Source organism: Chaetodon auriga, chromosome 3 (assembly GCF_051107435.1).
Source record: "Chaetodon auriga isolate fChaAug3 chromosome 3, fChaAug3.hap1, whole genome shotgun sequence".
Lineage (NCBI taxonomy): Eukaryota > Metazoa > Chordata > Actinopteri > Chaetodontiformes > Chaetodontidae > Chaetodon > Chaetodon auriga.
This window is the reverse complement of record NC_135076.1, coordinates 12,276,618-12,398,165: the sequence shown is the minus strand read 5'-3', so window position 1 is coordinate 12,398,165 and position 121,548 is coordinate 12,276,618. Positions and strand designations below refer to the sequence as shown.

At 42.0% G+C, this 121,548-nt stretch overlaps 9 protein-coding genes across 11 annotated transcripts in view; 5 read left to right on the top strand and 4 right to left on the bottom strand.

The window, feature by feature from the left end:
• Positions 1-1,469: 1,469 nt before the first annotated feature.
• On the bottom strand, positions 1,470-8,381 carry mob3a (MOB kinase activator 3A). The gene is made up of 4 exons (XM_076727213.1): positions 8,144-8,381; positions 6,162-6,733; positions 4,713-4,915; positions 1,470-1,894 (listed from the first exon to the last, which is right to left on the bottom strand). The coding sequence occupies exons 2-4, from the start codon at positions 6,577-6,579 to the stop codon at positions 1,865-1,867; spliced, it is 651 nt and encodes a 216-aa protein (XP_076583328.1). The 5' UTR covers positions 6,580-6,733; positions 8,144-8,381; the 3' UTR covers positions 1,470-1,864.
• Positions 8,382-9,813: 1,432 nt separating this feature from the next.
• zap70 (zeta chain of T cell receptor associated protein kinase 70) lies at positions 9,814-22,473 on the bottom strand. Its single transcript, XM_076726275.1, has 13 exons — positions 22,410-22,473; positions 17,230-17,700; positions 14,929-15,089; positions 14,662-14,800; positions 14,490-14,571; positions 14,300-14,322; positions 14,179-14,218; positions 13,740-13,944; positions 13,386-13,592; positions 11,746-11,938; positions 10,957-11,097; positions 10,742-10,854; positions 9,814-10,325 (listed from the first exon to the last, which is right to left on the bottom strand). The coding sequence occupies exons 2-13, from the start codon at positions 17,632-17,634 to the stop codon at positions 10,208-10,210; spliced, it is 1,827 nt and encodes a 608-aa protein (XP_076582390.1). The 5' UTR covers positions 17,635-17,700; positions 22,410-22,473; the 3' UTR covers positions 9,814-10,207.
• Positions 22,474-24,943: 2,470 nt separating this feature from the next.
• adamts10 (ADAM metallopeptidase with thrombospondin type 1 motif, 10) lies at positions 24,944-67,400 on the top strand. 2 transcript variants are annotated; one of them, XM_076727033.1, is made up of 26 exons: positions 24,944-25,055; positions 29,913-30,315; positions 36,061-36,200; positions 36,353-36,562; positions 39,294-39,462; positions 39,878-40,080; positions 41,145-41,228; positions 43,724-43,869; positions 44,906-44,949; positions 45,134-45,239; positions 47,104-47,250; positions 47,513-47,654; positions 48,521-48,628; positions 49,084-49,229; positions 49,971-50,034; positions 50,198-50,300; positions 53,241-53,374; positions 56,248-56,371; positions 59,554-59,634; positions 60,075-60,238; positions 60,350-60,476; positions 61,784-61,913; positions 62,087-62,291; positions 63,100-63,276; positions 63,399-63,564; positions 64,034-67,400. In XM_076727033.1, exons 2-26 carry the CDS (start codon positions 30,213-30,215, stop codon positions 64,141-64,143), a joined length of 3,333 nt encoding a protein of 1,110 aa, XP_076583148.1. In that variant the 5' UTR covers positions 24,944-25,055; positions 29,913-30,212; the 3' UTR covers positions 64,144-67,400. The 2 variants fall into 2 exon arrangements, with proteins under 2 accessions (XP_076583148.1, XP_076583149.1); XM_076727034.1 differs by lacking the exons at positions 24,944-25,055; positions 29,913-30,315; positions 36,061-36,200 and having other exon boundaries at positions 36,513-36,562; positions 39,352-39,462.
• Positions 67,401-69,888: 2,488 nt separating this feature from the next.
• On the top strand, positions 69,889-86,894 carry myo1f (myosin IF). The gene is made up of 28 exons (XM_076727098.1): positions 69,889-70,093; positions 74,243-74,371; positions 75,888-75,977; positions 76,083-76,177; positions 76,339-76,426; positions 76,532-76,621; positions 77,260-77,391; positions 77,634-77,768; positions 78,204-78,336; positions 78,809-79,005; positions 79,159-79,239; positions 79,383-79,469; positions 79,585-79,671; positions 79,849-80,016; positions 80,312-80,397; positions 80,525-80,606; positions 80,759-80,865; positions 80,951-81,049; positions 81,181-81,325; positions 81,990-82,104; positions 82,192-82,361; positions 82,544-82,689; positions 83,624-83,770; positions 83,856-84,004; positions 84,175-84,237; positions 84,950-85,157; positions 85,786-85,946; positions 86,063-86,894. Exons 1-28 carry the CDS (start codon positions 70,091-70,093, stop codon positions 86,137-86,139), a joined length of 3,270 nt encoding a protein of 1,089 aa, XP_076583213.1. The 5' UTR covers positions 69,889-70,090; the 3' UTR covers positions 86,140-86,894.
• A 1,354-nt stretch (positions 86,895-88,248) lies between these two features.
• acer1 (alkaline ceramidase 1) lies at positions 88,249-93,046 on the top strand. The gene is made up of 7 exons (XM_076727271.1): positions 88,249-88,281; positions 89,996-90,108; positions 90,310-90,424; positions 91,115-91,253; positions 92,328-92,465; positions 92,546-92,683; positions 92,869-93,046. The coding sequence occupies exons 1-7, from the start codon at positions 88,275-88,277 to the stop codon at positions 93,044-93,046; spliced, it is 828 nt and encodes a 275-aa protein (XP_076583386.1). The 5' UTR covers positions 88,249-88,274.
• A 5,224-nt stretch (positions 93,047-98,270) lies between these two features.
• On the top strand, positions 98,271-106,377 carry ttc22 (tetratricopeptide repeat domain 22). Of its 2 annotated transcripts, none has more exons than XM_076726666.1 (9): positions 98,271-98,480; positions 99,875-100,351; positions 100,987-101,287; positions 101,796-101,851; positions 101,935-102,050; positions 102,231-102,349; positions 103,860-104,021; positions 104,287-104,439; positions 104,522-106,377. In XM_076726666.1, the coding sequence occupies exons 2-9, from the start codon at positions 100,089-100,091 to the stop codon at positions 105,056-105,058; spliced, it is 1,707 nt and encodes a 568-aa protein (XP_076582781.1). In that variant the 5' UTR covers positions 98,271-98,480; positions 99,875-100,088; the 3' UTR covers positions 105,059-106,377. The 2 variants fall into 2 exon arrangements, with proteins under 2 accessions (XP_076582781.1, XP_076582780.1); XM_076726665.1 differs by having other exon boundaries at positions 98,395-98,486; positions 100,065-100,351; positions 104,522-105,187.
• A 5,271-nt stretch (positions 106,378-111,648) lies between these two features.
• On the top strand, positions 111,649-113,129 carry LOC143317987 (cornifelin-like). The gene is made up of 4 exons (XM_076725824.1): positions 111,649-111,684; positions 112,361-112,462; positions 112,611-112,798; positions 112,908-113,129. The coding sequence occupies exons 2-4, from the start codon at positions 112,396-112,398 to the stop codon at positions 113,127-113,129; spliced, it is 477 nt and encodes a 158-aa protein (XP_076581939.1). The 5' UTR covers positions 111,649-111,684; positions 112,361-112,395.
• A 1,103-nt stretch (positions 113,130-114,232) lies between these two features.
• ttc4 (tetratricopeptide repeat domain 4) lies at positions 114,233-118,524 on the bottom strand. Its single transcript, XM_076727227.1, has 10 exons — positions 118,257-118,524; positions 117,972-118,089; positions 117,695-117,856; positions 117,480-117,557; positions 117,216-117,340; positions 117,040-117,126; positions 116,441-116,682; positions 116,270-116,354; positions 115,867-115,949; positions 114,233-114,520 (listed from the first exon to the last, which is right to left on the bottom strand). The coding sequence occupies exons 1-10, from the start codon at positions 118,365-118,367 to the stop codon at positions 114,421-114,423; spliced, it is 1,191 nt and encodes a 396-aa protein (XP_076583342.1). The 5' UTR covers positions 118,368-118,524; the 3' UTR covers positions 114,233-114,420.
• An 810-nt stretch (positions 118,525-119,334) lies between these two features.
• The window catches only part of pars2 (prolyl-tRNA synthetase 2, mitochondrial), a 4,108-nt gene continuing 1,894 nt past the window's right edge, over positions 119,335-121,548 (bottom strand). The window contains exons 3-4 of the mRNA XM_076722206.1: positions 120,967-121,212; positions 119,335-120,858 (exon numbers count right to left, since the gene is read on the bottom strand). Of these exons, the coding sequence (XP_076578321.1) occupies positions 119,977-120,858; positions 120,967-121,212 (1,128 nt within the window). The 3' untranslated portion in view covers positions 119,335-119,976. The remainder of the gene's footprint in view (positions 120,859-120,966; positions 121,213-121,548) is intronic.

The window sequence follows — 121,548 nt, the reverse complement described above, 5'->3', positions numbered from 1 at the left end:
GATACTCACAGTGTGCTGGTTCACTAGGATTTATATTAACATGTCAAAATAGTATCTTGTTCCACCTTGAAAGAAAGAGGGAAACTGGAAACAATATATTTCAGTTGTTCAACATGCAGTGGCATAAACATGCAGTTGACATGGCTGACAGATGATCAGTGGTGGCAAATGAATAAGTACAATTACAGCAGTGCTTGTACTTTGAGTATTTCTCTGTTATGCTCTTATACTTCTACTTCACTACATTTACCTGGTAGCTGCAGTTACTGGTTACCGTTCAGATTTAGATTTTAGTTAGATCACATACCAGCTTCTAAAATATATGTTAGATAAAACCACACAGTAATATATAAACAGTGAGCTTCACCTCAATAGTTACACCATTAAAATTCTGCCAACATGCTAATTTCTAAGCTGGGCTGGATGATATTTGAAATCATCACAATGATATTTGTGAGTTTTAAATGCAGAATTCTTTCTGAGATTATTTTTATTATTAGGATCTGAAAACATCTCACTCCACTGCAGATAATGACGGCCTGCCAGTCCTCCTGCAGGGGTAATAAGGCAAAGTGTTCCTTGACAAAATGTACAGCTTATCATTTTATGAGTGTCACGAGTTGTCTTGTGTTTACATAGGAGTGCTTCTAGTGGGCAAGACTGCTGCTCAGTATTTACATAATCCAAACCACTGTGACTGATGACAGTCTCTAAACCTGACCAACAATGCCGTTCTCAAGCCTATTCATGACTGTTGTTGACCCAATCATGCAAAGCCGCGTTCATTCAAAACAAAAACTCTCTCTGTACCCATCACAGTACAGTCTGGCCTGTTTCTTACATAACGGGATTAGTCAAACCACTTGCCCGAATCAGGTCTAGAAGGGCTCTGTGTCCCCTGTTTATGACTAGAACTGGGACATTGAGCAGATTGTGAAAGATCTACAAGGATAACAGCAGCATTTCAGTATGTTACCACAAATGATTTTGGTATCTGATGCCACCCAGTGGACACTTTTACACATGGTCTATTGAACATGTGCTGCCACCAGAGTTTCGTCATGTGAGGTTCGAGTCTCGTGTGACCTTCAGCGGCCAAGAGTATCTGCAACAAACACCTGACATCTGAGAACCTGCCTGATGGCCCAAGGCCCAAAATGTGCAATGACACGGACTTGATAATGTCTGAGTCACCTGCAGGCAATTACTGTATTTAGTTCATTTCTAAATATGTACATAGCTTTTGAATGAATGGTACCATGCCCCACATTTATTTAAGTGCCTGAAATGGCCTTCAAATGATCAAAATTACTCTAAAAAAACAGAAAAAAAAAAATTGTATTTGCCTTATTGTGATTTGTACATCATACTTTCTGCATGACTGTTCAGGTGTGATTTAGCCCAGTATTAGCTTCAGAGAGAGAAAGCAGTCCGTGCTCATTTAAAGATTGATTACCAAATTCAAATTATAACAGAGTAGAGAGTAATTTTAATGTAACAACATAATGATTTTATAGATGTACAGTAAGAATCGTACTAATTTTAGATCATTTTAGTCAGAAAGAGAGAAGCGTCCTGGAATGATTGAGATTCAAATAAAACAGAGAAAAACATCAACACAAACATACACCTCTTAATACTGTGCTCTGATAAAATATTTGAAAACTTCTTAAAAGGAGCAGAATGCCTCATAAGACAAGGTTCTTGGTTAAAACCTACAGTATGTGGCTAAAATAGATTACAGTACTTAAATATAAAAATAGACTCTTTTTTGAATTTGTTTGTTCTTTTAGTTCTCCGCTGCAGTCTTGTCGATGGACGGATGTGTTCATCTGGCGTGTGTCAACAGGAAAGTTGTGCTCCCTCAGTGACACATCCGAGAGGTCATCTCTTTCTGCAGACATAATGCACACAGTGCAGCCAGTTAGAGCGATGAAAACTACCACAAGACAAGGAAGGGCCTTTGATACAGCACAAGACATGCCAAAACACACAGAACATACAGTGTCTCAATGAGTGTGGAGGAGTCATTAACACAACAATTTGGGGCTATGCAGTAATTCAGCATGACTGATTATAGTCTTTTAAGAGAATTGTATCACTTTAAAATAATAATTTTTAGAGATCTGGAAAACAAAAATGGTCCCCAGACAGGGTCCTGCATCAGAGAAGTGATTTTTGTGAGTGATGCTTACATCCAACAGGCAGCAGCCTGCAACAAAACATTGTTGCTCGCAAATTGCTGATAAATTTGAGACCAACAGGCCTTTTCTGTGCATACGTGGGTCACGAGTTTGATGTTTGTTTTGATTAGTTAAACATTAAATTAATATGGGAGGAAACGATCTCATGTTGCAAATTGCAGCTTACATAGTTTGTCCACCAGGGGGTGCTGACAAGTTTATTTGCCACCTGTATATTCTAGTGTTACGTAGGTGTGGGAGGTATACTGATTTCGTCTCCGTCACCAGTGTCACGTTCTGTCACAACATGGATTTTGCAATACTGACAATACTGTGATGAAAGTTTTAGCATAATAATAAAAAATAGCTCTACTGTGGCTGCAATAACATGCAGGTAGAGGGCTAATCACACACTCATAGAACTGGGAGTTATATCCGATAACTATTATTTTCCTCACTAAAATGCAGACTCTGGTAACACAAAGATGCGGCAGCTACCATTATGAGCAACGAACGTGTGGTTCTCTGTTGTTGGCTGCAAGCCCCAACACAAAAGTGTTCATCTAGTCCCCCATCTGAGGATGTAAAGACCCAGTGGATTGAAGGAAATGTCCCCACAACAACAACTGGAAAACTCTTCGGCTATATGTGCGGCTATATATTGGACTGCTTTGAGGGCCAATACAAAGCAGGATTCGTGTTACATGTTTTTATGTTGCTGTGCTGTATATTTTGAATTTGGTATTAGCACATTCCAAGGCTAATGTGGCTAGCAGCATCTACTGTAGATCTACATGCTAGAGCAATGTTGGCATATTTAATATTGAGAGACTGTGAAGAGAAACTGTGAACGCTGAGCCTCATTTGAAGCCACTCAAATAACCAGATTGGTCGGTTGTGTGTGGGAAACTGTTCATGTTGCTTTTTGTGTCATCCCTCATAGCCAGAACTAATGTTATCTCCACACATCAGACTGCAACACCAGCTCAGCTGGTTTTGTTGCTACAGGAGAGCTGTTGTGTGCCGTGTCAGTATGTGCGTCTGCTGCTGCCACATGTACTTGTAAGTAATGTACTGTCTGCTGTGCTTATATAATATACTTTGGGTTTGAGAGTCTGTCAGTGTCAGGCAGTAACAGCACTTAAAGCAGCGTTACTAGTTTTACTACAATTCTCAGCAGCATGGTTTTAGTCACTGTTCTCTCAATCAAATAGCTTTTCATCAGCTTAGCTCTTTTATTGATCAAGTAGTGTGGCAGCATCCACACAAGCTAGATCTTCCAAAGCGTTTGAGGTTGCTGCTGCAGTCTGAAATGAAAGTGCTATGGATTAGAAAGTGACAGCACCAATTGATCCTGAGGGAGTCTGGATTTTGATTCTTTTTCTCCAGTGGTTTGAGTTGAGATATTAAACTTTGAGTTAACTGTTTGTCCTGCAAATAGTGCCCAAGTCTAAATTGACTGAGCACACCCATGCAAGCACAGGTGCACACATACATGCATACACACACTCTTCACACCTGTTTTTGTTATTATGGACAGCACATGTTTTTTTGTTTGTTTTTGTTGCCATATTGGTTTTGGAGCAGTGTGAGCAGAGAGACTGACAGTTTTATTGATTACTGAGACAACACTTGCTGTGTTGCTGCAGCTTAGCTTGCCACATGTCTTTAGGGTAGCTTTCCCCAACACTGGTGTCTGTGGCTGTTGTATGTAAATGTACTTGATAGATGTGCCCTGTGGTACAGTGACTACTGTACCTATATACCTATATACATTGTTTTTTCTGCCAAATAAATGCCGCAGAGACACCTAATCCTACCCCTTTTTCTAACTGAGAATGAATGACATTACTAATTAACCTAAATTACACTGCAGGTTACTCCTTCCCAAACACAGGTTGGCCTATACTTTCATTTTCATCAGAGCCAAAAAACACATCAATTTTTAAAATCATTATTTCTTTCCTTGGATGTGTCGTCTTATGTTGTCAAGAGTGAAACGAGGTAGAATCATGTTTTGAATGGAATATCCAGGAATGGAATATACAGTCATCATAGAAAACAAACAAACAAACAAACAAACAAACAAACAAACAAACAAACAGAAGGTTATGGTGTTCAGTAATAGCCAGAAAAATGTTTGTGCTGAACATTATGATGTCACAGTGAAGTTGACCTTTGACCTCTTGGGTACAACATGTCATCACTTCATCATTTTATCCAATGGGAAATAGTGTACGAACTCTTCAGATATGCTCAAAAATGCATGTTGTGAGGTCACAGTGACCTTTGACCACCAAAATCTAATCAGCTCATCCTTTGCATACACCGGTAGCTGTATGATTTATGCTTATCATGCTACAACTTTCTTCAGAAAGAGCTCAAAATAGAGCTTTAACTAGTTCAGGACTGAGTGTTTGAAATCCCATTATTTCAAAAACATATGAAAAGCTTTTTCTCATTTAAACATAATGTCATTTCCTTTTGTATTCAGCTCAATATTAAAACCCTCTATGTTCTTTGACTCACCAGAGGCTCCAGCTCTTTGTGGTCTGTGAGGTTGAACTCAGTGACAAAGTAATAGAAATGCTTGTAGCAGGTATTGACATGAGCCTCGGCCCCCATCTGGCTCACACGGTCAAAGTGGTGGATGTAGACGTGGACAAACACCCGGAACAGACGAGACAAAATCTTCTTAGCCACCTGCATGAAGGTCTTAGGGAAGGGAGTACCTGGGAGTCAAACAGATGGAGACAGAAGAACGCGACAGTCAACCCACGGTGACCTTTTGCATTTTGTTTCACAGAGAGGAACGCATTTGAAATACCAGCATATTTAACTCAATGGTAACAGAATATTTTAACTACATTTTCAATGTAATCCTTACCCTTTTTTGCCCTCTGGAGCCCCTCATGCTGGATACCAGCATGCTTAAGGAACCAGCCCGTGTCACTTCATACGTGAATGGAAAATCAACACGGCTTGGTCTGGGGGATAAGCCTCTGCTCCAACCAAGTGATTAATTTAGTGTGTCGTTTTGCTTTGACTAATTCAATAACATTTCAGGAATCTGTTCCAGAGGACGGGCGCGTCAGAGGTCGTTTCTATTCATAGCCCGCTGTACATTGTATGACCCATTTTTAAAGCCATTGCTTGGATGTTTCTGTAGTTAGTCAGATGCCACAGCACATTGCATGCACACACGCAGAGAGATAATAGAAAACCGAGAATGCTACAGCAGATTAGCAGATAGTGTTTGCTATGTGCAGCACTGTAGGTAATCTAATAAATGTGGCCTTGCAGATTGAATCTCAAACATGTTTTGGTTATCTGTTCTTTTAAAAGAGTGGTTTCAGACTTTAAACGCAGTCACTCAACGCATTTTATCTTGTTTTACTGTTTCCTTTATATTCATTACATGTTCATCATTAAAGCAGTCTTTCATGTGCCCAGTGCTGAAATGATTAGTCCACTGAAAGACAAAATACCACATATTTGCAGCTCATGGCAGTAGTTCCAAATGTTATTGAAACATTGTTTTGTGTTGAAACTGTTTTTTGAGTCCCCTAAAATCAAAAGGATTCAGTATTTTACAGAACTCTGAAAAAAATAAGCACATTTTTAGAAGCATAAATATCTTTTCTGTCCTATTCTCCACTGCGGTACAGCATCACAGCTTCTTAACTGAGAGAATCTGCTGCTTCTGTCTGTTTTATATCATTATTAGCTGAACACCACTGAGGTTTGAATGCTGTCCAGACAAAATAATAAGACGTTGCTTTGAGCTCTTCTGAGTTGGGATGGGCACTGATCTTTATTTGCAATGGTTTGAGGAGCAGATAATGAATTGAAATAGTGTAATTGACAATAACTTGTAACATAAGAAGTCTGTGATCATTGTTTCTGAACGGCTGATGGCTTGGTTCACTACCTGATTTAAGGTAGATTATTATAGATATTAAAGGTAAGTTCACTTACCGACGTTGGTGGGGAAGATGTTCTCATTGTTGATCTGTACCTCAATCCAATCCATGAGCAGGCTCATGTATTTGGGGGCCGACAGCGCTGTCGGCCTCTTGTACTTGTGCTCGTCCTGCCAGCGGTATTCGTACTTGGGCCCACCGGACATGACGGGGCAGGTCTGATCAGTGCAGGAGTCGCTGATGGTGCCGTAGATGAGGTTGATTCGGTTGAAGAAGTCGACCACGTGGACGGCCACCCAGTCGTTGAGGTCCTCGCCGTGGGGCAGCTGCACGGCCTGCTTCAGGTCCAGCCCTGCATTCAGAGACGCCTGGGCCTTCTTGTGTAGCTCGAAGCGCTGCGTCCCGGGCTCAAACTTGCGCTTGGGCCGGAATGTCCTGTCTTTGTTGAAGACTTGTTTCAGGGCCATGGACATGGTTGCATGTGGCAGCGGCGGGTGATTTGTTTGAATGCTTCTAGTAAATTATTTACTGTTGAAATGGAAGCAGCCAAAAGGTTGTGTCAATAACCAGCGGTGAGTCTTCGTTATGGATTGTGTTTTGGTTTTTGTCTCAACTCAGTCTGTGGTCCTGCAGAGGCAGAAAGGGACAGAGTTTAATTCACTGACCTACAGTTTCATTGAAAAGCACACTGTCTGTCAAGCCTCATTTTTGAGTGTGTTTTTCTTTATATTCTATAAAATATTACAGTCCATGACTACAACTAGGGCTGAACAATTAACTAAAATATTATCAATAACACAATATGGCAACGTGCAATATCCAAATCACAGGAGCTGCAATTTCCTGATAATGTAAACTGAATCACAACAAACCATAAACATAAATGAAGCTTGTCTGATACGGACCTCAGCAAAAATCATCGTTAATCACGTTTATTGATTTATTTTTTCCAGTGAAAATGAAATGCAAAAATTAACCTCCCACTAAAATCATACCACCAAAACTGTCAAAATAATCACAATATATGTCTATATTTTTTATATTTTTTTTTTCATATATCATCCAGCCGTAACTGCAACGAACAATGACTTTCACAATCGATTAATCTTCTGACTTTATAAATCAGTCAATCATTTTCACTCACTTAATAAAGATATTATGTTATACATGACAGTCGATTACACAACAATTGCATCTGTGTCCCAGTTCTTGCACAGTTTTGGGCCTACAGCTGCACGCACATATGTAGTAAACCCCTCGCCCACCTGCTGAGGCAAATGGAAATCTTAAATTCAGTGTTAATCTTGGCATTAAAAATGATGGCGGTCATATGAAGATGAAGCACAGCTGTATGGTACGAGAATATAAATAAAGACACGTTTGAATCACGTGGTTTATGCCTTGTGATCATCACAAAATACGGGACTTTTTGCTTTATTTCTTACTTTTATGAATTTCTCTACCACTGCACGGTGAGAGGAGTGAGGATGAAGTGACCTTTCCCCCCTGAACGTGTCAGATGCGCGGACAGTCTGAGCAGTGACAGCAGAGACGCTTTAAAGATGAAACATGTATCAAAGAGAACATGACTCATTTCCTCTTTCAGGCACTAATTCCGCCGTGAAACCCAAGAATCCGCGGAATGACAATAAAACCAAGTCAAAGCGTCTGTTACCAATTTAACAAGGCACTGCGAGCTTCATTTAAAGCCCAGTGGAAATATCTGCAGCTCCATCTCCGTAATAATGCGGACTTTCTGTCGCTTTTAGCACACTTTGAAGGATAAAAGCCAGAGATTAAACAGCAGGGCACATGACGACTGTACCAAGTTTATTCGTGACGTGACTCGCGCTAGCTAACTCGGTCAGACTTGTTGCTTTCGGCTAAAAACCCCGAACTAGACAGGACAAAGCCACGCTTTTCACATTTAAGTGACATTAGGCGTTGGATAAAACCGTGTAAAAACAGGCAATATGTCACACGGATGGTCAAACGGTGATGAAATCGCACAGTTGAGAGCCACTTTCCCGAACTTACTTGTTCCGCCTTCCTGTTCCGTCAGTTTCCTTCGATCTTTTATTGAAAATTGTCTGGTCACTGATCAATAGCTTTACGTGAACAACATGCACACACTACATTATGGATACATGGTGCGACACATGTTGTAGGATCGCTGTTAATTCAATAAACATGTCAATTTAATACAGAAACTAACGTCTGACTCCTCCCTACCAAACGAAAAGTACACCATAGTCAAGTTACAGACATTGACAGCAAATTCCGGTTAGAACCTTCAGAATAATATACCTCCTTGACCAATGTGATGTAGCCAAATTGATAACAAGAATAATGATCGAGCACGGGTTTAAAAATAACAACTTCACTGCTTTTTATGTCCACAAAATCATTTCACAACATATATTCATACCCATTCACTGAAAAAATACTCAAGTATTGTAGATAAATTCGATGTTGAGGTTCTGGTTCAGGAGACATTTTACTTTTCCTCAACATTTTAGGGGCGATTATTGTTATGCAACAATTATCTGATGTTTGTAGTTCTGATCTCCTATACAGACCAATTTTGCACGTAATCTTTTTTCATGACATAGAGCGTTGTATCAGCCTGATGATGCAATTCACAATTTCCTCAAAATGTAGTGGTACAATTTTTCAACTGATGCAAAAAGTAAGAAAATAGCAAGCTTTTTTTTTTTTTTTTTTAAAGAGAATTTGGACTTTTAGTCTTTATATTATTTAATTTTGTTCAATTTTAGGGATTTTCATTATGATTTGACACTTGCTGTAGGCTATCTGTATTTTTCACTTACTTTCACAATTATTACTTGAATACAATCAAGCATTTATAAATTTACTAATAAAAAAAATTTCAGACCTTATTCCACCACTGCCCATAACTGCAACATGCCATGTGTTGACTTCAGCGATTAATGCAGTGAAAACTTTATGCCATTATTTTGAAGACTAATTCATCAACTTCCGGTGTCGTGTTCCCTTCAGTGTTGCCTGGCAGCTTTGAAGTACTTCCTTTGATACAGTATGTCACTGAATGGCAGGGGGCAACCTGACTAACCTCATTTATTTTATAACAGTCATAATAAGCCACAATACATCATGTTTGAATTACTGAGAGGAAAACCAAAGGAAATATCTGCTGTAAAGTCGTGTAACTGATTCAAGACTGTAGATCTTAAACCTGTTCACAGCCCCTTCACATAATAGATATTTCAACACATAATCCCCCTTTAAACTAGTGGTTATTTATATTAATTCTTTATTTATCAACTCTGCTAATTATTTCACTTCAGCTTTTTTAATTTTGGGAAGAATATTTAACAGCTCATGAAGATGTCACGTTTGGGGCTTCCTCTTTTCACAAGCTTTTCAGGTGATGCCAAATGTGATGCCAAGGAATGTTTCTCAGATGTTTCCCTACATTGGGCCCGCAGGTCATGACGGGGCAGGGCAGATATTTTTCTGCTACAGATTTTGTTGTTGCTGTGGTTTTATCTGTTTGTTTTATCTGTAAGTAAGCATTTATAACCTGCATGTTATTTTCATAAAGATTCATACCACCAAATATGTGATCATCATCAATGTTTGAGTGCAAGTAAACTGAAGTCTTCCCTTTAATAACTGACTTCAACGTAATGTTAAAGACTTAAAGTGTACAGTTCGGTTGATCAGTTTCATTCTACTTCTAGTTTATTTGGCATAAAAAAACAATAAAATCATACGTGTTGGCAGATACAGTGAAAAAACAACTTGTATACGTACCATAATACTCCCATTACACTCCAAAATACCATAATATAAAATTAGTTTGGTCATCAATATAAAAACGTCAACACTTAACATTCAAACCATGACAGACAGAGGCCCTCCTTACATGTCTGACACACTGCAGTCCAATTTACAAATGCACATTTATCGTCACTGAGGCCTGTTTAGCTGTATTGGTACTGTAGTCGAAGCTGGTCAGCGTGCATCGTTCATAAAAAGCTCTTTGTTTTGGTTGTTTAATGGCCAGTTGAAAGGAAGCTTTGTGCAACACTGGGACAGAATGTGCCTTGTTTCCGTCTACTTGACAGGCTCAGCGGCGGCTTCAGCTCCCTCAGGCTTGGCCTTGTTCGATACGGAGTAATGGTAAGACCTCATGGACTCTTCAACCTTCTTGAAGTCAGGACGCTCCTCATGCCTGGTGAGTGAGGAGAGAGGGCCCGAAACAGCCGTTTGAAAGGTTGTTATTATTGGAAGGCAATGTCACAAGGGATCCCACAAGGACAAATATTTACTGCTATTAACTCGAGACATAAATAATATTTATTTTCCAACTGAAAATTATAATTCTCCTGTTTACAGTCTGCTTTTGACAACCTCTAGACCTCTTCATTAATTTAATACTTGTTCTGAACTTCAGAAGGACATAATGCATACAGCACAGAGCACCTACTCCGATCCTTACCGTACTGGAAAACTATTAGATACACTACAGCACTTACAAGTACTTAGGACTTTGTTTATCTTGATCCCAATGAGACTCCATGATTGAATCAAGCTTAATTCACTCGGTAACAGGCAATCAGGGAGAGACAGAGACAATCAGTTTCTTACTTGTACGTCCAGCATTCTTTCATTAATGTGTACATTCGCTCTGGACATGCTGCTGGACTCTCCATGCGGTTCCCACCTTCAATGAAGCGCATCACCTCCGGTCCTTTCATTTTCTAGACACAATCGGGACAGAAAAAGATCTGTAGTTCAATCTAATGCTCAGGATCAATCCCCATAATGGTTGGACCTTTGTGATCTGCAGAAACACTTGGTACCTTGTAAGGTTTCCCTCCGTAGGAAAAGGCCTCCCACATGGTGACACCAAAACTCCACACGTCACTTTTACTGGAGAATTTGTGGAAGTTTATACATTCTGGAGCATACCACTTCAGAGGCCATTTACCTGCAGTACGAGCCTGTACGACACACAATCACAACAAGCAGCGTGTCAGTGATTCACCAAAGGCAGCCGACATCAGACTGGGCCAACATAGTGTGATCAAAGGGGATGTTAATTGTGAAAGTAGATGGTGCAATTTTTGTATAATTTTATTTCGTTCCCCGCATTAAAAAAGTAAGCCCTTATTAATTCACTTAGTATTAATGTAAGTCACATGTGCAAGTGTATGAATGATGGAAGTGGACAAAGAAAGCCCTTTGAGCGGGTGCTGTGGCTTCAAAACCATTGATTTAGATGCCGTGGTGTAGGGTAAATATTTTTCAAACAATACAAGTCTTGTTGAATTACACAGTACGCTCCAATCCTACATGTCCAGTTGTATATTATTTCCTTGGAGTCAGTGAATCCTGTGACTTTCTGATATCTACATTCCCTCCAGATGTAGGTCAGTACACCCGTAAAAGGGAAATCAATTGTGTGTTTACTTAAGTTCCCATGGAGCAGGTGACACCTTTGGGTTAGTATTCGAGTAGGCAGAGGTCAGTAATCCTCAGAAAAGCAATCAATTTAAGATACACTATCTATTTGTGTTTCCTGCAGCACTGATAATTCCTACGTGGCCATCTATTTGTGTCACTCTTGCAGTGCAGTAACTTGTGTGTACCTTGTAATAGTTGTCATCTGCTCCCAGGGCCTTGGACAGCCCAAAGTCACTGATTTTGGCAAACTGTTGGTTGACCAGCAGGACGTTACGGGCTGCTAAGTCTCTGTGCACAAAGTTCTTCTCCTCCAGATACTTCATTCCCATTGACACCTGGTGCATCAGGTTGACAATGTTCTCCACAGTCACATTATCCCTGTGGGGACAAAAACATCACATTTTTTTCTTTGGAAATGTAGTTTTTCCTCATTCAAACCAAGGTTCTGAGGATAAAGGGTGTTGTATGTCACTGCCTCCAAACCTTGGAGGTCTGAGGAGTCACAAGATCATTAAAGAGTTAGGAGAGAAACCTATTTTTTGCCACACAGAAATGCTTTGGGTTTTTCGCCCTGGATACTGCACAACATGAGAAATCTAAAAATCCTTCACATGAAACAATCTGAGGAGGAAAGATCGCAGCAGCTCATAACATATAGTCATCTAGAGCCTATGGCTATAACATGTGGTGAGGGGTCATAAGCAGACACCAGTTATACACACACACATACACACACGTGTATATATATATATATATATATATATATATATATATATATGTCTATTTTGCCTCTATTTGACAGTGACAGATGAAGAGGCAGACAGGGGACGGGGAGACATGCAGCAAAGGAATCTGGAATCAAACCGGCCACACTTGTGACCGTGTGGCTGCATGTGGTGATGCTCTGTAACCATTCAGCTACCGGGGTGCTCCATCAGTCTGCATTTTAAAGGGTCACATGCAGCAGATTGTGTTGCACGTGACCCTTGTATGGATTGTAAATGCCCTCTGAGACATTGCTGTGATTTGGGGCTAAAGAAACCAAAACTGCCTTGAATTACAGTGTGTCAAACATCTGTCCCCTGGTCTGTCCAGTGAGGAATACTGTGATTAGTAATTATTAATTAATTAATTAGTAATCAGACATATCTGCAGAACCTCCTACTTGTACTGAATGCAGATATGACAGAAAGAACCCATAATTTCGTCTCACATTATCCTGTCCTGCATACACATAATGGAAGTGAAATTGAATTTGTTCAGGTTTAGAAATATTTGGGAATTTGGTTAGATAGCACTCTAAACGTCATGCGGCAACAACCAGCACTGAATCTGAGGATAAAAATCTGTTATAATGGAGAAAAGTTTCTCTCTTGAGGACAGGAAAAGCATTGTGCAATCAGCCATCATGACTGTGCTTGACGACAGAGATATCCTGTACTCTCATGCTGCTCATTCCACCAGCCTGCCCTGTGCCTCATTACAGGAATATCATACACATATGAGAAAGAAGGCCAGTCCTCGCTAGCAAGAAGAAGAAGACCGTTTTTGTTTTGAGATGTGAATCTGCTTCAGTTTATCACATCTCTTTCCAAAAAAAGAACAAACTCCAGGAGTAAATATTGAACTTTGGAAGATTATCTTTCAGTACTTTCCACCAAATAAAAGGAATAAATTACAAAGGACTTTAAGACTGAAAGTCTCATCCCACTGGACGCACTGGAACATTTCATTTTAGACCTTTGTAAAGATATGTGTAATTGTTTTTGATGCTGTTTCTATGTTCTTGTGTGTGACTGGTGGTTTTACTATCAACTGAACTCACTTATTGGCAGAGAGGAATTTGTTGAGGGGTCCCGCGGAGGCCATCTCCATAACCAGCATCAGGTTCTCAGCATTGCACAGACCCAGCATGCGAACGATGAAGGGGTTACTCAACTGGTGCATGATCTCTGCCTCCCTCATCATCTCTTCCTTCACCAGCTTCTCATTGTCGTTCTTCAGCACTTTGATGGCCACATCGATCTGACCCCTGTGAGAAAACATGAACACGAGCATGACCATCTGAGCTTTAAAGGGAGACACCTGGAGGCCACTGGGTTCAGCAAAAATACAAAATACTGCACAAACAGTAAAAACACAGCTTTGGTACAACTTTTGGTTTGTAATGTTTCCTCACGAATCAGTCTTGAGGACTCCTTTCTTGACGCAGCCAAAGTTCCCAGAGCCGAGCTCCACCTCATCAATCAGCAGCTGACTCCTTTGGATGTTAAACTTCCTCACTTCATTTGGGTTGTGGTACGGGTTGAATGCACTGGAGTCCATTGGCAGAACCTCACGGTCTGCAGGCACAGTGGTGGCTGGCTTTGAGACCGCCCCAACAGCTGGAAAGTGAAGGCACAAACCACATGGGCTAAAAATGCAGTCCTCTGTGTACTGATATTGATCTGATGATTGATTGATTTGCTGTACATGCTGTTAAAAAGCTGGGCGGATTTTCAGTATTATCTTTCAAGACAATCTCTTATGCTTTTAAACAGAGCAGCAAATTATGCGTGTTCAGTTACAGTGCTGCAGTATCAGTGTGGTTTCAGCTGGTTGTACTTCATGTGACTGACCTCGAGGTGGCGGTGTGTATCCATTTGCGCCCGGCCGCCTCTGAAAGCGTTACAATAAAATGAATCTCAGACAAAGAAAAATGTGCTGACTTAAAGTGTGCAGGATGTAGTCGATACTCACCGTTGCAGGAAGACTGGGTGTCTCTGAAAGATCATAAGACAGATAAGAGTTGTATCAACGTTTTCAGCAGCAGGTGTAATGATTAACAAGGCTGAATGTTACACACAAACATCAAGTGGAAGCTCTGTGATTTTTGTAGCAACGGTGTAATGTGGATATGACTGAGAAAAGGCAAGAAGTTGTTCAGTACTTTCAGCAGCTTTGCCGTTAACACACGCCTCCCCGAGAACAGTCACCAGGCCATCAGGTTTCATCTTCAGGTACTCAACCAGCTACAGAGATTAAGATAAGATTCAGTTTTAACTTAGAAAACCCCCTAAGCTAGATCATAAAAGAGGAGAACAGTATGGCTGACGACTTACCTGCCAGATTGTGTCAAACTTTGTTCCCTCTGGCATGAAGTATTTCCCTGATTTGTCTTGGAGGATCCGATAGTGGTACACTGTTTTCCCATACATCATGGAGAGAGCGAAAGTACCCGACTCCTCTCTGTCCCTCACTCTGAGAAAGAAAAAACAGAGCTGCTTAAAAACCGCACCACGACCTTTCACATTAAATCCGCAGAGGTCAGTCGACAAACAGGCACAGAAAAAGACAGAGATGCGAAAACATCACCTTGAGCAACTTACAGAAACTTTCCGTCTGGTTGTACTCCAGAATAAAGCCGCCTCTCACCTTCCTGGCGTGCGATTTTACCATGATACCAAGGCATCTTCTCATGGGCTGTGGTGGCGATCAGTTTCTCCAGCTGAGGAGCTTGACTGATGATGGCCTGCTCCATGGCTTCTCCCTGAGCAGGAAATGACCGAGAGGCAAACATGTAGAAGGCAAACATTTAGACGGATGGAGATCATTCAGTTTACAAGACAAAAAAGTCCGAAACCAAACCAAACTTGAGCAGCACATTCTATTTATTCTGTTTTTTATATTTTCACAAGTTAAATATTCACCTGCAAGAAAAGTGTGCCTGTCAAATGAATGTAGTGGAGTAAAATGTACAGTATTTCCTTCTGAAATGGGTAACGCTTTCCATTAAGGTACACATGTTCAATACTAACTAGTTTCTTATTAGCGTGCATACTTGTAGCCTTATTCTGCATGACAGTATTCTACAACTACTAGACCATTAAGAGTTTTCTCTTATTATCCTCCTAATTACTGCTTATTGATAGTAAGGAAGTTGTAGTACATGAATTATGATCTGCACCATGAGGCATTAATAAGTGCTTTATAATGACTATTAAAACACCAATATGTTACTAATATGCAAGCTAATAAGGAACTAGTTAATGGTGAATATGTGCACCTTAACAGAAAGTATGACCTTGAAATGCAGTACTTGATTAGATGCTGCTGAGAGGCGTCATGATTTTTCTGGCTCCTTCTGGTCCCTGCTGGGGTCGGTAAACATGTTGAGCTAGTTTGGCTGTTTAGATGAAGCCCACCAGTGATAAAAGGCTACTGGTCTCAGTGTGTGACTGCCTGCAGCAGGAGACACATCATTAAACTGCAGGATTTTGGACTGAAGCGGTATTTCAGAGGGCCAAGCCTCAAACTGAATGAAACAAAGTTTGTGAGTTTTTGAGGGACCACAAAGACACTAAATAAAGAAAAAAGTACAATTTGCTGAACCACCTAGAGATTCTGATTTTCTGTGCATCTTCAGGATATTTCAGTGAGTTAAGGCTCTGAGGTGGGACGGTTTTCCCTGCAACGGTCCTCAGCGATGGCACGTTACGTTCACATTCCAGTTCAACTTTGGGAAAATTGAGGCTTTTATCTTTATGTGAGACTGGTATTCCAGCTGCTGAATTGGATCTAATTTCTCTTAAAGAAATCGGCCCTATGAAAACTACTGACAGTGTGTTCTTTGGATGGAGTATCAGGGCCATTTTTTTCTGGAAAGCAAAGTTGCTGATGGATTTTTCAAATATAATAATAATATCATTTTTACCCCCCTTGAATTAGGATGGAGGCAGAAATCTCAAAGGCTGATCTAAAACTATTTGCATGCCCCAACCACTTGAGGTAAGTGATAAAATGTGTTTTTATGTAATTTGGACGAGGTGACCAGTGGTGGAAGAAGTACTCAGATCCTTAACTTGAAGCCCCCCTCCAGTCAAAAATGTGTTTTTCTTGAACTTCACTGTACAGAACAATGAATGTGCAGAGATTGACGCACACGTTTCTACTGATTGAAAATCCAATTTTAAGAGGGGGGCCAACAAGCATGATTTCTGACATCACAAATAGTTTGGAAGCAAATCCTGGTCCAAAATTTAACATAACACAAGTGTAATGTGGAAACCTGAAGCCTCCAGTGCACATCCACCGAGAACAGACTTTACAGTGAAGCAGGAGACATTGTTCGGTACTGCAGTGATGTAACTACTTTATATACGGTTAAATAGTTTTGTCCAGTGGTTCCAAACCTGGGGGACACTCCAAAGGTTCACAAGATAAATCTGATAGTTTATCAGATTGTTAACAAGAGAAAAAAAGAAGAGAAAAACACAGAAGTTTAGAGGTGAAATGGCTTTTTGGTTGAACTACAACTCATGGACACCTGATAACAGGCTTGTTTTATCCTTTTATCTCTATCTCTTTATCATTATGCTGTATTTTGCAAGTTTACTGGAAGTGTTTTTGTGTAAAATCCTAATCTGCATAAAAACGAGAAACTATATCTGTCAAGTGAAAGAATTTCCCAAATGAAGTGGAGTAGATGTATAACGGATGCACTCAAGTAAAATACAGGCACCTGAAAGTTTGACACACTTCTTGAGTAAACGTAATTACTTCCATTCCGCCACTGGGACCAACCCTTTCATGACTGACTGCATCTTTTGCATTTACATATTTGATGATACAACATGTTTTTAAAGCCGCAGCTCATTAACTTTCACCCCGCAGTCTCAGCAGAGCCTCACCTCCAGGTTCCAGGTCTGCTTCACATACTCCCTCAGCATGTTTTCTCTCAGGCTGTCAAACACGCCGGGCCGTATCGGTGTGTCTGGGGAGCGCAGACAGGGTTTCTTCAACATGCACACCAGCCCATCGGGGTCTTTGCTGTAAAACTCACAGAGCTCTGCTGGCCCACAGTGAGGCTTCCCTCCTGCGATGCAGTAAGTCCCATTCAGCTGCTTCTCTATGGAGTAATGGTGAAACTCCAGGTTCCACACGACAGACAGGACGTAGCCACCCAGACTGCGGATACACTGTCGCAACAAGAAGAGCCCGTCGGACATCCCGGCTAGCTTCAGCTGCTGCTCGGCGTCTGAGCGACTGATGCTGCCGTAGTAAAAAGGCAGCTCAGCCGCTGGGTCGCTGGACATGGTGAGACCTGGGAGGGATGAGCTGAACTTTGGCTTGGAGACCTGGATGTGGATGGTGGAAAGGAACTAGAGAGACAGAAAGGGAAAGCATTTAAGTAAAAGCTGCATTTGAAAAAAAGCTGAAATCTTTTAGAAATATGCTGATTCAGGAGCCCAATGTGTGACCAACACACTCACAGGTCACCATTCTGTGACCCCTGACCTGTCAGCCTTTTAGCCCCCACCTTCCCTCCACTGAATGCTCAGTCAATCAGAATTTCTCACCTGGAGTCACTTCGAGCTTTTCTCTCAGTTTTTATCGCCTTCTCTTCTCTTCTACTCTACAACTAAAAAAAATCTGTTGTTTACAATGTTTTCTCAGGGCTGTCAGCTCTACAAAGACAAGCTGTGAGGGGCCATATGTCTGGATGAGATATTTCACAAGCACCCACACTTTGAGACTGCATGAAGCTTGCAGATTAGTGACAGAAGCCACAACAGGAAGTCGCAATCCGCCCTCACAGCCTCCTGTCTCCAGCATCTTGTTCTTCCGTTGAACAGGTGCTTTTTGGTTCTAGATCATTCCCTCTGCTTTAGAAACTCAAGTCTGCAAGTTTTCCCTCATTATTTTGTCCCTACATTGTTAAAACACTGAATGTACAGTGTGATGTTTCTGTTAAGAGCCTGATGCAAGGCTTCAGTCGAGGTGTCTGAGCTGGAGTGACGACACAAAGACAAGATAAAAATCAAGCAGGTTTTGACTGCAGTGTGGAACGGTTACGAGACAGCAGGTGGAAAATGCCTGCTGGAGTTCAAACCAGAAATTGACAGAGATCATAATACACTGGCACAGCAATAACACGCAGAGGGGAGGTGATCCGAATATGCAGACACACTTACAGAAAGGATGGAGACTTTTTAAAATAATCACACCAAACTACCGAGAAATAAGAGCAAAAGCCAGGATATTCTGTTGTTTCTGGATCTTAAATATCAACAATAAAGTTTAAAAAAATACATCTATTTCTATTTCTAGTATAATAATCTACATCTATTTCTATCACAGTGTGTTGGAAACGTATTAAATTATACCCATCTTGACACTGTTATACTGTTAGATTTTGTAATCTCCATCAGTTTCCGGTCTTAGTGTGAATGGAAAAGCTCACACTTCCAGCCAGAAATATGCACTCACATTTATTTTATGGAGCCTTTTATGGACATTCATATATAAGCCAAATAACTTTCGCATTGTAACACAATGTGAACTCATAGAGAAAAGAACTGTGTAAACCTCAGCTTCCTGGCTACATTCACAGTGGACAAGTGAGCAGAAACAGAGTTGCCACAAGACATGAAACTCTACTGTGACCTGACCCCCTCCTCACCACAACAAAGGCCGCCAGGCCTTACAGTGGGGACACATGGATAGCCCACACGTCTAGAGAAAAACTGAGACAATATCACAACAATGCATGAGAGCTGCATGAACTGCACTTCAGCCTGTCTGTGTGGTGTTTCGTTTGGATATTTTAAGTTCATCATTCCAAAATAAACTATTCGCACGACCACGATTGACCTTTTAAACTATTGTCTGACATTTTATAAACAAAAAATATAATTGATCATTTGAAATTTTTTTGACCAATTTACCAATAACGAGAATTTCTAATTCCTTTCAATTTTTTCAGCTGAGACTGCAAACGTATGCGATCATCTGCCTCAGTTACAATAACATGAAGATATATAAATCACTTTCTGTTTCCTTCGTTTATCTTTGAGCAACATAGATAACACAGTAAGAACATTTTCTGTCCATTCTAAATTCATCACTGCCTTCTGCAATATTACTTGAACAGACTTAAATTGAGAGAGAAAGTGAATTTAATGATAAAACAACAAACCATCCCTAACACACCATGACAAGAATATTAGCAACACTGCTGTAATTTACGACATGACCAAACCAACCAAAATACTGAAATATGTTTTCCAACGAGACATAAAAACTTCCACCAGTGACAGCGGCCAAGTTTTTGCTCCGGTCGTGTTCTTTTCTAAATATGATTTTTATGGCTTTTCTGCTAAGAGTGGCAAAAGATGATGTGACACATGACAGAGTTCCTGTGCCGGGTTTGAACCCACAGTGCTGCGCAGCATCTTTGATAACGAGCCTGGGCCTGTTTTCATCAAAAGATACCTTAAAAGACAGACACTCGCTGAATGCAGTGCATAAACCCTCAATGCGCATAATAAGATTCTTTTGAAAAGGAGGTGCTGCAGAGTAAGCAGATAGTGACCCAGTGAGCAGTGGAAAAAGTCCTGTGAGTCACTGTGTTTTCAACATGCGGAGGAGTACATAAGTGACACACGCCAAAACCTACAGGCCCGAGTGCTTGTTTTCCACAGAGAAGAGAGGGTGAATTTTTTCTGGCATGATTTAGGTCCTCTGAGACCCATTGAGCGCAAAGTAAACATAATTAAATACAAAGCAAAAACCTAGTCCTGTGTGTCATCTGGTCAGACTTTCCAATTTTTGGAAAGAGGTGACTGCTCCAGGGCAATCAATCTTGATGTCAGTGATAGGAAGCATGAAGAACTGAGTGAAATCAAACAGGAGAGGTAATGTAATCATCCTGATTGTTCCTAATAATTAAGAGCTTTCTGCAAGTGACACTAAAAGCTCAGGCTTGCAACTTTCTCACCCAGCAAAACAGCTACTGTGATAGAGCCCAGCTAAAACGAGGTGTATGGAGAAAAACTAGTCATGGAAGACGTTTCCATATCATTTACTCAAGCAAGCAACACCACACTATGGAAATTACTCCATTACAAGTAAAAGTCTACCATTCAAAAATAGACTCAGCGGAACGCTTAGCAAACGTGAGCATAACCAAGACGACGAATCTGCAGCATGCTAGAGTATTTATGGGTACAGTGGTGTTTTGAGCTAAATGCTAATGTGCATGGTAATATGCACAGCAGAAACACATTTCACAGCTCCAATAATGTATATAACAAAGAGTGAACTTGAACTTGTGGGTACCAAATTTGAGCCAATCTATTGTGTAGATGTACAGATATTTTACTGACCTGCTGGTCGTCAAGAGAAAAAAAACAAGTATCTCCAAAGTTAGCAGGAGACCACGAATGTCGGTTCAAAATCAGCATTCACCTAATCATCGGAAAGAGATATTTCAGTCTGACTGACAGACTGGTACTGTTGAGGTGATATTTGTATTATACAAGCTAATTAAATGTTAAAAGAAAATGGCATCGCTGTCTATTCCTATTCAATATCACATCCAAACATCTCAGAAGGTTCAACCCCAGACTTCAGCAGCATGCTAACGTCAGGCTAACAGTATCAAGCAGGGGTCATGCAAACAGTGACCTGTCTATCTCTGGTCGAAAGCCACAAAAAGCAAAGACCCCCAACAGCACTGACACTCAGAAACTCATTTGTGCAAAGACTTTTGAGCTCTTTTTCTCAATCATACATGTAAATACCACCATGAGGTCAGTGATTTCATTTGCTTCTTTAACTAAAAGCTGTGCAGATTACGTGACTCGTATTAAATCAAGAACATTCCAGTGATAACTATTCAGCTATTAAAGTTATTTTAGGTCATGATTATTTTGGTTGCGCTATCAGGAAGTCAGCTCGGGGTTATGTAACTCAAAGCATTCCTCACATCAACATTTGAGACTGTGTCGGCATCCACCAACAGATAGTGTGTCCTTTAACTCTCATACATGAAATGATTTTTCCCCAAACTGATCTTTGTTTGAGCGACGATTTAAAAACAACTAAAGACGTAGGTGCACTTGGATGAGAGGCTGATCTGCATATCAGATCTGGGGCCCAAATGGCTCAAACTGAAGCATAATTTCCCTTCATCAGTGGAAACAATTGACACTGTAATGAGCAGCTGGCATGTGTTCTTGTGTCATGATTCATATTGTATTATTCCAAACCAAAATGAGCCTGTTGAGATTGAAATCTACACCGAAACAGAAAAGAAGTTTAGTGCCTTTTTCATTAGCGTTTTAATGTACAAATACTATAGAGCAAAAATAACACCAGCATCACTGCCTCAACAGCTGTTTCAGTCCTATACATTAAAAAAAAAATAGTTAAAATTAGGCATTTTTGTGTCAATTGTGGTTAAAAATTAAACTAAATGTAATGTTCAAATTCTCTGTAAACACTATGACCATTACACCGTGAATCACCGGCACATTTTGTACATTTTGTGAATAGAACATTTTGCAGATGTCCTTCAGTCCAAGACCAAAAATACATGCAGTAATTTCAAGAAAAGTTACAAGCGATAAAAGACGCACACACAGAGAGACCTCTGTGTGATAAAACCTGCCCATTTTTGGTTTTCCATTCCAAGGCACAATAAAAGCTGCTATTTATATTTTGCACATGTAAGTTCTACTTTTGTAAGCCAGAGAAACAATGCCCCAGCCCGACTGCGGTGCACACACTCTTATTCTTTTTTACAGCTGGACACAGCTATGGAAATGAAAAAAAGGGGGGGGGGGGAAAGCCCATTTCAATGGGAGATTTTGCTTAAATTTCAAAGATTGATAAAATTATAAATATCTAGTGGAGTTTTGCTCTTGAGGCTGAAACACACTTTGAACACACTCAAGCATGTGACATTTAAGAGAGAAACATACATGACTGACAAGTGAGATTTCAAACCATACTGTGGCTCTGTTGCTTTTGACATCATGAAACATTTCCTGCTGTTGAGTCAGATGTAACAACAAAATGTACTTACGTTTCACTGCTTCACCACTAAGTAGAGCGATGTTGTTGCCTCCGAGACAAAGATACATCTGTTCATCTGACAGCAGTGTAAGATGCTGTGATAAGTGGGGGTTAGAGACAATGACGTGCGCACACACACACACACACACACACACACACACACACACACACACACACACACATTCATGAGGTAGATGTAGTCAACACTTTGGCAAATATGCTTTTTCGCTCTCCTGCTGAGAGTTACATAAAATCGATACCGCTCTCATGTCTTTGTGTTAAAAATGAAGTAGATGAGGAGGTGGTTAGCTTAGCTTAGCTTAGCTTAGCACAAAGACTGGAAAACAACTATCCTGGTTCTGTCTCAAGGTAACAAAATCCATCTACCAGCACCTCAAAAGTTCACTAATTAACACATCTAGTCAAAAAGTGTTAAACAAGACTAGTTGTGTTTTCAGAGGGATGTGCTGGTTGGTGGAATTTATTTTACATACAGGCTAGCTGTTTCCCTCTGTCTCCATTCTTTGTGCTAAGCTAAGCTAAAGGTTGCTGACTATAGCTTTCTATTTAAAGGAATGGTTTGGGGTTATAGGCATATTTGCTTTCTTGCCAAGAGTTAGATGAGAAGATCAAAACTACTCTTGTATGTTAAATATTAGGCTAGTGTCAGCATTTGGTTAACTTAGCTTAGCATAAAGACTGGAAGCAGGGTGTAAACATGTTTATTTCTGCTAAAGCTGTGTCTAAATGGAACTAAATACTATCTGCATTAAAATAGTTTGGCACATAATACTTAAAAATCCTCAACATGTCATTTTAACACTTTAATTTTTGTACAGATTCAACAAACAAGATTAAACCTGTTAATTAGTCAGCTTCTGAGGTGGCGGTCAGCACATTTAGCTGTTTCGCCCTTTGCAATCTTTATGCTAAGCTAAGCTAACTAACTCCTGTTATATTACAATTACAATCAGTCATTTGGCAGATGCTTTTATCCGAAGCGACATACATATGAATCCACACACCGATGGCACAGCATTGGAAATATGTAATATTTCTTATTAATTTAACTTGTTGTGGCCTTGTCATGTGGCCTAGTGACATTAAAACGCTGTGGTTCTCTAGTTATTTATATAACTGGGTTACACTTTTTATTACAGAGTACCCATTATGACACCTACACAACACCTGTGCATTACCCACAGAACCAATGACGGTGATGCTACGAGCAACCCCCCCTATATCCCACAACCCACTTAAACACACACAAAACCTTCACCTCACTGGCTACAGCTGCTTCCTTGGACTCGCAGACCAGGCAACCAATCAACAGGAGCCCGCTGAATCAAGACAGACAAAGCAGAGACAACAAAAACGGAAAGAAAAATATTTATTCTCAAAATAAAAGCATTGTTAATTTAAATTTCAGAGGTGGGTTTCCTTTCAAAGGCTCAGACGTGAGTGAACTTGAATGGGTCATGTACAGATTGTTAGAAGTCAGACTGGAGTTATAGAACGGTGAAGACCTTTGACATAAAAGAGGAGATTGCACTTGGACTGGACCAGGCCTACCGTATCACAGCAGAGCATTTAGAAATGATGGTTTCCAGAAAAAAAAAAAAAAAAAAGGTTTAGCAACCATAATGAGCTCCCATCTGTTTCACCTTAATTTCACCACTAATAGAAGACACCCTTCCAGGTTGTCTAATACATGTGGTTTGACTTGATGCCTTAATTTGGATGCGTTTTGAGTCTATATGAAATGTAAGAGGAGTTGTTGCTCCTCTGCTTTCACAAAGGTTGAAACGATACATGATGGCAAACTGTTATGGTGACTAATTTGTTTTGTTGTTCTGTTTGGCTTCTGATGGTTATTTTCCACCCCCTAGTTATTTTTACTTCACACTGTAAGTGGACAGGGAAGAAGTCACACTTGAAAGAACAAATCATGCAAATCCTTTGTAAAGTGGTAAAGATTCACTTCTTCATTAATACATTTTGGTAACATCTCAGTGTTGCAATCCTTCAATACACTGCAGATACAGGAGAAGCTCCTCATTGACTGTGGTTAGATTCACATTCTGAGGGTTCCAACTCTGGGGCCCAGCATGGGAGTGAGCCCTTGGATGTGCAAAGAGAAAATAAAAATGATCCAAACAGGACTGGGTGGTGTATGGTGCAGCTGTAAAAATAAGTATTTAAAAAATAATTTGATGTTTATTGGTGATATGATTGCTATGATTGAAGATATGGGGCTGTTTTACACATATCCAAGGTCAGTGTTTTTATGTTCTCTGCATCACTGATACACAATGATGTTTTTTTTTTAATCATATAAATGTAGTAGCCTGATATGAAAAGTGCACAGAACTGGGCATCGACACACATGGAGGGTTGTTAGAGGTTGAGGTGTACTCAGCTCTAAATTTCAACCAAAACCCTTGCAGGGACGACTCTTATTTTGTAGGTTATAACCGGAAGTTGACTATGATAAATGAGGGTGACTTGACCTCAAGTTGTGGCTTTCTGGTTGTGAAAGTGGAAGAAGCTGTGTCTCCTCAGTCACCCGCCGGCGCCGCCTCCTCTCCGCTCCGCTCCGCTGCGGAGGACAGAGGACAGACTCACAGCGGAAACCTCTGCAAGGGGACACGGGAAGGTAGGACAGCGAGCCCGGCCACACATTCTGCCTTTTCATGCACGACACTGGACGAAAACGGTCCTGACATGATGCCTGCAGGACGCTCTTCTGAACTCTTAATGCCCGCATTTATCCAGAAATGTTTCTGCACACTGAATATCGCCCTGATTCAGTCCTTTAGTTTTTCACTGTGGTGTCTCAGGGTCATGGCATGCACATCTGTGGACTTAATGTTGTGTTAGCATTTGTGTAGCATTCCTCCAAAAATCTCTTTGGATTGGCTCTTCTCCTCAAGAGCTCTTAGTTGTGGCTGAGATCACCTCATTGGCTGATGCCAAGGCAGTGTGTGTGTGTGTGTGTGTGTGTGTGTGTGTGTGTGTGTGTGTGTGAGAATAGATGATGTGGCCGACAGCACACCAGGTACATAAGTGAAGGATGACTTGGTGTCGTTCACCGGCGGGGGGAGCAACCTGCAGCGTCTCACTGCTGGAAAAGAACTATGAAGCATGTCTTAGGGATTGATCAATGATACCTCCAAGCAGTTAAAGCAGCTCACTTTTAGACTGACACATGTAACTCAGATGATGTAATTAGCTGCAGGACTTGTAGATGCATGCACATGTGTCTGTGGACGCTCAGGGAACAGCAGAAGTGAGAGATGAGTCATTTGATCAGCTGACTTTGCAGAAATCTACAGGTTTATTTTTTACTGTGCATCCTTGTTTGTCATGGCAGCTGCATTCTTGACCTTTGACCCTAACACATCCTTTCTCATACCAAATACCGTCAGTTGTGTGGTGTATTTGCAGTTTGCATATTCTGACAGCAGACGCATTATGAGTTTTCTTAGGTTTTTATTTTTGCATGATTGAACTTTTTGTCTCATGATACTTCATATCAGAGTATCTGCCTAACGATAATGAGCCTGTAGACCCCCTATAGACTTCTGTGTGGGATAATTTTCACGTCAGACAAGGTGAGGCCAGGCATTACTGAGTTGATAGCCCACCATGAGTTAATGAATGTTGATAATGATAGCAACAAACAATGAATTTCATTAAAACTTTAACAAAGAAACTGTATTTAATGTTGATCAGCATCCAAGGTGGGTTACAAACTGGTCACTAAAATCTTAACGGGATCGATAAAGAAGATAAGAGCTGAAACACCTGTGTGATTAATCAATGAGTCCATTGAAGGACAGTTAATTGCCAGCTATTCTGAAATTCATAGAAGACACTTTCAAGCAAAAATAAATAAATAAAAAAGCCAAACATTTGCCAAACATGAGGATTTGCTGCTTTTCTTTGTTTTATGTGACAGTAGGCCAAGTGTATTTTTGGTCTTTTGGACAGTTGGCAGTCCTATAGAAGATCAAAACTGCCCAGAAATGATTATGATAAAAGACAGAGAAGACCTTCCTCTACCATCTGTGCTCTGTTCCCAGTGCTGCTGGCTGACGCACTTCATGTCGAGTCAGCTCTCTCTCTCACTAAATATTGTTTCAGACCCGAGAGGCACATTTTCAGAGTGAGGGGAGCACATCCGAGGTTCTCCGGCCTGTTTATGTTCCCACTTTTCATCTGCACGCTGTTTATTTGGGGAAATTGAGAAAGGAATGCCTGCCTCCCTCTCCCTCTCTCTCTCTCTCTCTCTCTCTCACTGTCTTTGTAGCAGACAAGTCGAGTCTAAGAAATATCCCCCAGTCCTTTGTACTGTATCACCTGTTCAGGGTTTCATGTGGAGATCTGTGTGAATGTAGACTTTTTTCCACTGAGCCAGCCTGAAGTGCTGCATCAGACTTGTGACATTCGTCTTATTGGCTCTTTAATCCCGCAGCCTCATGCTGTTATTAGAAAAGAGAAGCCACACTGCCGGTTTAATGAAATAATAAACTGAACCTAAAGCTGATTCATGAGCTACTCCCTGATCAAAGTGGAAACAGTGTGTTTGAGTGTGTGTGTGTGTGTGTGTGTGAGAGAGAGAGAGAGAGAGAGAGAGAGAGTGGGGGAGAGCTAGACTTGAAGCTAAGCTGAGGGACACTTAGCATCTGTTCGCTCCACACAGACTTTACTTTGAGCCGGTCATATGGCTTTGATTAATCTGCTGGTTTTCGGATAGCTCGGCTCTGCCTGGCAACAGTTAAAGACAAGGACAGCATAGTTAGCTGTAGTCTTAAAAAGAGAGAAAACTCACTGTGCATCCCTCACACCACATGAAAAAGCACCGGTCACTGCTCGCTAGGAGATGACAAGATGAAAAAATGACGTGTCAAAATGCTTCTGGGTCCACTGGCTTCATTACATTGCAAATTTGGCCCACCCTTAAATTCCCACCTAATTACCCTGAGCGGTCCAACTTTTCTCTCTCTTATTAACAACGACCCCTTTCTTCTCCCCTGCTTCTTCCCTCTTTTGCAGATTGTGATTGCTTTGGAAATTGTGTGGCCTGTCTGCAGCTCCGGCCGCTTTCTCTCTTGGCTGTGATTGCGGCTATATGCTGATATTTGTAGCTAATCCAAGCAAAACACGGAGCAGAGAGTCAGCGCATGTGCTCGGCTCGCTTGGCCTGCTGACAAACATACGTTTTTTATTTCTCCAAAAGTGATACAGCCCAGAGGGAAAGTTTTGCACAACAGGCCGCGGAAGATGTACGACACCGTCACCTCTGCGAGACAGCTCGCTCTTAATTTAGCTGCATTTCTGTGGGGTTTATAATGGAGTGATAATTTACCAAGAAGGCAGTGCGTGCATGTTGCTGTGGGGATCTGTTTGAAGGCGGTCCACAAATCTTTTTGAGCAGCTTCGCTTAAAATGCGCCGAGGGACAGCGCTGAGGGGGTCCAGTCGCTCCCTCTTTCCTCTTGTTTGAATAAACAAGAGGAGAATTAGCAGTAATGAAAAGCACTTGATATCAGGCTGCAAGTTTAATAACCCCACAATAAATGGAGAGCGGGAGCAGAAGAAGTAATGAAAAGGGAGGGGAGTCGTGCAGGAAATGACTGGGAGAAAGCCTGAGGGAGGGGAAGAGAGAAAGACTTTCAGTTGTTCCACGTATGAGGGAAGCTGCAACGGTACAAAGACCCCTCAGTGCTTCTTAATGAAGCTCTCCTTTTACTCTACCTTCCCTTTGCTGTTTGAAATGAAACAAGAGGCACGTTAGGGCTCTTTTCAACTCATTCCTCCACACTCCGTCCAGGGTATTAACACTCAAGAATGGCTCTCGCAGCTGGCTCGAACAGCTTACGCTCTGCTGTGTCTCTCTTTCATTCCCCTCGGGCTTTGCGCTCGTTTTTTTTCCCCCTCCTCTTTTCAGGAGGCAACTTGTCCCCCCTGCTCTCGTCACCAAAAGGTTTCCCATCTGCTTCCGATTACCTTTGGCTGCAGTTGGTTAGCCGCCAGCCATCTGGGCCAGTGCGGCGTCTCTGCTTGCTCTTCTCTCCCCAGACGGCACTGAGGGAGGGATGGAGGGGAGGGAGGCTGGGACGAGAGTGAACTGGGTGGGCAGACTTTACTGGAGAATAGCAAGGGTTGGGTTTTAGCTGACACTGCAATCCATAGCCAGGAAACTCAAGTCAAAGAGAAGGGCACCCATGAAAATGTGACTCCTGATCCTGGCTCTGCTCTGTTTTTTAATGGGTACTGTGGGTCTGAGGAGTCCTTTTTCCACTGTTATTGTAAAGTACACTCGGTCTGCGTTGATCTATAAGTAAGAAACAAACTCAAACAGGGTAGCGCTCAGTTAAAAGCGCTCACTTTATCCTGATCTCAAAACATCCAAGGTTACATGTCAATTTTCAAATTGGTTGTAAGACTTTACAGCTCGTTTTTGAGGCCTTGTGTGGTCAGACTCTGTTGATATCATTGAGTCTGTGTCAGTTTGTCAGTTATACGCACATGACAGGTTGAATTGCATCCTAATAACAAACCCTGGATCATAAAATCTATGAAAGAAATGATTAGAAAGAAACACGCTGCTTTTAAACATGGCAGGAATGTAAAGATGTGGAACGGCTGGTTAAAGCTGAAATTAAGAAAGCCAGACGAGTTGAAGTCGTCCGTCCGCCAGAGAGCACTGATTGTCAGTTGTCAGTTGATGAACAGCTGTAAAATGTCCTGCTTTTTAAAGATTTTCAAAACCGAAACAAACACATATTGCCTGTGTCAGTTCAAAAAGCCAGTATTGGTCTGGCTGTAAGTTTTACAGTATTCTCCGCTTTGTCCCAGATGTAAACAAGCTTCATATAGGCATTCATACCATCCGTCTGCTAGCCAGGACGCCAGCCAATTAGTAAGCTGTACAGTCAGGCAGCCAGCCAGCAAGTCACTCAGCCATACAACCAACCACCACAATCAGCCAGCGTAGCAGTGATGGCAACCTGCTGCTCCTCTCAAATTGGCTCATTTTACCCCCAGAGCCTCTGACATAATACCCACTTCAAGCCCTGTTTGGGCATTAAGCACAGCTTTTTACAAGATCAATGGCTTCCTTTGTGTTTGAACTCTTTCCGGTGGGCAGGCAGCTTAAGGAGCGGGGCCTCAGGGGCCCCAGGTTGAGACCTGCTGTTGTCTCTGGTCATCAGAGTGAAAGACAGGGTGTTTGCCCTTCGCCAAAGCCAAGATTGATTAGCTGAAGGAACAATGCAGGACTGGGCGGTCCTTCACTGGACGCTGAATATGAACTGGGTAGATTTGTCCTGTTAGACTGGGAACTGCATAGGTCAATGGGATCTCATGCTCTCTCTCTCTCTCTTAGCCTGTGTTTCTCTATGTCTCTCTAGTTCCTCCCACCTTTTTGAGCCTAAATCTGTCTCCCCTCCCTTTTCACTCCCTCTCCTGTCCTTCCGCTTCCTCGCTGAACAGTTTCTCTTCCACAGGCCTACAGAGAGGAGTCGAAACCCGCCACTGCTGCTGAGCCCCTCTGGCAGATCCATCCAAGCTCTTTCTGCTTCTGCGAGGACTTGTCCAGGATCCATCGCCACTCACTGATCCGCACGCTGCAGAAGCTGCTATGTCTGTCTGAACTCCCAGATCTCCCTGCAGCCATGGCCCAACAGAGCGCTGAGCTGTCCCACTGCTAGGCGACAGGGCATCCGAGAGGGCAGAAGACATGTTGGGACAGAGGCCCGGGGACCACTGCACTGAATTCTGTTACTATAGCAACTACTGTAGTAACCATGGAAATGCTATGGAGGACTGGTCTGGTCTGCACCGTGATCGTCATCATGGTTGCCACCGAGGTCGAAGGAGGTCGCAGAGATGAGTTCGCTCAGTCACAAGGTGAGAGGAGCCCATTCTGATGAAGGTGCTGCCTGTAAAGCAGATCACTAACACCAGCTGCATCAGGCTGACCTAGACCATGGTGATACAGGAACATTTCAGAAAAATCTGTTGAGAAACTTTTTGTAGGCGTAAAGAAATCATTGATTTGAACATTGCCCACAATGGTCGAACGTGCTCAGAGATAACAAAGGGGTTAGATACCACAGTGGAAATGAATGGCAGAAGCATTAGTATCATCAGACAGTGTTATGCCATCATAGCACCCACCCAAGACCCATTCCAGACCAGTCTCATTCCCGTTCCCGGGGCCTCAGATACTGCCACTTTGTCACGCCTGTTGACATGGCGTACAGACACACAGGCTACCCTTTAGCATCTGTATGAGACGCACCAGGCTTTCACCTGATGGATGGGTTTACAGTAGAGTTAGTTGAAAGCCCGGTTGGAGTCAGATGAACTCCAGACGATCACTGATAGCCTACATATTCGTCCAATTCCCCAACTCTGTCGGTCGGTAACAAAGGAACGTACTGAGGTGTGATAACAACTTCAGAAGTATACCCAACCAGACATAAATCTGATTGTTAAATAGAGCTTTAACACTTGTTTTATGAGAAGTTGCCCCTGTAGCGTTCAGCCTGAAAAGTCACCACGTTTTATAAGATCTCTTTTTGGTTACTTCATGAAAAGTTCATGCATCAACTCAGTCATGTTCAGGTGTCTCTGAGGCTGAGGGAAATTGAACTCACGGCAAGTGGGTTTGACGTCTACACCGTCTTTACTGTCGAATTACAATAATCCTATTACAATTCTATTATTACCCCACAGTAATCCCATAGTCATTATAGAAATGTGTATTCACTGTTTCCCACCAAAAAACAGAGCCGTGTCAGACTGGTGTCCCACCCTAGTCTGGAGCAGGTCTAAAGCCAGGTTACATAACGTGGGTTGACCTTTTCAAACCCATCAAAAATTCAGTGTGAAAAGAGTTTCAGAGAGCTGTGTTTGAATTAAACACACTGTTAACATCACAGACCTTATTCTTTGAGGTCTTCATAAATAGTGGGACAACATCATCGGTTTATTGTCTGTGCTCCTGGCTTTATACTGCGGGCTGCTTTAATTATTTTCAGTCTTTGAGAACAAGAGTACTTTAATGTATTTTATGGTCGAGGCGACCGGAGTGAAGTCTGTTTTTCATTTCAGTTAAAAAAAAAATCCAGCTACTCAGTGCTACCCATGTTTAAAAAGTCAGAATAAATAACCGTCTTTAATATGTGTTTAATTTCAGTGTCTGATTGGAGTTTAATTGGAATTTAATGACCAACATGTCTCCCGTAGTCACTGTAATTGTTTTTATTTATAATTCACATGCTCAGATGAGAATAAGTTGGATGAAATGAGCCGTGGAAAACATTTCAGGTCTGACCTGGCTGTCTGACTGGCTGAGGCACACTCCAGGCCTGCAGGTCTGGGCTGCTGAACTTGAACTCTGCCTCCACAAATCATGTTGCTGTGGCACGGCCACGTGCCCGCCCCCCTCACCTCTCACCGCACCGTCTCGCTGTCTCTCTCACATACACACTGAAGCCAGAGCGACTGAAAATCCCCCGAAGGCAAAGACATAAAATCCCAGAGTGTCAGTGCCTCGTCACCCAGAACAAGGCCGTGATTGTGTATTTCCTAAACTTAACCTCTGACCCCTCGCGGCCATCTGTCTGCAATAGTCTGCCACGCTGCATCCTTTAAATAACCCAGCCCTCAAACCCTGACGTGGCTCATTCCTGCTCAGGCTCTGTTCTCCACAGGTACGCACACTTCTGTCTTTAAAGCCGCATTAATTCACACTTCTATATTAACAATCGAATCGAATCGAATGACTAAATCTGATGCAAAAGGAGTTGTTCGTAGCGATGAACCCACCCAGAATTCTCACTTAACTCTCACGTTTCTCTCAGCTATGTAGCATTTTAGCATTATGCTAGCTAGTGCCAGCAAAGTTAGCGACTAGCTCATTTGACATTTTCCTCAGCAGTTGGTAGAGACCAAAAACAGAGCTTAAAGGAAAGTCAGTATTAAAGATGCATTTATGGGGTTAACAGAAAGACAATGCCAATGAAAGCACATGTTGCTTTGTGTCTGCCAGATGTGCAAATACGCAACTATTTGCTAAGACGTTCACCATAACGTCTGTATAAGGTGATGATATGTAAATTTCCCTGAAGATGCAGCATTAAAGGTGGTAACAAAGAAGACTAAAATGTGTCAATCTTTGGGACAAAGGGTTTTATTCTTATGATCCTCTCTCACTCCCTCTCTTCTGTGTGTTTGCTTCTCTTTCTCTTCCCTTTGAACATGGCTGACGTCTTAACACAGATGATAACCCCACTGAGTCATTTTTGACTGAAATTCTTACGACAGCAAAGGACATCATGGAGAAATTGTTAGAAATACAACGATGTCTCTTGTGTTTTCTGGTTCACTTGGTGTCCATCTGTGTGCAGAACATCTTGTTAGTGTCTGTGTGTTTGTTTGAAAAGAGAGAGAGAGGGGGCAAATATGCAGCAGTTGTTTTTCTCTCTTTGTTGTTGTGTTCTAAAAGAGCTCAGAAATGATGAAAGCAAGTTACACAGAAACTTTTTACTCAGAACCTTATGGACACTGTATCTTCATCAGTCTTCATCAGTCATTTATCATGAACTCTAAAGGTTGGCTGGGTAGAAGGACTTGGTGCTGCTGCTGTGCCTTCAGTGGTCCTATGTCCTTATACGCTGTGTAGTCAAAAGAATGTGCAAAGCTGAACTTTACACCCATTTGTGGTTGTTGAGCATCTCGCTGGAAACCATGAATCTGCGGCTGTAGAGTCTTCACTTTGCTGGGAAGAGCGAAGACTCCAGACTTGCACAACGTTTTGTAGCATGGCTGCAGGGATTTCATTCAGCCACAGACGTATTAGTGAGGTTGGGCACTGATGCTGGCTGATAAGGACTGGCTCACAGTCGGCATTCCACTTCATTCCAAAGGTGTTGGGTGGGGTTGAGGTCAGTGCTCTGTGCCGGCCAATTAAGTTCCTCCACACCTAACTCTTTATGGACCTGGGTTTGGGGACATTGAGGAACATTGTTTTGTTGGGAGAGAAAGTTTTTTTTGTCTTAAATACTGTATCCGTTTATGCCGCAGCACTGAGATTTCCATTGTTTGGATTTTATGTAGCACAGTCGTCATCTTGGTAGTAGGAGCTGGTAGTTTTCCTTTTGTTGCCATACATATTGAAGTCTGCAAAGTACTTCTAAGTTCTCTACCCCTGCACCACAGTCTTTAGAGGTGCAAGAATAGCAGATTTAAAGAAAATGCCTGCCCACATTGATGTGGCATTCTTCCAAAAGGCGTATCTACCTCCACCTGATTGTCACCTGGAAGTACGTATTTGGCATGAAGGGGCATTTTCCAAACCATGAAAAACAGATCAAAAGGACACAAAAGCCTTTGGCCAGGGGTGTCTGTATACCCCTGTCCAAATGTTTTATCACTTCCCTCTGTGTGCCACCCACACTGCATACAGGTGAAAGACCCACAGATGAATTGTGAGCGAGACAGCAGTTGTCTTCCTTGAGAGCCGCAATACTGTCAGTTTGATGGCTTTAACAAGAGTATTATCCAGAGGTGATCGACTTCTCTTCCTCTTGTGGTAGTCGTTTGAGGCGAGGCAGAGCAGCGTTTGATGTGAGGTTCCATGAAGGTGTGTCTGGTCTGGAGGGAGGGACAGTTTTCCATCCAGAGTGTTTCCTTCCACTATTTTCATTTGGTGATAACAGAGAGCAGGGTGATGCCCCGCTCATGGGTGGATGGGTGTATTTACCAGCACAGATGCCTCTGTACGACACCCTTTTGGCAGGGGAGTGTCTCCTGTTCTCCTGTGTGCTGAGAGAGAATAAGAAGAGGTGAGGCAGTGTTGGCTATTAACTGTACTTAACAATGCATGTAATGGTTGTGTCTTCCAGTCAACTTCTAAATGTGAATGACACTTCACTTAACTTACTGATGTTTGGATAGTTTCATTCTGTAAACAACAATAACAGAGCTGCCCTGAGCATCTGGTATGTATCTGTTACCCCAGGAAACAACATAAACTATCAGAGAAACAGGGAGGTGATAATGATTTTACCCCTTTCTTGTTGCTGAGTCACTGTTTTTGCTTTGTTTTTTGAATGAAGAACATCTATATTAAGGATTACATGTCTTTTCTCCCCTGGGGGGGGTGGAGCAGACGGTGCGCAGGATTGGTTGGAAGTCCTGTGGAGAGGAAGCTTGATGTGTTTTTAAAAAACATTTCCGCTCAAACCTTTATTTCAAACCTCATACTAATGTGTTTTGCTGTTCTTCGTTAGTGCACAGTTTGTTCTGTGTGAGGTCTCCTTAATTTCTTCCTCAGAGGTCGGTTACATCTACTTTGTTAACACCCTCCCTTCATTTTCTCCCCAGGAGCTTTTCCTGTGCCTCAGAGTTAATGGTAATACCACCTGTCTGATTGCTTGCTGTGGTTTGTGAGAGCAGGATGGATGTGTTGTGGGAAACACCTCACAGCTCTTAGGAAGGTAATGCTTTTGAGCAGGTCTGTGGGATAGTGCTGAGATTTTGCTGCCTTCAGGTGCTCATTTAAGGCTGTTTGAACTCGTCACCGTTGGAGTTTCTGAAAGCTCCAACTTCAAGATACAGTTTCATTTTTTTCCAATAGGTTTAATTACTATTAAGTACTAGTCAGTGTAACAGTAGCAATGCTTTCTGGGCCCTAATCTCAGAATTGTATTGCATCTTTTTTTTTTAATTTGTAACCACTATCATTGAATTATCTGTGTCTGTTTCTTCCCATACTGTGTTCACAGTTTCACAGTTACTTCTTGTTTGCAGGCCGTCCCACTTTCTTGAGCCCTTACGGGAAATGTGTGTTGCTTCATAGTTGTGCATCTATACATAGTGAGAGAAGAAAATTAAACATGAAATTATAATGAAAAAAATGCTGAGTCATTCACCGTTTTTGAAAAGGGATCAAGGCACCGTCCATTTTTGTCCTCATGACTAAAACCACTTGAACGCCGAGCATATTTGGCGCTAAACGTTGCATGTCGAAAATACAGTACGACCTCACGAGTTCCATGTGAAGGCAGCGTTTGTAATTGTGCTCGTTGTTTATTCAAGCCAGACCTATCCACTGTTTACGGAGTGTTTTTCCCGGTACAGAGCTCTCCAAGTCTGTACCAGGGCACTCTGATCTCTGGGTATTTACTCTGTGTGGGAAGGGGCTGCTTCTCCACCAACCGAGGCCAAAGGTTTGATGAAAACTGGGCTCATTTGCCGGTGACCTCTCCCCGTTCGTTAGCTGATGTTGGCTGTTTGGAGCCGTGTGTGTTTGGACAATAAATCTCCACCAGGCCCCGGCACAGACTGGGACAGACAGGAAGTATACAGTTTCAGTGTCACCATGGCAACATTCCTTTGGCCTCATGCGAGATGGGGTTCTTGGAGTGGAGGGACCTTGTCAGCAATGGGCCAAAAAGCCTGCAAGTTCTTCTTTGCCAACTGGGTTACTGTCTCAATAAAAAGCTCCACAGCGTTATTCAAATCAAGCAACTCCCAGATCCTCAACTGTTTTTAATTAGACTCAATTAAATTAAGCTGAATTTTGACTTTATTAAGTTAAACTCTGGTTTTGGTTTTATGCCTTCTTTATTTCCCTCCCTCTAGCTGCTTTCCTGTCCAGTCTAGGCCAGTATGAGATTGCCATCCCAGTACGTGTAGGACCTAATGGTGAGACGCTGGATGCAGAAACACCTCAACACCACCGAAGAAGAAGACGCAGCGCTGAAGACAGGCTGCCTGACTCTGTATTATGCTTTTTGAAATTGCCTCCCTTTATTTTTCATTCTTCTTTCAAGTCTGTGCTTCTTACATTTATACACATCTTTAAGTTACTCTCTAGAATACTTTTGATCCAAGAGCAATTTTCAGCTGAGCTCTCTCTTTTTCTGCCTCTTAGCTCTTCTACCAGCTGTCCACGTCACGTAACAACTTCCTGCTGAACCTAACGCTGCAGGGTGGCCTGCTCTCTAGGCAGTTCAGGGTGGAGTACTGGAAGAGAGGACGATTGGCCTGGAGTCATCCTTACTCCCCCCACTGCCACTATGTAGGACACCTCCAAGATCAGCCGCACTCCAGCAAAGTGGCCCTGAGCAACTGTAATGGCCTGGTAAGACTGAATCCTTCAAGCCTAATCCAGACCTAATACACCCAGTGGGGTCAGCAGCAGCAGCAGCAGCGCTGTCTTAGCAAATAAGGGATCAGCAAGGCTTGATTTCGGACATCAAAGCATGAAATTTTAACAAACCTCGGGGACTCAAGCCAGCTTTAATCTTTGCCCAAACAACAGGTGTGCTCCTCAGAAACTGAAATGACTGAAATTGAATTTCAGATATGGAGGTTCATCCTTACATTGCTTACATTCATTGTAAAAGAAACACTGCAGCTTAAGGAAATCCTGCAGTTACTGTCCCATCACCACCGCTCTCTTTTATACCACGCTCACGGCTTGTCGCGTGGGATGGATGTTAGAGGGAGAGAATTGATCAACTCCAGGCTATTGTATTACTGCAGAGTTGGTCGTGTGAGGCTTAAAATGACTTCACACTGACTATGTTAATATTCTGAAGATTAAAATTAGGGTTTACGATCTGGAATGACAGACTTTGGCTGTTATGAGGCATCCGCGTTTTCAGGAAGTTTCGTGCCAAGTCGGATGTTTCTTATTATTCATTCATAATCATGATTTGGAGTTTCATATGAACACTGAAACTGATGATAACCATCAATTCAATACGACATAAGCGCAGTATCAGTATGCATGAGGCGAACCAGCTTGTGTGATGTGTTGTCTGACCACGACTAAAAGCAAGAGCAAGAGAGATGAGAGACTTTTATGAATAATGATATTTAACACGCTTTCAGATTGAAAGATACTAAACTGTCGGGGGCAGCCCCCCACATTCTTTCAGCCAAAATACATCAAGTTCTGACCTGCTCTCTTGAAGCTGTTTAAAGGCAGATTGGGAAATGAGAGAGATTATTGTCTGAAGCTGTGGTCAACAAGGCAGGTTATGGTGAAAATAACAGAGCAGAGGACCTTTAATCATCTGAAAATCTTAACAGTTTTCCATCGCGGTCTTGTTTACTGCTTAGTAAAGTAATTCCTTTTTCATTTATTTCCCATTCTCATCATCTGCTTGTTAATGCTCCACATTAAGAGATGAAAGCTAGCCCCCCGCTGAATCACTCGACTGGATCACTTAATTGTGATGCATCATTTTGTTGGCTGAAATCATTTTCCTGCATTCACAGCACTGTGTATCTGTGTATCCTCTCACTACAAACAGCAGGCTCCACACAGTGTACACAGCCGAGGATTAGATGTGTTCACAAAGCGTTAATAAGCCGCACACGTAATTACTGTTGGTCAGACCAGCATGAGCACATTCACCAGCGAGCGGGCTGTGTGTCCAGGGGAGCATCACTAACTTTATTATGAGATTAAAGGCTGCCGCAGTGAGTCGAGGGGAGACACTCGCTCCGGCCAGAGCCAACACATCTGAGCAGAATCAAAGGAAGTGTTAGTGTATCGCTCTCTGTCTCACTCTCTCATTTTCCTCGCTCTCATTCACTCTTTCATGCTCTCACGTGTGTTTCTGTGTGTGTGTGTGTGTTTGTTCTGTGGGGTCCTGATCCTCTTCTCAGATGGGTCCACAGTTTGCCAACAGAGGACCCTGTGAGGGGGACAGTGTTTGTAGTGGGACAGTCAGAACACAGAGCGATATGATGATAATGTTGGGCTTGTATCTGCAATATTAAAATATCTCTAGTTATGAAATGAGTGTCATTCCTTCACTGAACAGTTATTGGATAGTATTGGATTCATACAGTTTCAATTTAAAAATTCTAAATATCCGTTTTGCCTCGGCCTCCTGTGACAGATTATTACTATCTAACAGATACACTGTATGTATTTTTAGTATTACTGTGTAACAGTAATACTTGCCAGGCTACTACAATCTGTTATCAGTTATTTGTTGTTAGTTATTACATGTTGTTCCAATATTTTTAGTAAATAATCATCATTATTACATGATGTGGAAGTTACAACATTAAGTGATTCATGCAAAAAGAGGAGGGGGGTTAGAACAAGAATATCATCTTGTTTGTATCTGCCTGAAATTCTAAGTTTACTACTCATGTCTCATCTAAATGAAGCCTGTTTACTCTGTGGTATACTGTGTTTTTACCCAACGGTACTGTTTCCCAATCATCCGTCTGTTATTTGTTGGGGTGTCTTTCTAGACTGTGCCTTTGCTTGGAGTGGGTGGAGGGTATTGCAGATTGTACTGTTTACATTAGTCACCGCAGTCATTGTGTCATTGTGTATTTCTGTCTGAGTGCTTGTGTTATTTCCTTATTATCTTCATTTGTTTGGTATTGTGACCAGAAAACAAAAGTCAGTGACTCTTGAGGAACAAAAGCTTTTGTCAAGAGTCTCACTGTGGCGTCGACACCTTGCATGCGTGCTGTAAACTACTGCACGTCTCTCCAAATACAATGCTCTCTGCTCAATACTGACAAGTGCTGCCTGTAAAGTTAACGAGGCGTCACTTCTCTGACCCATTGGCACCATCAGAGGGCCTTTGATTTGCCTCCACCTCACCGTAACTTAACCTGCCTGCTTTGTTGCTCTTTCAACACGAAGAGCAGTGATTTTCATCTTATCTTTGATGGAGCCTTTGGGATGATCTGTGTTAGTGGTTGTGTTATTTCTTTCTCAACATGTTTTGCTAAAGATTCATACCATCCGTGTAATGTGACATTTGTGATATATGTATCATGAAAGCAATGATTCCTGTTATTCTGTTCTATTCTACACATCTGTCTCTCTGCAGCAGGGGGTGATTGTTGCAGGGGGAGAGGAGTACCTGATTGAACCCCTTGTCTCACCAGATAACCAGACCAGGATGGAGAGGGGGGAGAGAGCAGAGGGGCGCCCCCATGTGGTTTACAAGCGGTCATCGCTCCGCCATCAGTACAAGGGCCAATCCTGTGGAGTCATTGGTGAGAGGAGAGATATTCTGGTCTTTTTAGTAGCAGCCGTTACTGTCGGTCCAAACTGCCCCAGGCTGATTTGGATGGCAGCCAGCAGCAGGAGATGGTGGTTGTGTGTGAGTTCCCAGTTGTGTTTGGGTGGGACTGAGTCTGACAGGGCGTTGCTGAAAATGCAAAAGTATGTTCAGGAAACCATATTTTGACTAATGAAAGTTAAAAACATCCCTGTTTGTGACGCTCATCCTGCTTATGTTCATGGAGATGGTGTTCAGGCGTCATTCTGTTTGGTTAAGTGTTGTAATCGGGGTCTTGGCCGAACACGAAGCGTACAGTGATCTGTTTTCAATGTACAATTGGCTGCTGCTGTGTTTTTGCGAGTGTCTTCATTCTCCTTCAAAACATGAACGTGTGCGATCTTCCTCAGACGAGAAGCCGATGAAAGGCGCGTCATGGTGGCAGCGAACCCTGAAGACGCCTCCCCATCATGTCGGTCGCGGCCAGCTGCCTCTGAAGCGCTCAGTTAGCCGAGAGCGCTACGTGGAGACGCTGGTGGTGGCTGACAAGATGATGGTGGGTTACCACGGTCGCAGAGACATCGAGCAATACATCCTGGCTGTCATGAATATTGTAAGTTTCACAACACAAAAGATGCACATGCACAATGCGTTAAAAGGCCGCGTCCCCTCTGTCACTGGAGTTGATTAATAACTGAGAGATTTCCATAAATAGCAGAATTGTTAAAATCGTCAAGTTTCACACGAAAACAGAGATAAACTGACTTGCTTTTGTGAAATTTAGCTTTCTGAAGCTTTCAGCAGAAATCCAACAATCAGTTCTGACTTTGAAGTTGAAATAAATCAGGTTGAGACTTATTTAATAGCATTAGTAATGCTTGGAGACAGAAAGAAAGACAAATGCGTGGATCTATTTTGATTTGTCCCCGGGGAGGCCACATGTTTCAGTCAGACGGCCTTACGTTGTATGTCATCATCTGCACTATTTCTGTCACGGGGGATCTCTTCACACACAATCAGTCCTTCAAACCTATACACACACGTGTTAGGAATGCATTTAATGAAAGGTTGGTCAGCTGCTGTTGTTCCAAAGCAGGTTGCATCCGGAGTGTTACAGAATCACAGAAACCAACAGCATCTGTTTAGTGGCGTGGAGCAAAGTGGGCCAAATTACACCAGACACCCGTAATGACACGTGTCTGAGTGCAGCTTTAGTGCTTGACTAGTAGTGGTTTTAACTCTGGTCTTTTTATTACTGTTGGTGCTTTAACTCTTTAATAATCACCTGCGCTTTGGGTGCACTGACTTTGCAGCTCTTTAAAGACTGTCAGATTAGTCTGTCTCATAGATGAAGTGTTACAGCTTAAAACCAGTCTCAGCACAACACAGGAATGCCTTTTTAGCCCACTTCTGTTTGCTCTTGGCATTGTTACATTAATCCAGACTTTCTGGGGGTCACGAAAGGCAGATTGACACAAACGTTGTTATTATACACAGACAATGCATCAGGGCTGGTCTCATCCTAAATCCATCCTACATCATCCTAAATCAATTTTTCTGTTTTCATTTTCATGACTGGACATTACTCTTGTGTCTATTTCAGCTCTACTTTAATGTGCCTAACTGGTGCATCAGCTGTTTTTAAGACTGGTCTTTTCTTGTTTCCCTGGAGGTCAGGTTGCCAAACTGTTCCAGGATTCTAGCCTGGGGAATGCAGTCAACATCGTGGTGACACGGCTCATCCTGCTCATGGAAGACCAGGTAAATAAACTACTGTAATAAGTTGTACAACCCTCTTCTCTCCTCTCTGTATGTCTTTCTGTGCTTGTCCTCATAACCTGCACAACGCACATCTATGAGCTCCTTGTTTGTGTCAAATTATTGGCTTAAGTGTCTTTTCCTCCACCGCTCCCTGTGGACTGTATGTGTGTATGCAGGTCCTGGCTGTAATGAGAGGTACAAGCGGCTGTAAGGAGGTTAGGAAGAGGGAGATGGGTGAGGAAAGGCAGGAAAGTCAGGATATGAGGAGGGTGGTGGTACCTGTCAGACAGAGCTGCTTTATGACTGCTTTCTGTGGTGAACAGTGACCTCTCTGATCATTGCTATGATGCACTTCCAGGGTGTAGAGAAGCTTAAAGTTCGATTTAGACATTGAACCAAAAAACAGCATCTAAATCTGCTTCACCAGAGAAGTGTGTTGCTTTTAAATCAACATCAGGATCCAAAATCACCGCATTCATCAAGGTCTTTTCTGTCAATTTACCAATATTTTGTAGCAACGCTAACGGTGTAGATTAATGTCAAGCTCCGTTGGTCACTTGGTACACCACTTTTGTCCAGACTGAAATTTCTCAATGGATTGGATTGATGGGTTACCAGATGTCAGATTCAGACTATGAATCTGACTTTGGTGATCCTCTGACTTCTCCTCTAGTGCCACCATGAGGTTGACAATTTAGCTTCTTAGTAAAGTGTGTCTGGTTATCCCCTAATCTCTATAAACAGATATCTGCATACGAATGCACAATCTGTAGACAGTATTTTGATATTGGAAGTGTTCTGCTTTCCGTTTGCTGAGTAGTGTTGACCAATCTTGTTTGAGCTGTTTTTGGTTGCATGCAGGTAAACAGTCCACGTGGAGAGTAAAAGAGGCAGAATGTATTGGATTAAATACACTCATATGCAGATATTCTCAGCATATGAGTGGGGTGTCTGTCTCTGTTTAAATATATTAGCCGAAATGTTGTTGTCCAGTTTGAAAGTCAAGTTGATATTTGGACTGTAAACAATGACCAGCTCATGGAAGTCTTGACCATGATATCCATAATCCGTAATCTGGATATTCCATTGAGCCTCAGTTGTATTTGAAACAATGCTAATTAGCAAATGTTAGCATACTATTGTGCTAAACGAAATGGAAAACATAATACCTACTAAACATCAGCATGTTAGCATTGTCATTATATGTTGTTAGCATGCTGACACTAGTGTTCAGCTCAAAGCATTGCTTTGCACAGCCTCAGAGAGCTGTTAGCGTGGCTTTAGACTCTTGTTGTATGATATGAGTGAGTGAATGTATGTTATAAAGGGCACAGAGTTTGAATCCACACCTGACCACAAGGCAAAGGTTCAACTCATAAAAAGTGCACGACCTTACCAGCATAGCACGGCAGATGACTGGGCCATCTGACTTCCTAGTAACTGACTTTATTAGCCTGCCATTAACAGCATGTGGTGAGATGGTGCGGCCAGCGTAATGTTGACCCTCTAGAAATCTGACAGATGAATCATAATGAATTAAAGGGGCACGCAGTGTGGCTTTGAGGTTTCCTCCTTAGCGCTCTTAATAGGGAACATTTATGATTCATACTGTTCATGCTGCCTCAAAATAAGCTCTGTAATTTATCGCTCGGATGTGTTTGTCATCTGACATTGTAAAGAAGTAAATGTTAGGATCATTAGCGGTGGGCAGTATTAGTGTTGTTATTCTTTCTCCATGGACCGTTGAGGTTGAGGTCGTGACAGGATTGAGAGTCGTCTCAGTGAGTGGTTCAGCTGCTGGTTTCCAGGTCTGAAAACGGCAAGCTGCCCCTGGAAAATAAAGTGAGGCCAGCAGTGGTCCCAGAAATGAGGGACTGTGGGATGAGACAATTACTAGTTATGTCACCACATGCATTCCTGGGTTACGAGTTCTCGCCAGCTGTGGCCAGCAGAGCCCTCCCTCCTCTCCTCTCTGCACTCTCATAGTACCAGAAAGCACCTTCACTATAACCCTGCCTCCACATTAGCTACAGTGTAATGAAGCCGCCGTCCAGAAAAAACATGTATCCCCAAATTTGGTGATTTTAAATTTTAAATTTTTTTTACTAAGTAAAAACCCTTTGGATTATCTGAAACATGAGTCACCAAGCTGAAAAAACTGTTTTTCCCTTATCTAATGTAAAGTTGACATTTTGGAGATACGTTGTTTTCACAGGACAGAAAGACTAACACACGAAGGCGGAAAACAAGTCAGAAACACTGCAATACAGGAAGACCCGGGCGGGCTTATCATAGCATTGTTGGGCCTATCACCTGATTGTTGAAACCCCCTTTGCTGACACTGGAATAACCTAATGTCATTAAATGAAGTATCTTTACAAAAATATGAAATTGCCCAAGTTTTTCTGTTTTTGTTGTGTTTAAGATTTAAATACAAAACTTTACTTTCCCAATTTGCATTTGACTCTGTTTTTCCTTCCTGCTCTTTCTTCCAGCCAACTCTAGAGATCAACCACCATGCAGGGAAGTCTTTAGACAGCTTCTGTAAATGGCAGAAAACCATCCAGCACCGGAGCAGCTACGGCAACGCCATACCAGACAACGGGATCGCTCACCATGACACTGCCGTGCTTATCACCAGGTGAGAAATGCAAACGGACAAACCTTTCTCACAGGAGGTCATTTTGAATGACAGAGTTTTGGTCTGACTAGCGCTCCTACGGCCTGTAAATGCGTTTAGTCTGTTCCCTGTTCATTTAAGGGTTAAAGCAGTGTTTCCTCTGAGCTGAATTCTTACATTCCCAGCCCCTATCCTCATAGGTTTTTCATAAAGCCAAGTCCAAGAGTGTTGGGCTGTATCTTGTCCTGTCTGTGGTGACGATAGCTGGGGCCGCTCTGCCCAGCTCAGCATCTGGAGACAAAATGTAAAAGAGAGATATGAGGAGGGAGTGAGAGACAAAGACAGATTTATTTATTTGAAGGAAGCGGCCCAGAGAAAATGGAGAGACACCCTGAAAGGATGAGAAAGAGAGCAGAAATCAAATCTGACAGCGTTGTGTTCTTGTCATTTCTCGATCTGTTACTGATACTTCTGGAGGAGAAGAGGGTCAGCAGTGGAAGGTGCACACGAAGCAGATAAAACACTGATGCTGTTGACTGAGGAATGTGCAAACAACAACCACGGTTTGGTCAGAGTCATCTGATCGCGATGGGGCTGGGCAGAGCTGCCACAAATACTTTCCTATTCTTTCTAACAGAATGCAATTATGTAAGAGGAGGCGTAAGAAAAGTACAGATAGATAAATGTCTGTTTTTGAGATGTGGTTGCGGTGGTGGCTTTGTGAGAACCCTTCGGTTTTACGACAGCGTTTATCAAGCAGAGGATGGAAGCCGTCCAGACAGATGACACCACAGTGACCGTCCACGGCTTCCTGCTATTGTTCATTCAAAACTATATCTGTCTGCTATCGCTGCTGTCCACTGTCTGTCCATAATGTCTGTGCAAGTGTGTCTGCCACTGTCTGTGACTGCACAGTATGTCTGCATCAAGTGTGTGTGTTTGTATTCTGTTTTTATATGTAAGTGTGATCACATGACATGCTGGATTTTGGCTGTTTAATGTTGTAAAAAGTATGATATTTTAAACTGGCTGGCTTGATTTTCCTTCCCGTCTGCAGGTACGACATCTGCATCCAAAAAAACAAGCCCTGTGAAACCCTAGGTGAGACACACACACACACACACACACACACACACACACACACACACACACACACACACATACACGCATGAACACACCATTTCTCCTCTGACTGTAGAGCCATTAATTCTATAAGAAACACACAGACAGGTACAAAATCTTGCTAATCTCAATTTCTGTGTGTGTGTGTGTGTGTGTGAGACAGGTCTGGCTCCTGTAGGAGGGATGTGTGAGCCAGAGAGGAGCTGCAGCATCAATGAGGACATCGGCCTGGGAACAGCTTTCACTATTGCCCATGAGCTAGGACACACGTGAGTGAAAGACACACACACACACACACACACACACACACACACACACACACACACACACACACAATGAACTCATAATTTTCTGATATGCATGTGTGTGTGTGCGTGTGTGTGTGTGTGTGTGTAATAGGTCCAACACAGTTTGAACATGGTTTCAGTAGACGCACATGTGTGATGTCTGAACATGCTATTAGCCGTGTTACTCAGCATAGAACAGGGCTGACATGTTATACATCTTTAAAAGCTTGCATGCAGAGATCATGCACGTTAAGCTGTAACCCGCTCAGACGGTCGAGGAGAAGTTCATAACCCCGTGTTCCGTACGAAAAAACATCGAATCCCCTCTGTACCAGACCCCTGGTAGCTGTTCTTTAGCTGAGGCTGAAACACAAAATGTCCCTGAAGAAATCCCTGAGGTGTCTCATGTGTCTTTTCTTGTGTTCTGGTCCAAGATGATTCCTCCCTCCTCAGATTACATCTGCAGATCTCCAGAGATAGTTTATGTAATCTCTAGCACCATGAGTCATTTCCATCAGTTGAGAATGTGTTAATAGTTGTATATTTTCTTTCCGTCACACTATTTATATGTGGAATTAGTTCCATGTGTGGCTGGTGCAGCACCTGGAGATGCCTCTGGTTTTTGTATCGGGATCCCCTGGATGAGCTGCAAACTGTGTTTTACTCATTTGCCTGGGATTGCTGATCTGTATCACTTAGTGACGAGCTATTTTATCCGCCTGTGTGCTTCGCTTCTGTCACGAATGCAGTAAATCAACAGAGGTCACTGATTTTATCCGTCTCTTTTCCTGAGAAAACCATCGAGTTGGTTTATTTTTGGAGAATATCCTACTTGCTCAGAGTAATTGAGTCTCTCGCTGCATTTTGTCCACACACATACACAGCCCTTACAAGTATTAAGACAGATGGTGGATCCTTCGGGGTCTTGCCTCTCTAACGATAAACACAGGTAGCTTTCATGTACTCAGACCACAACGCTTAGGAGCCGACATGACTGGAACTCGCGGGCTGATTAGAGTCTGTCTATACTATATACAATCTGTTTCCTCTGCTTCAACACAATCAACATTTGTTTTAAATTGTCATATAAATTGTTTTGACATCACAGTGCAGCATTAGATTAAACGCAGGCCTGTTTGTGGTGGAGGGCACCCACATGAAAAGACCAGTGATGACTCAGCTGAGGGAGGAAAAGCTTTCAGAGCATTTATATTTCAAACACAGCTACTGTGAGCGTTATCGCTGTCTGTCAATTAATGCTCCGCTATTCTTCTGTCCTGCAGGCTTAGACGGTAAAATGCATTTTGGAATAACAAGTGTAAATCTGGAATGAGTAGGCCATCATCAGAGAAGTCATCTGTGATGAGTTAATTAGGAGCCCAAATGTTCTCTGGTTTCTGCTTCTTAAATGTGAGAACTTGATGCTTTTCTTTGTCGCGTATGTTGGTGAATTGAATATTTCGGGGGTATTTACATGTAAAAGGTGTACATGTCCACTTTCCTATGATGATAGCAGTTGAACATGTGGTCACAGTGGACTGTGCTCTTTCAGATTGTGGAGATCTGCCTCTTCAGTGTCAGTGTTTATATATCCTGCAGGTTTATGATTCAGGGTGAAGATTATATATCCTTTGTGTGGTTTGATGCAAATTTAATTTATTTTGTCAGACCAGTTGCAGACTGGCACCCCCCCTCTGACGGTCCAACCACTACAACATGTCTGGTGTTTAGATCCCCCTCGGTCATCCGCAGTGATCTGTTTTCCGCTGTCCCCATGCCTGCTGCAGGGACTATTACCGGTCCACGCGGCCTCAAACTGTTGTCACTGTATCATCATGGGCTTTAGGTTTGGGATGAACCATGACGGTATGGGGAATGCCTGTGGGCCCCGCAGCCAGGAGACTGCCAAGCTGATGGCTGACCACATCACCATGAAGACAAACCCATTCATCTGGTCAGCCTGTAGCCGGGATTACATCACCAGCTTCCTGGAGTGAGTCCGCCTATCAGATATCTGCAAACCACAAATAATTTGGTAATTAGAGGTTTGAGAAAGAGAAGTTCTCTTGGATGTCAGAGTAACATTTTTGATGGTCAGACAAACACTCAAGTAGCAGATTGGACTTGATGGTAGGCGAATCCTCTTCAGTTTAATTATTGATAAATTAGTAATTTTGATATTCTTAGAACAAATGACACTGAAAAACAGTTATTGTGTATTTTAATCTCACGCTCTTCTGTTTGGTGTGCTTCAGCTCAGGTATGGGCTCCTGTCTGAACAACATCCCCCCCAAGCAGGAGTTTGTGTACCCCACCACAGCTCCGGGTCAGGCCTACGACGCAGACGAACAGTGTCGCTTCCAGTACGGCGTCAGATCTCGACAATGTAAATATGCGGTGAGTGCTCCATCTACACTTTACCACTTTTCCCTTTTTTTGAGACATTTCACTCAAAACTATAAATGTCAACTTCATGGTGGCGATAGAGATAGAGATAAAGGAAAGTCAGCGGATCAAAGTCAGTAACATTCATCCTCCTGGAACCATGCATGTCTGTACAAAACTGTATGCAAATCCATCCAACTGTTCTTTAGTTATTAGTCTAGAGCAAAGTGGTGGACTGGCCAACTGAGCGACAGAGCAATATTACCCACAATGACCCAATACAGCCAGGGATAGTTTACACCCATATACAGCGAGGCCATGTCTCATCTCATGCACAGGGGGGACCCCAGCTTTAAGTCTCAAATGGTCTTAACCCCCACCAATCACAGTCTTCTCAAGTACACCTTTGCTTTTCTTATTACAAATCATGCAGGTATATCCAAATGGATCACATACTGAAGAAATGATTAAAAAACCCTCTGGAGATCAGACTGACGATACTGATCTTAAAAACTGTGACCACCAACAACGGGAAGCATCTTGCAATACTTTCACAGAATAGCATCCACTTAACTGCACGGTAAACTTTTATGGGGCCACGTTCAGATTGAACGGACATCTGGAACAGAATACTTCTTTATATACTCATTGTTGTTGATACTTATGTGTTCAGAACATATGTACACAGTAAAGCATAATCCGTGTTATGTGTGTGTTATAGACATCGCTGCAGTGGGAGCCGAGAGGGTGAACAACAGTGTGTCTGCTGTTGTGTCTTTATGTTGCACTTATATAGAAATGCGAATGTAAATTTTCTCACTCTGCTTCGTCCCTCTCTCTCTCTCTCCCGTGTTTTCATTATCCTGTCACTCACACAGGAAGTCTGCAGTGAACTTTGGTGCATGAGCAAGAGCAACCGTTGCATCACCAGCAGCATCCCAGCTGCAGAGGGAACCATCTGTCAGACAAACACCATAGAGAAAGGGGTAAATACAGAAACTCATCTCTCTCTTACATTATTCTTCTGGAAGTTGGGGCGTAAAGGTGGAATTGTTCCCACAAAAGAGGCTAAATGTGGCCGGTGGGGGTGGAGTGATGATGTTCATCTGGGACTGGTTCTCCTGCCTATTACAAGAATTAAAAAAAAGCGCATGTGCTCACACTGACTCATCCTGGCTGTTGTCTTGTTGGATAACATGTTTACTCATAAAAATATTTGTAGGATTGACCATTTTAAAACCCTGAAAAACACAAAGTTAAAAAAAAAATAATCTGTTTGCAGGGTTGTGGGATATGACTTGTCCTGTATTCTAATAATTTGCTTTCTTATAGCCTAATGATCAATTTTGCTAATATTTACCTTTTTTTAAGGAATGCTGCCATTGTTCATTCAATTCTGCGTATCTGAACATGTATATGTGTACATGTGTTCGTGCTGCAGTGGTGCTACAAGCGGGTGTGTGTGGCGTATGGGACCCGTCCGGAGGGCGTGGATGGGGGCTGGGGTCTGTGGTCACCGTGGGAGGAGTGCAGCAGGACCTGTGGAGGAGGAGTTTCCTCTTCCATAAGACACTGTGACAGCCCCAGGTTTGTGTCTAACTATGAGGGATAGCTTTCTAGTTAGCTACCTAGAATAGATTACAGGTGGAGTATTGTGCCATACGCATCAATATTGGCCAGTATGTCAGGTTTGGGAGTTTGTATCAGCAAAGTTAAAGTCAGATGTTTGGAGAAAATTGCTGAGTAGTTTTACCTGTGGGAGGAAACTGGAGCACTCAAACACTGACAGAACGCAGGAAGGACATGCGGCCTCAATGCAGAAAACAGGGCTGAGATTTATGTGCAGGACCTTCATGCGGGCAGCAGTGCCACCGTTTTTATCGTGTTTGAAATAATTCAGAGAGTCTGATTCATCACCATATGACTCGCAGACCTTTTTTGAATCACAGTCACCAGATCCCTCATCTTGAACTGTTTAAACTGAGGATGAATTGACCCAAATGTGAGGCCAACGGCGTTCTTTCGTATCATTTCTTAGCATCATTTGCATATTTGCTTTGGCTCCGTTCTGTTTAAATTTCTTGAAAGTTTAGCAGAGGCAGCCATTTGATGAGGGCTGACTCTGGCTTCCCTCTCAGCTTGTTCTTTTTTTTTATGTGGAGGTGGTGTCGTGATGGTCTGCGATGGACAATAAAGCAATAAAAGACAGTGACAAGACAGTCAGATTGAAAACACACTGATGAAGGCAGGCAAAGCAGAGAGGTTAGATCTTGTTAAATTGCACTCAGATGTGACTGACTGGCCCATTCTCTTTGTGTTTGGTTATAGGCCAACCATTGGTGGAAAGTATTGTCTGGGGGAGAGAAAGCGCTTCAGGTCCTGCAATATTGATGTGAGTATTGCTGCTCTTCATCTTCATCGCCATTACCATTGATTGGTGGACATAGTGTAACCAAAATTCTGAATATTATTTGATTCACTGTGTTTTGTTTGTGGTCATTGAATGGCACTCTGCTTGCACGTTTGTGTGTGTTGTGTGCGTGTGTGTCTTACAGGAGTGCCCTGCAGGGTCTCGGGATTTCCGGGAGATTCAGTGCTCTGATTTTGACAGTGTTCCTTTCCGGGGAAAGTTTTACACCTGGAAGCCATACAGAGGGGGTGAGTGAGTAACCCATCTCTGTGGGGGGTCTGTGGGCGTGTGTGTGTGTGTGTATTTGTGTATTTATTTGCACCATGGTGATCTCTACTGCAGATTGCCTCTTTGCCCTTACCGTCACTGTCATTGTTCATTGGTTGAAAGTAAGTACAGACAGTATACTGAAGCACTGAACTTAAAGCTGCACTTAACAACAGTTTTGTATTAACGATGGATCAAATATTGATGTGAATTCTGATGTGAGAGGGGTCACAGACAATTATGCTCCAATATTCTTTCAGCTCCACGGAGTGATTTAATGTCTTTCAGCTCATTGTTTTGGTTTTACATTCACCACTCCATCAACGTTAACTCCTTTTAGCATATAGAGGGCTTGAAATTGAGGAAGATGCGAGCTAAGAGTTGATGACAGGAGATCAACACAAGTCAGGAGACAGAGTAGTGCGTGCGTGTGTGTGCATGCGTGTGTGTGTCGAGAGAGAGGGAGAGACAGGAGAAAGTGAATCGAAGCTGCAGACTCCCTCCTGTCTGGCCCACAGATGCTGGCTGCAGCGAACCATGCATCCCATGATGCCTTGCAAGAATTCCTCGCTCCTGATGAGCACTACACTGGACGTGAAAGATAAATAGTTTCAACGACATAACTGCTTTTAATCTAGCCCTCCAAAAACATAATGGCTTACAGAGATAGCTGGCCAGCCAATTCCAACTTCAGGCAACAAGTGCTCCTTTCATCAAGTCAGCTGATTTTACAATGGAAATCCCTTGCAGCTGTTAAAATAGGAGCAGTGCCATAGACTCTGCCCTATGCGAAGGCCAGATCACACCGCCCAGCCCCTTCCCTGTCCTCTGCAGCCCTCTCACTCTTCTCACATTCTCAGTTCGGCTTTGCTCCTTTCACGTTCACCCTCCAAGCACACAACTTCTTCTTCACGCTCTTTTTCTTGGTCTTCTCTGCTCCTCCGGTCTCTATAAATGTCTCTCCTTGTCTCACTTTATTTAGTTCACCATTATGCAATCTGACACTGAGAACAGAGGCAGCCTTTCTCTCTCAGCTCAGGCAGCCAAGGACAGTTCATTAAAAAAGGTCTGTCGTATAAGCTGAAACAAGCTGCCCCACACTGCTGCTCTCAGTCCAACAGCCTTCACACTCGACCTTCACACTCCATACAACACACCCTGCGAGTTATGATATGCACACACACACCCTGCTCGAAGCCATGGTTGCCCCGCCAATGCTAGGCACCATGGGAATTGTAGTTTTCCGTGGTCTGACCGCTTTATCGTCTGCAGGCCATGCCAGTGCATACTCTCTCTGTCTCTCTCTCCCTCCCAGTACATACTGTACCTGCTTCAGCGCTGCCAGCACAAACAAACACAGCCCAGACTGATGTCAGCAGCCACTCAAGCAGTGGAGCTGTTGGCGAGGTGCACAGATGAGTGAAGGATATATACCATTTGGTTGGAGAAATCCTCTAGCAACTCTGTGTGTGTGTGTGTGTGTGTGTGTGTGTATGTGTGTGTGTATGTTTCTTTTTATATCCCAGTGGAGACTTTAAACTGACTGCACACCAACCCATGGGGACCTCCTGTCACTGTGGGGACCTGGGACCTGTTCAGGGTTAAGACTTGGTTTGAGGTTTAGGATTAGAATTAGATTAAGTTTAGGATTGGGGTTCAGGGAGCGTAATGTCAATAAAGTGTCTCCACAGGGCCGTAGTGACGTACGTGAACACGTGCACATGCCTGTGTGTCAGGGCAGTGAAAGGAATACAGAGAAAATAGTGACTATCATACTTTACTGTGTGTGTAGTGATTAGTGTCTACATGTACTGGAGGTGTGTGTGTGTTTATGAATTTTCTTTGTCACAGCACATTTACAGATCACTACTTACATCACAGCAGTGGAGACACTAAATACTGAACACACATGCATTAACATACGTAGAGCTCAAATGATTGGTCGATTAATTGTCAGGAAAGTAATTGACTCCTGCTGTGATTATCAGTTAAAAGTTTGAGTCATTTCTTTAAGTATAAATGGCCAAAAGTTTCGGGTTCCAGGTTCTCAAATATCAGGATTTGTTGCTTTTGTTTGTCTTGTGTGATAGTAAGTTAAGCAAATATCTTTGAACCTTTTGATGAACAAAGCAAGTTATTTCAATATCTCATGGGTTTAGGGACTGCATTCACAGAGTATTCAGTAGTTTTGACAGTGTGTGTGTTCAGATGCAGGGACCTAATCACATTCAGCTGCTTGTTCGCTGGTTGTCAGCACTGAAAAACACACATGTCAATATGACCATAGCCCTATTTATCATGTGACTCATTGAATAGTATTATAGGCTGTGTTGCAATGTTGAAATCTATGCTGGAAAAAAAAATTCTAAATAGATTTGACGTCATTGTTGTCTTTATTGTGACAGTAATGTTTAAAGCAGGCTTCATGGCTTCGTGTCATTGGCCTTCATCATTCAGTCAGGTGTTCAAAAAGGCGTACAAACCAAATTACACACCCAGCGTGACATTCAGAGCTGCTAGTGAACCCATGGCTCTGTGCAGGAATTCAGTTTTTGGGCGATTGCCCTGCAGGAGGTTTGGCTTCTGTCTCAGTGACTATTTCATTAGCCCACATTCAAATTCTGCACAATTTGGGATATTTCCATTAGCTCAGACTGCAGAATACTGGCCAGAAACTAGTAGGCTAATAAAATTTCAGTTCTTGAGGAGATGTCTCAAAAGGATCTGAAACACTCAGTGAGCAAAGATCAGATTTGAGCTTTAGTAAACTGGGAACATGAGGCACCGGAGAAGCAAAGCCCATAGACTGAAAACAATCTCACCTTATCCGTGTTTGTGTGCCATAACAGGTAGATAGATGTGCTTTATTGATGCTGTGTGTCCTGCCCCCTGTGTGTATCTGTGTATGCATATGTGCTTAGGTGGGGTGAAGCCCTGTTCTCTCAACTGCCTGGCAGAAGGATACAACTTCTACACAGAGCGAGCTCCAGCTGTGGTGGACGGCACACCATGCCGAGACGACTCTCTGGACGTGTGTGTAAACGGAGAGTGTAAGGTGAGACAAAACCTTCCGGTGTGTTGAAACACAAGGATGAAGCAGCAGAACAGAGGATCAACACAAGACTGTCTTCGACTGAGATAATATTGTTTATTCTAGCTCTGTAGACGTTGGACAGCTGCCACTGTCTAGTTTACACACTGACTGCTGATCGTCATCACGATCAGCTGCTCCGCTGAAAAACTGTCTTAACTTTGGCAGCGATCTTTAAGTCCCATTACCGACACTCTCTCTTAATCCTGGCTATTAATGAAAACAAAACATCTAACTGCTGCTCGTTTTGTTGAAGCGGAGACCACCTGGAGCTCCAACAGGTCCCTGGAACCCATTTTGACACCCACACAGCACATTTGTGAAAAGATGTAGACCAAAAAAAAAATCCCTAATGGTAACAACGAGCAGCTTATGTGGTTGCTGTTGATTCCCAGTCTGTTGTTAGTTCAACTTCTTGTTTATTTTGGATGCAGCTTTTCTCCAAAAAGTAAGCAGACGCTTTGGACGGGGGAAAAGAAGCTGTGAGGACAAAGGAAAAAAAAACTCAAACTTCAGGATATCCAGCTCATTGTTTTGTGGTTGCCTGCAGTTTTGTAGTGCGCCAAAAGATTTTATTTTCTAGCTCCCCCTCGCGTGCCTCTTACCCCCCACGATCCCGCTTTATTTCAAGCGTCTCAGAGGTTAGGTTGACTGAGGAGGTGAGTGAGGATGGAGTTCCTGCACTCATCCAAAAAGAGGATTTTGTTTATCAACATCCCCTCTCTGTTCTCTTCTTCTTCACCTCTCCTCTCTTTTCCCTGCACACTGCTCAGTTCTCCTGTGGAGGAACTCAGTGACCCTCCAGCTCAGCTGTGAGTCTGTCTGCAGTGCAGGCAGCCTTTCATCCACTGCAGTCTTATTATCTCTCGCTCTTTTTCTCTCTCCCTTTCTGACTCTACATCCATTCCTCTCATTTGTCTCTCACTATCCCTCCTTTTTTTCCGCTTTCCCTTCCTTTCTCCCAGCTACTCTGTCTGCAATCCACTCTGAGCTTCCTCCCTCCCCATCCTTCTGCTCTATCATCTTACCTCTCATATATTTTTTGTACACATAAGACAAACAAACTGTGGAGGAACCTCTTGTTTGCAGCCATTATTTGCCGGTTTCAGTTCCAAAGGTGGAGTCTGACAATGAGGAGACGGGAGAAACAGGAGGAGAGAACAAGTGTGGGAGGTAGAGAAAGAATCTGGGAACAGATGGTCCAGTTGAACACAACATGCCGCTGCAGACGAAAAGCACATCTGCCAGAGCCCCTCTTTCCCGGATCTGTTGGACACAATATAGAGGGCCAGGTTTACTAAGAAAATGGCATTGTGCTAATGTGGTTTCTGCTGAGTTTGCGGCCACAGTCTGTGTGTGTTCAGCGTCTGATTTACTGTACTGGAGCTCATTACGCAGTCAACTCGTGGACTGCGCCTGGTACTGCCCTCCAGACACACACTGCCAGTAAAGAGGAGCTCTTAAGTTCAGAGGTGGGATTTCTATGAGCTCTTTAGCATATATGTAATTATTAATACATTAGCAAAATGGAAATGAAGTGTAAGACAGATCAAGGACTACACAGGGTACACACAGCACCACAATCAGTGGGGGGATAGAGAGAGGGAGACAGGTGGAGCAGGTGTTGGTGGAGGTTGTTGATATGGATGTTAATGCTGAAGTAAACGTGCGACGATTCCTGTGCCTCCTTTTCAGAGGCCGATCAGTTTCCCTACAAAACTGATAGTAGACCTCAGTAAATCCAGCCTTGGACCAGAGTGTACAAAATATTAGCAACACCTGTCCTTTCATGAAATTAATAGACTAAGTGAATCCAGATGAAGGCTGTGCTCTCACAGCGCTTTCACCTGCTAATCTATCACAGTGGTAAAGTGTAGAGGACAGAGCAGAAGAAATTTCAAGCTTTGAAGTCGAGACAGTTGCAGCCTAGACTTTCTTTTAAGAAACTGTGCAGGAAGTCTGAGTTAGTTCGGGTTTCGTTGCAGTTGATGTGTCATTTTCAAAATGATTGGAGTTTCTTACAGGCACAATAAGTCAAAGCGCACGTCTAGTGTCTCTGGCTCAGCATCTTGGGGTACATATTTACTCTCCTAATCACAGTTTTAGCTAACACATTTCCCTTGTTTTCAACAATATCAGAAAACAAGGGAAAAAAGAAAAAAATACTTTGTCCTTGGAGCAGTTAGAAAATATGCCATCTCTCACTGATATTTCAATGCAGCAATTTTGGATACATTCTGCTTTGTGCCATTGGCCCCAATGAGCTGTAGGAAACAGCGACTGGATGTAGACACTAGAGGCCTCCAATTAGTTTGGACCTATATCATTTTAAACTTTAGTAACTCACAACGACCCACACTGTAAAGCCACCAGATAACCACGAGGTGACTCACAGTTTCGGCTCTGGATTTAGTTTTGAACTGTGATCTAATCAGTGTAAAAGCAATAATAAACTTAAGACTCATTATCCCTCGCTACAATAAGCAACTGTCATATGAATATATGAGAATGAGAGCAGTTGCCATTCATTCTCTGCACTTTTGTTTAGGTTTGGTTCACTGTTAAAGACTTTGAGTAAAACCACCTGCTTCGCTCATCATGAAGCTTATTTATGTCGACAGCCATGAGTTTAGCAACCTAAGAGCATTATGTCTGCTCAGGATCAGAAAACACATCTGGGCTTACCATCTGATATTTCTGTGTTTTGGAAAAATGGTCTGGAAGAGATTAAAGGTAATCCCTCAGCTGGCCTCTGACACCTCTCAATTTACTGACTATGCCCCTTCACCCATGACCCTGAGTGACGCTGCAGCTCACTCGTCTCTCCCTTCTTGCAGCACGTAGGCTGTGATCGTATCCTTGGCTCGGACGTTCGCGAGGACCGATGCCGGATCTGCGGGGGTGACGGGAGCAGCTGTGTGTCTGTGGAGGGACTCTTCAACGACTCGCTGCCCGAAGGAGGTACACAACTAAAACACATCAGCACTAATCATCTCATCAGTTTTCTTTTGAGAGCTGCTGCCACAGAGGTTTCTGCAGAAAGAGATAAAGATTTTGTCTGTCTTGATTTTATTGGCAAGCGGGCAGAGTGGGTTAAAGTGGATTTGGAACAGTCTCCACTCTCTTGAGAATCAGATTAGGTTAACGTGAGGCATTTACCACGAGAAGTTATGCAACACAATCGTTCTGTTGTCTCAAAAATGAGCACATGCAACGTTTGGATTCTGATACTTTCGAGTGTGAATGTATCTTGGAAAGTTGCCCAGCAATGTGAGTTAGGATACCCCAGACATTCAAAATGTATCGTATAATTGTTCTTTCACATGCAAACTCTGTTCACAGCAGCATACTGTTACAGTTATTTATTTGATAAAGCCAACAAACTCCACATTGCTGCAAGACAATCATTTATTTCAGCACCTGCTGTAAGGGGTATTTCTGATGAATGCTGGAGATAAATGATGTGTATATACAACAGTTGAGAGTTGATGCAGCCCAGATTTAAAGTTGGCATTACAGATAGTAACAGTCACTAGTCCCATCCATCATTATGTCTCCATCAAGCAGTTTTTTTATGACCACAGGGGACAAATCTTTTAGTATTATGTCGGTGAATTCTTGCGCAGTCCTTTGAATCCTTACTGGAAGGCCTTACCTTTCAGATTTTTCTATCCATCAATAGAAGCTTTGTGTATGGTTTACAGCAAGATATAACTGCGTCTGCATTGAAATGAAACAACATATTATGTCTACTAATTAGGTGGCCAAGGGGAACATATACATGAAAGAAAAGAGCGGGGCTCAGAATCGACCCCTGAGGTAGGAAATCAAGCTGCCAGTTTTAGCAGAAAAATGCCAATCAGAGAGATGTGATTTCAATCACTCGAGCTAAGCCACGTAGTCCAACATGATTATTAAGTCAAGTGAATAAAATGTTATAATCAACAGTATCAAACGCAGCTGTAGGGTCATAAAATACTGGGGGATACTTCAGGGAGGCCGTTTGGCACCATGATTGGATCTATGTCGTAGATAAAGGTAAAAACATCTTTAGATTAAGATTCCATTCGTACCTTATACAGTGAGGAAATGAAAAGTACAGTCACTTAAGCAAGCTCAGTATCACAGATACACATCATCTATGGTTGCCAAGCCAAGCCAAGATCCCCAAGAAGACAAGGCAAGAACTCCATGAATAACTCTTAGCCCATGAGGAAGCACAAATAAATATACACATATATGTGCCATACACGTATATGCATACATATATTTATCCACCAGCCACTCAAGGACACGTGGCAGACAGATTTAGTTGAGGTCCAACCAGTGTGGCTTGAGGTCCGGCTGCTTTTGGATCTATTCTGGGTTACATTTCTCCCCACAACACCAATTTCAGACTTTCTCACCCAACTGTCAACACCACTCACCCCCTTCCAGGATTCCTCAGAGGGGACGCACCCTGAACAGGCAGCTGCGTTGTGGACCACATTGACCAGGCCAGTCTGTCAACCCTAGCTGAAGTCTCAACTACCCTCAAAATATCTGACATTATCGTTGGCCTAAAAAAAATCTGTTTGTAAGGCTGAAGTCGAAATGTTGGTGGTTCGTCGTGTGTGATCTGGGGATTGTGTCTATGGTCAGTGCTGCTATTAAAGCTGCAGCCATTTTGTATTGCACTTCCCGAAAGCTGGGGAAATTGCAAGAGACCAGTTAAAAGAATTGTCAAAAACAGTGTAGCAGAGTTAGAGATGTCCTGACTTTTACTCCCTACTATGGGTCCAACTCCGAACATGCTGGCTCCTACAATTTCCAATCCTACAATAAAGGCCTGGCTCTCAGTCAGTGTTCCGATTCATCGCGGAGGTGTTAAATGGGGTTTAAGTCACGGTTCAAGATATGTACAGGAGTGTCAACATACTTTTGGTCATATAATGTCGTATAAAATCCGCCAAACTGAGTTCATTTGAGTTTAAACTACATACTTGACCTGTCAAAAGTCCTAAAAGTCTAAACTCAACTTGCGACTTTGTCAAAACTGCAGCATCTCATCTCTAACTAAACTCAAACTCCAGGGCCAGGATTGGAGATTTATTCTGGGCACAGAAAGATTTATGACTGTCAGAATCACTCAGTCATGTCTACAACAAGCTTTTAATTTCTCTGAACTCCTAAAGCCTTTAGCCAGAACTCTGCTCAAGTGATTTAAATATGGTCTGGGACCAAGCCAAACCATTGAACTCACACTGTAAAACAGTGAAAAAAAAAAGAAAAGAAAAAGAAATGAAAATACATGAACGACCAATGGAGTTCCTTACATCCCATTAAAGTGAAGTTTCTGTGTTACTTAATTCTTGGTCTGTACTCTCAGCTTAGAAGCAATAATATCCCCTTAAGTCTCTTCCCATCTGTCCAGCCTGTGGCTCTGGTAGGCGGTGAGGGGTTACTGAAGTGTCAGGGGCCGGGGGTTTGCAGCTCCTTAGCTGTCTGTTTACCACACAGGTCCCTGATTGTTAACAGAAGAACACACTCTTCTCGCACTTTTGCTCTCTGTGTGTCTGTGCCTGTGGCCAAAACCCTCATACTCTGTCCCACTAATCCTCCATGCCTCCATCTAGAAACCTAAAGCAGGGTCAGTCCCACCTCTCAGAGCTCCACAGAGAGGTCACGAGCCAAACCTCTCCTTTCCTCTTGTGGTCAAAGCGCTGGAAGGAATTGTTTCATTCCTTCATTTTTTTTTATTCCTTCTGCCTCTAGTGAGGCTGAAGTTATTTACAGGGCTGCAGTGGCCTGCTGGCTGGACAGCAGAGCAGAGCTGAGAAAAGCAGAGCGGGGCCAAGTGAAGGTGAGATGAGTATAAAAAGAATGGGGACAACGGACCAAAACAGATGGAGGGAATAGAGAGAAGAAGAAGAGAGTGCAGGCCAGGTCTTGGCCAAGCTCTCGCTCTCTAGCAAAGAGCCGAGCAGGGCAGCTAAGGCCGGCTGCCCAGGAATGCAGCTGGAATCTGAAGCCTCTGCTTAGTCCATCGGTGTCCCACAGAGCTTAACACTACTCATGCATCGCTCCCCCTGACCCCCCAGTGAATAAACCTCCTTCACCTTACTTTCATTTTTTGACTTTGTGTGGGTCTGTGTGTGTCTCAGGTTATGAGGAGGTGGTCAGAATTCCTAAAGGATCAGTGTTTATCCACATACAAGAACTCAACATCTCCCTCAACTACCTTGGTAAGGTAGCATTCAAACTGATGTTTCTTATTGCAATAAGATGTGTCTGAATGTCTTAACCTCTCCCAGAATACTCCAGCGTTTTGGGAAATTTGCTGTCTTTTATTGTTTCAGTTTAACATCTCTGCATCAACAGGCCTTTTTCACATCAGACCCTCTGAGTTGCTATAGCAGGAAAAGCACAGGTGTTACTAAGAACAGTGATAGCTGAATGCCTTTTAGGTGCTACTCTTTCAGCTTGAGTGTTCTGGACATTACTGGATAACCGGAGGTTTTCCAGTTCTTACAAATATGCTAACATTGCATGAATACAAATTTAGCTTTAACGCTGGAGGAAAGGGGAAGATGTTAGCTTTTAGTCTGCTTCTTATGATAAGTCCATTTATTTCTTCTTTTTACTTTACTGTCTCCAACATATTTCTCCCTCCCCTGTGTCCCAGTGCTGAAGAGTAAGGGGGACCAGTACTTTATCAATGGGAAGCTGACCATTGACACGCCGCGCAGGTTCGATATTGCCGGTACCGCCTTCCACTACAGGCGGCCCACTGACGGACCAGAAACTCTTGAAGCTCTTGGACCAACGAATATGACCCTGATTGTCATGGTGCGAATAGAAAGAAACCCCAAAACGGGTCCTCTTAAACAAACAAACAAACAAAGTCCAAAAACTTCCATCAGTGTGCAGCGTTAAATGTTTGGTTGTGTGTTCGTGTAGGTCCTGGTGAGGGAGGAGAACCCAGGGATCCACTATCGTTTCAACCCCCCTCTGAACAGGGATCCTCTGACCGGCTTTTCCTGGCACTACACCTCCTGGTCACGCTGCTCAGCCCTCTGCGCTGGAGGTAGACACACACACACACACACACACACACACACACACACACACGCAAACTGTCATTTAGAGGGGCTTTGCATTAACCTTAAACATAACCACTACATGTCTACTCCAGGTCTTCAAATCGAATGGTTTTTCCTGAAACAACGTTTGATTCCCAACCATGTGTGGTTATTCCTCATGACGTCATTGTGTGAACAGATTTGTGTCCCTGTAACTTGATTCCACTCTCATGCCACAGATGTCACGCTAAGAGTACGGATTAAATTGCTAAAACATCTATTTGGGTCAGTTACAAAGATTAGTGTCAGCTACTTTGGGTTAGATTTGATTCATTTAAATGTGGTTTACAGGGTTGTTAAACGGCTTTGGAAATTTGCTTATTCAGGAAGACTCCTTGAAGTCACTGCACCCAGCCAAGAAGTAGTCTGGCCCCATCTCTCTCTCACATGGATGTACAAACACACAGATGCCTATGAGAACGCTGCTGTAGACGAACACTGACCCAGGCAGGCCATGGGACTGAAGCGTTTGTGGAATCCATGTTGAGGCCAGAGGCACTTGAGCAGCTCGCAGGCTCTGAGGCTTTTTTGGAGATATCACACACAGTCAATCTGCCTTCTCATCTCTGGCCTTTGTGAATTAATGATCCGTGTTGCTTTACCTGAGAACAGCTAATTTTCCCCTCCAACAAAACATGTTCTTCCACTTGCGGTAATGTGAAGGGCAGGATGTGAGGACGTGGAGGGTGAGCATTTAGCGAGGTAGTGGCAATTTTTTGGAAATTAGGGTACTTTTGTTGTGAAATCTTTTTTCCTGAAATAATTTCAGGCATCTCATTTTCACACAGTTAGAAAGTAGGAGCCCGAGTCAATGTTTCTTTGTATATATGAGGTGAAGAAGCAGTTTATCAGCTCAGGTTTTTATAGGACATATTTCTTATGTTTGTAAATTTTATAACGTACATGTCACTTGAGACAAGAGATGAAAAGTAGCCTCTTTGGCCAAGACCGTGACATGGAAATTAAATCAGTAAATATCAGACATTGTATCTCTCCTTTGATGGTATTTTTGATGCGCTTTGTAACACATCTGGAGGATAGACTTTTATTTTTGCTGCCAGTAAACCGCAAAAATGCCACCAGAGTAGGATTGGACACATGTGGCCACAGACACATGTTGAGTTTTTAAGTGGAATTATTTAAAACTTACCCACATAATTAATGTCAACAGTGTGGCAAGTTCAAGTGTGAGTTCAAAACAAATAACATGTCCTTTTACACATTTGTTCCATGCTGTCTCGCCTGTGGTCAGGTGTGCAGATCCAGCAGGTGGTGTGCAAGAAGCAAACAGATCACTCAGTCGTCTACAACCACTTCTGTGACAAGAGGAACAAACCCAAAGAGAAGAGACGATCCTGCAATACTGAGCCATGCTCCCCAAGGTGGGTCGTTTCTCACCGTTGTCTTCATGTATATAAATGTATCTCTGCCTGAGTCTTCCTACCTATGATTTCTGTTTGTACAGTATAATTACCTTCTGTAGTGCTTCCACACCATATTATTCAATGCAAATGAGGAAGTTAAAAACAAACTAAGGGCTCCTCTCTTCCCCTAGCTGGTGGACAGGAGAGTGGTCAGAGTGCAGCCGCAGCTGTAACGGTGGCCTGCGGACACGGGAGGTGTTATGTAAAAGGAGGATATCTGGGACAGAGGAGAAGGTCCTGGATGACTCAGCGTGTGCCCCCCTACGCCCCTCTCTCACTGAGCCCTGCAGCAACCACAGCTGCCCCCCTGAATGGCTGGCCCTGGACTGGTCAGAGGTAGGCAGACATCTCCTGTCATGCATGTGGTCTGTATGCAGTCCTGCAGTGTTTTTTAGTCAATTCATGGCTGAATTTCAACCAATACTTGAGTTTTCTGCAGAATTCCACTTGGATGAAGCAATAGTTTATTTTCCATTTGAACCTAAGAAACCCAAACATCTGCCAGGAGAAAGTAAGAGTACCTAAACCATGAAATGCACAACAGAGGCACGGAGCAGACAAATACATCACACTGAACATGTTGTTGCAGTCATGAATGCATATTGTTACACTTGTCAAGTGGGAATTGTCTGACCTATTTTTATTTCTGACCGTTAGTTTGAGAAGTCTGTGGGAGTTAAAGGGTGTCGTTTGTCTTTGTAGCTGTGCAGACATGTTAAAAACTCTTTTAAGACGCGTCTTGTTGACTTTTTCCTGTGTTCTTTAACTACAACAGGCCTGAAAAGTCCATCCTCTCATATCCCACTATGTTCTTGGAGAGAAACTCTTTTCTCACAGTTCAGGTTGAACTGAAACCAAATTAACTGGTGTCAGAAGTGCTGCAGTGTTCAACTTTACTCTGACGTCTTGTGTAATGTAGTGATGGCACACACTGAAGAGGAATTATGTCCAGCTGATTTACAGGAACTAAGCAGGCTCTTGACCTTGTTTCTTATACAGCTGCTGCCCTCTGCTGAGTGGATTAAGAAGATTTCTTCTTGCATGCTTATGACCGCACTGACCCCCTGCTGCACCCTCCCCTCGCCTCCATCTCCCTGCCCTCCTGCCTGATGTTTTGCCTGTTTTCTCCCTCCTCCTCCATCAGTGCACGCCCAGCTGTGGTCCTGGCTACAGGCACCGTGTGGTCTTGTGTAAGAGCGGGGAGAGTGGTGACACGCTGCCAGAGTCCAAGTGCCCCAAACATGGCCGGCCCACCTCCAGGGTGCGCTGTAACCTGCAGCGCTGCCCTCCCCCTCAGTGGGTGATGGGTCCCTGGGGAGAGGTGAGACAGGCTTTTGGTTTACGGTTGCAGTGGGACATTTTTATACAACTCAGTGTGTTTTGTACTTAAAAACAATCCCCAGTTCAAATATTTGTTTTGCTGAATGCATTTATGCGTCTTAGTGTTCTGCCAAGTGTGGTCTGGGTCAAGAGATGCGTTCGGTGCAGTGTCTGACCCACACCGGCCAGCCGTCCAATGAGTGTCTGGAACATCAGCGGCCAGCAGCCATGCAGCAGTGCAAGAGCAAATGTGACCTCAGTCTGCCCATCAGTACAGACAACCCCGAAGGTCAGAGCTCAAAACTCACTCCATGCAGCTTCTCACGTTTCATAGAAAGAACAATTTTTGAAGCGCTGAGAGGGTGTCATCAAGTCAGATTTAACTTGAAAATATCCAACTCAAAGTGCAGTGAGTATAAAAGTACGAGCTGCCAATGCAGCTTGTGATAGTTATCTGTGCAATAGGATATTAGTGACCCATTGTAGTTAACCGTACAAATTGATGTGTTTGAGTATTTTTAACTCAAGCATCAAGAAGTTAATTAATTCTTTAATCCACAAGCCAATTGTCAGAGGATTTCTGTCATTCTTTGAAAGTAGTGAAAGTCTTATACAATATAATATATATATATTATATAATAAAATGGATAAAAGGGATTATATGCTTGGTCTTTTGACTGACATCCCTAAAGGATGTGCTGTGAAAATGTATTATTCTAATGTAGTAATGAAGCTTTTTCTTGTTTGTCTTCCTGCAGAGTGCAAAGATGTGAACACTGTGGCCTACTGCCCCCTGGTGCTCAGGTTCAAGTTCTGCAGCCGGCCATATTTCAGGCAAATGTGCTGCAAGACCTGCCAGGGACACTGACCTGGACACCATGAAACTCAGAGCATCCACCTTTGGGTCACACTCACAGTAAGCCTGAAAACCCTCCCACTGAGCCTTGTAACAGCAGCCCTCGCACTGACTCTGTCAGAGGAGTGTGAGATCTAACTGGGACGCTGTTGGACTGACACCTGGTCCTGTAACTGTTAAGAGGGACCTTTTTCCAGCCAGAATCCAAACCAGACGCCTCTCCGGGCCGAGCAGCGTTATACATTCCACTGGAGGGAGGGCTGCTGAAACCGAGAGAGACAGAGAGAGGGAGAGAGTGACTTCCCTCCATCGTCTTTTAGGATGGACCTTCTCTCTCTGTCTTTCGAAACAATCCCTCTGTTGTAATATTTTGGTGCTACTATATTTCACTCTGGCCGCAGAGCTGGTCGCAGTACTCTCTTAAACCTGTTTGTTCACAGGTGATATTTGTTTAGTTATGAATTTAAAAATCCACTTTGTAAAGAAAATGATTTCCAGATATCTTTGCCCATGAAAAGGAATATCTTATGCTATAAAATGAAAGATTTCTATGTTATCTAATAGTTGTTACTTGACCACATTGTTTTATGCCATTGCTTTGTTCCATATCAACGTATTCATCAAGTCCTCGCTGTTATCCAGCTGAAGTATGAGCAGAGTTTGATTTGCACAAAGTGTCAGCAGTCCGAGGACTTTTGTATTTTATGTCTGTTTTGATGTGATTTGACTTGATGCCTCTGTGGAAGCTATAAATGTGTCACTGCAGTGAACCCGCCATAGTCTTGCCATTTTGGTTAGGTGCTTAAATGCTTAAATGTTATCAACTCTACAGTAAACCAGTGCTTCACGGTGCACAGGACACACAGACACTGCCTTAGTAATGTGAGCAAAGCCAGTGCTGACTCACCAGGACATTTTCAGATTTTAGGATGTTATTTTGTGTTGTGGCTGCAGACTGTGGCAGCTTGTGCATAAAGTCTTCAAAAAAGAACTTTAACAGCTCGGCTCAGTGTCATTATCTGAAGATCCCTCAGCGCGGGGCCTTGCTGTTAATTTCTTTTCTTTTTTTTGGGGGGGGGGGGGCGTTATTTTTGCCACATGTTACCACTCATTCAACAGTGCTTGTAACTTTTACTGTGAGTGGAAATTCAGAGCACAGTGAGACACAGTGAGTCAGCTCTGCCAGCAGGAACAGGTCCAGTAAGGAGGAGTGAAGACCTCTGACCGCGCTGCTTTCTGAGAGGTTTTTATAGTAGGAGTGCTAATCTGAGGATGGATTTACACGCACATAAAAGATCTGATTTCTTTGTGGCGCAGATCTGATGTATTCATGGCTGTCTGCAACCATCATTCAGGCTGGTGTGAAAAGATTTCTGCCACAAACTTTTATAAGTTAGAGCTAATTTAAACCTCTGGTGTGATATTTTTTTGGCCACTTGGGGGCAGTGGAAACAGGCTATAAACGGTGACATATCACCTTCAAGTTGATATGGCAAAACTGTTGCTTATTTACTCGTCCAGCAGTCACTGAGCAACGTTTGCTTTCACTTAGAGCCATTTTTCTGACCACCCTGTGAATCGAAGTGCCACCTTCACTCTCTTTTAGCTCTGCTTTTGGTCTCCACCACCTCCTGAGGCAAATATTTTGCTCTTTAGCTGCTACACACTCCACTATGTTCACCAGTTAGTTGCTAACTGCTTCTGTCTGCTGTTTGGAGTTGAGCAGCTCGTCTACGGTGGGGTTTTAAATTAGCTGCCTGCTGAGGACAGAAACAACGTTATGAGTGGTGAGAACCAGAAAAAACCACAAAGTTACAGTCTGACAGCTGAAAAATGAGCTGAAACTCGCTGTAAAGCTCCACAAAGCCAAGAGGTTCTGTAGGTTCATCAGTACGAGCGACTCCTTTCATATCGTCACGTTATTTTCACGTTGTCATCTGATATACTGGTGTTGATCATAGCTGTTTTAAAGAATCACTCATGTAGATGATGACTGATCAAAAAAAAAGAACCTGGAAATGATCAGCCCAAGCAGCAGATATTTTGGCAGATGTGTGAACCGACGTCATCTCTTTAAGGACCCAAAAAAGGGAGCGTGTCACCTGACCGACACTTGTTGTACGACTAAATTTATTTTACATTTTTACTGACTCTTCCTGAAGAAGCAGATTCAGCTCTTTCTCCATCCTGCAGAGAACACTTTTAGCACTGCTGCGTCAGACATCAGTCATCGCTGTGACGTCCACTGTGCTCTGAACTCTGCTGTGGTCGGACTCTTCACACACATTCACACTGAACACCGCTGATAGCAGCTCTGTGGAACACTATATGTCACATAATTTCATTGTAAAGAGAGGAAGCTACAGTATGTCTTTATGGGGATTAGCTGCAATGTTTGTTTGTTGTTTTCTTGTGGTGCTTTGGTTTGGATTGGTGCTATTAGTTCACTGTCATCGTTATTCAGAAATCAATTTTGAGCCTTTTGTAATAGTATTAGTCTGCAGAGCTGGCCTGAGGTGTAAGACTGCAGCTTCCTTTTTTCATTTTTATCATAATTTAAGCTTTTAATTTACACTCCTGGACTTGGTTAAAGGGCCAATAATGCAGCCCACTGGGAAGATTTTAGGTCAAATATTGTGAAGATTTCACATATTGGCCTCTCCAATCACTCTGAACAATGTGGGGATTACAAAAATAACCCATTTTTGGTGGCATTAAGCAAATATTTGGGTTGTGGGAACACCTTGACATATCTCAGAACAAATAACTTTTAGGTGCACTTAACCAAAATTTGGGGTTATTAGATCATGGGTAGGGTCTCAAAAAGTCTAAAGCTCTGCTAATATATCCACGTGGAGCATGTAAGCAGATATAAGAATATTTAATTTAAAAGTTCTTCATCAGCGTGTACAGCCAACTCATCCCTGTTGGAAAAAAAAGTTGGAAATACCAGTTGTAACATTTTTGATTGCACATACCATTTCAGAAAATATTTCACAGAGTAATAACCGGAGATTTTTCCAGTTTCCAGTCTCAAAGGCTTTTTTTTTCTCTGTAACTACCGGTGCCTATAATAAAGGTTCACACTGAGTAGTGAGCCTGTTTTATCTGAGTAAATAAGAGGGGACAGTACTGGTAATTGTTGTTTTTGTTTTTCACATTGCTAATTATAACATGACATGTACTGTATGTTGTTCAATACTATAGAAGATGAATCCATTTGTCCCCCATGTACATCTTTTTAAAAGGAAATATTAAATTGATTAAACATGGTGCATCGTTGATTCCAAGAAATGAGATCTGGTCATTGGAGCCTCCTTCATCCATGTGGTGTACTTATATTTGAATCAGTACTACAAACATTTGGCCGTGCTGCTTTTAAAATAGCATCCAGACAGAGGTTGAGATCATCAGTGATGGTCGTCTATTTCTGGATGTGACAGCTCTTATGGAAAAGATGAAGCAACAACTTCTTCCTGTTGTCTGAGCGAGGCTGAGAAATGCCTCATGACAGAGGGCGAGATAGGGTCAGTTGATTTTGTGTGTGTGCGTGTGTGTGATTTTACATGTATACTCTGTTGTACACACTTCAGGCTAACACAACAAGCACGAAAGAAAACAAAAGTTTGTGATAGTGACATTTTTGGGGTTCCTTGATGGGCAAAAAAATTGTTGTGACCTTTTGTTACTGTTTGACTTTAGTGACTCCTGGTGGTTGTATGAAAAAAGACATCTTGTTATACAGCGATGAACCCAAACACTTAGTCTGCAACATATGATTACTAACATTGTCAGTTCATCTGTTGATTATTTTCTAAATGAAGTGATTCATTGTCTCATGTCTTGTTCTATATGTCCAACAGTCCAAAACCCAAACATACCCAGTTTACACTCATAGAGAAAGGCATCAAATTTGAGAAGCTGGAAAACCTCACATTTTTGTCAGCTTTGCTTTAAAAATTCATTCATTCATTCATTCATCTTCTATACCCGCGTATCCCTTTCGGGGTTGTAGGGGGCTGGAGCCTATCCCAGCTGGCAATGGGCGAGAGGCGGGGTACACCCTGAGCCGGTCACCAGTCAATTGCAGGGCAACATAGACAGACATTCAACCATTCACACTCACAGTCACACCTATGGACAATTTAGAGTGAGCATGTTTTTGGTCTGTGGGAGGAAGCCGGAGTGCCCAGAGAGAACCCACTCATGCACGGGAAGAACATGCAAACTTCACACGCCCGACCTGGGGATTGACCCAGAGACCTCCTTGCTGTTAGGCACGCGAACTACCTGCTGCGCCACCGTGCCGCGCTTTAAAAATGACAAAAACAATTATTTGATTATAAAACTGGTTGCAGATTATTTTTTCTGTTGATCAACTACTTGGCTAATTGACTAATCACTGAAGTTCCATCCACCAACACGATCACAGGCTCTGAAAGGAACACAAAGTTTACATACATACACATACATTTCTAAAGAATGACTTCCAATAAACAGACTGAACAGATTTATGAATAAAAGAAGCCAAAAGAGACACAAAACAACCACAAAAGGCTGCAAAATTACCAAAAAGATGCCAAATGACCACAAGGAGACTTAAGACAACCAAAAAGAGATTTGAAACAACCACAAAGATGCAGACTGACCACACGATGCAAAATCTCAGTTAGACACAAAAAGCAGTAAAACGATGCAAAACCACAAAGGGTTGCAAACTGACCTCAAAGAGATGAAAAACAACCACAAAGAGACAAAAAATCTACCACAAAAATATGTAAAATGTCACAAAACGACCAGCCAGCAACCTACGACTGTAAGCGAAGTTGTAATTTGTGTCTCTTTTGGGTGTATTGGTCCTGTGTTGGAGGGGTGGGGGGCCTCTGACATGCCTGTGTGACTATTTCAACTTCCAAATAGCAGATATGTATTGATATGATTTCACATTAGGATATTAAAAAAAGTTGTTTATTTCATTCATTTATTGCAGTGAATAAACAATGTAGCTGCTAATAATGTGCACTTTAAATGTGATACTGAACACATTTGTACTTCTAAACAAATGTGGCCCCTTCTTTAACACTTTGCCCCAGCCTGCCCCTCCACCCCCGGCCCCCACACCCTTCCTTTTCAGAAGTTTCTAAACCCATGCCTGAATGAATCAGAGCAGATTCTCACTGATCTACGTTTGCCATGCAGGTACTTGAAAACCTTCTCACTCAAAATGATATAAAACACAACCAACAGTTTGACACCTCCACACACACACAACACACACACACACACACACACATACAAACACACACACAAACACAAACACGCACTCTGTGTGACCCTGCATCGATTATGATGGGCGTTGGAAGCAGCAGCCTCTCTGAACACAAACACACGGTGAAGTAACCACAGCCTGGGTGGAGCCGGCAGCTGACAACTGAAACACCATCATTTGGCAGCAGATTGAAGATAATTATCACTTTACGGTTGTTGTTGCCATCAACACTCGTCTGCTGTTGGCAAGATGAATTGGACTGACTAATTGTGCTGTTAACCTTTGGATCTGCTGACTCTGCCATCAGCCTGTTTGGTCATTATTTCATTTTCGCTGCGATGACTTTGAATATGACAGAAATACAGAAGTAACTGCAACTTTGCGTCGTGAGTGTGTGCATCAGTGTGTATCTGTGTGTGTGTGTGTGTGTGTGTGTGTGTGCATGCAATCTTCGAGCAGTTCTTGTTTCACGCACCGTATCTGTGGGAGTATGAGGAAGTAGGTCTGAATTATTGCAGTAGATGTCTTGTAGGCTGCTGGCTGCTCTGGACATCCAGCTGTGTGATGGCGGCGGTCTGAGGAGGTCAACCTGTGGATTTTAACGACACATACACACACACACACGCACGCACACACAAACACACACTCACTGGACGGTGGACACCTGAGGAGGAGAGGCCCACTGGAACAATGGTACGGTACCACACCTTCATTTTCTGTCTCTCACTCCTTCAGACAGCTGTAACGTGTGTGTACACTGAAACTAGTGCTTACAGTATGTTTTTGTATTCTGTCATTCATATAGATTTAAGATGCTCTCACACACTTTGATTCTTGATGCTTTGTTTCCAAAACAGTATTTTAAAAGACAGTTTTCTGCTTGTAAAAGTGGCAACAGCTCATGATTAACTGAGTTCAGTAGTTTCCATTTGACTGGTCTTAAAAGGGGTACATTCATGTTAGTTTTGACATGATGACGGATGTGATAGTGTATCTTAAAACGGCGTCTCTACAGGAAAATCCAGCTCCTTCACAGCAGCAGCAGCAGCAGCAGCAGCAGCGGCAGAGTGAGCTTCCTCTTTCACAGGACAATTGATTTGATTCACACTAGAGCAAGGCAGTGAAATGCATTGGTTGCATTATTCTGTACTTTGATTTGTGGACTTGAGCTATAAATTCAGATTTCAAGTGTCTGCAGGACACGAAACTGATGTAAAATGTGGTGTTCGCGGTACAAAAAGCAGAAGAACACATTATTTTGAACATACTGTGAGTTTTTTGAGCTGCACTGTAATCTGAGTCTATCAGATTTCTTTCATGCAGTGTTGAAAACGGCATCCCCACCCTCAGAGTTCTGCAGGCAGTTGCAGGAAGAGAACCGGTAGCATGTACAAAGTTTGTAGCGTTTCACAAGAGGCAGAGATGGGGAGCGAGAGGGGGAAGTGGACTACAGGAGAGGCCTGTAGTTTCTGTCACAACACTTCCTCCTCACACTCAGACTGGTCCTCATACATCCAAGCTCACACAGTCTAACGGTCGTAGTCATAGCACACCGACAGAAGTCTTTAAAATCTCTTAAATGTGTTTTTCCACTGTAATCATTTGGCTTCATTCTTTCAAAATAAGAGTCAGAAGCAGGCAAAGGTGTCAGAGGTCTGCCCCTGAAAATCTGCACTCTGTCCATTTAAATATGACTGACATGCTCAGATGCAGTCATCTTTGTGTTGCATGTGTAAGAATTTGATCCTGACCGCCTTTGGAAAAGTCAGCACAGCTAATCATGATGATAATATTTATTTGTGCAGCTCAGTTCCAGCTGTGTATTCAGACAGGACATAAAGCGAATGAACCAACACAAAGTCAGTGGAAAGACTGAACTTGTCCGTGTGTGTTGAAAACGTTTCAACATAAGTGTAAAATTGTTCGTATTCAGGGGGTTTATAAATGTGTTTCAGTCGTACACAGCTGAGAGAAAATAATACAGATTGGAGGGAAATAACAGAAAGAACCAGAGGTTCTGGTGAGTTCTCAGTTCAGTTGAGGCTGAACTCAAACTCACACAGACACACTGTCACAGATGGTCAGTGCATCCGCTGCTGGCTAGCTTACAGCTAACAAATGGTACATTGGCGGTTTGGGTTGAATAAAGGCAAACTCCTGCACTAAACAGGGCTAAAATTCCCTTCATGTGACGCTTCACATTTCTGTCATTATCACATTCTGACATTAATGGTGGCCTGTTGTGATGTTCAGCTGGTGATATAACGTCAATGAGCCATTTTCACTGACAGGTGAAGTGGTGGTTCATCACATTTTCTGTGTCCAAAAAACCTTTTAAACCATCAACGATACACATGGCTCCACAAGGTGATATATTTCTTTGTTCTGATGAATGTTCGTGCTGTATTTTATTTTAAGGCAGTCCCACATTCACCATCCTGCTGCTGTAAATGCTCAAATGTGGATTAATCCACTGCTGAAAATAATCCTTAGCAAATATACTATTTACCCATGTTTAAGTTATGTTTATGAAAAATCACAGCTTCCAGCTGTTAGGAAATTATTTAGCCTTCTTTTTTTAAAATCAAACTACGTAATATGTGTGGCCTGTTTTTAAAGATTTGTATTTTCAGTAAATGCCAGTGGGCTTTTGGCGTGAGCCACAGACAGTAAAGTCAGTCATAAAGTACTGAGAGAAGAGCACATTCTCTGTAACTTAACACTGACAGACGGAGCCGTGACAAAGTAAATGGACTGCATGTGTAGCACTTTTCTAGTCTACTTTTGACCATTAAAAATGCTTTACAACACATGCCACAGCCATGTGTTGTAAAGAGGCAGAACCGAACCACTGACCTTCTGACGGTGGACAAACTGCTCTACCTCGTGAGCCACAGCGGCTCCAAAGATAAACAGAACATTTATAACAGACTGATCGCTTTGCTTCTTTTAGTTTCTTGGGTTTTAATTTGACACTCATGACTTCCGTCTGAGTTTTCCGCTTGAGTGCATTTAAATTCAGAAACAGAAATACACTCTGAATGACACAACATGTCTCATACAGTGTTTATTATATGTCCGCTTAGGCCAACACTTTATTAAAGTTACAGTGCATGGCATGTCTTTTACTGAAATATGAAGACATCTTTTGTTCACATTGCCTTAAAACTGTATTTCATTTTACCTTTTAATTCATAATCTAGTTTCAGGTGACTGTAGCTCACACCATGATGAGGGTGCAAAAACTGTCACACCACATTCACCAAAGACAGCACAGGCTCAAGAATGACAGGTGTCATTTCAAGTAAAGTCAGTAGAGAGGAGGCAGTTTCTGTAATATGGACTGATAAACAAACATGTGCTGATGCTTTATTCAGCAGTTGTATAAGGAAGATAAACCAACTTTTTTAAGCATTTATAAAATATTACCATAATCTCTCAACGTGATGTTAAAAGACAGACTGTCTTCCAGGAAAAAAACCCAGGTGTTTGTAAGTTGAGACTCTAACATCCATGCTTGGCAGAATATAAGATTTTTTTCCTATTAGGTCATTTTATAAGGAAATTTGTGGTTTCATGTCAGTGTTGTCGAAAAGTTTCAATTAGGTTTGGTGCAAAAAAGGGAAAATAAATTGCCGACATATAAAGCTGGAAGGGACTTCTCTGAGAGTAATGATGATCATTGGTGGTGGATGGCTATGAGGCTAACAACACCTACGCTAAAATCAAACAGGAGTTTAAAGGTTCGTTCTGATCTGCAGCTCTCTCCTTTATTTTCTTTGCTGACGAGTGTTGGTCCAAAGTACATGCGTGAAGCACACCTGTAAGCTTCTAGCTGTATGTCATAGGTCCAGACCACAGCGCAGCCACCATGCCAATGACAAGACCTGTTAGACTTCACACATCAAACAGACCAGCGTCTTTTAGGGAAAACCAAGACGCAGGAGATGAGTTCACCTCAGAGCTCTCTAAGAACTTGCCATCAGAAACCTATGGTCTGTCTGACGCACTCTTAATTTCAGAAAACACAGACATCGTTTCACAACACAACATTCATGAAGTTAAAGCCGTCTTTGTTGTTTTATCACCATGTTATGATCAGGTTCTGTGTACGACTTTGGAGGTGCTTCTCTAAAATGTCCAAGTTAGAAAATGAGCTCATCTCATCTGTGACCTGTTGCTCGGCAACCAGCCCCAGCTTCCTGTAATGGCAACCACAGTGGGTTATGTTCTTCAAACACCTCTTTACTGATGCTGAACCTGTCTTTGTCATTTACTGACTTCTTTAGAGACCCACATAATAGTACTCTACATTCTACAGTGTCCTTCATTTTCTTTCTTCCTGTCCTTCTTCCTGTTTGCTTGTTTGTTTGCTGTCTTAAGTGTTCATTTATTCTTTGTGTCTTTATTCATTTTGTTCCATGCTCTTTGTATGTTTGTTTCTATATTGTTTCTTAGTTCCTTTCTCTTGTTTGTTCGTTTCTTTCTTTCTTTCTTTCCTCACAAAATAATGAAAATCGAACCAGCAGAGCCTGACGTCATGACTCTTAGTCTCAAACATAGATCAAGCCCCAAAACAGTCTGGATTTGTTTGAGCAGCCCTTGCCCATTAAATTCTCCTGTCATTCAAAGTCTGTGCCCTGAGCTGGTAACACAGGCTTTTTGAGGTGTCCAAACCTAAGCTGATTTTTTATTTAAACAAAATATTCTTCCAGAGCCACAGAAGACATTGCACAACTGCTTTCACAGGCTGAGTATCACTCCTCATCCTCAGTGCTGTGCCCCTTTAAAGTATTTAAGACATGCCAACTTCTTTCTTTCTCTCTCTGGTGTCTGATTCAGGCTAAGTACCACTGGCAGAGTCAAAATGTCAAGCAGAGTGGAGTGGACGACATGGTCCTGCTGTCCAAGATCACCGAGGACGCCATTGTGGAAAACCTCAAGAAACGATACATGGACGACTACATCTTTGTATCCTTTTTTATTAGTGTGTTATTTTGTTTTCAAAGTCCAGAATTCCAGCAATTTCACTGCATGGACATTAGGAAGCTTTGACAGCTTTGACACAAGCTTAGAGTGTTGTTTAGATCTTTGTGGGCAGGAAATATGATGCCTGTAGGACAGGAAGTTTAGCCATTATGTGTCAAGAACGTGAGTGTGTCATCAGCTCAGTGTACCCTCTACAGTTTTTGTCAAACACATTTCCTACCACAGTCAGTGTTACACTTATTCCTACACTGCCACACTCACCCATCCATCCCCACCTCAAACACGTGAATATGCTGACCAAAGCACCAATACACAGTTCAACAATCAAACAAACATATAAGGGCATAGATTCAATGATTTCACTCTTCCTCTTCTGCATTCACTGAGTGACTCAAAAGCTCACTTCCGTCTTCTGAGAGCACAGCTGAACTAGAAAGCCATATTTAGAATCAGGAAAAGAAATTCACATCAAATCTGCACTCAGCTGACGTCACCTCGTGTGCAACAAGCCAGCAATAAGCAATAAGTCCAAGGATTTGTACGTTGTCAGGATGACTAATAGTGGATAATAGAAATCTGTACTAACCATTGACTAGAAATCAGCCATTTCCTGCAAAGACAGAATTAAATTTCCAGGTAGTAAGCTGACATGAACTGAAAGATCTCTGTGGTTGGTGTCAGTCTTGCATGACATGCAATAACTTTTTAGGGAGATCTTTTATCACAGTTATTAGGAAGTATGGACTGTTCAACCTTGATATAATGGTCAGGCTGTGGCAAAGATTTTTAGAAATACTGAAGTCATGACTTCAGTAATTCCCCCACCAACACAGAGAAGTTTGACCAGACACCAGGGGTAATCTGCAACTTATTAACCTGGTATTGCCAGACTCTCTAGACCAGTGCCAGCACAACTAATGGCATTCCCATCAGCTGTACCTGGTGTTTGGCGTTAAACTAAGATAGTATACCTGCTTAGCATCAGCATGTTAGCATTGTGAGCACTGCTGTGCAAGTAAAACCTCACAGAGCTGCTAGTATGGCTGTAGACTTCAGAATAAAGATGGTCAAATGTAAAGACCGTTGAGCACATATTATGTACCTGTCAGTCACAGAATGGAAATTTCACAACCTTCACATTTCAAACCAGAAATACCAAAGTCATGACCTTGGTGTCCCCAGATAATGATTTGCTAATGGATAATTAATTTCTTATCCATTAAGGAAGTTATTACAGTCAACCCGTAGATGCTTTCTTAGCACACTTGATAATAAAGGAGTACCAAAACATGCCATAACACCACAAAGCAGAAGCTGGATTACCGTCAGAGATTGTGTCTCTTTGACTGATTAATTTAATTGTGTAAAGAGGGTTAGCGTTCTGCTTCTTTAGCTATGTTCTGATATTTGGTTTGTCTGCTCTGTTAGCTGTCAGTCTCACTCAGTGCATACATTAGTCACATATTTTCCCATCACACTCCTTGACTTGACTGCTCAGACGTACATCGGCCCTGTACTAATATCAGTTAACCCGTTCAAGCAGATGCCCTATTTCACTGACAGAGAGATCGAACTTTACCAAGGAGCTGTGAGTAACATTCTTCAACACTTTATCAACAATGTCTGTAAATTTGTCCGTAAATTTTTGGTTCAAACTGTTGTTCTATACTCCACTTTCTATTTGTCTCTGTAGGCCCAATATGAGAATCCACCCCACATCTACGCCTTGACTGATAACATGTACAGAAACATGATGATTGATGGAGAGAATCAGTGTGTCATCATTAGGTGATCACAGCAGCTGTTTTTCTTCTCAGTCTTTTCCTTTTGCATCTTATGATAGACTGACTGGTCAATTTGTAATGCAGCATGTCCTGTGTGTGCTGGTGTCGTTTGAGTAATATTGTGCTGTTTTGTGGCGTGTCCTCTTTATCATGGTGTTGCGGTAGTGGTGAGAGTGGTGCTGGAAAGACGGTGGCAGCCAAATACATCATGGGTTACATTTCCAAAGTATCAGGGGGAGGAACGAAAGTTCAGGTAGAGACAGCAGGCAATGACTCAAGACACTATTTATTTTCCTGCAGTGTGGTATGAAGGTGTTTTTGTTGTGTCTCAGACTGTCTCTGTGTCTGTATGTTGCAGCACGTAAAAGAAATCATCCTACAGTCAAATCCTCTGCTGGAGGCTTTTGGTAACGCCAAGACCGTCCGCAACAACAACTCTAGTCGTTTTGTGAGTATAATCTTTACTTTAACACCTGCTCACATAAAAATGAGCAATATGCAAATCCTCACAACAGAAAAGCTTAAAATAGCTGCTGATTAAAATTCAGTCAATCTTTTCATTGATTAATTGATAAATTGTCAGCTCTAATGATTGGGTAAGAGGTTATATCAAATATTAGACTTTGACAATGCAAAGCAGAAGCATTGTTTCAGCTGAAGTGTTGGTTTGGTGCTCACAACGAGACATTTCATTGCATCCCCTGTCGTTTCTCATCAGTGGGGTCCTGAAGCTCTAATTTCACACCTCTAAAACCACATTAACATGGAAGTATGCAGCAATGTGCAAGATGTCAGTTTTCAAGTCAAGCTTCTGTCATCCTTTGATGCAACATTTTGTGCATGAGTCATTGTACTTAGATGTATGCTGGCTATCCTCTAGCCCAGGCAGATTCTGATTCATGAGACTTACTTATGAAACACGTCTTTATTCACTTGTTTCTAATGTTTATTAAGGCTTTAGTATTGTGTCGGGTTGAGTGCACAATGAGGATGAATCCTTCTGTTCACCCTGTACCCGTTGAGATTCATCTGTTGACAGCTTGTTTGTCACCTCTGATTGCTGACTCCGATTTTTGTGTCTACCAGGGGAAATACTTTGAGATTCAGTTCAGCAGAGGAGGCGAGCCAGACGGTGGCAAAATATCAAACTTCCTGCTAGAAAAGTCGAGGGTGGTGAGCCAGAATGAGAGCGAGAGGAACTTCCACATTTACTATCAGGTCAGAGGCTGATGGAGACATCCACAGATCATCACAGATCAGTCACAGCCGCCTTAAAAGGAGCTCGCTGTACTGTCCAATCATGACTCACAATTTATTTAGTCAACTAGATTTGGACGAAACTGAACAATTTTTAAATTTTTTTTTTTTTTTTTTAGTTTTTTTATGGGTGCCCACTGTGGAAGGCACTGCTCCAGATATTCATGTTTAACTGTTCTGTTACCTGCAATGTTGTCTTCCAGCTGATAGAGGGCGCCAACGATCAGCAGAAAGAGGGTCTTGGCATCATGACCCCAGACTACTATTACTACCTCAACCAGTCTGGGACTTACAAGGTGGATGGGACCAATGACAGCAAAGACTTCCATGAGACTATGGTACGGGTCAGCAGTGGTTCCCAGCAGAGGCTCGGGATCCCTCCGAGGGGTCGCAAGCTAACTTGTGGGGGCACTGTGATCATTCATTGAATAAGAAAGAAAAAAATAAATACAAAATGTGCTATTTCTTTCTGATTTCCTTCTAACCAGTGCGTCTTTCTTATAGAGGGATATATAGATATGGGGATTTTGGTGGTCCTGATGGGGGTCTGGGGCCCAGGGGAAGTTGCCTTCCTTTCCTAGTTTACTCTGAAGTGTTTTGATGTAGAAAATAGTGCATTACAGCTTAATAGAACAGGAAGTAAAAACTGCATGTCAAAAGAAAATATATCTATTCATTTATTATAATATTTGCAATGAATCTTGCCCATGCTAGTTGGTTGAACTGCAACAAATTGCTGCCCTCACTGTTTGCTTTTGTGCTGTGGTCTCCAGGAAGCCATGCAGGTGATTGGGATCTCAGGTGACATCCAGACTCAGGTGCTGCAGATTGTAGCAGGCATCCTCCACCTGGGGAACATCAGCTTCATAGAAGCAGGCAACTATGGGCAGGTGGAGAGCACGGACTGTGAGTGAGACCCATTCACATACACCAGACACACAAGCATTCACACCATGCATGTGCACACACTCCCACCTGGCATGTACTATAAAATTGCTCATTTTTTCCCCAAGGGGTTTAGTAAATTGGAGGTCACCATGGCAAAGCAGTCCCATGGCAAACACCCTGCTAGTTGATAGAATCTGTGCACGTCAGTACTACCTTATTTATCTTCTCCTTTGTTTGCTGCTCAAGATAATTGGTGTTTACGTCCACAGGTGGCAATTTTACCATCCCATCCCCTAGAATTGTACAATTTGAGCTTCTGCAGACTTTATTCAGCTACATTTGATCTACATTTACAGCAGGAAGATATTTTCTCAGGCAGTCTGTACACATTCAGTCTTGATGTGGAACATATCTGAATCTTTATCATAAGCCTCATGTTCACATAATTGGTACATTTGTGTTGATTTGAAATACAACTTTGCTTTTCCAGTGCTTGCCTTCCCCGCCTATCTGCTGGGCATTGACCCCAACCGTCTGAAGGACAAGCTGACCAGCCGGAAGATGGACTCAAAGTGGGGAGGGAAGTCTGAGTCTATTAATGTGACCCTGAACCAGGAGCAGGCCACTTACACACGAGACGCCCTGGCCAAAGCCCTCTATGCACGACTCTTTGACTACCTGGTGGAGGTATTCAAACTGTTTAACGCAGTAGTGACAAAATTAGATTAAATGAAATGAGGAAATCCTGATTTTGTCCAACTGAAATGACTACACAAGTTCACATAAATGCATTTGTATTTTACATTTCCCTTATGTCTACACCCTCTCTGTCTTTTCCAGGCCATAAATAAAGCCATCCAAAAACCACATGAAGAATTCAGTATCGGAGTACTTGACATTTACGGCTTTGAGATATTCCAGGTTAGTCCTCATATAACTTACTTGAAATTTTTATACGCAGTCGGTAAAATAGGAGTTTTGTTTTACAGACCGTGCAGCGCAACAAAATGTGATTTACTGTGATAATAATCTGATATTGACTAGATTGTGTTCTCCCCCGGCAGAGAAATGGCTTTGAACAGTTCTGTATCAACTTTGTCAACGAGAAACTGCAACAGATCTTTATTGAACTGACTCTGAAGGCTGAGCAGGTAGCTGCACTGAAATTTATTGTCATTCTCTGTATAATTTAGTCAGAATGTGGTTGTGAATATTTCAAATCCTGAAACGTATTCAAGTCAGTATTCTCTTTTAATTTTCTCTCAGGAAGAGTACGTTCAGGAGGGCATCAAGTGGACGCCCATTGAGTATTTCAACAACAAGATTGTGTGTGACCTCATTGAAAATAAATTGGTAAGCTCATAATTGCATCACCTTAACCAATAAACCAACACATACATACATACAGGGTTTACCAGGCACAGTCAGCATTGTTCTTTTATTATCTATTTAACATCAAACAGTATCTCTTATATTGTAGATTTGCATTGTGGGTCTTTTTTCTTCATCAACACCATCCCCTCTGTGCAGAACCCTCCTGGTATAATGAGTGTGCTGGACGATGTTTGTGCCACCATGCATGCCAAAGGAGAAGGTGCAGATGGCACTCTGCTGCAGAAACTGCATGCTGCTGTGGGAACGCACGAGCATTTCAACAGCTGGAACTCTGGATTTGTCATACATCACTACGCTGGCAAGGTAGGAGCATGAAAGCTGTCAAATGGACTCTCCTGTAGCAGAAATACTACTACTACTTTGACAAGAATATTGTATTTTATTCATTTTAAACAGTAGAGTTGCTGATTCTACTGCTTGTTGGCAGATGTGTGTTATGATTGTGGGTTTAGTCACACCATGCAGAAGAAAACATGTTTGTTGTTGCATGAATGCCTTACAGCAAATATAGCAAATAACCTGACGGTGCTCTCTACTCAGTGACATTTGCATGTTTAGTAGGTTTACACAGCGGTTTCAACACCTGTTGTCTTATCAGGTGTCATATGATATCAACGGCTTCTGTGAGAGGAACAGGGACGTGCTTTTCCCTGACCTCATTGAGCTCATGCAAAGCAGCGAATAGTAAGTCTCTTGCACCTATATGATGTTTTCACACACACACACACACACACACACACACACACACACAGCATGACATGTTGAGAAAAGAAATGCGGTGAATAAAAAACCCTCGAAATTGTTTCTACAGTAACTTCATCCAGAGTTTGTTCCCTGAAAGCCTGAACACAGAAAAGAAAAGCAGGCCAACCACAGCTGGCTCAAAGATCAAGGTGAGAGTTCAAAGTGAGAGTAGCCATGAACTAAAGGGCCTTTCGATCAATGCACCTTTCTTTTTGTCCCCTTAGTTTGAATGCATAAAGCAGAATGAAGATAGCATTCGGTTTGGAACAACGTCTTGATCACTCACTGTTTTTTCTGGCAGAGACAAGCTAATGATCTGGTGAACACGCTGATGAAGTGCACTCCGCACTATATCCGCTGCATCAAACCTAATGAGACAAAAAGGCCGAAAGACTGGGAGGAGAGCAGGTCAGCGTCCTCACTGTGGCAGACGTTTACACTCAAACATGTAGTAACTCCTCTTAATGAATGGTGCTATTCTGTCTGTTTTTAGGGTTAAGCATCAGGTTGAATACCTGGGACTGCGGGAAAACATACGTGTAAGAAGGGCTGGGTTTGCATACCGCAGAGCCTTCAATAAGTTTATGATGAGGTAAGTTTAACCCTGCACGCTTCTTGAAAGGAAGCATCCATTTCCTTGGTTTGGCCTGAAAGAGCAATGCAGCTCAAACACACTCTGAAAGTGACTTCTGGCTGCTATATGTGTGCACTTGTTGTGTCCAGGTATGCCATTCTGACAGCTGAGACGTGGCCATATTGGAGGGGTCCAGAGCAGCAGGGGGTCCTGCACCTCCTCCGGTCTGTCAACATGGATAACGACCAGTACCAGATGGGACGCACCAAGGTCTTTGTCAAGAACCCTGAATCGGTAACAAACTTTTCATATATTTCAGTCTGGATTGAATTTGCATCTGTACTAATCAGTGGTGGAATGTAATTAAGTACATGTACTTAAGTACTTGAAGTACTTACGTGCACATTTGAGTTACTTGTACTTTACTTGAGTATTTCCATTTTATGCTACTATATACTTCCACTAAACTACAGTTCAGAAGGAAATGTACTTTTTACTGCAATGCACTGTTGTAGTCACTAGCACATTACAAATTAAAACATATGATGAGCTTCTAAGACACATTGCATTGTTACAGATAAATCTACTTAACAGCATAAACTGCATTTAAAACTAGCTTCACCTTTACAGCTGAAACATTAATACACCAACTCACAGGGGCCATTTTTCTCTGAAGCACAGTTTTTATACTTGATGATGGTGATGATATGTCAATGACAGCTTGTTTCTGCTGCCTCCAAGTGGCCAAGGGTCTGAAAACTTCCTCTTACTGATATTGATCTGCATGTATAATAATGTTACAGTCTGAAGAACTTGAAATGTGCTGATGTATTCCTGTGAGAGGAGGTTCATTTAACAAAGAAACTTTTACTGTGATACCATACAAATGACATGTATCTTGACACAAAGGGTAAATGTAAACTCCTTCCTCTCCTCCCTCTCGTTGGTTGCTCCATAGCTTTTCCTGCTTGAGGAGATGAGGGAGAGGAAGTTTGACACTTTTGCCAGGATCATTCAGAAATCCTGGAGGAGATTCATCGCGAAGAAGAAGTATGAACAGATGAGAGAGGAGGGTGAGTTCCAAAGACCAAAATATTGCTCCTACTAAAGTGCACGCTTGGAGTTATGATTCTAAATGTTTTTCCATCCTTGCAACACAGCCTCAGACATCCTGTACAACTCCAAGGAGCGGAGGAAAAACAGCATCAACAGAAACTTTGTGGGAGACTACCTCGGCCTGGAGCAGAGGCCCGAGCTGCGACAGTTCCTGGCCAAGAGGGAACGGGTTGACTTCGCTGATTCCGTCAACAAGTTTGATCGCAGGTTCAAGGTGAAGCGCCATGAAACATCGTTATGTTCAGTTTCATTAAACTTGACCAACGACAAAGTTACTGATGTTACAGATGTGTGATCAGAAATGTATCACAAATCTTACCGCTTCCCCAGCGCCACTCATTCTTCTTCTCCTTTTTGGCATTGCTCACAGTTCTCACTTCTTTTTTTTTCTCTTAGTCCATCAAGAGAGATCTGATCTTGACCCCGAAGGGCATCTATCTGATTGGTCGAGAGAAGGTGAAGAAAGGACCTGAGAAAGGACAAATAAAGGAGGTGCTGAAACGAAAACTGGAGTTCGGAAGCATCACTGGCGTTTCTCTCAGGTAGGTCTCCAGTTTACAAGAGATACAACAGCTTCCCCTGCTAACAGTGACATTTGTGGTTGATACGATGGTGGAAAATACAAGAACTGGCTGTCCTTGACGGTCAATAGCCTCTCTATGAGAAATGTTGCAGTAAGAGCAAATATAACAAATGAACATATTCCACAATTTGGTCTTATTGCTTTGTCAGCCGAGAAAGTGGCATTTCAGGGCCAGTTTCAGAAACACGAATATGCTGATTTACATTTGCATTTTTCTGATGCTTTTATTCAGCGCTAACAAGATAACTAGTTAATTCAAATCCCAAGAAAAGAGTGCAATACTGAAACAGTTCTTTGGATGGGCCCAACCCCTCAGTTGGGAACCACAGGCCAAAACTAGCTAACTGTGTGTAAAGTAATTAAAACTGGCTCCACGTCAACCAACTGCAACAATAAAATGCTGCAAAAAATTCTATTAAATTATAGAATTTTTTTTTAAATATTAGTGAGAAAGGCCATTTTTTGTGCAAAATGAGTCCTTTTATTTTTAGCTAATAATACTTCTTGACGTTAACTTCAGCAGGATTTTAAATGCAGTGCTTTTACCTGTAATGAGTATTTTTGTAGTGTAGTGAGTATTTTTACTTTACGTTTTCCACTTTTAAGACTTCCATGTGAACTGAGACTTCACCTTTGTTTTGCCATTACACTTAAAATGAAACCTAGTATTGCCATTTTGACTTCAGGTACAGCTTATGCAGCTTTTACATCTTAAGAATCAGCCATCACAACCGTTGAAACACACTGAAAAAGTTCCAAACTCAACATGTGAAGACAGTGGAAGTGTTTCAGTGTTTCAGCAATGGAATATATGTTATTTAGAAAATGTAAGCTTTTCTAGTTTCCTTTTTGTCTTGCCTTTGCAGCTCTTAATGGTCTGTTTTTCCCTTCAGTACAAGACAGGATGATTTCTTCATCCTGCACGAGTCCCAGTACGACAGTCTGCTGGAGTCCAACTTTAAGACAGAGTTCCTAAGCCTGCTCTTGAAACGCTTTGAGGATGTGACCAAGAGAAAACTGACAATCTCCTTCGCTGACAGGTAGAGGAAGCTACGCACTCACACACACCACATTTACACAGAAACTCGCATACACAAACCTCTAACTCACTTCCTTCCCTCTCAGGCTAGAGTTCAGGGTGAAGAAGGAGGGCTGGGGTGGAGGAGGCTCCAGGGTGGTGGTGTTTCAGATGGGGCAAGGGGACATGGCCCAGCTCAAACCTGGAGGGAAGACCCTCACTGTCACAATAGGGCAAGGTCTACCCAAGTCCTCCAGTAAGTTAAAAGAAATAATGACACAGAACATCCTTAAATAAGAAGGAGCGAGAAAAAATGAGCACATTTCATACACACAAAAACGAAAAAAGATTACAAAGATGAAAATGTGACACTATACTTTTCTGGTTTCCATGAGTTTTATTGAAACTAAGCATGTGTGTCCTCAGAGCCAACCAGGAAGAGTGCTCCACAGTCTCATGGTGGAGGGAGAAATAATGTCGCCAGCAGAGGTAAAGTCACATTTTGACCTCACTGTAACTCCTCCTTTTTGTCTGTTATATTCAGCATATTATCTGTTTTTCTTACTAAAATTATGTGACCCTTTAGACTCAAAAATATCCTCTAAACTACTGTAGTAAAGTGCACTTTTTAGATACTTTATTCTTTATCTTACTTTATACTCCAACTCCACTATCATATTCAAATATTGTACTTTTCACCCCACTACATTTATGTTGCCACTGTAGTTATTAGTTGCTATACAGAGCAAGGGTTTACATACAAAACTGATACAATATCATGTATTCTAACAACAGTACATAAAGTAGTAGAAATTAGCTTGACCTCGACCAGCTACAGCACAGCGGTTGCATACGTACACATCAATGCATTAGCAGTAACACCCCAGTAATATAATACAACACTGGGATCATTCTGCCTGCCTGAAGAGTACTTTTACTTTTGATACTTCAAATACATTTTGGTGCATGTATGTCCGTACTAGTAAAATTTTGAGTCAGGACTTGCAGTGTACTTGCAGTGAAGTTTTTTTTTTTTTTTTTTTTTTTTTTTTTTTTGACGTATTTCTAATTTAAAAACTGGACTTTTAAGCTAATATCTGAGTCTTATTTTTGCAAGGTTTTCATTCAGCAGCAGCTGTGCAGAAATCCGGAGACTGATTCTGTTTTATCTTTACTTTTATTCCACTTTCTCTCTCCTCAGTGCACCAGAACGGCGCTGCCCAGTTTTCCAGAGGCCCTCCCAATCAACGGTCAGATATCACGTATTCCTCCCCGCAGAAACAGGGCCGGCCACCCAGCGCAGCCCTGCCGAAACTGGGCTCCCAGAGAGCCCCCCGAGTCCCAGCTCACAACCAACACAACCAGGGGAACATGGACTTCCTTAATGTGCCTGACCAGGGCATGTCAGGGTAAGAAAGATGCCCTTATGACACAAGAAAAGGGAAGGACAGCATGTGTGGGTGGAGCTGATTAATCACTAAGAATCTTGGCATTCAGGCTTATTGAGTTTTCAAGGCATGTCAAGGTGAGGCTCGATACTCGCTGAGCAAGCAAAAAAATGAATTCTAAAGTGAGCGAGATAATCCTGTTTATAGAGAGCTGAAGGCCTAATGCCATCTCCTGGCTACCTGCTGTGCCATTGCTCTCTGTAAAGAAACAAACTAATTTGGAGTAAATGTCAGCCTCCCAGCACACAACACACCATTATATTTGTTGGTTTTTTTTGTAATTATAAGCACCCACGCTCTCCCAAAGTTCATCTTCCCACCAAGTTTACCTGTAATCTCTGGTGCCTCTCTGGTGCCACATGACTAGCCCGTGAATTTAGGATAAACTCTCTTAATACAGCCGTGGACTGGCACAGCTCAGCTCTCTGTGTGCTGCACTTAAAGTTTAAAAAATGATGAAGTGAAGATATATACAGCCTGAAAATGCTGTCTGGGGTTAAATTCTACCTGTCTGGCCATTTAGCCTCGGAGGTGTATGTGTCCCTCTCATCAGTAGCTCCTTTTATCCCTTCTGTCATTTCTGTTACAGGAAGCAAAGGAAAAGGAGCATCAGTCAGCGACCTCCTCCTGCTCCTAAACCACAGCCTCGACCCCAGGGCCCCCGCTGCCGGGCGTTATATCAGTACACCGGCCAGGACACAGACGAGATCAGCTTTGAGGTCAATGACGTGTTTGATCTCGTCAATGAAGGTGTGTTGATGAGAGAGTCCAAAATCAACATTCATTAGGCTCTAAATGAATTCATCCAATAGATTTGATGTCCTACAGTGGTCGATGATATTTCTTCCCGCTTCTTTTCTCTACAGATCCATCAGGCTGGTGGACTGGCAGGATCCGAGGAAGGGAAGGTCTCTTCCCCGGTAACTATGTGGAAAAGATTTGAACAGGACTCGATCTGTCCTGCTGGACTGTCTTGGACTCTGCGTCTGTTGTGTATTTTGTTGAAAGCAGCACACACTCTTCGCTAAGACACTGCCTGTTAATTGTTCATGGTTGCACGGAACATTTTCATCCATACTGGAAACAGAGCTGTTTAAGGGTGGACCTCCCTGACATCTGAGCCACCTGTCAGTTGTTTGGCATGGTGCTGAATGCACAGAGCACAGGAGACATCACTGTTATGGTCATGATCATTAAAACACAGATCCACTGCAAAGAGCTGCTCAGGTTACTCCTCTGTTGTTGTCTCAGACCATCCTATTCTGAGCGACATAGCAACAAAATGATTAACTTCGCCCGTGCTCCCACAGTACCTGTCTTTGAGCCGTTAGTCAAGGCTAATATTACAGCCTTAATGGAAAAGTGACCTGAAAATGCTGCATCGCTTTGTGTACAGTGTTTATTTTTTCTGAAGAGTTCTCCAGAGCAATGTCCCATAATACTGCTCAGTATTCTTGATCAAGACAACAGCATAGAAATCAAGTAATGATAGATATTTGAAAATGTATTCAATATGCAGTGATCTTGACTGTTACATGTGCACTGTAATAAACCTGCTTCAGATGAATCAAAGTTGACATTGACAGAGACAATATTTTGATCTTACTTAGAAAAATGATTTTCTATTCATGGATTCTTACTAATATCATTGTTGGTAGTTTTTTTTTCCACTTCAATAAAGAGAAAAATATTTTCATAGTTTTACCTCAAGGTCTTTTGCACTGGTTTGTGTCATCAATAATTTATAAAAGATTTCTGAATAGCAAAACAAAAAGAGGGGTCGTATTCATTTACATTTTAAAACTGTTTATTTCTGTCTTTAAATTTGTGGTTGATTCTGTAAAATAATGTAATTCCCTCGCAGTCAATCAATACTTGTTTTTGTATATGAATGAGAAGAGAAAAATAAAGACTTTCAGCACTGATTTTTTAAAATTGTCTTGGTCCTTTTTAAATCAGTTTTACTGAAACGTTCACATGGTAAACAGAGACAAGTGTTTAAATGGCACATTTCAATTAAGTTACCTTAAAAATGGAAAAAACATGTAGTAGTGAGGTCATTTTACTGCATTACCCAGTAGCGTAAAAATAAAAGATCCACATTCACAGTTGCAACGTTTGAGACAGACACACATTAATTCATTCAATAATCAATAATACGGTATGATAACATATTATTTTAAAATGGGCCATTCTAAATAATATATACTTTTACTTTTGGTACTTTAGGTACATTTTCAGTTCATCTTTATGTACTTTAACATGAGTAGAATTTTTTTTATTTTACTTGTAACAGAGTATTTTTACACTGTGATATTGCTACTTTCATTTAAGTAATTGATCAAAGTACTTCTTCCCTATTGTCCAATCAAAAGTATAGCTGATTATTAATGACACAGAAAACTGTTTGTTTACATACTGAGGACTTTTACATTTGGTAGTCTAAGCTACAGATGTACTTTTAGATAAGCTTACCTCAATTTCGCTTTACTACCTTTATACATAAATACTTCTACCACTCTGCATTTGTAGTACATGTATGCAGCTTTTGATTAAATTGAATTAACACACACACACACACACACACACACACACACACACACACACACCACCACCACCACCACCACCACCACGACACCTGCTCGTGCTTTTATTTTGAAAGTGAAATGAGTGCGGATGGACCGGTTGGGCCTCTTTTCGAGAGAAGACCTGGGGTTACGCACTGAAAACGCACTGAAATTCAGCCGATACCTGTAACACGTGTTGCTATCATCAGTTTCTTCTGCTTGTGACGCTCAAACCCTCCAGCTGACTGTATGTGGCGTTCAGGATCCGCTTCACAGTGTTCTCACTGGATTTCAAAGCACCTTTTCACCTCACCGTGAACTTTTGTCAAGCAGTGTTTTCACAGTTAGTATGCAGACACACTGGTGACACACTGGCCCAGAGATGGAAACCGCTCAGCGTGATCATTAGTGACGTAACAGTCTCGTGTCGTTTCAACGCTCCGCCCCGACAAATCCACCTGTTGTACCACCTGGAGCAGAGCAGAGCCGACGGATTTGAGGCTGGGACAGTATGGGAGGTAAGCCCTGGTCCTTTCTGATACCTGCACCACGAGGTATTTTGATTTGTTTTCATGTAGTTATTTAATTTTTTTATTAGACTTTCGTGGCTCTTTCCAGTAGAACAGGTGTGAAACTGTCATACCTTTAACATGATGTCACGAGAATATTCCTGTTGTTATTCCTGACGGTGACTGAGCGCGTGTCTGGTGATCAATAGGGTGTTTCGCGTTTCTCACTTGTTGACAGTATTTACACTGTAGTATCTGCTTTTTACACTCACTGGCCTCTTTATTAAGGACACCTGTACAATCTACTGCAGTTCAATTCAGCATCCCTACCGTAAATCCTGCCTATATGATATTTGTGATTTTTAGTATTTTAGTGAGTTTGTCTGAAATGTGTAAATTTAATGATGTGTTTATCACTGATGTCATAGTTAAATGTGATGTTGTACTGGACTACATTACACTGATAGGTGTTTAGAACTTTTACTGCACTTTTATTAATATTTTAGGAGGACAGAATATTAGAAACTCGACTGTATATCATTCCTATGTTAAGCATTTTTAGTGAAGTTGTATTTGTGGTATCATTTTGAATCTGCCATGGTGTTTTGAGAGGTGTGTTATATCTGAACATCTGAATGTTAATTAACTACAGAATGTTCATCAATCATGCAATGAAACATTGCGTGATAGTTGGTAGAATTGCTCATTCTTGTAATGCTGGCACAGTGCAGTATTTCCTCACTGTTGACTGACTACATGTAGAAGTGTGTAGTACCAGGGCTGTAAAGTAATTAAGTTTTACACTTTGACATGTCATAAAGAGAAGCCTGTGAAAACATCTGTGTGATGTCTTCTGTGGTGTGGGATGGAAGTTGTCAGTCTTATTTGGAGTGGAGGGTCTAATGAAAGATTCAGAAAGTGCACGTATGCAGTGTTTCTGGACCTTTATGCATACTAATAGTAATGGACAGAATATTTTGGCCCCTGCTTCTATTTCGACCCAACGGTTCTTAATCTATCTCTGAAAAGTCCCCAAACTTGATGAAAGTACCGAACATCAAATAATGAGTTTATCTCTTGTTATTTTACTTCGTCCCTATTTTAGTTTATTGAGGTTGCTCTTTAATCAAACACTCGACCAAACAAATTATGTGACTGTTATGGTATGTTTATCCCTTTCCGTTACTCCTCGGAACAGAGAGGTTGTAGCCCAGAAATGTTCATGGTAAAATAAAAATACACAGGCAGAATGCGGATAAATACACTGCCACACACTCACAAGTGATGATTGAGACAGATTACTTTTTATGCAATCTTTCTAGTAAAATCCTGCATACTGTACCTTTAAATGACTATCATGAAGGTTCTGAGAAAGTGTGTAGAGCTACATTTGAATACAAATCTAAATACACCTCACCAGGGACTGGAAACAGATTTCCATATACGACCTATACAAGTACTCTGTCAAACTTCCTGGATTTACACCGACAAGCTTGATACCAGAAAAGCTGTAAAACACAAAATGATGTGATAACTTGCTCATCCTTTCTGACATATATTCAATAGTAATATATATTTATATATAATATATATTCACACAGCACCCCAACTTCTTTGGAATAAGTTGTGTTGTATCTGATGTGGGAACAGCTGCTACAAAGGTCCTTAAATCAGCAGGTGCGCTCTTGGTGTGACTGGTTGTTCCCCTCTCTCTGTCTGACAGGTGTCTATTCCAGTGAAAAGATGGCAGGAGTTTTCTCATATGAGAGTTCAGAAATCGACTGGTGTGAAGACAACTACAAACACTCTGAACATGTAGTGGAGTATTTCAACACTGTAAGTTGTACTTTTCCACATGGCCGCATTTATGTCAATACTTAACTCATGAACCATTTGCCAGCGGAATAGTATTTATAATCAAACTGCTTTGTATTTTTTTTTCTTTTTGAATAAGAAATAAATGTCTGATCTCACAGACAAAAGAGATTTTGGTTGATTGATTGATTGATTGATTGATTGATGGTGTTTTCCCTGCAGATGAGCAGCTTTATTTTCTTCATTATATCTCCCATCATGCTCTACCTTCTGCATCCTTATGCCAAAGAGAGGAACCTCGCAATTCACTCGGTCTGGATCATGATGATATTTGTGGGTCAGTCTCTCTGTTTTTTCTTTATTTGTGGATTTCATGTTCATATCTAACTGTGTCACCATCTTATGCACATGAATCAATATTGAGGTTCTCTAGTTTGAATCTCAAGAAAAGTCTGTTTTCTTTACACTGACATGTGAATGAGGAAGCCATGAATCAGTTGTTATGGTGAGCCATGAGCATAAATCACTGCGTTGTCAGTCCACATCCTGTACACACAGACTGAACATTGTTGTATACTTGCAGAGTACAAGTGATCCCAAAATGGAGCCCTGAGGAACACCAGCATTGTGGTAGAAAGCAGAAAGTTGTTGGACTCTTGTATGATGGTGCTTCCCTAACTTTGGGATTTATGAGATATTAAAACAAAGCAGTCTGCTTCCAACTAGAGCTGCAGTAGTTCATTTCTTAGCAGATTGTTAGACAACAACAGAAAAGTAATCCGACAATCAATTACTCATTTCAGTAATTTTTCAAAGACTTAAATGGCAAAAATTCAGTGGTTCCAGTGTATCAAATGTGAATAATATTGTAATAAAATATTTCCCATTCTGGTCATTTTTGACTTTACATTCATTATATGTGTCCCTCTTCCCCCTCAGCTGCTTTCCTTTGGCCCCCATATATTTTGTCTTCTGTAATATAACATGGATTGTTTCACATTAAAAAGACAGCTCTCTGTTTTCGCAGGGCTCTTCTCGGCGTACTTCCACATGACACTTAGTTTTGTTGGCCAGATGTTGGATGAGCTGTCTATCCTGTGGGTGCTGGCAGTGGCATATGCCGTCTGGTTCCCCCGCAGGCTCTTCCCTTCTTTTGTAAAAGACAGGTAAAGCAACCTTACAGCAGTCAACCCAAGAACACATGAGTTAGTCCAAAGTATTTGTTTGTCTTTAATCAGTGGTAATTTATTTCTCCATGTGTTACTGAGGACTCCAAGAAAAAAAAAAAAAAAAAAAAAAAAAACAATGACAGACTGACATTTCCAAGGCACAGCATTCTGAAACCTAAGCTGTGCTGGCTGAGGAGCCTGTCTGACAGCCCCAACTGGAGTCTTTGTCACAAAGACACAATATGATGCTGTTGTCTTCACCTGAATGTGAGAGAGAGGGGCTCTCACTATTGTGAAAGACTGGAGCTCCACCTGACCTGTGTAAATATTTAACCACAAGGCGTGGGAAAGATTAATTTTGTTTTGATTATCACCTGAAAAGATTGCCACAGCCCTGTCTTAATAGCCCCATGTTGATTGTTCAAAGTAAAGGGTTGGTCGTGCTGAACATGGATGGATTACTGAAGACCTCTCAGGTACAGGCCCAGTGGCCCCAGAAGTCAGGGGTCAGAGCCTCTGTTTGAAGGGACTCCACAGTCATTGAATAAAGCACTAAAAGTTCCCTCTGTTAATCAAAATAACATATTTATAACTTTTTTCCCTTCATGCCTTGCTTTGGCTTAAATGTAACTCTTCATGCCTTCATGTAGTCATGTGTGCGCATCTAAACTGACCCTCTTCTACCTCCACCCACTCCTCCACCACTTGCCTGCAGCTCACCTCTGCTCATCAAACATACAAACCTCATCAGCAGCTCAGCTATCTGACAGTGTGTTGGGTAACATTTGCTCTAACTTGCTTTATCAACACCTAAAACCATACAAAATGTCGTGTTTGCATTTGACATGAATCATCATGGGACTTGGCAGGCTAACATTGGCTAACATGATCCAGCACACCGCAGATTAGTTCAACACAGTCACTGGATACGACGTACTGAGAAACGTTTCATAAAAATACAGTAAAGCAGAACAGCTGAGTAGCTCTGCTTTAAATTGGCTAGAATTAATATTTGTTTTATGTTAACAGTGTATTAAATGCCTTTTTCTTTCTCTGTCTGTTTACCATCAGGTCCACATTTTCAGTTCTGGTCGCGGTGGTTACTGTCATCAGCACAGCGTCATCATTTGTCAAACCTACAGCCAACGCCTACGCTTTGAACTGCTTCGGCCTGCACATGCTTTATGTTCTGGTTGCCGAGATCAGATGGTATGAACACTATGGTCATCTGTAACCGTTTCTGGTGCAGTTTTGATTTGTTATGGTGACTGGTTTGCTCTCTTTCTCAGCTGCACTGACCAGAAGGTTCTGCGACTGGCCAAGCTGTCGGTGGCTCTGTGGGGGCTCGCCATCTCCTGCTGGATTAGTGACCGTTTTGGCTGTAGCTTCTGGCAGAGGCTTAACTTCTGCTACCTGCACGGTATCTGGTAAGTCCTGCCTTACTTCCTTTTTCTTTTCTTTTCCTTTCCTTTCCTTCCCTTTCCACTCCTTTCCTTTCCTTTCCTATAGGTTCCTTTCCTAGGTAGTATACACATGTAATTTTTTTGGAAACAGGGTTGCTTCTTTCCAGGACATGCTCATGTACATTGATCTCCTTTATCTGTATCCTCAGGCACATTCTGATCGTGATAGCTGTGGCCTATGGCACCACCCTGATAGCTTACCTGGATGCCAACTATGAGATACCGTACTCACTGCCTGGATTGCAGTACTGGCCGTGTGATAAATGGGCTGTTGGATTACCTCACATTGTCTTAAAGGGCTCGACCAAAACACAGAAACGGTGCTAATACAGTTGAAGTCATTTTTAACTTTATCAGAACATTAATGCACTGCAATACAAAACTGATCTGCTATCACTCCTAAATTGATCGACATTCATTTAATACAGAGAGTACTTCTACACAACAACTAAATTTATCCAGGGAAAGGATTGTTTACACCATGGATGGGCGTATCAGGCCCAAAATTATTCATTATATTAATGTAGAGTTTCTGACCACATCAGTTTTCATTCTGTTTTTGTTTTCCGTCTGAGCCCAGACGCATTCTTATAATCTTTCCACATTTTACACCAATAACAAGGATTATAGACAGAAAATATGTATTTCTCATCTTTTTATCAAGCTTGAATATAGTATACTTAAATATACCCTTTAATTATGGGGTCAAATTGATGACAGATTTTTTTTTTATCTTATAGATTAATACACACACACATACAGATATTTATATCTACGTAGGCACTGAATGACTGAGAAAATAAGTGTTATTGTGTGTATTTTCAGAGAGTTTGTTTTTGACCGTTAAGCGTGTGTTTTTTGGATTTATTTATTTTCAATGTATGAATACACATTTGATTCTGTACATGGTGGAATATACTGATATGTTTTCTTATGATGAAGCGGTTGTTTTTCTTCAGAAAAAACAGCTACTCTCAGTCATTCTTTGAGTGAAGCACTACAGTGAAATGTGCTGGAGTTTTAAAGTATCTGGATAGTTTTCCAGCTATACATTCTACTCACAGGGATAGTTTGATGTCTTCTGAACAAATACCACCTTAATAAAGTTCAAATTGTCGGTGTAGTGACATGTTAGAATTAAAGGTGCTGTAGTCTCTGAGGATGTTTCTAACATTTCAGTAACATATAACTACTAATTTCAGATAATTATCAGGTCTGTTTCTCATTCAGTGTCATTCAGGTCCTCTGAGGCATGAATCTAAAGTGCATTTCTGTATCTAATGGCAACAATCATATGCAAATCTGTTTCTGTTGTATGACTGATTCATCTCTGAACTGTTAAAAGCCTTCTTGTTGAAAAAGCTCTTGATTTTGGTGACGTTTTGAGAATATTCAGGTACATTGTGCCTCCATTCACATGATCTTTCCTGAAGAACACAATAGATAGAACAATAGATATTTCACAAAAAAGAAAAGCACACAGGTGTTCTCTGCACTTCAGTGTTCAATAGTGACGGCCTGTGGGTGATGAGATCTTAAAAAGTAACCAGTACAAAGAGAAAGGTAACAAACAAAACACACTGTTGGCACTAATTTCAGATGGCTTGTCCCATTGCCAAGGCCCGGTAATCTCTTTGAGAGAGGCTGAGTCAGAGTAGGATAAATGCAGCAACCTGTGGAGTTAAGATATAACTTATTACCTTTATCAACATATACCTTCTTTCACTCTGTCATTTACAGATGTTGAAACTTTTGTATGAAATCTAAACTTGTACATTTTTGTTTCAAAGTTATTGTCACAATGACCTTCTAACCATTTAGCCTTAATATTGGAGCAGGGGAGCTCCAGAAGGTTAATGGTTTTTTTAAACAATGAATTGGTTGATGTTGACACTGCTTACCCTAACTTATTTACAAGTTAGTTATTTAAAGGAACTTTAATGCTGATGTGAGCGATTCTTAGATGAAAAAACACTGTTGAAAACTGAGTTTATTTGTATTTTCTACTCAAGTGAAATCCATGAGTGAATGTGACTCTGCAGAACTTCAGCCTGAGTTGAATATTTACAGCTCTGGCAGCAAAAGATAAGAGATAAGCACAAATTATATATTGTTGTGCTTTGACCCCTTGCGGGAGTGAAACTCCTTCGTCTGGATGTGCGTGGGTGGGAAATATTTCACACAACAAGGAAGATCCGTTCAGGAACTTTACTGAAGTTGCTTGGTAAGTACAGAACATACAGCTGTAAACAATAGCATTGGTAGGTGTTGCTGAGGTGGGTCGTGGTCCCTAGCTCGGGCACAGAACAGCGAGTCTGCCTGTCCATGCAGTGAGCAGCAGGCACCATTCAACAACAACTTCTTCAAACTGAAGACTCCAGTAGGGAGACCTCACCACACATCCCATGCGCGTGCACGCTAAGCTTACTGACCAATAGAGACGCTACATCTAGCAACACCTAATACATCCTGCACGGGAACAAAGGAGGATCAACATAGTCACTGTAGCCTGTCCTACAATATAAATATAAATATTAATTTATTAATCTATTAATTTGTTCATTTATTGATTTATTATCATCAAACTAACCAATTCCAGGATGGTTTTGAAGAAAGCTGGATAAACCGGAGCGCCTGGAGTAAAAAGGATCAGATGACACACAAAGCCAGAAAGGCTCAGTATCAGGAATTTGTCTCGCCATGAGGTCACACTGCTGAGGTGGCCATACGTGCTCCAGTCCTGCTCCACATCGAGGGAACCCCCTGCTCCACTGGTCTCCGTCCCTCGACAGATGCCAGTGGTGGAGAAGGTAACCTGCATGTGAAGGAGGACAAGCTCTATTACATTCATTTTGAAGGAAAAAAGAGGACCAAAGATATTTTTTTCCAACAAAATGATCACCACATTTCACCTAATCATCCGGCAAAACACAACAAAACTTACAGCTGACTTTGCACATAAAGCAGAAGCACCTGGAGAAGATGCTGGGTTTTTTTGGTGGTGCCATCAGGTGATCCTTGAAAGTGGAGGCAATACATTTTTCGATGTCTGGGTCTTTCATCTTGATTGAAGTCACTAACAGATCTATGTTGCCCCACTTCTTACATAAGTCCTTGAAGATGGCGTCGTCAAGCTTTTTAAACATTTTCTTGTTGATATCTGCACCCTGTATGTTGGTCCATGTGCTTTCGGACAGATGCCTAATGATGTCCCCTGGGTTTTCACCATTCAAGTCAAGGTTTGCTTTCCTCAGGATCCGTGTGAACAGCTTCTCCATGAGAACCTGCACAGACATTTTGTTTCTCTCTGTCTGTGCTGTTGCCTTCTGGTCAGCAAGTTCCTGTAACTGAGTGTCCAGTAAAGCAAGCGTCACCCTTTGACTGAAGCTGTCAGCCTGAGAGTTCAGCCACCAGCTCATCAGTGTCAGGAACATCCGCACTTTCATCTGTACCTCATCGTGTACCCTGGAATGTGACTGAGGAACAACCACTCCCCTCGTATGTGTTCTCCTCATCACTTGTGAGATGAACCTAGGCCTCATCCCATCTGTGATGTATCTGTAGAAGAGATCACCAAACTTTTGAGTGTATGTCAGGACTTCATCTCCGGGAAAGCTGGCAAAAGTCTGAATCACCAAATCCTGATTTTCATCCTCTTCATTTTCCCCATTTTGAAGCAGAGAGGAAACAGCAGTTGTGAGTAACTGTACTGACTTCTTACTTTCAGCTGTAGCATTCCGGCAAAACATGGTCCTCAGCTTTGCCCCCATGCGATGTATCAACGCTACAGCAATGTTCTTTGTAAAAAAAGACTTGATCTTTTCCCCAAGCTTCTCCTTGACTTCTGGTCTTTGATCGTCAGTATCCGTCTCCTCTGTAGTCTGGACTGTTTCATGAATCATTTGGCAAATGTCACTTGCAACATCTTCAATCTCCTGAGAGGATTGAGATTGCAGCCACTCATACTGAGAGTCTGACAAGTCACTCAAAAGAGGTTCCACGACATCAGTCACTTCGGTTATAATTATTTCCTGGGCTGACTCAAAGTCATCATCGGTGTGTCCCCACCTCTGTCTACGTTTTTGACGTGAGCAGAGTATTTTAATCTTGCCCTTGAATGTCTTCAACATTTCGCAGGCATGATTAACCATAACGTTTAGTCGGTTGGGGGGAGTGAGCCGATGATATTGTATAGACTCTACAGAACTCCAAGAAGTGGAGAGGGCAGAGTTGACATTTTCTGAGACCTCTTGACTTATTAAGCTTGACAAGTGGTCTGAACTTTTAGACCAGTCTTCTTCCGAAATCCCCAAAGACTCTGCGAAGCTCTGGGAGAGTGTGTCGCCCAGACTGGACAGAACATGCTCCTCAGACACCTGTACGCTCTTGGTCTGAAGAGCTGTAAGGAATGCTTTGCTCACTAATGAAATCAAGCTCACTAACAATTCTGCCATCATCATCTTGGTGGAAGTATCAGGAAAACCGGCTGTCAACAACCTCCACTGACTAATGGTCAGTCCTTTGCAAAAGGACTAAATAAACTGTAACCTGCATGTCCATTATTTCACCGACTGTTTGTATCTTAAGTCTGTTCAGTTTCAGTCTACAGCTTTATTTGAACACACGACGCAACAATGCTCCACGAACATTTACAGTTGTCCAGAAAGTAGCACATCGCAATATGTCTTCGTGTCTCTACTGTGGACAGACAAAAGAATATCCAGTCAAACTGTGAAGTGCACGGCTTTCCCAAGGTGAATTCATAAGGAAACGTACGAACACATTTGTTCTTCCTCTCGCTTTTATTTACTCATTGATATATTCACTCATAATTGGGATTTGTCTCACAAGCTTTTGCTTCATGTTTTCAGTGTCTGAATCAGAGTTGTTGTTGCCGATAATGGCCTCATAATCCTCCGCACAGAGCTGTTTCCATTAACTGGGGAGATGAGACAAAAACCATCATATTGCAGCGATGCAGTGCATAAACTCTAAGACTGTGGTGCCATTTGCTGGCAAAAGTATATCAGTCAGTAAAAAGTGAAAGAATTTACAATACTGCCATCATGTGGAGGCTTTTCAAACAACATGCCACATGCGTCACCTGCAAGCTCCCGCACCTTTTCTCTAAATACATTTTAAAACGCACCACAAAGTGATGTCCACACCAGCCTAGGTATAATCTGATATATCTTCATCGTGTTTTCAGTGCAGCTGAAAGCTTTTAAGAAGAAGTTTTATTTTGAAAATCAGGTGCATCCGCCTGTGCCTCTCTACACATGTCAAACACACACACACACACACACACACACACACACACATACAATTAATAACAACAGTTACAGTAAGTCAGTGCAGAGCAGTTAAAACTAGACTAATGTAATGTGCTCTCTAAATAGTGCGTTAGAGCAGCGGTCCCCGACCACAGGTGCATCCGCCTGTGCCTCTGTACACGTAAAAAACGCTCGTCTCCGTCACGTGATTCGGTAGTAAAAAAGTAAGCCCACAAGCTAGCAAAAATTAGTGAAAAACAAACGTTTTTGGAGAGCTTCTTCGGAAAGGGAAAAGACAAATGATGTGACAGAAGAAGAAGAGCCTACAACTTCCAACTTAAAATACGGGTTTATCGCTTCAGGTGATTAATGCACCAAGCTCGCTCTGCGTAATATGTGGCCACAGGCTCGCAAATGAGGCAACGAAGCCTTCTCGTTGAAGAGAAATAAGCGCAGGGCTCCCACTAATTACAACTACTGCATTCAAGGTAATGGTGAGTTGTATTTTTAATCATTTGTTTTTATTCGTTTCTATGGCGTTATTGCTTAACGTGAAACCGGTCCGTGGCGCAAAAAAGGTTGGGGACCCCTGATATAATATGTGCGCGCGCGCGTGTGTGTGTAAATTGCAATCTGGACTGTGATTGACTGAAATCAAACTGAATCTGAATGACAGCTGTGTCCTTACACAAGATCCACAAGCTTGTTCTTGTTTTCACCCAATCAGAACCTGACACACTCAACTTTAGCCAATCATTTGTTTTTTCTCTCTGCTGTCATTCAACTACACATCTGCACCGTGATGTTCGTGTGACCCACCTCCACCCCTTCCCCACCTCAGCTGTGGCTGCCTGGCAATCTCCAGTTCAACCCTTCAATCAGAAATCATCCCAGTCTCCAGGCAGCACAACAAGCACAGTGTTAACATATTATCTTATAAAGTTTGTATGCCAAACATGTTAGTAAGCTGCTCATCACACACCGGCAGTTACTGACCAACAGCATTTATTTGAGTCACGTTTCTGTCCACCTGACAAATATAAGTCATATTCAGTCTCATTTTACTGCTGTGTTGGTCCCCACCAACTCCTCAGAGAAATATCCTTTCATGATATGTTTGAGTGGATTTACAGCACTAAACAAGTCTCCCTTTGGTTCCCCCATCAGTCTGGTTTATCATAATGCAAGTTCACCCTCTGGTGGAAGAGTTTGGATTTGTATGCAAAAGCATTCAGAGACAAAAATGCGCTCATTGTGTGTGTATCTGATCTTCTGAGATAGTGTTGTGACTTGCAGGAAAACAAGGATTCACAGTCAATGTTTGCTTTTGTTCAACTCTGCAGAGCAGCAGCATTTCTCCTGTTGTTTACATGCTCTGTAAACAGCTCAGCATGCAGCTGCATGTTTATCTTTTGATAATGAACTCATTTGTTATATCCAAGTGAACTTTTATTGTTGAAATGTCAATTACAGTGGCAGCATAAAACAGGAAGAACATTTCTTTGAGTGTATCCTTCAGTGTCTCAGTCACTCTGATCCAGATGGTTCACATTCTTGTGTTGGCTCCAGCTGACACAGGCAGGGACAGAAGAAAGTCACTGAAACATTCTGCAAAAAAAGGCTTCAAAAACATTTTTCCAAAACTCAAGACATTAATAATATCGTCCAGTCTGAATGCACTTTAAAGAATGTCAGATGATACTTGCCAAACAAGAAAAAGCAACTCAGAAGTGATGTATTCTCCTTTTTTAAAAAGGAAAATCAATAGAAATGATGACTTAGATTTTCGTTAATGAACATCAAAAGAGGGACTTGTGTGTGGGAAAAATCTCTATCTACAGTTCTACACTTTAATGTCCTTCTACTCTGATCCACTCCCTAGTCACTCCCAAGCCTGACCTGTTCAACCTGTCTGCACTGGGATGACTACAGTGGGTGGATGAATGCTGCAACAGCAGACTGAGCTGTAGGCTTAGGACGAGAGGTATTTTCTTGTGAAGGATCTTCGGTCAAAATTTATAAAAGTAGAATTTTTATTTCTTGAAGTATTTCTAGTGTTTCTCAAAGAACAGGTGGATGAAGAGGAGCAGGAGGTCATGGAGGCAGACAGCACAGAGGACATTGAGTCTCTCATGGAAGACATGGACTACATCCCAGGCCACTTCCACCTGGACCTCAACCTCAACTGTGATCCTGTTGGGCCTGTAAAGCTGAGACACAGGGACACTTACCTGAAACAGGAGAGCCTGCGAGGTGAGCTGGAGGCCGAAGCAGGATATCTACAGTACGCTGTCCGAAACCTTCTGGGCCTGCTGGCTTTTCACCTGGAACAGCTGGACGCAGCTGAGGAAATATTCAGGTGATGATACATCACCATCTTTCAAAGGCAGAACATTCACTAATAGTCACATTTCTTCTTTACTGTTTGTACATGGTGTATACTCCAATTTTTATACTCTTATGCCACACAGAGCATGTATAGATGCTCATGCTGTGTACAGCAGGCTGCCATTTTAGTTTTATCTGAATAGTCTCAGCTTTATCTAAATATCTTAGTTATCTTAGTTTTATATTATGTTATCTAAACTATATAATTCATTATGTACTGCCTTTTCACCGCTGTGGCACTTCAAATTTTGTCTCATTAGGGTACAAGACACAAATCCTGTGAGGCTGTACTGAGGTGCAGCAGTGCTTTGAGCTATATGCTAATGTCAGCATGCTAACATGCTCACAATAACAATGCTAACATGCTAATGATTAGTAGGCGTATTCTTTACCATGTTCACCATCTTAGTTATTCATGCTGTTGTTTCATCCTCTGGGGACCATGGACATCTTTCAAAATTCCATGCCAATTCAAGCATAAGTTGTGTGTTTTGTCAAAGTAAAATTGAAATGTCTTGGAATATTTCTAATCACATCCAGTGTTCAAGATTTTTATGGGGGCATCTTTTTCAAAGCACACTATGTCTGTGTATGTTGGCCTTTCAGAAGCATTTGTAAAGAAGACCCTGGTAACCTCAACGCCTGGGCCAACCTGGGCTATGTGTACGACAAATTGAAGAGAGAACTGGATGCAGGGGAGTGTGTTGAGAAAGTGTCCCACCTTATGGGCTTAGATGCTGGAGAGGCCTCTCAGGAAGAGGCCAGGCTCCTGGCGGCTCGTTGCCTGGCCGAGCAGGCCTACGCGCATCCCTATGATGTGGATCTGGACAGTGAGGACGACCTGAGAGAGAAGCTGACGGCAGCACTTACACTATACAACAGAGCCCTGGACTATGGGGGTCAACTGGTGAGATGGAAACGTACACATACAGTGATACTTAGAATAAAGTTGTCTGTTTAATGTGTTAGGATTAACATATCGAGTGTAAATGTAAGGAGGATGACTCAAACAAGGGCTGGTTTTGTGAGGAGACCACATGCATCATTCTGTGACACATAACCTTCCAGCATTTTATGGGCTGGTATTTCAACAGTGGAGTCTTATTAATCATTATAAATATTTTAATCCATTGCTCTCAAGTGATTCATTTCACCTGCAAACTTTCAAAGGATGTGGCATTGCTCAGAAAATATAGCTCACAATAACATGGATATAAAACTAATATTCTGCCAAAATCAAGTCAAGCCAATTTCATTCCTAGTGTGCAGATTACCTTACCATTGTCCAAGGCAAGTACAAAAGTGTCTTCATTTGGGTGGAATAGCAATTAGACAATGATGAAGACTTTCCCGCACAATGAATGTCTTTTTATTCCTGACTAAAGACTATTAAGAATATTGGTGTTGTTTTTCAGATACCAACAGAGGAAAAACGAAGCTGGTATTTTAAAATGGCAACCATCTATATCAGGTACAGAACTGGCATCAAAGGATAACCACTGCAACACTTGATGTGTAATCATCAATTTGTTCTAAGTCATTTTTCCGCCGCAGACTGGACGACATAGTAAAGACCAAAGAGGACTCTGAATACTCCAGACTCTCCCACTACAATAATGGACTGAAGCTTCTGAAAGAAACACTAGAGTCTGAGAAAACACGAAACAAAGGTAAACATGGTATGTTTGTCTGCAAAGGACCGCAGACTGTTGCAAGGAACTGTCTTGGAAATTTAACTGAAGCTGTTGTTACATGTTGTAGTCGTTGCAAACATTTCTTCAGTCTAGAGGGAGACAAAGGACAATTGAGTAGAACCTGGTATAAACTCTGAGTGCGATGTGTCCCCTCAGCTCTTGCCTGGTGTTATATTGGCATCATGTTGGAGAGGAAAGAAGAGTTCACCACTGTGCCCATGTCCATCCATGACTGTGGTTACTCAGCCTCTGATCCTCTGTCCTGCTATGGAACTGTAAGTCAACACACACTATTAGATCACTCACCAAATGTCAGGCAAGCTTGGAGAAAAAACTGTTTTACCAGACCTGTCCTCGAAGCAGTTAAATCTGATAAACATTTCCCATTTTTTAAGACCTATCGCTTATCAAAAATCACGGCTTCAGTTCCTGTAACTTTCATCTAAATGTTCTGTTATTGACTGTTAATTTCAGTTGTAGCACTTTAGCTAACAGTGCTACATCCACCATTTCGTTAGTTTCATGACCAAATAAATATCGACAGGCAACTATTTACTATCCAAACGTTCAGATAATGTGTTGGCACTCCATTTAAAATAGCTATTTTGTGACTTGTTTGTAATTTGAGATATTAAAATAGTTGTTTTTGCAATCAGTTGCTAATATATATTTAGGTAGCTGTGTAATTGCACTTGTGCTATGCTAGTGTTTTTGCTGTTTGCTTTCCCTCTTTTGGGCTCATGGTCTATGTTTTCTGGATGAATTGATGTTTTTAGTACTTCTTATGAGGACTTAATGTTGTTCTTCCACTGATGATAATTTCCTCCTGGCTGGAGGGACAACTAGCTTAATTTGACAGTTAGCATATTCTTTTGTGAATCCAGTTCTCCTGTTACAATACTAATGCTAATTACCTCCACCAAGGAAATTCAAAGGACAACTGGTACATTTGTAACAACACTTTTTTCTCAAACTAAGATGCAGCTGTGGAAATGTGAATAAACATTAATATCAATTATTGTCACATCCAAATTTGAATTATCTGTGATAAAATCCACCAGAGATATGAAGGAAAAATGCTGGAATGCATCACGAGACCAAACAATAATACTGATGCTTGCAGAGTTGCATATTATAGAAAAGTGGACTATTGGCCTTAGTGGAGGTGCCTTTCTACTTGATTTCTTCTTCTGATTTGTGGTCACTAATCTTTGGTGTTTTATCCAACACTGACTTACAGCCTTGCACATCAAAGGCTAACTCCTATCTGCTCTCTTTATTGAAAGTGTAGCAGGTGACAGCACAAGAAAGTAAATTACCCACCCTGCATATGAATGTATATATGAATAAATAAACCAATTAGCTTCATCTGTCTCTATATTGTACATCATGTGGTTTCAGCCAATAATAGACACTGTCCCTTTTGTTCATGTAACTGGTCATAGCAACTGCTTCAACTGCACTCAGCTTCTCCTCTGAGAGGAATTAATTGGTGTCTATTGATGTTTTAAGAAAAGTTTATTTCATATATATTTCACAGACTTTTTAATAATCCCCCCACCCTCTCATCAAATAAAATTATCAAACAACCTGTTTCAAATGGAAATACAGAATATTATAGAAGATGTACTCAAATAAGGGGTCAAGTGACTTTATTTAATATATACTGTATGTTTTAGATAGGTCACTACGAGCTCAGTCGTAATTTACAGAAGAATTTGTGCTATGGCTACCTCTTCATGTTTTTTTCACCATAACATACAGTATAACTGTCTGTGTCCTCAGGCCATAAACTTAGCCAGTGATGATGCATTCACCCTGAACCTTCTGGCAAAGGTCTTCTTCCTGTTGGGCAAACATGAGATGGCCACAGGTATCTGCAACATGGCCCTGAACGTGCTCCCAGACCCAGAGCTCAACTGGCAGGCCTACTGCACCCGTGCCAAGGTACGGCAGCTTAAGCACACCAAATCGATGCCAAAGCAAAACTCAAGTACTTAATTACCATGTGAAATCCCTCATGCATGAGAATTTGCATTAATTTAAACTGTCTGAAAGATGCACAAAATTCACATATATGTACAATTAGATCAAGTGTCTGAGCTACTGTGAACTTGTATTTGTTTAAAATTATGTTTTCCATACATTTCGTAGAAGTTGTTTTAAAAAAAAAGGTGTGTATTACAAATATTTACGAAGGTTTTCCTTTTAGATCAATATGGTGCTCTATGTCAGAGACCTGGAGAAGGCAAAACATGGTCAGGGTGGAATCCCAGACCGACAGAAGCTAACTGAGGCCAGAAAAGACTTGGACAAGGTCCTGACTGTACGTCCATGTCTGCGCACTCATCTAGAGATGGCACAGGTGAAAACCCAAACTACCAATGAGCACTATAGATGGATTTTCTACAGTTACAGGCATTTCAGGTGTATGTCTTTCCCTTTAGGTGTACTACTACATGGGTGTAGATGCACTCCAGGAGAGTCTTTTGGTGGATGAGGGGGCAGTGAACAGTGCATTGGTGAGTCTGTCCCATGCCCTCCAGTTTGAACTGGGTGACAGCTTGCTGGACCTCCATGTCCTCAGAGGACGCTGCCTCCTGCTGAAGGGAGAGGAGCAGAATGCTGCAGACTGCTTTAAACGTGCCGTGGAGTTAGAGAGACCGCACAGCACAGACACCACAGCCCTGCGCTGCCTCCTACAGGCCCTCCTGGCTCTGTTCATGCAGGCGGGTCCCGACCCCAGTCTTGCCATCACCCAAATGGAGCTGTGGGTGCAAAAGGCAGAAGAGAGGTATCCTGGGGACATCGTGAAGGCTGAGCTCAGGTGCCTTTACAGGACTCACACAGCAGAGGTCACAGAGTTATCCAGGGCTCTGATCAGCACAGGCAGGCTGGACTTAGTGAGGAGACTACTGGAGACAGTGGTGCCAAAACAGCAGGTTAAGAAGAAAGCAGTGGCAAAGTCTTTCTCCTGTATATGAAGCAAATATAGGATTTTATAGATATGCAGGCATGTGACCGATGCTCTCACCTTCTGGACAGCATTTCATGTAAAAATGAACAGCAGTGGTGCTCTGTAATTAAGCTGTCTTTAGTGTAACTGTGTGTGTTTCCAAGCTGTGATTCTTCTATTATTAAGTTTTCTTTTAAGAACAACTTTTGAAAGGTTGGATCTACAGAGTAACCTACAGGTACAGTTTGACAGCCCAGATGGACTTTCCTTTTTTGTTGGTTGTGGTTTGTGAACGCAACATTCAAAGTTGGGCCCTCTTGTCCGGCTGAAGCACACCAGAGGCGTCCCGTGTACCACCTGCAGCCCTCACACCCTGCACGCTGTTGTTGGCTGACACAACAACATACAAACACACCACCACACACTTCTATTGGGTCATAAGTAATGATTAAGAAGATTAGAAGGTTATTCTTGTATGAGTCTATAGGTTATTTTTTAGGAAAATCTACTCATGCTGATTTTAATCTTGCTTTATGATGGCTTGGGTGTATTCATAATGAGATGATATGGTTTAGAGGCCCCATTGGCCCATCCACAGTGGCCATGAGTTGCCCTCAAATGAGTATTTTCCAACACCAGTTGTTTTATTTCTGCTTAATGGTATTTAAATCATGTCAAACTACCTCTCCTGAAGTAGGAAATTGTAACACTGTACCACTGATGACCAGCAGGTGGGGTACACACCATTAAAATGCTCCTTGGATTATGAAAGGTTCTGTTTGTTGGGGCAAAAAAGATTAAACCACAAGCCTTTAAGAACTTTGAAGTGGCTAAGAATAAAAGACTAGTTTTTGGTTCCCTCATTATGTTATCTATGTTTTTTGATGTACTGACGGGTGAAAAGATTAAATGAAAAACTGGAATAATAATTAACAATAACAAACGAATGGTTTGATGAGAGTGAACATGCTTTGGCCTTCACAGTAGCCAGAGCTCAAGCCAACCCAACACCTATGGCCGAATATGGACCAATGGATTAGACAGAAAAACACCAAAAGGGAAATGTCTTTTGGGGGAAAAGGTGTTCATTGCTCCAGTAGAGCTCAAGAAACTTGTAGAATGGGCCTTCATTTTGGACTGCAGGGAAGCATAATGAGTGAGTAAAGGTATGAAAAATGAATAACATTTCAAAAAAGATCAGGTGTCATTGTGTGAAATATCCACATGTTGCTACTGTGTGTCATTTAAATCTGTCTCAGTGTATTGACTTTTGGCTCCCCCCTGTGACTGTATCAGTGAAGACACAGTGACAATGAAATCCACGAATAAAGAAAAAACAGTGACTGACCCACAAATATCATCATGATCCAGACCAAGTGGATTGTGAGGTTCCTCTCTTTGGAGTAAGGGTGCAGAAGGTAGGTAGAGCATGATGGGAAATATAATGAAGAAAATAAAACTGCTCATCTGCAGGGAAAACATCATCAATCAACAAATCAATCAATCAATCAATCAATCAATCAAAACCTCTTTTGTCTGTGAGATCAGACACTTATTTCTTATTCAGAAGTGGAGGATCTTGTTTCAACCATAATGACATTTTAAAGAATATTCAAAATTGATGTCAGGTTTTCTTAACCTCAAACATACAGTATGTCAAGGTAGTACTTAATATAACTGCAACGTGTATGATAGATTCATTCTGTCCTTGCTCCAATGATTGCTGTACAGATGGTGTGTTTAGACTCTTTCAATAGGTAATGACATGAAATTGTTGACATGTTCAGGTTTAACCAGAAAGTTGATGACAAAAAAAAAAGGTTGTCAAAAAAAGAAAAAAAAAAAGAAAGGCGAGCCAAAGGTCACACAGGCTGCACAGGCTTCTGGTGTCCGTAGCAGACGTCCCTTTAATTACTATAGGGATGTGCGGACACTGAAATATATTGATGTAACTTATGAGAACCAGTGTTTCTTCTCTTCTCCTACATCTAAATACTTCAGATCATTTCTTTTGGCTTCCCATCCCTCTCAGCTGCTGAATGGTGCCTTAAGTCTCATTTTAACGTTTACTCTTAAGGATTTCATTCATATTTTCTTTTGTGTTTCCACTACTTGGGTCATCTGATTAAAGTATGCTTCTCACTCACAGTGAGTTGCTGCATTCGTGATTCCAGTCATTCGGTCAGTTATTTATTAATTGTCCATCGCTGTATTCTTCGTATTCATTTATGGTAGCATTTAGCATATTAATGGTCACACTCACTTGTTCCGTTTGTTTGTATGCTTAATAGTTATTAGTTTAGGTTTTGAATGCACAACTTTTACTTGTAGTGGAGTAATGTAGTGGAGTATTTTCAAAGTGTGGTATTAGTACTCGTATTACTCCCAGTACTCGTAGTACTAGTATCAGTACTTAAGTAAAGAATCTAAACAGCTGAATTTACCCATTCACCCAAATACTCATGAAAATCCTGCGCTGTCATTGCATCTAATGGGAATTTGGTGTGTGTGTGGGTGGGTGGGTGGGTGGGTGGGAGGGTGGTGGCTCTTAAAAGAGCTACATGTTTCAAAACTTCTGTGGAAGTGTCTGACTGGTTTGCTATGAAAGCAATGGACTCGCCACTCTTACTGTGGACTATTGTTTTCACCTCTCTTTTCACTTCTGATCAGGTTCTGCAGCATTGTCTGAGCTTTTTTACTCAACATGCATGAGATGCCACACCTCATGCAAGACCTATTCTTTCACAGGTGTCTGAGGCGACAACAAGGTTTTCATCTTAATCAGGTAAGAGTTTTCAATTTGTTGATAAGAAACAAGATAACTCTATTTTCAAAGGAAAATGAAAGCTTAATCTAAGGAGTTGGAAGCTCACAAGGTCCAAGCAAAAGGAGATTTATGAAGAGAAAACAATTGCTGTTTAAGTTGCAGAGCCTCATTAGCCAGTTTTTTGATAACTCATCTCTTATCAACTTCAACTTATCAACAGCTGCTCACTGGAAATGAAGAGATTCATCAGTGTTTAAAAGTTAAACTTCTTGTATCATCATACTACAATCTTATAAAGAAACCTCCTTGACTGCAGCTTCTTCCTGTGCTGCCCTTGTTGATATTTTGATTATTAATGGATGGACAGTGATTATTTGCATTGATTGACTTTGAAAGATTGCAATTATTTTCATACACGCACACCTGCTTGATATCACAAAGTCCATAGCTAAATTAATATTCAAATGAAAGCCAAATGGCGGTCCAAAATCTAATCACATCATCAGCTCTTCAGGATGAATTGGCTGTGAATGTGCTGTAAAAACAACACTTCGGTTAAGTGCCACGCAGCATCATTTTATTCAGTTTCAGCTCACAGGTTAATTGTTCTCAGTCTGTGGTAGAGCTGAAGAGCCAATGGCACAACCCTTGACAGAGTGGAACACCGGCCTCTTTGACTGTTGTGAGGACGTCAGCTCTTGTAAGAATCAACAACATATTTATTCAAAATAAAGTCATATTTTGTGAACAGTGTAAAACTTTTTTCCTTGTTTTTCTGTCCTTCTTCAATCATACAAATCTGCTACAAATTACAACTCTATTACAGCTTTGACTCTGTTTTCCAGGCTGCTATGGTTTCTGGTGCTGTCCTTGCCTCGCCTGCACCGTCTCAGGAAATTTTGGAGAGAACCGTTGTCTCCCATTATGTGACATCTGCAGCCCTGCCATTACAGCAGCATGTGGACTGCCTCTGTGTGTGCCTCCTGCAGTCCTGTCTCTGAGAGTTGGCATTCGAAACAGATATGGCATCAAGGTATAACACCTTTATATACTTGAATTTAAAGAATGCAGGTTCAATGGACACTTTTGTCGTTCTCTCTTCTGCTTATTTCAAAAGCGGATGTAATGGAAGACATCAAGTGATAGCTGAGGACCACAGCAAACGAAGCATAATCAGTACTTTTATTCCTCCACAGGGCTCTCTCTGCAAAGACATCGCAACTTCCTGTTTCTGTGAGTGGTGCTCCTGGTGTCAGATGCATCGTGAGATGAAATATCGCAAGAAAAACTCCACTGTCATCGTCAACGTGCAGCCTGCCCCGGTGATGATGGCTCCTGGAGGCCAGCCTCACGGTGGTTATGTGAGCCATCCGGGGGTGGTGTCGTACTGAGCTTTGTGGCTTCTAATTGGTCTGCTGTTTATCCTGAAAGAAATTTGATTCAGTGCACTTCTTGCCTCCGCTGCTGTGGTTGTTTGCTGTGTTTTTGGACAAGTGTGAGGCTGAGAGGGAGGACACGGTCCCTCCTCTGACCCTGTACTGAGCCTGCTGCTGTTTGTGTGGTTACACTGAACACAGAAATGTATATTCATCTGTGATTTACGAAGATGTGGTCATTTTTAATGGTGTCCCCCTTGAGTCAAAGCATGCTGGGTAAATTTCAGTTCCATAATGATGATCATGAAGATTCTGTGGTGGAGGTTGGTGCACACGATCAGTTTCTCCCTCTTCTTAAAGACGTACGACTTCTCTGCCTGAATAAAATCTAAGATCTCATGATGATGGATCAGAGGTCTGCATCAGCCTCCTGAACAAGACCAAAACTCTTCCTTCCTTCTCTGTTATGTATAACAAATACACGTAACATTACATCATCAAGTTTACCCAATGGCTTTCTGAAGGACTTTAAGTAGATGTTTATTTGAAGTAATATTATTCTTACCTGCAGCAATATTCAAATACAAATTACTTGCTGGTGTCTTTGTGCTGATGAGGATTAAATCACAGTCTGTTGAAGTGTGTAAAAAAAAAAAAAAGGGAAATAAAAGAAATACTGTGTTTTCAAACAAAATCTGCTTTTTATTACTTATTAATAGTTTATAATTAATTATTTAATTAATGTTTACTTAGGATACTCTGTTATTCATTCATTCATTCATTCATTTTCTATACCCGCATATCCCTTTCGGGGTTGCGGGGGGCTGGAGCCTATCCCAGCTAGCAATGGGCGAGAGGCGGGGTACACCCTGAACCGGTCACCAGCTTATCGCAGGGCAACATAGACAGACACACAGACAGACAACCATTCACACTCACACTCACACCTATGGACAATTTAGAGTCACCAATTAACCTAATGAGCATGTTTTTGGTCTGTGGGAGGAAGCCTGCTGCGCCACCGTGCCGCCCATACTCTGTTATATGTTGTAATAAGAAAAAGAGCCAAAAGATGGCAGGAAAGTAGCGCAATCTATAGCCAAGCACCCATCACAACAAATCCTCCTCAAAACAAGACTTCATGTGACCTCATGAACTTTACTGACTGATTTTCTTAATTGCTATGTTCTTAAAACATTGTGCTCACCTGGTTTCTGAGGAACTGCTGCACTTGCTGCCTTTGTTGTCATTGAAATACTTTCCCGAGCCGTCAAACAAGCTGCTGTAGGTCCATGTCCTCTCATCCTCATCTGAAATTCTCGAAGGGGGACAAACTTTTACCCACCAAACTGGTGACGTGGTAGAAGCACTGACATTTTATTGGCCACAGTGGCAGCTCATGAGGACGCCGGAGTGTCAAATGTCTCTCAATGGTGTCACTGGCAAACGTGACAAGGTGGAACAAATGTTATGGGCACACTCAAGGTTTATTTGTATGGACTCATGTCCCATCCACCAAAATGGACACATGACAAATTCAGTTTATTTGCTATACTATGCTATACTTACATTTAATTGCCCAGACAGACGACAATGTGTCGCAGTAATATCATAATGAGACCATCTTCAGACAGACTCCCGTGCTCCCTTCATCAGGGTGAAGAGTTCAAGCAGGTCAACAGGACTGAACACACACGGATCCACGACTGCCACAGTAACAGCATCTATCCTGGTAGTTAGCAAAGACAAATAAAGAAACAAGTCAGAAATTTCTTCTGTAAACATAAGAAGGGTGAATAAGTGTTTGCTTTTAGTGGACACAGTATATTCCAGCATATTCATGGAGAGGCCATGTTGCTGCTATCGCCTGGCAGGAGAACAGCTTTGTGTTTTTTAGGCCAGAGCTGTCATCAGATGTCAGAAACTGAGTCACACGGACCCTCCTAGCTTGATGGACGTTATCATCCTCACCTGTTGACTTGTTCTTGTCATCATGGGTTGAATCCTGGGAAACACCCTGCAGCCTCCTCTGACCTGCCAGTTCACCACCGCTTCTTCAGAGTGGAGTTTTCTCCACAGTCCACAGTCATCGTGTGATGAATTGACATTAATTTAACTAAATGCACAGATGTAGGACTCAGGGCGGCGTGCATGGCTTTGTGCTGACCTGCAGTGCACAGCGTCTTCGTTGATAACTGTCTTGTAATCAAACACATGTATGTTATTTTAACAAAACAGGTCCTTTTGGGGCAGTTCAGCTTTGTATGTTCCTGTATTTTGAAGGGGAAAAGTGAACATTTATATTTCACTTGGATGCAGGAATTAAACAAAAGCCAAACTCTTCTTAACCCAAAGTTTCGATTTCATTTCTTTATTCAATAGATTCAAGTTTTTCTGCATTGCTTGTGTTTACCCGTTGACGTGGACCAGATGCCATTCATAATCCAAAACCATGTCCTTGCATTCATTCACAGTGTCAGAGTGAAGAGGAAGGCAGTCCAGCTCGATCAGGTGAGACCTCTAGGTTTGCTTGTTTCTAGCAGTTCAATGAAACTTTAAATGCTGTAAAAGTTCAGTTATAACGGAAGATGAAGAGAAATTTGTTTTAACACAGCCTCACGCAGCACTTTTTGACAATTCATATTAGCCTCACCACAAAAACAGAAGAGGCATCCTGGGTATTTCCAAATGTTATTAGTATTTACCGCGGGCTATCATTTAGTAATCTACTTGATGTTGTCGCTAATCAGCAGTACATTTATGGTATTTTTCTCATATGGTGTCAGTTTAGGATGATCTGAGTTGTACAGCCAAAGGCTTTTACTGTATTTTATACACAATCAGTCTACACATCCTGTTCAGACGTTTTCCAAGTAGCACGAGATATTTGTTTGCCCAAGGCTGTTGCATTGTAGGTGGTATTTGTTAGTCAAAGGGAAAGCAACAGGGCTAAAAGGAAGGTCGTTTGTTTGGGTGTTACCACAGACAAATTTTCTCACGTTTTGCAAGAAGCTGCTTGGAACTCTAATCAGATCGTGTAGTGCAGAAGATAAATATGTGGTACAGAAACGAGTTCCTCTGGATGTAGTGGTGAGATTAACTCAGTGTACTCCTCTGCATATCATGTTCTGAGATATGAGCGTTCTGTCATCTATTTCAGCTTTTGCTCTGATGTCTCTGTTAACAGGTTCATAGTTGACCCTCCGTGGCTAAAGTTGACCAATGGCAGACAAGCCCTTGACAGACTGGAGCAGCGGTCTTCTCGACTGCTTTGAGGACGCCAGTACTTGTAAGAATCAACACCAGAAATTTAACTATTTTCTATTTTTTGCATTATTAAATGTCTTATTTCTCTCATTTCTATGACCTTCTCTAGTAATGCAAAGCCACTTGTGAGGGTTTGTAACACTCGGCTGGTGTATCTCTGTATTTTTCAGGCTGCTATGGCTTCTGGTGCTGCCCCTGCCTCGCCTGCACAGTTTCAGGAAGATTTGGAGAGAACAACTGCCTTCCATTATGCGACATATGCAGCCCTGCCATAGCAGCAGCCTTTGGGATACCTCTGTGTGCTCCTCCTGCCGTCTTGTCTCTAAGGGCTGCCATTCGAAACAGATATGGTATCAAGGTATGATTCACGTAAAGCTGATGTGTACAGAATTTCACGACACGTTGAATAAAAGTGAAGCCCTGTTAATTTTGGAACTTTACATAGATTTCTCTTTGGCGCCCCGCAGGGCTCTCTCTGTAAGGACATTGCAATTTCCTGCTTCTGCACGTGGTGCTCCTGGTGTCAGATGCATCGCGAGCTGAAACATCGCAAAAAAGTCCCCACCGTCATCAACGTGCACGCTGAAACCACTGTCAACATGCAGCCAGCGCCAGTGATGATGATGATGCATGCAAATCCACCCCAAACTGGTTTTATGAACCAAGCAGGGGTCATCGTGACGGCATAAGGAGCTTCAGGGCTTCTCATTTGTCTGCTGTGTCATGTGAAGGAAATGCGATTCAGAGCACGCTGCTGTTTGTTTTGTTACACACAGACCAAATGACTTTGTGTAATCATGAAAATTAGGCTCTAACTACAGTAATACTTGATAATAAGTTAGAAGTCAGTCATTTGACCTTAAGCTACACTTCAAAACACTACAACAACATTACAACTTTAAGTTTGTCTATATGTATTTTGTATTTGTTCATTTCAGTATCTTACTCAAGCTCCACATTCATTCAGGTTCAGTGGGATTTCGGGTCAGATGTCTTTCCCCTGTGGAGACAAGCGGACTATCTGTACTGCAGGTCTGGACCACTCGTGAGTTTTGTTTGTACACAAGAGGAACAAATTCTGACAGAGCCACTAAAGAACAGATCTGTGTGAGTGGTTCTTGCATGAGGAACAATGTTTTTATGAACATGAAGTGCTCAGAGGATGACTTGGCAAGAGCATCTTACTAATTAATTATTCACGCCTGCCATACATTCATGCGTGGCTGAGTTGTCTCTTGTAATGACAGAAAGGCTTGCTAAACAAAGTCGAAAAGCTGGTTCAATCACCTGCATTCAAACACCTCGCCTGGCAAACGTTAGTCATCTGCATAGAATGTTTCATGCCTTGTCCTCACACACGGGTTATTTCTTCACAGGGTGTTGCCTTCTTCCTTCTCCAAAAAAATCCCCTCCACACAAGCCCTGTTTTAAAAAATCTCAAAAACACAAGTGGTGTCAAGAGCATGGAAACAGGCAGCGATGCAACACTGGCTTCTGATTCTGTCGGCCAATCAGAAGCCAGAGCTTCTACCAGGAGGCTACCTGCAACTACAGCTTTGATCCTACTAGAGCAAAGGGCTTCAGCAAACTAAACAAATGAGATAAAGGCACTCACTCTGTTGTCACAAGGCAAAAGCCCAGTTTTTCCTGTCTACACGTCAAGGCTGCAGAAGTTCTGAAGGAGTGAAGGAGAAGGCTTTGCTGTCCTTTTTCCATGCATGACTTTTTATACCTTCTACATTTCATTCTTCTCGTCATTAATTTGTTTAATGAAGCACTTGAACCAAATGTCTTTACGCTGTTTTCAATCTGCAGGTTATATTTGTACAGACAGAAAGAAAAGACTTTTACAGATCTCAGTTGTTCTGAGTTCATTTGGAATAAAGTGATATTTGCTGTCAGTGTGTCCTGCTGTATTTTTCAAGAACAAAGTCAGAGAATTTTGAGTATCAAAAGTCCAAGATTTGAAGGCCAGTGTTTTCACAATCCTTGTATTTTCTTCCCTGTTAAAAACTGCTTCCCAAACGACGAACCATTTACCAGAGCGATGAAACTGGGAGTGCCCGCCTTGACAAAAAACCTGTGAACAAGAGAGAAAAACAGAGACAAGAGTGTGAAGGAAGCCTGTGCAACTTGACAGACAGATATATATTCTCTAACAGATAACTTCCTCCCATATACTACATTCCTCAACTGCACTGGACAATGCATGAGCAGGAACATACTACTCAGAGCTTATCACGCCGTCTACACCATGAGCACCCGCCAAAGAGGAGATATGTGTCATCAAATTACTGCACTGACGGTACAGCATGACAGACAGGAGTCACAAAACTAGTTTCTATTGTCCAGTAATTACTTTTTTTTATTTTTTTTATTTTACGGAAGAAAATCTGTTGAAGTCTGACATATTTAAGTCTCTCTGGTCACACTCCAGTCCTGTGAAAATAATTCCTGAATTAGATATGAAAATGTTGAATCTTCTGGCTCCATGCGCTGCTTCTCTGATGTCCACCCTCTGTCTTGCTCCTGTCCCGCTTCGGTGAATTAAGAGTTTATTTCAACCAAACCAGAATATGTGATGATTGCTGGAACAATGGAAAGACCAACCAGGGTGGTTTTGCTGAGTTATATTTTGTTTCTGTCATGTTTGAATCAAGTGTGTTTTACGATGATAAAATTACTGTTTTATGAATGGAGTCTGGTGGCTTTGGCCAGACCGATATAGCAGCTGTTTCTGGTTAAACATAAAGGACGTTAAAATAATACACAGGTAGTATGTCTCTTGTTGTACTGGTTTTCCCACTTATGAAGAAAATGCACAAAAACACGTATTTGAATGGTTTGATTTTTTAGAGCGAACATTTGAATGTCATTTTTGGCCAATTTTGACAGTGCTAATAACCACTGACATTTCTGGAAACTCAAAATGAAGGCTGCTATATTTAACACACAATATCAAAAACTCATTTTAGGCTGAATAAGACAAAAAGGAGACGCACTTTAAAACATAAATTATAATCCTGATTCCAGAAAAGTTAGGACGCTGTGCAAAATGTAAATAAACAGAATGCACTCATTGCAAATGAACTGTGTTTACAGACAACGTATATTTTATATAACATATATTTAGCATATATTTACAAAAAATCAATGAAGTTGATGAGGTCAAACATTGAATATGTTGTTTCTATACTTCTATATTCAGTTGAGTAAATGTCAAAAAGGTTTTGCAAATGATCACATTCTGTTTTATGTATGTTTTGGAGAGCATCCCAACTTTTTTGGAAGCAGGGTTGCACCAAAAAATGATGGACACCTGCCAGCAAATCAAAACGACGAATTCTCAAGGTCAATAGTGTAAATCAAATCAATCCAAATGAGACCTCACTTCATGAAAAACAGACTTTATCTCAACACGTGTACCTTTTATGCTGCAACACTTTTAAAAGTGGCGTCTCTGGGTCCACTTGGTAGAGTGTCTCCTTCTGTTCATCTTCAAAGTACAGCTGGAAAGTGAGGAAAAGTCAAATGAGGTTCATCTGGATTACAAATTGATCAGTGTCATTTCAACGACACTGGTTTTGGTCATGAAACATAATCACTGTTTGACAGTTGCACTCTTGCGTACTTGTACTTATTTGAAAGTAATAACTGAATTTCGGTCCATAATATATAATATCAAAAGTCAAGTTATCACTCTGTTTCACAATAGTAAGGACGCAGAACAGAACAGAAAAAAATGACACAGTATGTTCACTTCTTCACGATGGGGGGGTGATTCCTTATTCCGCCATGACTGAATAATATTGAGGCAAAACACACAAACCTGCAAATTTTGTGGGTGGTATTTTCTGTCCGTGTCCCAAGGTGGAAGTTCTTCTCCAAACATGACTGCCAGGTGATCTATGAAACTGGAACGAGATGAATAAAAAAATTAAAAGCAGAGAAATACACCAAATCAAGACACATGCACGAGGAGACAAAAAGACCAGTTTACCAGTTATTCTCACAGAAAGCAGAGATGAAGTCACTCTGCTGGTGCTCAGGGTAGAGGAAGAGAACAGGCCAGTGCAGGGAGCCCTGCTCGTCCAGGAAGACCTGAGCGCCTGTCACCTCCTGAGAGCTGAGGCCGTCCAGGCTCAGCTGTGATATCGCTGCTGAGGAGCCTTCATCTTCATCCTCACTGTCTGAACCACGCTGACGGGGCTGCGCAGGCTGGAGGAGCTTGATGCCTCGGTCCTGCATAACACACACAAAAATGCATCCGATAATCACTACGGAACTACAGACAGGTAGATCTTACATCGTGGTTACATTAGGGATGTGTGTAATGAGTCGACTCGTCAATTAAACATTACAACCCAACTCAGTAGTCGGCACCAGAAATACTAGTCAGTTAAACTTATTATCACTTTAAATTACAGGATGATGGACAGAGTGTTTTCTTACTTTTAGACTAGTCAGCTAGTTTAAGTTTAAACATCAAGGATATTTGTCATTAGGAACTTCCCTTGTTAACATACCCTCTGTGGCAGATCTGACACATCCTTTCAGGTTTAACACGGTATGTATTACAGTTTTAAATAAGGTGCTTACCTTTATAGCAGCCAGAAGAGCTTCTTTCTCACTGTGCATCTTTTTTTCTTTGGCCTTGGCCTTCCTGGCATCTCTCTCTGCTGCTCTCTGAGGCACAAAAACAAAAACAGGACTTTACGCTTTGCCGAAACGAAGACCTCCACCCCAAAGTCAACCGAACCTTTCAGTGATTGCACCTTGTGTTTATCTGCTGCCGCTCTCAGCTCCTGCAGCTTCTTGTCAGTGGGATGGGCCTTGAGTCCCTCATCACACCACTGGATGGCCTCTGCAAACATGCGCAGCTCTACACAACACTGAACACCTGCAGAAGCACAGAGGAGCACGTGATTGATTTTGTCCTTCATCCAAGCACTGTTTTGCTGTCTACGTACTACTATGATATTCAAAGATTTCTAACCAAGTTTAATGTCATAGTTTAGAAAAAAAAAAAAGTGACAGACCTCTGATCAAGGCTTTAAGGTGGTCTGGTTTGATCTTCTTTGCAGCTGTTGCATCATTCAGTGCGGAGCGCATGTTACCTGTGTGATATAAACCAGACCTGAAATAAACTCTTTGTAAGCAACCTCACAACAATTCATATTCCCCATGCTTGATACACTTGTGTGTCACCATGCTGTGAATGAGTGATCCTGGCATGTGAAAGAGAAATCCTTACCCAGGTGGAAGTGCGCTGCGGCTCGGTTGGTGAGGAGGACAGTGTCCAGTTCCTGGTCGCCACATTTCTTCTTCAAACCTGCTGTGTAGGACAGTATGGCCTTTTGGTAGTTCTTCTCTTTGAAAAACGCATTTCCCTCGTCCTTCAGGCTCTTTGCTTGCTCTGGGATGGAATAGAACAAATGAACTGAATCATTAAGTTTGCCAAACTTTCAAAGCTGTTTCCAGTTTCCACGGACGACAACAGGCGTCGCTTCAGGGACTGGCGGTTCATCTACCTTGTGGGGGTCGATCTTCATCATGGATGATGGCCTGTAGACAAGCTAGTTCTGGGTATACTTTGGGGTCAATCTCTTCAGGGGCTGTTTTCATGAACATGGGGACTTTGTTAAACTCCTGAATGAGACAGACACAGAGGGATCATTGCGGGTTGACAGATAACTGACTTGTCACGGTAACAGCTAGCTTGCTAACGCTAGCTTACAAAAACACCACTAGGGTTTACACGGCTTACTTTCATAGAATGACTTTCTGGTTACAGTTGACAACCTTTAGTGTCTTACCTCTTCCCAGTTGTTTTCAGAGAAGCCATTTTTATATCTCTCGGTCTTGAATTTGTCCATGAACTCGTCCATGCCATCGTCGCTCTCATACTGCACCTCCGAGGACGCCATTTTGGATCAATATTGATATGTTTTAAAGGACTTTTGTGTTGTTTACAAATTTTATACAAAGTGCGACATATTACTGTACAATCGCCACGTACTTTAGAACATGTCCAGCTCCTTGTTTACACATGTGTTTGGGCCGTACGACCTAAGAAAAGTCCGTGCAGAAACACGTCACCGGTATCTTTGTTCCACCACGGCCTCGCCAGCAGACGATGACCACTTGTCATTATCAAACCGGCGGATATGGAAAATAACTGTAAACATTTAGTGATGTAGCTTCCTGACGTCACTTTGAACGTAAATGGTATTTTCTAGAGTGTTTCCTTTTATGCTTCTTCGTAGTTCAACAAATGCATTTGCGAAGGAAATATTGTAAATTTTACCTAACCTCATTCGCATATTTTTTGATAAACAAACGATTACATTAGATATGATGAACTGCTGCAAACCAATCTGCTAACAGAGTATAATTTGGTTAAAATAATGAATTCCTGCTTTTAAGTAGCAATAATGACATTTTAAATACAGTATATCTCAAACGTTGCAGTTCTGCATAGTGAGCCATGTTGTTTCTGATGGTTGTGCTCTGAATGCAGGACTTATTTTGGGATATTGACACTTCTGTTTGAGATCTCAAAACTATTTCCCACTTTGTAAATGGTAAATGGTAAAGTGATGAGGAGGTGGTACAAACTGCCTAAGTACATTTTAAGGTAAATGTATTTTATTTTGGTATGCTACTTTACACTTTCACTGTGTTTAAGAGGAAATGATTGTACTTTTACTCATTTGTTCAAAAGCTAAGGATTAAGATTTTATTCATAAATCTGTTAAGACAATATGATGCCCGCGACCCGGCCCGGATAAAGTGGGTGAAAATGGATGGTTGGACAATGATGCATTGTCACTACTTGAGGAGCCAGTTTCATATAAAGTAGCTAAAATGTTTTTTTGTTTTTTTTTGTCTTTTACCAGCAACAATAAAATGTTGCTTTCATAAGAGTAAATAAATTTCATGCAATGATACTTTTAAATGTGGATCACCAGCATACTGAGCTACTTCAGTATTTTCACTTGCAATGCACTGTTTGCACTATACATTGTGATACCTCTGCTTAAGTAAACAACCCGAATTCTTCTTCCACCAGTGGAAATGGTTGTCTTATTTTGTTTTTCCCTGACTTTCATGTCATGGTTGCATTTACAATATTAGCCAAATACCAGCATTGTGCTGTGCTGTGATAGCAGCTGTATGCTACAGATACAAATCCAGATTAGAACACAACAGCCAATGGTCATTAATTCTGTTGTCCTCTGTGGGCTCATGTTTAAAAAAAAAACACCAATCAAATTGTGACATTAAATTTAATATCCTGCAGTCCATTATCAAGCTTTTGTTGTGACAGTAAATTTCTGTCAATCAGCAATGCAAACCTGCATGTAAATCATGTGTTTCATAACGTAAAACAAAAAGAAACTTACTGTCCTCTTGATGGCATAAGACACAAACATATATACAAGTCTTTAATCTTCTTTCCCACCACCTCAGAGACATTTTACTTGCAACAAAGAACACACAGAAACATAAAACACTGATTTCCAGAGTTGCTTTTCATACAGTTTCCACTCTTCCCAGAAGATCGAACAGTCCATCTTTACTGAGAAACATCGTCTCACCTGTCTGCTGACAGATCACCTCAAACCTGGGGGTTTCCTCTACAGCTCCCTGTCCTACTACAATAACATACGGGTAGCCCAGTCTGTTGGCATCCTTCAGCCTCTTTCCAATGGTCATCTGTGTCCGGTCATCAAACACAACTTCACCTCTCAAGGCAGGCAGAGCATCTCCCACAGCTTGCACCAGTTCTTCAGCTAAGACCATCGCCTTGTCCTCCTTACTGCCTTTCTTTGGAGGTAAAACACACACCTGGTAAGGGGCGAGAAGGCCCGGCCAGCGGATCCCCTCTTCTGTTGACATTACCTCAATGGCTGCAGCGAGAATACGGGTTACCCCAAGACCATAGCAGCCCATCTCTGCAACACGAGACTTGTTCTGGGCATTGCTGAAGGTGGCATTGAACACATGAGAGTACTTTGTACCCAGGTAAAAGGTGTGGCCGACCTCTATGCCCTTTGACTGAACCAGTGTGCCAGTTTTGCACTGTGGGCAGTCAGTTCTGTCTGTTGACATCGTCTCTTCATTAGCAGAGAAGGAGCAGTTCCCGCACAGCAGAAGCCTGTCCTCACCAATGTCTGCTGGCAGCTGGAACTCGTGGGACAGTTTACCGCCGATGTTGCCAGTGTCTGCCTGCACCTGAACGCAACGCAGACCCAGCCGGGCGAAGAGCCTGGTATATGCCTGGCACACCGATTCATAGGTCTCGTAAGCTGCTTCTTCACTCACATCGAACGAGTACATGTCCTTCATGTAGAACTCCCTCCCTCGAAGCAGACCAAACTTCGGCTTTGGTTCGTCTCGGAATTTACGGGTGATCTGTTTTTTTGTTTTTTTGTTTTTTTTTTTAAAAAAGAAGTCGGAATGTGAGAACTGCACAACAACAGATATCAAACAAGTATCACTCATGGCAACTAGAGAGATTACCTGATAAAGAAGCAGAGGTAACTGTTTGTAGGAGAGGGTCGTCTGGTGAGCGACCAGCGTCGTCACTGCTTCCTCGTGCGTAGGGGACAAGCAGTAGTCGCTTCCGTGGCGGTCTTTCAGGCGGAACAGCTCCTTTCCCATCAAATCCCAGCGATCACTGGTTTTCCAGAGTTCAGCTGAGCACAAACTGGGCATGTCCAGCTTCTGCCCACCGATCCCCTGCATCTCTTGGTCAATTACTCTGATCTGTTGATTTAAGACAGCAGTTGTTACATGTTAAATGATAACATTTACACTCAGCCCTGCATCCTGCTTCGTTACATTTATGATCAAATGCAGTGGTTCCAATCTTGGATCTGGGACCAGCCCCCAGTGGGTGGAAAAATGATCCTCAAATAATTAGAAGCATATGGAGGAAGGAAACGCATATTTCTGCAACGCAAAATGATGCGGCTTTTTCAGGCTTTCCTGTAATCTCTCTCTCTTTCTTTTAATGAATCACTACATTATTTTACTGCCTCAGGCCTCTGAAATATTTTGAATAAATCAATCTGAAAAAGGCCAGGGGTATTCAGTTGGTTG

What these genes read in the sequence shown, in the direction of transcription:
- mob3a (XM_076727213.1), bottom strand. Translation starts at nt 6,579, where the DNA reads ATGTCCATGGCCCTGAAACAAGTCTTCAACAAAGACAGGACATTCCGG. An exon ending in CATCTTCCCCACCAACGTCG is followed by an intron (nt 4,916 to 6,161) that starts GTAAGTGAACTT and finishes TTTGACTCCCAG; the next exon opens with GTACTCCCTTCCCTAAGACC. An exon ending in ACAAAGAGCTGGAGCCTCTG is followed by an intron (nt 1,895 to 4,712) that starts GTGAGTCAAAGA and finishes TTATGTCTGCAG; the next exon opens with AAAGAGATGACCTCTCGGAT.
- ttc4 (XM_076727227.1), bottom strand. Translation starts at nt 118,367, where the DNA reads ATGGCGTCCTCGGAGGTGCAGTATGAGAGCGACGATGGCATGGACGAG. An exon ending in CCTTAAAGCCTTGATCAGAG is followed by an intron (nt 117,341 to 117,479) that starts GTCTGTCACTTT and finishes GTGCTTCTGCAG; the next exon opens with GTGTTCAGTGTTGTGTAGAG. An exon ending in GCTTTCTGTGAGAATAACTG is followed by an intron (nt 116,355 to 116,440) that starts GTAAACTGGTCT and finishes ATCTCGTTCCAG; the next exon opens with TTTCATAGATCACCTGGCAG.
- adamts10 (XM_076727033.1), top strand. Translation starts at nt 30,213, where the DNA reads ATGGAAATGCTATGGAGGACTGGTCTGGTCTGCACCGTGATCGTCATC. An exon ending in TGAGTTCGCTCAGTCACAAG is followed by an intron (nt 30,316 to 36,060) that starts GTGAGAGGAGCC and finishes CCCTCCCTCTAG; the next exon opens with CTGCTTTCCTGTCCAGTCTA. An exon ending in CTCGACAATGTAAATATGCG is followed by an intron (nt 47,655 to 48,520) that starts GTGAGTGCTCCA and finishes TCACTCACACAG; the next exon opens with GAAGTCTGCAGTGAACTTTG.
- LOC143317987 (XM_076725824.1), top strand. Translation starts at nt 112,396, where the DNA reads ATGGCAGACAAGCCCTTGACAGACTGGAGCAGCGGTCTTCTCGACTGC. An exon ending in CTTTGAGGACGCCAGTACTT is followed by an intron (nt 112,463 to 112,610) that starts GTAAGAATCAAC and finishes TGTATTTTTCAG; the next exon opens with GCTGCTATGGCTTCTGGTGC. An exon ending in GAAACAGATATGGTATCAAG is followed by an intron (nt 112,799 to 112,907) that starts GTATGATTCACG and finishes GGCGCCCCGCAG; the next exon opens with GGCTCTCTCTGTAAGGACAT.
- zap70 (XM_076726275.1), bottom strand. Translation starts at nt 17,634, where the DNA reads ATGTCCAGCGACCCAGCGGCTGAGCTGCCTTTTTACTACGGCAGCATC. An exon ending in CAACCAGACGGAAAGTTTCT is followed by an intron (nt 14,801 to 14,928) that starts GTAAGTTGCTCA and finishes TTTCTTTCTCAG; the next exon opens with AGTGAGGGACAGAGAGGAGT. An exon ending in GGAGTCCTCAAGACTGATTC is followed by an intron (nt 13,593 to 13,739) that starts GTGAGGAAACAT and finishes GTTTTCTCACAG; the next exon opens with GGGTCAGATCGATGTGGCCA.
- acer1 (XM_076727271.1), top strand. An exon ending in GATCATGATGATATTTGTGG is followed by an intron (nt 90,425 to 91,114) that starts GTCAGTCTCTCT and finishes CTGTTTTCGCAG; the next exon opens with GGCTCTTCTCGGCGTACTTC. An exon ending in CTGGTTGCCGAGATCAGATG is followed by an intron (nt 92,466 to 92,545) that starts GTATGAACACTA and finishes TCTCTTTCTCAG; the next exon opens with CTGCACTGACCAGAAGGTTC.
- ttc22 (XM_076726665.1), top strand. An exon ending in TGGACTATGGGGGTCAACTG is followed by an intron (nt 101,288 to 101,795) that starts GTGAGATGGAAA and finishes GTTGTTTTTCAG; the next exon opens with ATACCAACAGAGGAAAAACG. An exon ending in CCTACTGCACCCGTGCCAAG is followed by an intron (nt 104,022 to 104,286) that starts GTACGGCAGCTT and finishes TTTTCCTTTTAG; the next exon opens with ATCAATATGGTGCTCTATGT.
- myo1f (XM_076727098.1), top strand. An exon ending in ACAATCTCCTTCGCTGACAG is followed by an intron (nt 83,771 to 83,855) that starts GTAGAGGAAGCT and finishes CTTCCCTCTCAG; the next exon opens with GCTAGAGTTCAGGGTGAAGA. An exon ending in AAATAATGTCGCCAGCAGAG is followed by an intron (nt 84,238 to 84,949) that starts GTAAAGTCACAT and finishes CTCTCTCCTCAG; the next exon opens with TGCACCAGAACGGCGCTGCC.